Raw genomic sequence first — 144,179 nt, 5'->3', positions numbered from 1 at the left:
AAAAGGGGGGTTGCAGTTTGTTTGAGGCCCAAAATTCAGTTTAAAAAGTTGGCCTAGATTTTGGTTTTCAGAGTTACAATTACAGGCCCACAGTAAATTCAAACAAGCCCAAAACAGTTTTAAACAAACTCAAAAACAAATTAATCAAGCCCCAAAACAATTAGAACAAGCCCACAAACTGGGTTCAGAAGCCCAGTTGGGTATTTGGCTGTTGGGCTCTCAGAGAGTAAAAGTACGAGGCCCACTTGGGCTTGGAATGTTTTTCAAATTTTAAATTTGGGACAAACCCAGAGTTCAGAAACAAGATAAGCCCACAGTTCAGCTTAAATACAGACCCACAGTAAATTCAAACAAGCTCAAAATAGTTTTAAATAAACTCAAAAACAAATTAATCAAGCCCACAAACTGGGTTCAGAAGCCCAGTTGGGCTTAAAACTGTTTTTCAAACTTTGTTTGGGTTAAGCCCACGATGCAGGAAGTTCAAATTTGTGTGGGTCTAAGCCCAAAATTCAGAAACAAGTCTTAACTTGGGTTTACACAATTTCAGAAATAAGCTTGGGCACAAGCCCAGAATAGTGGGAGAGAAAATACCAAACCCAGTAACTGGGTTATATGCTTCGGCTTGGTAAGTTGCAGTCCAAAGCTACAAGCCTTGGCAGCAACAGCTTCACATCAGTTCAGCTCACACCAGCTTTGGCAGCAGCAGCAGCAGTTAGCAGCAACAGGCAGCAACAGCAGCTCAGCAGCAGTCTTGTCCTGGCACAAGCAGGAGCACCACAGCAGCACAAGCACAGCAGCTCAGCAGGAGAGCAGGAGTACAGCAAGCACAGGAGCAGCAGCTCCACTGCAACAGCATCACCACAAGTTCAGCAGCACCACAAGTCACCTGCTGGCTCAAAGAAGAGATGATCAGTCTCTTTGAAGAAAATGGGTGGAGCAAAGAAACAATGAGGGATAACAGCAATGATATACAAACCAAGATGCAATATGCAAGATGCTGATGCAAGTTATACTAAGATGCAATACAAAACAGTTAAGTTACACTAAGATGCTGAAAAACTAAGTTACAGGGCAGTAACAACTTCAACCACACAGCAGCCAAGTCCCCGGCAACGGCGCCAAAAACTTGGTGGATCTCTAAAAGAGTCACAAACTAATACCGCAAGTGCACGGTGTCGAGGTGTAGAACAATGCAAATACGGGTCGATCCACAGGGACAAGGTGTGTGTAGTCGAAGCTTAAGGTTTCACTAAAACTGAGTTGTAACAAAGAGTCTTGGTTGTGTTAAAACACACTTGAGATGATGGCAGTGACTGTACTGAAAAACAGTAGAATGTAAAGCAAGTAAACAGGAACATGCTAAGGCTTCAAATCCACCATTTTACCTATGCTAAGGCAATCTAAGTTCAATACTGCTCTTGTCCCTTTTATAGTTATCAGTGAGCTTCTTGGCTCAAATGACTAACTAGATGGCAGTGGAGGTTCTATGCCTGCTGCTCATCAAAGGGTTGGGTTAGAAAGGAGGCTAAAGACACTAAGATAATTCTAAACCTTGTGGTAGTTGGGGCTCTCACACTGCAACTACCCGCAGAGAAGCCACTTAGGTGTTTTAACAACCTAAAGGATGTTCTAATCACAACTAAAGTGCTTTGATTAAGACTATCCTAAACATTTCAGCACAACAAGCACAATATCTAGCTTGGATTAAATTAGCAGAAGCATCATGATTTCATCTCCCCCTTAGCAATTAAACTAGAACATGATGAATTTGATGAAACAACTGAAGATTAAAATGAACTGATATTGAAAACAAAATTAACAGTTGAGTTCCTGGCTATTCCATGCCTCTTGGTGGTGCTCTGGCTAGTCCAGGCATAGCCCATTACAACACCCAAAGACCCCTATTTATACATACAATGGAAATCCCAAAAAATCCCCAATTAACAGCAAAATTAGGGTTTGTAAAAAAATACAATTAAACCCAAAATTGGTTCACCTAACCTACTGATAACAACCCAATCAACCAACCCATGCTTCAATTAGACGTACAATCATGTTCCCCCAATTATCCCCAAATTATGAAATTAGGGTTTATAAGAAATAGAAATTAGGTTTACCTAATCACTGCAAACTCTTGATATCTCTCACCCATGCTTCCTTACGGTCTTCTGATGCTTCCCACGCCTCCAATTGATCTATATCATCAACTAATTTCACCAACTCACTCCTAGGGTTCAGAGGTGATAGAATAGGCGAAATTAGTTGTTTGAGAGAGATTAGAACGTGATATAGGTGATGGGTCGAGTGTGTATGATGATTTGAGAAGAGATGGTGGTGGTTGTGGTGGTTGAGAAGGAGTTGGTGGCGGAGCAGGTGGTGGTCGTGGAGTTGCAGAGGAGAAGAAAGGGGGAGAAGAAGGAGAAGCCGATAGTTTTAGGGTTAGGGTGTGTTTGGGTTAGGGTATAGGTATTGGGTACTCGGGTGTTGAGCGGGTGTAGCAAATGTTGATGCGCAGCAAGGATGAGACGTTGGATGCGAAGATGATGGATCGATCTAACGGCGAGACGGAGGCAGATCTTGAGCGACCGTTGGATTCTAGATGCAACAATTCTGACGTTCCAGATGAGAGTTAGGTGCTATGATGTTTGACAGGAGCTTCAGAATTTGATGCACTGTGATGAAGCGACCGTTGGATGCATCTGTGGATCCAATCTGACGGCTACGAGCTTAGGCAGGCTTTGGGCTTGGGCTTGGACTTAGGTTAGAGTTTGGGATTAGACAATTCTGAGCCCGCTTCTTCTTTAAGAACAAATTCTTCCTTCCAAGCCCACTTCTAGTTGGTCCGGCTCTTGCAAACATCGTTCTTCGCTGCCTTTCTGCGGGAGTCTTTGTCGTTTCTTTGCTCTTTTCACTCCGTGAGTTAACCAGGCTTTATTTAGTACCTAAAAATGCAAAATTAATTAAGAAAAGTATTTATTCTTGAAAACAAAGAAAATACAGAATATGGGATAAAATGTAGAATTAATGCACAAAAGATGAGTTAAATGCCAAGAAAAATATATAGAAATATGCACTTTTTAGCACTCATCAAATACCCCCAAACCTGAATTTTACTTGTCCTCAAGTAAAACAAAACTAAGGAAATCCTACCTATACCACTGTCGCTGGTCTCTCGAATGCATTTAGCGTATGCACTAAGCCTTTTAAACCACTAAGTGTTCCTAGTGGACGAGTGAAGTCTCGTGAAGGTTTGCTTAGAACGTACCTACAAAGTTCTAGGTCAAAATATAAGCTCAGATTCCATCAAATGTGACATGTGCAAGTCAGTTTAAGCTCACAACAAAATGGAGATGTCAATCTAGCTATCAAAGGCACAATCCTAGCACTGATAACAAATAAAGACATGTGATAAGAGTGTAAAGTGTATCTACACATGTTTCTAGAATGACCTGAAGTTATGACTACTAACCACCAAGAGATAGTTTTTAGGCTAAGAACCGAATTCTAAGCCAAGCTAGCTGTCCGGCTTTACGAGAATTGTGAATGTTCACCCAATGAGTTGGTGATATTTCAGTTTACCCGCGTTATACATCGATGGCTGCACCCTCCTTGCTTATTACAAGACTATTTACAACAAAAAGATAACTCTTTACATGACTCTTATTTACATTGATTACTCACTTTTATTTTTGGAACAAGAGAGAACTATTGTCTTTAACATGACAAAACATGGAATAAATAAATACTTGATTTTTTTTTTTTTTTTGTAAGAAATAACTTTGATCTTTACAACATAGTGACACTTTTGATACATGAACAAAAAGAAAAACATAATTACATGACTCTTAGCAAGAGGTGGCCCTTATCGAATGCATCCGGTCAAATTCTATGGTTGCTTTTCTTAACGTATCCTCCAACTTCTATCCCAGCCAACCAAAGAACAAGCTAGTCAAGTCTCATTCAGTATTCTAAAGTGATTGGAAATCAAACTTCCTATCAAACACCTTGAAGATCGAGGCTATACATGTATTGGTAGATCGTGCGCGTGCAAATTTCTTATCACTATGTGAATTGTGCTAGAATCAGGGTGCCTAAATATCTAGACTAAGACTCCTAATAATTACATATTTGCACAAGAGTCAACATTTCAAGGTAAATGAGCTCCATTTTTATGTTTTTTTCAATTTTTAATTTTTTTTTTTCATTTTTTTCAAAAAGGAAGAGTTCAAAAAGAAGGAGTTCTTGTTTTCAATTATGGCATGTGATCGTGGTATCTACTCTATACCCCCAAACCTAAACTAAACATTGTCCTCAATGTTTCAAAAGATGTAAAGAATTATAATACAACATATGGAGAGGATTATGCTGAGTAGAGAAAAAGGAAAGAGAATACCCGATTTCGGCGAAAGCAAGATTAGAACTCCGTTATTCAAGGCAAAAATCCAACATTTTTTTTAGCCGAGATCATATTGGATTAGCACTATATATACAAAAGAAACAAAAGATTTAACTAAGAAACTATCTACTAGATTTTATACAAGAAAATTTGGTTTTTAATGGGATTGGACTTTTTGGGAAAAATTTGGTTTTGTCGGGAGACATTTGGTTTTGATGGGAAAAAGAAAAATTTTGGTTTTAAAATCGGGAGCAAGGCCTTTTGGTTTTAATGGGTTGCTGGAATAAAATTTGGTTTTTTAGGGAAAAAGAAAAATTTTGGTTTTTAATGGGATAAGGAGACCAAGCCCACTGTTGGGTTTTGCGAAGCCCAGCTACGTTTTTGAAAAAAAACAGGCCCACTGCTGGTGAGTAAAGCTCACTGTTGGTTTTTGGAATTTTGGCCCACTCGAAGTTTGGTTCAGGCCCACAGTTCAGAAACAAGCCCAGGTAACAATATGAAATTTGGGCTCTTAAATAGCCAAAGGTCGAGGCCCAACTGGGCTTTGAAAACGTTTTCTGTTTTTGGGTCAAGCCCACAGTGTAAATGTTTAGTTTTCAAATGGATGTTAAGCCCACAGTCCCAGAAATTTAGTTGGGCTTTGGCTAGCTACTAACTAAAATATGAGGCCCAACTGGGCTTTCAAAAGTTCAGTTTTCTTTAATTAAAACAACAGGCCCAAATCAATCTAAAACCACAAGCCCACAAGAAATTAAACAAACAATCCCACAAGAAATTAATTACAAACCCAACAGAAAAATGGAAAAAATTATTACAAGCCCACAAATTAAAAATGGAAGCCCACATGTTGGGTTCTCTTAATGGGTTTAGGCTTACTTGCTTAAGCACAGCCCAGCTGCTCAGTTTGGTTGCAAAAGCCCAGTTGGGCTTTCGATCATCCTAAGCTTTTGTCTTTGTTCAGGCCCAGTTGGGCTTGGCTCAACTTGTTAAGCTTGGCAGCAACTTCAGCAGGCCCAGTTGGGCTTGTGATTTTCCCCTCAGCAGCACAGTAGCACCAGCAACAGCAGGGCTACACAGCACTCAGCAGCAGCAACATGCAGCAGCACAGCAGCAGCAGTCTTGGCAGCAGCAGAGGCTGGCAGCAGCAACAGGAACAGGGAACAGCAACAGGTGTACAGCAGCAACAGCAACAGCACCAGGCAGCCAGCAACAGCAGGAGCCACAGCAGCTCAGGTTGGCAGCAACACCAAGGGTTGAGCACAGGTAAAGCAGCAACAGGTCCTTGGCAAGCAACATGTCAGTTGGAGAAGGCACCTGTTACTCAACAGAGTTATCAGTTAAGAGCAAGCTACAAAGAACAGGAAAATTACACTAGATGCTACACTAAATGCTCATGCAGGAATGCAATGCAAAGATGAATATGCAAGTTATGATGCAGAAATGTAAGCAAGAAAACAACTTCAACACAGCACCAGTCCCCGGCAACGGCGCAAAAAACTTGGTAGGTTTCTAAAAGACCTACAAACTAATACCGCAAGTGCACGGCGTCGGTTGTAGCTTGTGCAAATACGGGTCGAATCCACAGGGACTAGGTGTGTGTAGTTGAAGCTTAAGATTTCACTAAAACTAAATTGTAACAAAGAGTCTTGGTTGTGTTAAAACACACTTGAGATGATGGCAGTGACTGAACTGAAAAACAGTAGAATGTAAAGCAAGTAAACAGGAACATGCTAGGGCTTTTGAATCCACCTCTAACTCACACTGATTATTCATCACTGACAGTAACATTGTTTTTCTATAACCACCAGCAAGAGGGATGTCAATCGTCTATATATCAAGGGTCATTTTGATATGAAATCTCCTATCACAACTAAGGTATCTTCCCTAAGTATTAACTGTCTGTTTAAAGCACAATTAATCAAAAGAACAATATATAAAATTAAGCATGAGTTGCAGTTCAGCAACACTAGATGATTCTAACTACAATGGATGCCTGACATCCAATGTGAAAGACTAGTGTTGAATCCCTAAGATGGAGTTTCACTATGAGCATTTACACACATCATGGCTACTGACAAGAGCATGAATAACAAGCAATAAGCTAGGGCTTCATCTCAACCCTAGCAGAACAGGTTAGAACATAATTGACAGTGCAAAACAATTGAAAATAACACAAAACAGTTGAACTAAAAACAGGACAGTTGAGGAACTGGCTAGTCCAGTCCTCTTGGGTGAAGCTCTGGCTAGCCCAGGCATGCCCCATTACAACACCCAGAGACCCCTATTTATACATACAATGGAAATCCCAAAAAATCCCCAATTAACAGCAAAATTAGGGTTTGTAAAAAAATACAATTAAACCCAAGATTGGTTCACCTAACCTACTGATAACAACCCAATCAACCAACCCATGCTTCAATTAGACGTACAATCATGTTCCCCCAATTATCCCCAAATTATGAAATTAGGGTTTATAAGAAATAGAAATTAGGTTTACCTAATCACTGCAAACTCTTGATAGCTCTCACCCATGCTTCCTTACGGTCTTCTGATGCTTCCCACGCCTCCAATTGATCTATATCATCAACTAATTTCACCAACTCACTCCTAGGATTCAGAGGTGAGAGAATAGGCGAAATTAGTTGTTTGAGAGAGATTAGAACGTGATATAGGTGATGGGTCGAGTGTGTATGATGATTTGAGAAGAGATGGTGGTGGTTGTGGTGGTTGAGAAGGAGTTGGTGGCGGAGCAGGTGGTGGTCGTGGAGTTGCAGAGGAGAAGAAAGGGGGAGAAGAAGGAGAAGCCGATAGTTTTAGGGTTAGGGTGTGTTTGGGTTAGGGTATAGGTATTGGGTACTCGGGTGTTGAGCGGGTGTAGCAAATGTTGATGCGCAGCAAGGATGAGACGTTGGATGCGAAGATGATGGATCGATCTAACGGCGAGACGGAGGCAGATCTTGAGCGACCGTTGGATTCTAGATGCAACAATTCTGACGTTCCAGATGAGAGTTAGGTGCTATGATGTTTGACAGGAGCTTCAGAATTTGATGCACTGTGATGAAGCGACCGTTGGATGCATCTGTGGATCCAATCTGACGGCTACGAGCTTAGGCAGGCTTTGGGCTTGGGCTTGGACTTAGGTTAGAGTTTGGGCTTAGACAATTCTGAGCCCGCTTCTTCTTTAAGAACAAATTCTTCCTTCCAAGCCCACTTCTAGTTGGTCCGGCTCTTGCAAACATCATTCTTCGCTGCCTTTCTGCGGGAGTCTTTGTCGTTTCTTTGCTCTTTTCACTCCGTGAGTTAACCAGGCTTTATTTAGTACCTAAAAATGCAAAATTAATTAAGAAAAGTATTTATTCTTGAAAACAATGAAAATACAGAATATTGGTTAAAATGGAGAATTAGAACACAAAAGATGAGTTAATTGGCAAGAAAAATATATAGAAATATGCACTTTTTAGCACTCATCAATTAGTGCGCGATTAGCCTTGTATTTACTGTGTTGTTCCCGCAGAACTCTCATTATTTGTACGGCATGACGACTGGGTGTTGCTCTCAGCAGAGTAACACGAATCTCCAAGTGTCAATAATGAAGCATGCACGAGATACCCGTACAGGCTACATCTCTCGGTGTGTTATACTAGCTCGATTGAGAATACATCTCTCAGTGTGTTATACTATCCATATTGAGCATATTCGAATCTGGACTGTCCATATCAGTCTCAGAAACAATCACGACCATGCAAATTGGCCGCATGATATAACCATCCTAGACGATCCTCAGCAGGAGCAGGCTATCACCACAATGACCACCAGTGGGCCCGTTTATGCCTTGGTCGTTCGAACACATTCCATACTCCCAAAAGCCACCAAATACCAGCCTGGAAAAGGGTGGTCGAATTGGTTTGGAGCAGCTTGGAAGAAGCTCATACGAGCAAGACCGCCAACGGCAGTCTCAAAACCATCCACGGTCTTCCAACTTCGCCGGCATGATTGGACGGCGTGGATTATCCCATGACCGGTCAGACAAGCTTGTCCTGCACACCGGAGGGGCTCCTCTCTACCTTACTGGTCGACCATCTCCTGATCTAGCCATAGAGAAACGTGCGTTTGCCCAAAGTACGGCCATCGTGATGCTCAAAAGTCGCGGGAAATTCCACTAAGGTCTTAAATCGATCACGACCATCCAACTTCACCGACATGTTTGGATGACTTAGATCAGGCCTATAGTCGTCGAAAAGGTATCACCATGTTCACCATTGGCCTAACGTGGGCCCCACACGATCGGCCTCCCCAAAGGAGGAGCATTGCATGCAAAACCGATTGGTTGAAGTTGCATGGGTGTGAACTGTGTAGAACCCTAATTAGGGTTTGCGCCATGTTACATATGTCGCAAATTGCATGCAAAACCGATTGGTTGAAGCCGTGGCCGGTCTTGGCCTTCGCAAGCTTGGACGGAGGGTGTAGATGTAGATTTAAAAGGGCCCGAGCATGTCAACATGATCACCGTGGGCCCGTCTACATGCATGACCGATTGGCCAAGACCGTCCACGGCTGGACGCCTCAATTCGTGCATCCAAAGTGAGCATGACGCGCGGATTCCCATTCCTTTGTGGCATGGGATTTCTGTTACAAATCGATCTCGACCACTCAACTTTATCGGACAAATTGAGTGGCTTAGATCACATCTTCATGGGACAGTGAGGTACAGACGTGTACACCGGCAAGCCGTCTACAGGCATGCCCGGTCGGTCCTGCCAAAAACTTCTCCCATGCTTGGATTCGACCAAGCTGAAGAGTGATGCTTGCGCACCTCTTCAAAACCCTAAAATTTCATCAACGGTCGCAGATGAGCGTCATATATCATCTCGTCCGTCCAACTCTACCAGCTTGGTTAGGTAGCCCAGGCTAGGAGTTAAATGTTCAATAAAAAGTGTCGTGGTGATCACCATCCGTCATTCTACCACATCATGTGATCGGTCAAGGGAGATCTTGCCTACGCAGCCTCCAAACGATCACTTGAAGGTAGTTATGCATGCAGTTGTTTTAAGACGCTTAATCCGCGGCTTACTCCGATAAGCTTTAAAACAGCGATGCTTCATGCATATTGAATATATTCGATGTATTACATGCATAGAATACACACGATATTTCGTAAATATCGATTTCCCAAATAACTTAGTTATTTAACCTAGCAATGTATGATACTTTCTGTGGGTTCCATGATCCACACAATCGAGACATCAAGCATGTCACAAACTGGGGGATACATACTGGGGTATTGGTCTGGCGGTTTACAGCGTGGAGCGTGCAACGCGCCATCACAAGAACGTGTCAGGAAGACATGGACGGTTAGTGATGACGGGAGAAGTGTGCAAAGATTGATCGTGTGACACTAACATGACTCCACTACTCCATCACTCCACTTCCTCCACTTCCCAAGATAGACGAGGGTTGTGCTTTATGACTTGTATAAATAGGTTCTCCTCCCTATTTCCACAACAGATAAGACAGAAACCAAGTATTCATACAACGTATTCAAACACACAAAGATTTGCTTACATTATTGCAAGCTAGTCGGTATTCTGATACAAGTCATAAACATCCAACACCTTTACGATCTCAACGCCTTCTTCGCTTCCCTCCCTAAGATCAACCCCATCTCCTTCACTTTGTGACCGAAGCAAGTCCGGAACAACCATTTCTTGGTTTAGGCCAGAATTGTACAGATTGATCTCTCGAATCAGAAAGCACTCCCGTGTAGTGCATTGTTTTAGGGTTTAGATTCATTTCTCATCCACACACCCCAAATTACCAAAACCAGAAGAAATAGTTTTCACCCATAAACACGCGGGTTCAGATTTATAACAGTTTTCCCAATTTCTAAGACTGATAACACTGTCTTGTATCCGAATCTATAGTAGTTCTATATTTTTCACTAAATTGATTCAAAACATTCCTGAATAACATCAATGACACATATCATTGTTCCAGGCTATTTTCGAACGATAAATCTTGAATCATGATTTTGATTCCGAACAATAAATTTTTCTTAACCGAAATTCATCAAGTATGAATAAATGTTCATTAAGCTTAGTCATTATATTTCGAAAACTAATTATCAAGATAAACCTGACTTGAAATTCTTGTCTATGCATAATAGTCTAATTAGTTATGCGACATCATCTCAGTGATAAAAAAAAGTGAATATAACTTGAGAAATAGGTAGTTCAGTCTTCACTTACCTTTTTTTGATGAAATTCTCCAAACGCTTCGGTTGATCTTCGCCTTCAAACGGTTGAATGCAGTGATGACTGCCGTGATCCACAGTTTCTCAACTACATTTTTATCCTAATTTTAGACTAGAAATCAAGATATAGTTTTGACAACTAAATTTGACAACAAGCTTGAGATAGCAACACTTGTGAGTTCGATCGAGAAATGTTCTAACACATTTCCTGGACTCTTAATTAAGGATCCTCATTATCATTTTTCCAAACTTGTTTGGAAAAGATTTCTTGAAGAAGGTACCCGGCTTATGGAAATTAATCATTTGACCAGTAGCTGTGCTAAAAGTGTAGATGGTGTTAAGAAGATTTCTAATACCAAACAGAGAATCCTTAGTAAGGATTAGGCAGTCATTGACGTATATGAGATGAGTAATTGCTACATTATTTTTAGCTACCTTAATGCCACTGATTTTCCTAGATGCTTCTTCTTCTTTGAGAGTCTAGAGAGGCTTTATGATGCAAATTAAGAAAAGATAATGGGATGTGAGATCTCCATGTCTCAGTCCTCTAGAGGGAGAAAAGAAAGATACGACACTACATTACAGTAAACTAAAAAATTTGGAGAGTTGATGCTTGCATGATCATGTCACACCAGTGAGTCACAAACCTATTTTATGTATTACATGTATCAAATAAGACCAATTAAACCTGTCAAATGCTCTGCTTGTATCAAGCTTGAGGCCCATCGCACATACTTTACCTTTTTTTCTTCTTTTTCATCGTATGGATCATCTCTTGGGCGAGATTCACATTGTCAATGGTTTTTCTATTAGGAATAAAGGCTGACTGAATAAGTGAAAAAAAAGAAATTATATTTATTTTTAAAAAAATGAAATAAGAATAGATGGAGATCATCAAGGTAAATATGACACATTAGGAGAAGTTGAGAATATCTAGAGCAATGTATGCTACAACCTTTTTTTTCTGTCTAATTTTGAGGCCTATCCAGTTATTTGAGGCCTACCACTAAAAGATATATGCTTGTTTGAAGTAAAACCAAAATCCTCTTATCAACTATTTTTTTTCAATGGCTAATTTTTCCATGATTAATAAGTGATAAGTGTTAATTAATTCAGTATATTGGTAGATGTTTAATCTTGTCGGACGAGAATTTAACTAGTGTTAATTGACCATTAAAACATGAAAAAAAAACAGAATATTTTGTAAGAACGTCAACCAAGAACAGATATATATTCATCCCATGTAGGCCGACTCTGGGTATTTCTTCTTCATTCATGAAGAACACCATAAATGGATGGATATTACTTAATATATAGAACGAGTATGATAATCGGTCGATGAGGATGAAATAATCCTATTGTGTTATACTTTAAAAAAGAAAAATTCATTCACAGTTTTAGGAAATCTGCACATTATATAGTTTAGGAAATTAGCGCATTACATAATGCATTACATAGGATAATTTAGTATGCGTATTTTTGAAAATCTCACACATCAATACATCGTAAGTAACCTACGAGCACGTTTTTACAACACCCTATATTCCTTCGCGTGCATGAACTTTCTTTTCCTACTTCCTATATGTCATATGATATTGAATCGTTCGAACTGAAATTAAATGAACATCAGGGGGCAAACATTAAATGATAATATAGGTATAAACATGTCGTATTACTCGCTTTTTTACTAACATGATTTTGGGAATGATGTTGTTCACCATTTTACTCTCGAATATTCCTTTTGATGTATTCAAATCGAAACACTAAGCCTCCACATCTACGATCTTTGGGATTCATGGTGCGCCTATAATAAATCTCTTTGGCTCTCTTCCAAAACACAGAAAAGTTTCATTTGTACGTTCGCGAAAGACGGGAATGATTGATTTCACGAGCTGCATATCTTCTTGCAGTTCTCATACCATTTACCGAGATCTATTTGAGAAGTAGATCAAGTAGGAGTGGCTAAAAGATGCAAGTTTTGAGGAAAATATGCTTGGGTAAAGAGGTTGTCCTTTAGTCTATTTTTATCTAGACCCGCAATAGGTAAGCAATTTGTGTAGGATTTAGATAATTCTATGGGGAAGGGTCCTCGTGGCTGAATGTTAATTAGGTGTCGAGAAACTAGTTGAGTCTGCCAAGTAACATTAGATATATATATATCAAGAAAGATAGATTAAATATTTCATATGTCAATCTTGTTTCATCATTGGGACATTAATTTTGCAATCCGAATTGTTTGAGACTTCCGAGTAGGATTTAAAAATCCACACGACAGAAGAGAATTATAAGTAAAGAAAATCAAGTAGGATGCATATTTACGTTTCAAAGAAACAAAAGAAACTTATTTGAGAATCATAGGTTCTTCGAAGTTAGGACCGAAAAAAACTCCATTCCTTAGGTGTAAGTTCAGTATTGCATGACGCTAGAGTTTAGTCCCTGGTACAAACTATTGGGTCTGACTCTCCAGCACAGCCAAATTTATACAAGTGTTCAGGTTTTTTTCTTGGCGCCAAAAAGTTGTGAGATATTTGCGCATGTAGAAATATAGAAGAATTTGAAATTATAACTCAGTAGTAAATTGTGGTTAAAACCCATAGTTAGTTGATAGCAAAAAACATGATTTATATGGGCTGATAGTAGCTATACTAGGAGATGATACCAGCTCATATAGGACAAAAAGATCATGGTGATCCTGACCGTTGGATCGATGGACTTGTATCAGCCCTTAGTAGAGATGGTATCATTCCATATAAATCATGGAAAAAAGTGCCAAATAATTAGCCATGGTGTTGGGTAGAGCAAATTGTTTCCCATTTTTAGTTACTAGAATCATTCGATATTTTTGTCCACGTCAACCAATGGTAAGATAAAATCACAATTGCCGGCTAGCTGAATCGGTCGATAGAATATACATATCTACCAACTCTAGCTTAAAAACATCCAGAAAAATGACATTTTTATATACAAGATTTGGCCAATATGATTTGTCTCATTGACCAATTATGTTAGTCTAACAAATTTTTGAAATGAAATTCTCAGAATCGGCCGACAGGAATGTCTATATCATCCGATTATATAATCTTGACAAATTATGAAATGAAATCTACATAATCGATCTATAAGTATGAATACATATTCCAATTGTATACTTGTAATTTTGATCTACAATCGGTCGTTATTAAGGTATACATCGACGGATTGTAGCTTAAAAAATTGTAAAATAATTATATTATTGACCCAACTTGTAGTGCTTTTGTTGCGTCTTAATCAAACACAAAAACTTCAAAACCAACCAAACTCATTTATTCTTAGATTAACATGTTTTAATTCGAACAACAAATATAAGTTAAAGACATAAATTTTGACTCCATGGTATCTATAGTTAAAGACATGAGTTTAAAAACATGAAATTCGTTCATTCATCATCATCAATACCATGACCACCTCAGCCTCGTGTAGCAGGCTTTTCTGGACCGCGATCATTATCGCTACTATCATGCAAGTCATCTTTGTTTTAGTCATGCTTGATTCACCCCAACCACTCTTTCTTGGTCTGGTTCTCCAATTTGGACCCGTCTTCACCGCTTCCTCAAAAGATCACCAGCATTTTCTATTTTCCAGAACACAACCCAGAAACTAATCTTCCATGTAACTTACCGAGTTTTCGCTTCAACGATTCTTTCACATTTTGTATGGCTGAACAAACATTATTGGAGGGGATCTCACCTGACATCCCCACGTCTGTCCTAAAGAAAGTTTTTGGATCGAAAAGTCTGATGGTGGACCATTTTTGGTGTGCCAAAGAGGACCACGACGTGGAGGGTGGCGTGTTTCCTTTAACTGGAGAGATGGATATTTTGTCGGTGGAGAGAGATTCAAAAAGATAATAAAATAAAAGCGCGGTCCGCGATTTCCTCGTCCGATCAATGGGGATTTTTGTTTATTTTCTGTAATATTTGGAAAGAGAATTAAATGGAATAATGGATATTTGGGAAAGGTAGGGGTTCAGATCGTCTGTGCCCGGACTTCTCTGTACCCTCTGTACCAACCAATGTGTGCGCGACATCTGTCTTGCCTGGTTGACGTTAACTAACCGCTTATATTCTACCGTATTTAAACCTCACTAATTACGGAAAGTAATTATATGTTAGATCCTGTATATATTCTTTGCTATTCATCTTCTAGCTCTTCCATATTTTGATTGTTAAGGAACTAGCTTGATATTCTAAGTACATTATTGGATCAATATCAATCGATTAGTAGCCATTATTAGCGGTTAGTATTAGGGAAAGTTGAAGAACAGATTTTCAAGATCTGCTCCAATTCCGCAGCCATGGAAGAACCTTGTGACGAAATTAACGAAGGTTAGTTAAAAAAAAGTTCATTTAGTTTATTAGTTAGGAGAATGTTATTTTGATATCGGTAGCATTTATCTCTTTATATACTTTTTGAAATTAAATTGATGTAATGTTAAGATATATGTTGATGATGTAGATCAAATTTATTCTTGATCTGGATTGCTTTTAATAATGACTAAATTAAAATTTTCTTTTACTTTAATATTTTGTGTCTGATAAACTATAGTAAATGTGAAGCAATACTCCATTTTTTTTTCCAGTTTGGTACATGTTGCAATTTGAGCAGGAAAAAATGAAAATTATTCCTAAACATTTGTACCATATATTTACAAGAATATTATTTTGTTTTTCTTTTCAGACACATTAGGGGACCACAATATCAATATAAACAATGAAATAATTGATATTTCCATACCACAGAAAGGAATGGTTTTTGATGAGGATGCTGAGATACTTGAGTTTTACAGGGAATATGTTAAAAAAACTGGGTTTTCCGTGCATAATAGATCAAGGAAAAGAGATGATGATGGAGAACTAAGAAGTGTGTCTTTTAGTTGTGCAAGAAGAAGTAGCCATAAAAGCAGGCAGTCTCATGAACTAGTTAGACCAAGGGGGACTATGGAAACTGGATGTGGTGCTTACATTACAGCCGGAGTGCGAAGACGTGATAGAAAATGGATTACTTCAGTAGTTAAGCTTGAACACAACTACAAATGTCTCCTAGAAGATGTTCGTTTCTATAAGTGTTTTCGAGAAGTTGGTGCATCTTTAAGAAGAAATTTAGATCTCAATGATCGATCGATGGAATTTTAATTGCCAAAAATTATAGCACAACAATTCTTGATCAGGGTTCATATGAGGAAGCTGGATGAACTCGTATGGATGTTCAAAGTGCAATCAACGAAATGAGACGTCTAAGATTTGGTGAGGGAGATGCATCTGCAGTTTTAAAATATTTTGCGAAGATGACCGAAGAAAATTCAAGATTTTATTTTCAAGTTGATTTGGACGATGAAAAACACTTGAGAAATATTTTCTGGGCAGAAGGTATGAGTATAGGAGCTTATAAAGAGTTTGGTGATGTAGTTAGCTTTGATACAACATACTTGGTAAACAAATATCATATGTCCTTTGCTCTGTTTGTCGGTTTTAATCACCATGGACAAACAATTTTACTTCGTTGTGGATTGGTTTCGAGTGAAGATAAAGAAAAATCCTTTGTATGGTTGTTTATTACAGTAAAACCTCTCTGGAAGAATACTCCATATAAAAATAAAAATTTACGGTCCCGATTTGGGCGAGTTATATTTAAGAATAAACTCCATATTGGAATAAGTAATAATTTATTCGTGTCCCGTCTTAAGGAACCTACTTCCATATAAGAATAATTGACATCATAATTGTTAGAGCACTGCTCGGTCGAAATCGCATGCGTTGCTATCTCAAGCATGTTTGTCAATGTTAGTGATCAAAACTATAAGTCTTGATTTCTAGCCTATTTATAGATGTCTCGGACTAGGACATAAATTGTGTAGTTGAGCTTAGTTTTTACGGCGTTCATCATTTGAAGACGAAGAAGTACTAAGGGGAGCTTGTGGAACTTCATCGACAAAAGGTATGTGGAGACTTGAACTCATCTATCACTTGGAAAGTCTATTTCTACTATCTCATATATTGAGACATAAGTCGTATTACGATATAGTTTTCTCTATACACATTCGAGATTTCGAGCTGAGTATATCTCGCTTACATATTTCTCGAAATATATGTTGGTAAGCTTTCGCTTCGACCAAGTTCATCTTATATCATGAGAAAATTTCCGAGTAACATCTTACATGGTTTGTGTGATACAATCATATGATGTAGGCTTGAAATGTTTCGATACTGATTATTTCAATATCTTGAAAATTGCTTTGATGTTGATAGTGTGTGAAAACAGCTATTGTCATCCTCTAAGAATGTTTCAATGATTGAAATAAAGAGTTTAGAATCTTGTAACCATCTTTGGATATAAGCATAGTGTGTTCGCACATTAGTGTATAAGTCCAAAACCGGGAACCTAAAGTATGCATACTTGTGTGTATACAAAATGGTTGAAGGAGACTGGGTAAGTATGCAAAACCGTACGCGTACTGGCGGAAGTTAACGTCCATGAATTTCTGCCGAGTTTGAAAACCAAATCAAACTCATCCGGCTACCTAAAGTACGCGTACCCGTACGCATACTGGCGGAAAGTTCACGTCCGTGAATTTCTGCTGAGTTTGAAAACTAAAACAAACTCAAATCCGGTTACTTAAATACGCATACCCGTATGCATACTTAAGTGGGTTACTTTCTAAAATCGGTTGTACATGAACTTAAACATTTATCAATAAGGAATGCAATCTTTGCAAACCGTGGCTATAATATTCATGTATTGATTCGAGTGAATCAAACCGATTTTGCTTCAATTGTGTTCTTGTATAATTCTATGAGAATATAGCAATTGAACAACTCTTTAACTAGTTTCATTTGAGTCATTTGAACTAGTTATGGTTGAGATGAATAAGGTTGATATGAGAGTAATCATATGGCTAACCTCGGTTAACTATTTGTGAACCAACATGGTGTACACGTTTAGGTACGGCTACATAAACCTAAATGAGGGTACATTTCATTTATGTGTAACAAGCTAAGTTCGATCTAACGGTTGAAAGATATTAGCTTGGTTGAATCAGGTTTGTCATCTAACGGTGAATATTGAATGCTTTGTTACCAAGGTAACTTGGATTGCAAGCCCTGATTTCAAAACTATATAAAGGAGAACTCTAGCAACCGGGAAACCTAATCCCCACACCTCATGTGTGTTACTAGTTGCATAACTAGAGTCGATTCTCCTTTAACCTTAGGTTTCTTCTCGAGACCTGTAGGTTAACGACTTGAAGACTTCATTGGGATTGTGAAGCCAGACCCAACTATTATTTTGTAGTTTCGTGATCCGATCATGTTGTTTCTATCGTGATTGAGTGCAATCGTAAAATTGGATTGAGATTTATATTTCTGATAGGCAAGATAGAAAAGTAATCACAAACACCTTCGTCTCATCGTTTGTGATTCCACAATATTTTGTTTCGCTAGTCGATTAAGATTATTTTGAGGTGGTTGATAATACTAGGCTGTTCTTAAGGAATATAAGTCTGGTTTATTAATTGGTTCTTGTTCACCTTGATTTATCAAAAGACGAAACAAAAACTCTTGGGTATTTCTGTGGGAGACAGATTTATTCAATCATATAGACTTTTCTGTGTGAGACAGATTTGTCTATCAAGTCTTCGACTTTGGATCGTAGCAACTCTTAGTTGTGGGTGAGACCAGCTAAGGGAATCAAGTGCGTAGTATCCTGCTGGGATCAGAGACGTAAGGAGCGCAACTGTACCTTGAATCATTGTGAGATTGATTTGGGTTCAACTACAGTCCAGTCCGAAGTTAATTGGTAGTAGGCTAGAGTCTGTAGCGGCTTAATACAGTGTGGTGTTCAATCTGGACTAGGTCCCGGGGTTTTTCTGCATTTGCGGTTTCCTCGTTAACAAAATTCAGGTGTCTGTGTTATTTCTTTTCCGCAATATATTTTGTTATATAATTGAAATATCACAGGTTTTGCGTTAATTAGATCAATCAATTAGAATATTCAACCTTGGGTTGTTGATTTACATTGATTGACACTTGAACATTGGTCTTTGGTACCGTTCAAGTTACTTCTCTTATATTCAACCCGGCTCGCAGATTTCTATTTGCTGATTGCGGATTGAATTAAGAGTTAGAGATATTTATACTCTTTGATATACTTTATTCTAGATTGAGTCTGACCGTCTAGTTGGTTCTCTAGAAAGTGTATTGGAGTAAGTCCTCTCAGATTTCCAAACGAACTGTTGGGTGTGGTTGTTAGACCCCCGCATTTTCAATAATATAAATATATAGCACTTGTCATACATCAAAGTTTAAGATGATGAGATTCTTGTAACCATATTACAGTTCGTTTTGGTTCAAAATGGATTTTTTGATTTTTTGTTCACAACTTAATGCAAATATCTTCATACTCACTTGATCTCATTTATCAATTTTTAATGTGATAATTATGATGTATGTGAAAAAATTATTACAAATTTTGTATATATATAATATACAAAAAAAAAATATTCCTCATTTAAATAGCTTTTGTTTATACTTAGATACATTTTTGTGTTTCCTATGCATATGCATGAATATGCCCAAATACACATATGAATTTTTTTTTCCTTTGGTCTTTTCAAGAGACATTCATATAAGAATTTTTTTTTGTGATCCCTAAAATATTGTTATACAAAGGTTTTACTGTAATTGATTGAAGTGTAATCGGGAAAATCTCTAAAAGAAATAATAACGGACCAAGCAAAAGCGATGCAAAATATGCCATAAAGATTGTATTCCTCAAACGAGACACAAGTGGTGTCTATGGCATATCATGAAGAAGCTTCTTACGAAATTTGGTAGTTATATCGATTATTTAGATATAACTTATGACATGAAAGTCGTGGTATATGATCGCAATCTCCGGATGAGTTTGAACAAATGTGGCATTGGATGTTGGATGAATATAACTTGGAAAACAACAGATGGTTGAATGATTTGTTCAAGGAAAGTAGTCGTTGGGTGCCATGTTACCTCAAAGACACATTCTGGGCAGGGATGTCAACTACTCAAAGAAGTGAAAGTGTAAATGCATTTTTGACGGGTTTATAAATGCGAGGACATCACTTAAACAGTTTGTAGAGCAATATGAGCATGCATTGATAAACAAAGTAGAAAATGAAAAGGAAGCAGACGCGATCTCCTCTCTGAAAAAATCTTGGCTTAGAAACTACTTACCCGATGGAGAAACAAATGCGAAAAAGGTATACTAACTCCAAATTTCATGAATTTCAAGTTGAGCTAAAAGCAATGTTATATTGTTTCTTCGTTACGATTGAAAGAACACCTTCTCATACGATCTACTACATTAAAGAAGACGTAAATATTGAGGATTACCTTAAAACCATGACTTTTCATGTAACATTTAATGCAGAAAAATATGATGTTCATTGTTCCTGTTAGAAGTACACATTTAGAGGAATTCTATGCAGGCATGCCCTAAGTGTTTAGTGTTATAACAAAGTAAGAAAACTCCCAGATAAGTATATTCTCAGATGGTGGCGGAAAGACATGATAAGAGCTCATACAAAGGTCAAAGTGGGTTTTAGTTGTTGGACTAATGATGCAAGTACTAAGCGTTACCATGATTTGTGCACTTAGTTTGTTGAGCTTGCCGATTGGGTAACAGATGACGAGACTCAATATCATGATACAGAGAATTGGTTGGATTGTAAGAAAAAAGAAGTGCAACAGACAATTATCAAAGCTAAGGAAACCCAAAAGCTTAAGGGTAAACAACTAATAGTAAATGAGGTCGACATAGTTGATACAGATGACGACCTCACTACAACATGCCTAGATCCGATACGTAGGCCACGAAAAAAATGCCTTCCACGTATGATTGCAAACCAACCACCAAAAAGACGTACGAAGAAAAGTGTATTACATAAACAAGTCTTTTAATATTTTGAATTGTGTTACTCATAGTGCATGATTTTGATTATACTTAATATTGGATATCCATTTTATAGGATAGGTGAGATTGCGTTACTCAAACGCAACAAGACGAACCAATAGAACAACCACAACACCAATATGGAGTAATGCAACCAGAGAACCTATATGGATATGCAAATAATGTGAGTACACGTGATTAACTGACATTCATATAAATATGTATAGGTTGGCTAACTGTTAATATCCCGACATAATTTTATTTCCAGGGTATCCAGTATTAGAATTTTGTAGGAGGATATGTTAATGGTTCATTTACTGAATGGATGCTAGATGGGCGTCCATATGGATGACTTAACACATCATTTTTTTTGTTGTTTCCAATTTTCTTAGTGATCTAAGATTAACAATGAAACAAAAACATTTAATCGCAGTGAAGTTATATGTAGTGAATGCAAAACAAGCATACGCTGCCAATTTAGAACAGATAAGTCAATGTTAACTATACAAACTTGCGGTAATGAATTTAGTTTCGTTCAGTGGGTTTTGTTTACAGTGATACTTACCCTCTTTGCTAGAAAATGGAAATGGTGGATTATGGAGGCAAAACATCTCCTGATTGGTTTCTGGCTATCCATTTGATTTTATGGAATACCTTCATGAAATGTTGGTTCAGTTCAGACATTTTCAAATAGAGATGGTGTATCTTCACAAACATCTCAGAACAAAAGCTGGTTAAAATCTTGACAAAAGTCTCAGGAACAAAATAGCTAGAGTTAAGCAAAGATTATTTTATTATCTTTTCCAATCTCTCTCCAAGATATATTATTATTTTTTTTCCAATCTTCTGCCCACAAAATCGGCAACTAAAAAACGGAAAATGATAAACAACCTGAGCAGAAATCCCGAGCCAATCACAGACTGAAACAAAAAATGCGGACCCCTGCTTTTACACACACCAATCCCAATGCTAAGCACGCGGGAGCGACCGTCGAATTACTCCTTGAGAGATTTTCCGGTGGGAGAACTCGGTGAGTGTAGCTGCTCTCCTAAAAAACCACTTTCACCGATTAGAGCAACCATGTCACCTGCCACCTCATGGTCCTCTTTTGGTACACCAAAAACTGGTCCGTCCTAGACGCTCCGGTTTTTGGACCATGGTTCAATTTTTAATTACAAAAATTGTCATATGGCAGAAATTTGGGGCAAAAAGGCACATGAGTTTGGGTCTCACACCCTCACAGTCAGTCAGGGATATATTTTGGTACCAATTATATTCTGGTTCTTGAGAAAACGATTCATTTTTGGGATAATTGGTGTTTAGTACTCAGGTTTTGGCCAACACTAGGCCTTGGTCTAACATTTGTCCAACGTTAGGGGTTGGTACCTGGACTGGATGTTGACCGGAGTTGACTGTCTATGACCTAACTTTAAATGATTTTGTAAATTAAAAATCTGTAAAATATTGATATTACAAGTCTAGCCTTGAGGTGGGTCTAACATCCAACGGTTACAAAGCAAATCATTTAATCTATGGTTGGGATGCAAAATCGAATAACCATACACTTGACTATTTTTCTTCCGCCCCATCTCAATCTTCGTCTTCTACCTCCGCATATATCAAGAACACAGCCACAAACCTCATTAACTTGTTTCCTGATTTCTTTAGTCAAAAGTTCAATTTCAATAAATCGAAACCCCAACTTACCCTATCGAAGAAAACCCTTGTTTACTGATTAAATCATAATCTCAAATTCATTGAATCAAAACCAAAATTCCAATTTCTACCCCTAATTTGCTAAATCAAAAACCTAACTTCTGTAAATAGAAACCCAAATGAGAGTGATAGCTGCAACTGAAGCTTTAGGCCGATGGGGTTTATGGGTTGCAGACAGGAAAATGGAGATCGAGCAGGATAAATTGCAACTGATGATTGAAGCATCGATGGAGAAGACATGGTTTTATACTTGAATTGAAGCTTCTTTGAGAACTGGGAAGAATACGGATGAGGTTGGATTTGAATTCAGATGAGTTAGAGTTGTATCTGTGATGTTCTAGGTTTACAGGTTAGGCGATTGATTACTTGTGATGTTGTTTGTAACTATAACTCGTTGTTGTTCTGCTGGTGGTGATTTGATTACTTCCTCCTCCCTTTTCCTGTTAGGTTTCAATCTTTTCCTGATTTTCTTCTCCTTAAAAATGGTAAGTTGAATTAGGGTTTTCAATTGGTTGATGTTTATTCGATTATCATGGGTTCGTACTTATGGTGGAAATGGTAATTCGTAGACAAGAATCAGATGAAGCTTGGGTTAAACTCGAGCCTGAAATGAGCAGTAACATGGTTCGATTTGAGTTGAATTACGGAGGATTTGAAGTTGCTGCCTGAGATGGTGATGAACACAGAAAGAAGAAGAATAATTGGTGATGTATTGCTTCCATTATTGCGTACAAAGGATGAGTTTTTTGGGGGGAAAATTTGGGTTATTTGAAATGAGTGATTCCAGTGGAGGAATCCTATTGCTCAAAATGAAGGAACCAATCCTCAAAATGAAGAACCCGAAGCTCAAAACAATCAGGTAAACTTCTATACTCTTCAAATTGTATGAATGATGCTCCAAGTGGTCGATTCATGTACACTATGCAACTACTCAGAGTGAGGGTCGTTAAGTCGAGAGGATAATAAACGAACGACTCTAAGGAGTCGTCAATTACTTGACACAACCTTTGACGACTCAAACCTGCAACTTTTGCAGATTATGAAAAATCGTCAACCAAGTGTGATATAATTGACGACTCCAGCTAGTTAGGTCACACAGAGTCGTTAACTTAATATGTTTAGTACCCAACGACTCTAAAACTTTTTACTCTCTGAAGATGTTACTCTTAGGTCGTTAATTTGGCATTCCTATATACTGACGACCCTAGCGAGCCATTTCATAGATTAATGAGAGTCGTCATTCCCCACATGTATAGATAGTAACGACTCTATCACTTGCCGCTCGAGCCACTTATGGCAGGGAATTATCGTGATGGTAATCAAACTCGTGGTTGTGGAGTCTGTGGCTCGAGCTGATTGCTGCCATCGATGGTCATTGTACTGAGAAGAGATATTGAGGATTACTCGAGTATGCGTTGGGCCTTGGGTTGCTGCCAGCGATAAAAGGTAATGGATGAATGATGATCGGAATATGATTGTTGCTGCCATTGGCAATTATTCAAGCATGGCAGCGATGGAGCTCAGGTGATGGAAGAGAACGATAATGGAGTTCAAGTAGAGTTTGGAGCCGCGACTTCGATGCCAGTGATGATGGATGATCGGTGGTGATCGTGATGATGAAGGATGGTGCTGTTGTTCATAGATTCTTGGAGCTCGAGTTTGAGTTGTTGCTGTCACTAGCTACTGAAGGAAGTGAAGATGAGCATTGAGATGCTGTCATCATCGACAGTAGATGATGGATCGTATGAGAACAAATTGCTGCCATCGTGATCAGAGATCGAGAGCTCGGGTTGGACAGAATGATAGAAAGAAGAGCAGCAGGGATTTTTGGTGGTTAATTGACTCGAGAAGAGTAGTTTTCTTTCTCTGATGGTTCGAAACTGTGGTGGTTATCGGTGATCGATGGCATGGAGAACAGAGAAGAAGAACTCGAGCATGGCAGTGATTAAAATGGGTCGATGGAAGAATGATTGATGATGCTGCCATTAATGGAAAGCCATGGAAGAGTTTCTAGTGAATATATCATTCGAACTCAGTTGAGTTCACGAAGAGATAATGGGTTTGTCGAGATTGGTGGCGCTGTGGCTAATGAGCAAAGGAAGAACGGTGAATAGATTATTTGGAGAGACGGCAATAGATGATGAACCGGTGAGTGATCGGTAGTTGGCTGCTGTTGTGGAAAAGGATGGAAAATAGAGTTTAGCTGAGAAGAGATGGAAGTCAGGGACGCGACAAAGTTGAGCTGATGTGAGAATGGAGTCATTTTCGTTGCATAAGAAGCGTTTTCTTGCCGGTAAAAATGATTTTACAATCAACAACAAGCTGAAAATAATTTAATCTTAAGTTTTTAAACGAGCTTATTATACTTACATGATGGTGGGATGAAGTGGTTAGATGCATATGGACGCATCCGTAATCTTCAAGCTATATCTTATAAAGCAACTAGTGCGTCTTTTTTATCGAAGTGACTGAATGTCGATATGCATACGGTATGGCTGCATCATTTCTTATTTCTTTGCTGCATGTGTTTGTTTGGCGTATGTTATGTACTGGTGTGTACGATAACAAGATTGGATTGAGATTTACGCTGAGAACATAGTAATCTCCTTGATTCCACTGAACCAAAGCCTAATCGATTAAAATGGACTCTTTTGATTTTATTTTTCATAAACTGTTCTTACGGACACTTTTCAGCTTATAAAGCCATCCCTTCCTAACCTAGCATCAACGGTCCCCAACAGCCCAGGTCGTCACATCCGACACACCCATTATAATTAAACGTTAACCACTAATTTAACAAATTAAATTAATTAACTGTAATTAACTACTACTAAATACATTTTAACACAAAAGACTAATGACAAGCCGATATTGGACACGGGGCATCCTCCCCTTGGGATAGGGATATGACAATACCTTCCCCTCCAAAACATCCTTGTCCTCAAGGATGGAGAACTGAGATGCAAGGCTTTGCCGAGAACTCTGGTAAGAGCTGATATCGGCCACTCTGCCATAAATCTCAGCTTCGCAATAGATACTCCAGAGACGCTAGTGGTAACCCCTCGTCCTCCTTGATTCCACTGAACCAAAGCCTAATCGATTAAAATCGACTCTTTTGATTATATTTTTCATAAACTGTTCTTAAAGACTATTTTCAGCTTATAAAGCCATCCCTTTCTAACCTAGCATCAACGGTCCCCAACATCCCAGGTGGTCACATCCGACACACCCATTATAATTAACGTTAACCACTAATTTAACGAATTAAACTAATTAATCGTAATTAACTACTACTAAATACATTTTAACACAAAAAACTAATGACAAGCCGATATTGGATACGGGGCATCCTCCCCTTGGGCTAAGGATATGACAGCATACTCCAAATGCATCCTAATCAAGCATTTGGGGAAAATAGGTGTAGAACGGCTTCATATGATTCGACATGCATGTTAATGCTAACCTGGATTGTCTTGGACCGCTGCAGGTCAGGTAGGAGTTGGGCATATTTAGACATATTTAGGGTCGGCAGACAAAATTTATAAAACGAAACGACCCTTCAACATCGTTAACGACTTCAAAAATTTGAAATGACGATCCTTCAACATAGTTAACGATTACAACCATTTGATATGACGACCCTTCCTATTTTTTGAACACAGAACAAATTTTGTATCATATAGAGTCGTTAGTTTCATAAATGGTCAAACAAAGAATCGTTAATGCTTTAGAAATATATTGACGACCCTATTTGGGACAGAGAGGTGGTTCTGCATAAGACAGAGTCGTTCGTATTTAAAAAGGGTCATCGAGAAGAATCGTTAACGATTTAGAAATTCCTGGACGACACTATTCTATGGTAGAAAACCAGCTTTGGGGTCGTTATCTACTACACCCTAATGGTAAACGATTTTTCATCAATCCAACATGCATATCAAAAATCGTTAAGCAATAAAAAACCGTAGTTAACGATCCTGGAACTGTAACTGCAATTTTGCAGTTGAAAACCTAATTTTTCAATCAACAAATCAAATTAAACGCAAACCCAACTTAGATTAGGGGATTTTAGTTCACTTACGACGATAAATCGGTGAGAATTTTTTTCCCTCAGAAGTCGTTAATGGAATGGGAGACAATGGGAGGGAGGGAGCGGAGGAGAAGAATGGGAGGAGAAGAAGTTTTGATTGAAATGAAGATTGGGGGCTTAGGTTAGTAGTTAATGAGATTTTTAGGGTAGTTATTAGAGAAGACTAAATTGGTATTTTCACCAACATTTTGGAAGCCCTCTATCTTTTATGGGGTGGGTATAAATTGGGTGAGGCCCGTGATTATTTTCCATGGCCCCAAATTCAGCCTTGAAAAAGAACTGTGTTTCTCAAACCCTAGAATTTCTTGTATCTCTCTAAATTCCATCGTCTGTAAATCTTTCTCCGTTCAACTAGAGGGGTTTCAATGGAGTATTTCAATTCATTACCGGAAGAGATTACATTAGATATTTTGAGCCGATTACCCATTGAAGCGGTGCTTGAATGCAAGTTAGTTTGAACGAATTGGAGAAGTGTTGTTCCTCATTCATCATTCTCGAAGATGCATTTAGACCATCTTAATCATCCTGCGTCTGATACGGGTAAGTTGGGTTTCATTGCTTTGACTACTCGTGGGATAATTAGAAAATTTCAGTATTTTGAATATAATGAAAATCATGAATCAACAAAACCCATGGAGAGAATTAGAAGGCTATATTTCAGCCCTCTTTTTGGATGGAATACTAGCTTTATTGGTTCGTCCAATGGTTTGATCTGTGTTTCTCGACTATATTCACAAGAAAAAACATATATTTTTAACCCCATCACTAGAGAGTATGTTAACAGAGTTGGAATGGGTTACGAGGCTAGCAGATTTGGGTATGTTGCTTCTACCAATGAGTACAAAGTAGTACGAATAATGTACGTTAACAAGAACAAGACTGATAGAGAAGTTTATATATACACTCTAGGGAGTGGCCATGGATGGAGAAACCTTGGGAAGTTCACATTTGGAAACGAAGAGCAGTTGGTAAAAGGTGTCTTTGTCGATGGAGCTCTTCATTGGCTGGACTATCAATTAAAGAAGATGGTTACCTTCGATTTGGCCGAGGAAAAGTTTTGTAAACATATTTCACCTCCTTTGCCACCAGATGATGATTTTGATGGCACTTATCAACTAGGGGTTTTTGATGGGGGTTTGTCTTTTGCTATTTATAGACGTGTCGATGGTGGTTTTTTTGGGACGTGCTGCTATTGAGAAAGAAGGATGATAATCATGGCATGAAAGAGCGAGAGGGACATCAGTCGTTGTGTTGGGGTGAAGAGTTTAGGGTGTATGAAAACGGATTGTTCGCTGTTACGAAGAGTGGTGATGTCTTAACTTACCGGAATCACCATATCAACATTCACAACTTGGAAGCTTTGACCTCAAAAGTGATTGTGGATGTTAAAGAATATTTTCGTGAAGTATTCCCTCACAAGAACACCTTAATTTCGTTGAAAGAATTAGGGGAAGAAGATGCAAAGATAATGGAGTCAGTTGAAACTGAGGAGACTGACAGAAAGCAATGATCAGCCTTTCAACCAGCTGTAGGAAGATGAGACCCTGGATACCTGCTTATAAACTGGTAATCTTCGTTGAGATTCATTTTGAAATTAGATATCAAGTAACCTTTGTGTGAACCTAAGTGCTAATCAGTCACATTGTCATTGACTAATATTTTGTAGATTACTCTCATTATGTCTTTATATCACCGGCTCAACTTTGTGGGAGTGTTATCTTACGTTCTTATTCTAGGTTAAGCTATATTGCTTTGTTAACTCTGCACTTTGTTAGTAGTGACTTGACCTTATCTCAAAGAAAGACTCTGATGTATGGTAGTCGAATAAGTAAATGCTGACCCGGAAAGTCATGCTCTGATGTATCGAGGAAAATCTTTCTTCTTCCCTTAAATGTTATTTGCTAGATAACGTTGGGTATCCGAATTGATAGTTTGTACATATTTTTGACTGATACTGCAACAAATCCTGCTATGTTAGTGTTGTAATCACTATTAAGATTCTTTTATATTTCCATGGAATGATCAACAAGCAAGATACCTTGTAGCCTACTATTTGGATTCAGAACAATTTTGTTGATAGCAAGGACTCTGACATCTTCATCTGAATGGATGAGGTTTGCACATAAATTGTGGTTACTTACACACTGCATACCTACTTCCACAGTTGTATTCATTTTCCATTTGTTTAACTCTAATTTAGTTAGATCTCAAGCTGCATATTATTTCTTGACACAAGGCTTTTTTGGGGATGTCTGATATTGTTAACAATGGCATTATCTAACCTTGGATCCGTAGCTAACACGAGTCTGTCACATTAGCTCTGTAAACAGACACTACTGGTAAAACTATTATGGATGTCTCGTTCCTTATCCTTTTGGTGTTATTTATATTTTTCCTATTATTAGCGTCTCGATAGGTCCGGGTGAAGAGTCCTTAGTTCACGGTGTTATCAGTTGGCTATGCTTTACTCATTTTTTTATCCACAAGTACTTTGTGTATGTGTTATAAATCTAGTGCAAGTTTCGTCATTCAATAATATTTGTGTGAGGCTGTGAGCTAGGGATGTTATGTTGGCACTTATAAACTGTTTAATGCTATTTCCTTTGTCAACTCAATTTTACACGAAAAAATATTATCACGTCTCACTCCTAGAGGCTTCTCTTACAGTCATGCATTGAGCAAGCTGTCACAAAATGTTAGTAATACTCTTCAATTATTCCTGGTTATGAAGAAACAGAATAGGGGAGCAGGAATTTTCTTTTGATTTTGTCCAGTCATGGAACTCAGGTTGCAGTATGGGTAGGTAACCAATCTAGAAGAATTAAATTTTGAATTATCGATAGTTGATAATAATCACTATAACTCAATGTAATATATGCAGTTCGTTTTTTTAGATGATTTTGTATTACCAATGTCTCCAAAATGTAATATCACCAATGTAATTCTTTCAGAATGAAGGAATCCAACAAACTCTCCCTTCATAATATATGCAGTTCTTTGGTCAGTTTGTTTATCCTCCAGGAGCTTCATTCGGTGATGATAATTTATGCTACTCGTTTGAAAAGGATATATGGTTTCCTTTTCTTCTTTTTTTGTATGTAGTTGGAACTTTTTTCTTATATCTCTAGGTTGGTTTTAGTAGGCACTATTTATTTATTTTGATGCAAATTTGGGTATTCCAAACAAGAGTTCTTTGGTGTGTTGCACCTGCTGCTAACCCACTAGTTGCAGCAAATTTGGGATACTGCTGGTCAAGAAAGATTCAAAGTTGTTACTTCTGCTTATTGTAGTGGTGCTGGTCGAGCTCTTATTGTTCATGATATCACAAGGACTACTTTTGATAGTGTTAGCCGTTGGCTTGGTGAACTCAACAGTAAGTACTACTACTTCTCGGTTTTTTTATTTTGTAGTTCCAATCCTTAATAAAGAGTCAACATTTAGAAACCCCATTTGTTTGATTTTATGTTTGAGACTATTTGTGTTGTGTTTCTAATGGAGATTTGAGTGAGATTTATAGGGTTGATAGATCTGAGCGTATTTCATACAGTGTGTCTGTTCTTTCTGTTGTTGTTTTTTGTTAGTGGGAGTTTTAGTTTCTTATAAAGATCTGTTTTTTTATTCATGGGGAGGGTGATTTGATAAGACCCTTTATGCGTATTGATTCTGTTTGAGATAGCATTTGTTAAGTATTGGATTAGATCATGAAAACATAATAAATTTGTACCATATTCAGTGAAACATTACGGGGGCTTTATTTGATTTTTGAAGAGTATCCAAATTTTGGATTCCAAACTTTATGGGGCATGTTTTTTGTTGCTGAAAAGTTTGGTTTGGCTTTATGAGAAACTTTGATCTACAAATCGGGTTTTTCTACAAATGCCGCTTCAATTGCTTATGGGGTTTCCTTGCCTGTGTATTTCCCCTGTGGTGCTGGACATTACAATTTTGAAAATGTAGTTGTGTTTTCTTTCTGTGTCTGTCAACGCGGGCATGTATTATCTCTATCTGATTGTTCCCTTTGCTTGATAAATGTAATGTGGTATCCAATTGTTACGCAGTACGCACATATTCAACATATAGTGCTGCTTTTGGTAGCTTGGCTAAATACCATACTTGATTCATCTCATCACATTGTGATGGGGAGATTTAAAATGTGTTCCAAATTTTAGTAGATTTCCTGTCACGGTGTTAATTATTTTGGTTGCTTTGATGTATCCTCTGTTCATATGATCTGGAGCAAGTAATTCAGTCAGTGCTCTTCCATGTTTATGAATTATTAAGTTTGATTGTTATGGTACACATTGTGCAGTACATTCTGATACAACTATAGCGAGGATCGATTTAGGGAATATCAGAGATGTCAGTGTGGAAGAAGGGAAAAGCTTAGCAGAGGCAGAAGGATTGTTCTTTATGGAGACATCTGCCTTAGATTCAACCAAATGCCCTAACTGCATTCGAAATGGTTATCAAAGTAATTTACAACAAAGTAAGTCGGAAAGTTTTGAATTCTGATGCTTACAAAGCTGAATTGTCTACCAAAAGTGTGAGTCTCATTGACGAAAAATCCAAACAAACTCAAGGTTATTCTTGTTGCTCAAGATGACTTCCAATTCCCCCACAGGTGTTTGAGATTGCTCTATTAGTTGCCACTCAGAAGAAGAGGTTGGTCGATTAAACTCAGTCGGGTTTGTTTGTTCGTTTTATATATTGGATTTATCTTCAGTTTTGATTTGTATACCCATTGAAGTGTTTTGCCATTGGAGATGATTTTTTTTTTTGGTCTTGAAACAGAACATTTGAAAGAAAGCAAAGAAAAATATGATTTTTGCATGAAATAAAGCTGAAAGTATCTGATCATTGTTCATTTTTACCATCTATGAACATAAACTTAATAGACAAAAATATGATTTGTAATCTTGTTTCTCTTTGAAACTCTCTCTTTCTTTTGATTGCCACTGTTCAAGATTGTATGCTGCATCTTAAATTGCCAAACCGAAATGCTTTGAATGTAGTAGACATGCATATGAATCTGAACAACTCTTTCCTTGATTTCACTGCTGAACTAGAATAATCTCATGTAACAATGGGAGATGCCACAAATTCGAGACTTGTAGTTGCAAACTTGCACTATGTTGGTAGATGAGATCAAAGGTTGAGTTTAAAGAGTTTCTTCAAATTTTATTCTCCTCTAGACACCATAATTGACAGAAAAACACACTTTATGACAAAGTTAATGTGCACCATCAGAGTCCCAGAGAAGTGATTCCTATTAATGTGCACCACCAGTCTTTATACGTGAATATAAGTTTAAAACTGAATGGATGGTCAGATGTAAGAAGAGAGTTGTCTCGGGGCTTGGATGATATTTTAGCTTGCCAACTAAATCTAGGGTCGATTTTCAACGATTGGAAAATATAAACAGCAACCAGTAACCAGCAGTAAAATTAAGTTTCAGACAGAGATGTGAAACCGTAGTTAGCAGTAGCACAACAGGACAATGCGTGTATATATATACATATGATACCACCAGACTTGGAGGTCAAAAGATTTCTTGAGAATCCTAGATTTTTTCTTCAAGGCATATAAGCCTAGATGTAAGTATCCAACATGTCACTCCTTGTTGGTAGGTGGCATCCTACTCAAGAACCTAGGAACATACAAAGTGATTTTTCAAAATTCAAAAGACAAACACTTCATCAGAACCGTCTCCCAGCTGTGATATTTGAGGCTAGTTTGATAGAACATTCACCATCCGACATAAACTACCCTATTCAAAAAGACCAACCTATTAATGTAATTAGCAGTATGTACTTCGTTCACATGTGAATATCTACTCTTCAATCTAACGCTTTCATCACATTACTCGGCATTGTCTTCTTACACCTTGATAGAGACACAGAGTTCAACCTAGCTTCCATAGCTTTCCTGTAAAGGGACAGAACAATATTAGAATAAACAAAATAGATCCCTAACGCTGAAAATATCATATCAGGGTACTTCATGTTGGGAGTGAAGGTATTCAAAAATAAAAAACTTTACATGTAGGAATCTTTAAGCTCTTTGTTTCTTGGATCGAGAGTCAAACCCTTGTCAAAGGCATCCGCTGCATCCTCACATCTCTGTGACAAAAAATGCAGATTTTTTGTTAAAAGGGATATTGTTTAATGGAGAGAGTAAGGAGATAAAGGGGAGATACATACCTTTTGCATATTGAGCGCGACACCTAACCTATAGTACGCCTCAGGCCATTCAGGCTTTTCATACACACATTTACTGGCAAAGTCGAGCGCCTTGTTTCCGTCACCCAGATGCGCAAAACAGACACTCATGTTGGACAGTACTGCTGGATCTTCTGGGGAAATGGTGAAGGCCTATTCCATTACAAAAAAGACAAGTCATTCGGGTAATCAACATAAGAGGAAATATGTTGATGATGTCAACCCAGTCTATCAAAAAAATCCACATGCATCGATATAAAGAGGAAGGCTAAAGCAATTTGGAATGCAGCTGATTATTTTCTAATACAATTATAATGGTATCTTGGCATATATTACTCCTTAGTCATGATCCAAGACTATTATAAGGAAAAAAATATCCAAATTACTCATTGTTTGATACCAGATAACCTCCAGGAACAAAACTTATAAGCTATATAAAGTGTTCTTCAGTGACCAATATGGATATCCAAGAATTGGGACATGTGAAAGCGTAAAGAACTTCATCAACTGAAAACTACGTACCTCTCTAAACCATTGCGCTGCCACAAGATACTGCTCTCCCTGAAATGCATCACTTCCTTTTGATATCGCTTGATGAAATCTCTCCTTCTCATGGACTTCCCTCTGCCAATTGTAGATGAATTCACATTAAATTTGGGAATACCATCACATTCAAAGTTCCGAATCAGTGGTGAATGTAGTAACAGCCAAAGCCAAAGCCGTCATGCTAAAATCTCAAGCTAGCCTAGCCTGAGCCTGAGCCTAGCCTGCAATGGACTGGGACACATCCGCTGGACTGTCTATGTGCATGTTGTTTAAATTTTGAGTACACAAGTTCTCTTGTGAGAGACAGCAAATAGTCTAGGAACTACAATGTTTCATACTCAACTCAACTTCAAAGTAAATGTAGCCAACACAGAGAGCGAGAATGAGGTTCCAAAAACTCGGCGGCATGCTCCACAGGTAATTGACTAGTTGAGAAAATAACATCATACCATGACTAATATGTGGTATGAGTCATGTTATGGTGCCATACCTGCCTCGGAGAATATTGGTAAGAGACTCTCAATAACCTAGCAGTACTGCTGTAGGTTAATAGAAAGTAGGATTAGAAACTTGATGACTCATAGTGAGGCAAAATAAGGCATAGACTATAAGGGATGTCCACTAGAGGCTGGTGGATCGGTGGAGGGGAAAGATGAAACTCTGAACGATTTTTATTAATGTAAAAGGAGCAAGAAAAATCCATTTGCTAAGTTACCGTGAATATATGGAAATTAAGCCAAGTTAGACAAGATATCGGGCACGTATGATATAACTCCATACCCGCATTTCGTTTGCGTCCAATTCTACATCCCTCAGTAGTCCGGCAATGCTCCAATCCGGATAAGTTGGAATGCGAGATGTCACAGGAAAAAGAACCCCAACATTTTGAATTTTGCACTTAACAGCGGCAACTTCTAATGCTGTCATCCCTAACTGCGATGGAAAACGAAAACAAAATTAGATAAGAATCCGAATGTCACACAGCAGGACATTATAGTACTGAAAAAACAAGCTACTTACAGTTCTAATGCAGTAAGGTCTAAAGCAGTTGGGCAGTTTTATGAAGTTTTTTCTTTCTTCGATAGGTGTGACAAATATGAAATAGACGACATACATCAACTATCAAAAATATCAAATATATGCCAAAACTAATGCTCAGGCTAGTCATTAGCGTACAAAATTTACAATTACGGACCTGCATAATCATCTACGCGGTGCAGATAACACAAACTCTCACATGATATCAAAATTTGAGCAACAAGCAAAGCTAATACAGCCGTACATTCATCTTATAATTTGGATCCGCACCAGCTTCCAGTAAGCGCTTAATAACATCTACGCTTCCATGCCTTGCTGCAACTACCAGAGGTGTATTTCCGAATGCCACGGCATTTGGGTCCGCGCCTGCCTATATATATATGCGAACTGGAAGACGTTATTACGTGGTCCAGAACTGAAAAGCTACCGAAGGTGTATATATGTATATATATATATATATATATAACAGATACATTCTGGAGATATGTTTATCAATACGTTACACTTTCAGAAGATAGTAGGATGCAGAATTACAGAAACATGTGGTTTCGATTCACAAATGCCAAGTGATAAGATTGTGCGTTTTCCAAAATTACAGAATCATTACTACTGTCGCATCCATAAAAAATAGGAGGCTCCATATCAACCTTTTGGCTTTTGCTCAAAATTTCAAAATTAATTTTGAATGCTTGAACACCAAGAAAACATTACATAAGAGAAACAAAGGATCAAGCATAAAATTATACTAGAAATATAACAGGAATGGGAAAATCTAGTTGCAACGAACAATGTAAACCAGTTTACTAATTAACTGAAGAACTTGACAGAACATATCAAGTAATAATAAGAAGAAAAATGACAGGCCGACCACAGTTTTTGGTAACTGATCTTGTTAGCTGCTCATAACAAGATATATAACTCACACTTAGAGTGGAACTCACAGCTTATTCACAAAAGGCAGACAGGATTTTGGTTTGGCACAAGGTCAACCAGAGAAACACTGTAATTGATTCACACATTCAGTTGGAACAACATTTGGATGACTATAACTGAATCCAAATGAACAAATATTCACAATTAAGGACGGGCCTCATAATAATATATATATGAGACCTACTGATAGGGAAACAAGAGTTATCTGAAACAAAAGTTAAAAAAAAAAATGCCATTTACTAGACTAAATGCAAAAATATAGTCAAAGAAGAAAATGGTAAAAATTCTCAACAATGTACATACTAATGGTAATTGCTTTTTCTGGTTGATGAGGGAACATATAGTTACAATTTCAGAAACACGACTTGGTCTGAGTAAACAAAAAAACATTGTGGCACCAGAGGGTTTAGGAATTTTGTTACCTGCAATAAAAGTTTCACACATTCCCATGACTTGGCATAAATTGCGGAAATTAGTGGTGTAAACATACCCTGAAAACCAACAACATCAGGCTGCAAGGTAAAAGAAAAATTATTAAGTTTGGCAACAATTATATAAGCAGACATTCTAAGGACATGTTAGATCATCTTCCTGATCAATTGTATACCAGCAGAAGATTCCAACTTACATTTGCACCATGATCCAACAACACTCTAACAGCATCTGGATGACCAGTACCAGCAGCAAAGTGAAGGGCAGTGCCAGACGTACTTGCAACATCTACGTGAACACCCCTTGACAGTAACAAGGTTATTATCTTTGTGTCACCTGCACATAATACCTCATAAAGATTGCATGCCGGATTTCATATCATACAAATAAAGAATTTTGGTATGAAATTAAGAAACATCTTATTGTTACACAGATTTCATAACCTGCTTTGAGGAAGTGTAGGCACTAGACAGGTCTAGTGAGAACTACACCAAAATGGAGTATTTTGACATGATTCAATTATTTCTCATTGATCTGACCATCCATATCGGGGTGTAAAGTTATGACTAGGATATTTTTGGACAGCAAATCAGGACGCCTCACTAGTCACTATTTGGCCGATCATCAAGGCAGGCAAGGAGGTCTTTTTTAACTACGATCCTTTTGTTTCGCTATCAACAAATTGGCCAGGGCTGGGATTCATTAACAGGAAATCTAATCCTAGCATGTAGCTAGGTCCACTTGTAAATAAGATTATGTGTAATGTCTGAATGTGCAATTAACATCTATATAAAGGTATATCTAAATTTGCAATTAACAACTATATAAAGGTATATTCAAATTTTAAGGTTGGAAGGCATGTTTAGGCTTAAAAATTCATCTAGCCAGAGAGTACCTGATAATGCGGCAAAATGTAAAGAAGTGGCATTTGTATCATCTGACGCTTCAGGGTTCGCACCCTTTTCAAGAAGATATCTGGCAGTTTCCAAATGTCTTTTCATAGCTGCATGATGCAAGGGTGTGGTACCTGTAAAATAGATATAAGAAAGAGATATCTCATAGACAATCACAATAGCAGATTATGAACAGTCTAAAAGAAAATAAATCTCGGACACCATGACTTGAAAGATCTCAACCCTTGATTATATTTTTGATCAATGACGAGTACCCTTCTCTATAGTATAAACATAACAGCTTAAAACTGGACATTCAGTTTTTAGGCCTTCTTTATTAATAGACTAAGTGTTCAATTTGTTTTTTCTTCTGACAATCATATTCACATTTCGTTGGCAACTCTAAGATTCTCACTAACTAACAAAAAGGTATACCCAAATTAATTTTACAATTTCAATCGTAAAAGGGGTAGTTGACATAAGCTTATCAGAAGCATATAAAACAATTGAAAAAATCAATCTCACCGCCTTACTCAAACGAGACAAAATGTCTTAGTATTTTAATTGCTAAAAAAGAGAGATAAATTACCAGTTCCATCTTTGGAATCCACGTCAAGTTTCAAATTCTCAATCAAGTATTTGCAAACCTCTAAACTTCCTCCTGCAGCAGCAACATGAAGAAATCCTTTTCCATTTTCAAGTACAAGCTTTCTAATCGCTTCTGCTACTCCAATCCCTTCACCTTTAGCAAGATCTGAAGCCAACGCTAAAAAATAACCAAACAAGATTTTAACACAGATTTTTACAGAGACTTAAGAAATACAGTATAAAAATCAAATAGATCTATATAATAAATTTTTCTACATTTGAAGTTATGGAGTTTTCCAGTGTAAGCAGCATTAAACAACTCAAAATGTGGTGAGCCTGATTCTGCAAAAACAAAACAATGAAAAAAAAATCAAGACGAGGAAAATATTTAAATAAAAATTCTAAGTGAGGATGGAACAGACTTGGTAAACATCCCGGATCGTTCGTAGCTTGTGGAACTAAAGAAGAGAAAGAGAAAAGGAAAAAGTTTGCCATAGAGGAAGAAGAAGACGGAGAAACCAGAGCTCTCGATTTTAGGGTTATTCTGATCAGAAATGATGGTTCTAGAGGGTTTTTTTTAATCTTTATGTTTTGTTTTTTCTTGGGAAAAATGAAAAACGGTACGCGCGGGAAGTGACACTACGACTCAGTGGTGAGTGACTATCACTCACCTCACCACGTCGTTAGTTGAGTTAACGGGAGAGTGTTATCTGACAGTCCATGCTGAAAGGGGGTCCAAACCGGCGCAACTGATCAAAAGCATTCTCAGGTTGATGCGAAAACGATTCACTCAGGCGACAAGGCACGACCAGAAGGCCATCTTTAAGATTTTTAATTCTCGAGGATCTCAGTATCTGGCATTGTTGATTTGAAATTCTTAAGACCGGTGACAGACATAATGCGACTAGCTCAGACATACTTTTAGGATGACAAAAGTTAGTGTGCACCACCCAGACAAGTTCCTAGTTTTGGTTAGGAGTATTACTCTCCAGGCCTGGGATGATAACATAGCTTGCCAACCTTGAACTATAGGGGTAGGTTTCATCTAGCAGGTTTGCCAACATACAGCAATAAAGAAATGAGCCCGAACTATTTTGTTTTGGTAACGCTATCCAACTTGGCAAATAATTTAACACCTAGACTCAACCATTTGACTAGAAGAAGAAGTACCAAGCAAATCCGAATCGTCCTTGAGATTTCTTACTTGGAAAAAAAAAAAAGGGAGATGAAGATCATCTGTAAAAGGTAAATCTGACACATAGTTGAGAATACCTAGATTCTAGAGCAACATAATTTGTTCCCAGGTGAATATTTACTCAGTCACTTCAATGCTTTCATCACCACATTACCCAGCATTATCTTCTTACACTTTCATAGAGTTCAATCTAGCTTCCATAACTTTCCTGTAAAGGGATGAAACAGTATTAGTATGAAGAAATAGCAAGATCTCTAAAGCTGAAAATATCATATCAGGGTTCTTAATGTTGGGAGTGAAGGTATCAACTATACATGTAGGCATCTTTAAGCTCTTTGTTTCTCGGATCAAGAGTCAAACCCTTGTTGAAGGCATCAGCTGCATCATCATATCTCTGTGACAAAAGATGCAGAAAAAAAGTTGAAACCAGATATTGTTTACCACTGGAGAGAGAGTAAGGAATTAAAGGGGAGATACATACGTTTTGTATAGTGAGCGCCACACCTAACCTATGATATGCATTCGGCCATTCAGGCATTGCATCCACGCATTTAGTGGCATAAACAAGCGAATTGTTTCCGTCACCCAGACGTGCAAAACAGACACTCATGTTGGCCAGTACTGGTGGATCTTCTGGGGAAATTGCCAAAGCCCATTTCCATTACAAAAAGACAAAATCACTCAGGTAATCAACATAAGAGGAAATATATGTTGATGATGTACTGATTATTTGGTAACACAATTACAATGGTATCTTGGCATATATTGCTTCCAATATAGGTCCATGGGGTACCAGAAAATTGAATATGTTTAGATGTGGAAAGAAAGACTAAACCAATCAAAAGAACTAGCAGATGACACTACATATGTACACCAGAAACTAGTTAAAAATTTCATGGTAAAATTTGAGACTATAATAAGAATGATAAATTTGAGACTATAATAAGTTTTGTTTCATGGTAAAAGAACTAGCAGATGACACTACATATGTTATGTTTAAGTGGATGAGAACAGTTCAGTTACGAAGAAATGGTTACCTATCTGCTAATAGAAGAAATAATCATTCGTGCAAAAGACGAGTCAATTAACCCAGTTGAACTCTGTATATACACGTGCCACAAAGCCCAAAAAGAATGGGGTGCTAACTGCTAACTCACTCCTTAGTCATGATCCGAGACTATTATAAGTAAAAAGAAGGAAAAAAAGATATCCAAATTTCACATAGTTTGGACTGATCAGTGCTTTCAAGAACTTCTTCGAATACCAAGTAACCTCCAGAAACAAAACTTATATAAGTTATATAAAGTGTTGTTCACTGACCAATATGGATATCCAAGAATTGGGACATGCAAAAGCATAGGGAATTTCATCAATCGAAAAATACATACCTCTCTAAACCAATGCGCTGCCATAAGATACTGCTTTTCTTGGAATGCATCTTTTGCTTTTGTAATTCAGTAATTGCCTGATGAAATATCTCCTTCTCATGGACTTCCCTCTGCCAATGATTTTCCAAATTATTGATAAATTCACATTAAATTTGGGAATACCATCACATTTCAAAGTTCCGAATTAGCGGTGAATGTAAGAGATGTGAAATGGTAGAAATTAGTATTCTTGCACCATAACTGGACGAGTTCAACAGGTTTGCCTGTCTAGTAACAGCCAAGGCCAACCAGGGATGCTAACAACTCAAGCTATCCCAACCTAAGCCTATCCTGCAATAGAGTGGGCCACACCCGCAAGCTGGTCTATGTATGTTGTTTTAAATTTTGAGTACACAAATTCTCTTGTGAGAGAGAGTAAACAGTCCTGGAACTACAATGTTTCATACTCGACTGCAGAGTAAATGTAGCCAACACAAAGAGCATGAATGAGGTTCCATGGTGGGGCGAAAGAGACAAAAACTCGATAGTCATGCTCTACGGGTAATTGACTAGTTGAGAAAATAACACCATATCAGGACTAATATGTGGTCATGAGTCATGTTATGGTGCCACACCTGCCTCGGAGAATATTGGTAAGACGGTTATTTAGATTTTCAATAACCTAGCAGTACTGTTGTAGGTTATAGAAAGTAGGATCACAAACCTGATGATTCATAGTGGAGGCAAAAAAAGAAGGCATAGACTATAAGGGATGTCTACTGGAGGCTGGTGAATTGGTGGAGGGGAAAGATGACACTCAGAACGATTTTATAAATGTAAAAAGGAGCCAGAAAAAACCCATTTGCCAAGATACCGTAGATATATAGGAATTAAGCCAAGTTAGACAACACATCCAGAACGTAGGATATAAACTCTATACCTGCATTTCATTTGCATCAGATTCTACATCCCTCAGTAGTCCGGCAATGCTCCAATCGGGATAAGTTGGAGTGTGAGATGTCACAGGAAAAAGAACCCCAACATTTTGATAATTGCACTTAACAGCGGCAACTTCTAATGCTGTCAGCCCTGCCTGCGGTGGAAAACAGAAACAAAATTAGATAAGAAACCGAATGTCACACAGCAGGACGTTTTACTACTGAAGAAACTAGCTACTTACAGTTCTTATGCAATAAGTTTAAAGCAGTTGGGAAATCTACAATGAAGTTCTATGCACCTGTATAATCATCTGTATGTGCAGTTAACACAAACTCTCACATGATACCAAAATTTGGGATGGAGCAACAAGCAAAGCTAATACAACCGTACATTCATCTTATAATTTGGACCCGCACCAGCTTCCAGTAAGCGCTTAATGACATCTGCGCTTCCATCTCTTGCTGCAAATACCAGAGGTGTATTTCCATATGTCACAGCATTTGGGTCAGCACCTGCCTATATATATGCGAACGGGAAGAAGTTATTACATGCTCCAGGACAGAGAAGTTGCTAAAGGTGTATACATATATTCTGGAGAAATTTTTAACAATACATCAGATCTTCCAGAAGATTATAGGATGCAAAATAACATAAGCATGTGGTTTTGGTTTTGCAAATGCCAAGGGATAAGATTGAGTACTGTCACCTCCATAAAAATTAGGAGGCTCATTATCAACCTTTTGTTTTTTCTCAAAATTCAAATATTAATTCTGAAAGCTTGAACAACGAGAATATATAACATATGAGAATGGCAAGCATAGAAAAAAAAACTAGACAATACGAAAGGAATTGGAAAATCTAGTTGCGACGAACAATATCAACCAGTTTATTGATGCCTGAAGAACTTGACAGAACATATCAAGTAATAAAAAAAAAAATACTGGCTGACCACAGTTTTTGGTAACTGGTCTTGTTAGCAGTTCATAACAAGAATTACGAGTAACACTTAGGGTGGACTCACAAGTTTATTCACAAAAAAAGCAGACAGGTTTCTGGCTCAGCACAAGGCCAACCAGAGAAACACTGCAATTGAGGATGGCTATAAATGAATCCAAATGAACCAGGTAGAAAAGGCTTTCTACAAGGTTAAATAAAAAAGAAACACAACTAACAACAGGTCTCGTATGGCTTAGACGCCAACTTAGTCTGACTGTCTGAGCAAACAAAAAACATTGTGGCAGCAGAGGGTTTAGAAATTTTGTTACCTGCAGTAAAAGTTCCACACATTCCCATGACTTGGCAATAATTGCCGAAATTAGTGGTTTAAACACATCCTCACTACTAACAACATTAGGCTGCATGGTAAAAGAAACTCAATTAAGCTTGACAACAATTAAATACGCTGACATTCTAAGTTTAGATTTTCTTCTTCGACTACCTTACAAACAAGCAACTATTCAATACCAGCAGAAGAACCCAACTTACGTTTGCACCGTGATCCAACAACATTTTAACAGCATCTCGATGACCAAGACTAGCAGCACACTGAAGGGCAGTGCCATACCTAGTTGCAATATCTAGACGAACACCCTTTGAAAGTAACAAGGTTATTATCTTTGCATCACCTGCACATGATACATCATAAAAATTGCATGCTTAATTTCATTTCATACAAGCATTTTTGGTAAGAAGTTAAGAAACATCTTATTGCTACTCAGACTTCATGACCTACTTTGAGGAAGTCTAGGCTCTAGACATGTCGAGTGATAACCACACCAAAATGGGGAATTTTTCCATGGATCGATTATTTTGACATTGATCTGAGCATCTATATCGCGGTGTAAAATCATGACTAGAATACTTTTGGAAAGCATCAGGATGGATCGCTAGTCACTAGTAGGCCGACTATCAAGCCAGACAAGGAAGTCATTTTAATGAACGATTTTTTAGGACCATGGTTTTTTTGAGGGGAACCATGGTTTTATTAGGTCACCTTCCCTATAGTTATAAGGGGTGTCCTAAAGCATTGAAATGACTAACCTATTCTTAACCTAATTTAATTTAAAATCAACCCAATAACCACCTATATATATATAACCACCACCTCCTTCCACCACCACCTCCCACCATCGCCGATTACCACCAGCACCACTTCCGAGTATCACCACCACCAACCACCGATTACAACCACCGCCCACCACCGCCGATTACCAGCACCACCACCTCCGATTATCACCACCACCAACCACCGATTACCACCACCACCTCCGATTACCACCACCACCAACCACCACCACCACTATATATATATAGCTTAATTTAAAACATTAACAAAGATATTCTCACAAACCCATTACTTGTCATTCGTTTTTGGTTGAATAAATGAGAAATAATCATTAAAATGAGTTGAAAATGGAAGTTGCAGAGAGATTTAATGGAGGGTTTTTTTTAAGAGAAAAGTTCGGTTATCACGATTTAATTTTTTCTTAACCGAACTCAAAGTTCGGTTGATTCGCAAAAAAAAATACTTTTAACCGAACTCCTTGTATTAGAACAACACAAGTCCATAAGTTCGGTTCCTTCGCAAAATAAGGATATCACCGAACTTTGGTTTACGAAAATAATGAGAAGTACACAAGTTCGGTTCGTTCGCAAAAATGTTAAGTTTTCTTTGTAACCGAAATCTACCTTTGAAACTTCGTAACCGAACTCTACCTAATTCGCCAAGAAATAAATTTCGTAGTAACCGAACGTTTGCCTAATTGCATATATGCATATGTAAGCCCAGTTCGGTTGATTCGCAAAATATGTTGAAGTTTGCGAACCAACCGAACTTCTAACACTAGGTTACTTTTAACCTGCAGTTCGGTTGGGAACTTGGTTGCGTTGAAGTTTGCGAACTAACCGAACACACAAGATGTACCCAAATAAATTGTTAAGTTCAAAGTTCGGTTACCTACCATTTTATCCTAGGTAACCGAACATTACACTGTACGACCAAAACCTCCATTAACGAGTGAGTTCGGTAACCTGCGTGTTTGGAAAACGTAACCGAACTACACTTTTCAGGTGTGTTCAGTTACATGTTCTTGACATATGGTAACCGAACTGGCCCAAATCTACATAAGAAATTTCATTTTTTTTTGAAAGTTTGGAACAATTCAACCAACATTATCTAAGTTTGAATCCTACCTGGGTACCCAAATACCCTTCATCTGGTTGTGGTTGGTAAAATCCATCGTTTTTCATGTTTTCCTTCTTCATCTTCTCTAACTTTACTCATCTTTAACTTAATCATCTCACTAATTATTAACACTAACTAATCATCACCCAAAATTAATCAGGAGGGTAATTTAGGTATTAATATAAATATCTAGATAAGGAGTGACCTAGATTTACTTCTAATGTCTTTACCCAAAATAAAACCATGGTCCCCCAAAAAAACCTTGGTCCCCAAAAAATCGTTCATTTTAATCTATCAATTAACTGATCTAACAAACTGGCCAAAGCTGGGCCTCATTGAGAGCAAGTCTTATGGTGGAATCCATTCATCTTCCATCTTCCACGCCACCTCAGCACTTGGAACTGTGGATAGAAGCGCAAGTTTAATGGTGGAATAGTACAAACGCTATTCTTAATGGAGCTAAAAAAATGCAATTAAGAATGTAGCCTTTTTTCCAGCCGTTAGATTTCAACAAATCATTTTAAATCTACGGATAAAAAAAAACGCAATTCTTAATGGCGTTTTTTTAGCGCCAATCTTATTTGCGTTTAGCGCTATTCTTATTGGCGTTTAGATGGATTCCACGAACCCTTCTACCAAACCATGGAACGCTCCTTGGATTTTTTGTGGAAAACCCCAACTTGGAAGCCACTAGACTTGACATTCCATGATTTTTCCACACTTGGAATAGGTTGGATTTCACCATAAAACTTGTTCTAACAGGAAATTTAATCCTCCCATGGAACTGGGTCTGCATGTAAATAAGAGATCACAAATGGGAACTAGTAACCTAAATTACTTAATGAGGTACATCCTTCAATGTTTCCAGATAGATGAAGTTTTTAACGCAGTCACAACTTTTTCCAGTTAGTAAATATTAGGTGTAATGTATAAATGTGTGATTAACATCTATAAAAGGTGGATCCAAATTTTAAGGTGGGACGACATGTCAATTTAGACTCAAGGCAAAGGCACCATCTAACAGAAGAAAATTCATCTAGAGAGGGATTACCTGACTTTGCAGCAAAATGTAAAGCAGCGATATTCCTATTATTTGACGCATCAGCATTGGCACCCTTTTCAAGAAGATATCTAACCGTGTCGAAATGCCCTTTTATAACTGCATGATGCAAGGGTGTGCCACCTGTAAAACACATAAAACAGTAGCGAATTATGAACATTTTAAACGAATATAAATCTCGGAAACAATGACTTGATAGATATCAGCTTGAACCATGTTTCCAACCACTACCCTTCTCTACGCTAACACTAGACAATATTTCTTGACATGTTTTAGTTTCGGGGCCTTCTTTACTAGAATACGAAGTAAGATTTTGTTGGAAACAGTGAACAAATAATGAAATGGAATCTTAAACAGCTGAGTCGCGGACTAGGTCGTTATCTTTAAGGTATTTCGCGACTCTGCCTCTTTGATTGTGCTAGCAGTCAAAAATTGTCGAAAATCTATGGGATAAAACAGTTGATACTCTCTTTGTTCGATTTATCTACATTTTGAGAGATCGAACCAACTCTTACTCTTTCTAACACTTGCTCAGAATACAAAATAAGTGAAAAACTAATATTTTTCATCTTCTCCAGAAACTGTTCTTTTATAACTCATAGGAAATCAATACGCTTTTAATGAAAATAAATTTTGCAATAACTGCCCACTAAAATTCCTCCAAAACAGTCATAAAACGGTAACAATATAATTACCAAAAATAATAGAATTAATTAGGGAATGTTAATTTAAAAAAAAACGTTTTAGAAATCAAGAGTCAAACCTGCAAAAAATCAGTTTCTGAATCACCAGACCTCCCAAGACCCCCAAGGTCCCGCTCTCCCAGATTTTTTAAAATAATAATATAGATATATATATATAATATACCTAGTCAAATGCATGGAGTGAGACTTGAACCCAAGTCTATAGTGTGGGATCCCAAAATAATACCACCACACTATCTCTCTAAGTTTGGTATAATATTACAAAAATATGTTTTTAAATATACATAACTCAACAATCCCCCACCTATATTTCAAAACATTGAGCAAGTGGTGTATAGTTGTGCATCTGCAAAGGTGCCTTTCGACTTGAACCTCTGCATAGTGTTAAACTTTCTAAGTACCAGGTGACTAGAGTGACTTGTGTCTTGAACTCTAACTAATACTCCCTCCGTCCTAGTTTACTTGCCAAAATTGGGGATTTTTTTCGTCCTAAATTACTTGCCAAGTTTCATATTTTTCCACTTTTTATCCTAATTTACCCCTGTGTTGGAATCAGGTTTTAGTATTGAGAATTGTGTAATTCTATTTCCTATACACAATCTTAAATTCTCCTCTCTCTATATATCCTTTGTTTTGAATTCTTCAAGTAAAGACCAAAAAACTAGATATGTAAAAATTATGTATCTTAAATACTAGCTTGGGTAAATTTGGAAAAAAATCTACTCTCTCTACATTTCCTAATATGTGTGCAAAAACCAATTTTGACAAGTAAACTAGGAATGAGAGAGTATTAGATTATTTAACACACACAACTATATCTAGAGTAACGTCCTTAAGTTCGCACATTAAGGCCATGTGCTTATCCCTTTTTAACAAATGATCTAGAGAAATGCCCAATTTCTCATAGAAGGCGGACACACATTCACATTCGTATAGGTGAGTCTATCAAGAATACTCCTGTGTATCCCACTCTAACTTAAGAGCTATAGACATCATTAAGAGTTAAATAACTCAACCTGTTTCCCACTTCAGGATATCATGCTATGGGAATGCATGACTCAATCATATCATTTATAACTTCGTCTAGTCCCTTTAAACCTATTTCTAGGTTGGGTATCCATTACAAATGACTCAACTTCTAACGGGCAAAAGTACCATGCTTTTAGAGGTATTCCATACCTTTTCTCTTGCTAGTCCTTTCGTCAAAGGATCAGCTAAGTTTCCTTCAGATCTTACATGATCTACTATAATAACACCAGTTGTGAGAAATTCCCTAACTGTGTCGTGTTCCAAACTAGGATTAATGGTAAACCCGCACAAAACTCCCACTGCATAGGCAATGTCTGGTCTAGTACAATCAGTTGCATAACGCAGACTGCCAATTATACTAGCATATTCATATTGTCTAATACTTTCTCCAGTATTCTTAAACAATTTCACATTAGGATCAAACGGAGTACAAACAAGTTTACAATCAAAATATTCATACTTCCTCAGAATTTTTTCAATGTAGTGAGATTGATCTAAAGAAATACCACTATCAGTTCTAGTTATTTTGATTCCCAAGATTACACTAGCTTCACCAAAATCTTTCATGTCAAAATTCGAACTAAGCATGTTTTTAGTTTCATTGACAACAGATAAATTGGAACCAAATATCAGCAAATCATCCACATACAAGCAAACAATCACACACACATCATTCTCAGATTTATAATAGATGCATTTGTCACCCTCATTTATTCTGAAATTATTTGAAATTATTTAGTTATCAAATTTCTCATGTCATTGTTTAGGAGCTTGTTTCAAACCATAAAGAGATTTCTCTAGCATACATACTTTCTGTTCTTGTCCAGGAATTACAAAACCTTCAGGTTGTTCCATGTAAATTTCCTCTTCTAGTTCACCATTCAAAAAGGCAGTTTTAACATCCATTTGGTGAATAACAAGATTATGAGCAACAGCAACAACAATCAAAAAACGTATAGATATTAATCTAGTAACAGGAGAATAAGTATCAAAAAAGTCTCCGTTTTCTCGTTGCCTAAATCCTATAGAAACCAGTCTAGCCTTGTGCTTATCTACTGTTCCATCAGGTTTGAGTTTCCTTTTCAAAACCCATTTAAAACCTATAGGCTTACAACCAGGAGGTAAATCTACTATACGCCAAGTTCCATTAGACATGTGAGAATCCCATTCATTATCTACAGCTTCTTGCCAGAAACTAGATTCTGCAGAACTAAATGCCTCTTGTAAATTAAAAGGTTCTTCCTCTATAGCGCAAAATTCAAAATCGGGATTTTTATCTTTTGTCTCAGTCCTAGTTCTTTTACTACATCTAGGTTCAAATTCAGTGATCCTAGTTTCTTCACTTCTAGGTTCTTCTAATCTAGATTCAGAATCAGAACTAGGTAAAGTACTTGGTATTGAACCCCCACTATTACCCCCACTATTTCTAAATTTAAAAGGAAATCTTTCTTCAAAGAAATCAACATCAACAGATTCAATAATAACTTTATTATTAATATCAAAGAACCTATAAGCTTTATTGTTTTTAGCATAACCAATAAAAACACATTCATAAGCTCTACTTTCTAACTTATGTCTTTTAGGATCAGGTTTTCTAACAAAAGCTAAACAACCCCACACTCTAAAATAAGAGACATTAGGTTTTCTACCTTTCCAGATTTCATAAGGAGATATTTTGGTTTTATTATTGGTAATGCGATTCAAAACATGCCAAACAGTCAACAAACATTCACCCCACCAATGAGAAGCAGCACCAGAACTAAGCAAACAAGCAACAGTCAATTCAGTAAGAGTACGATTTTTTCTTTCAGCTTTCCCATTCATTTGAGGATTATATGGAGCAGTTCTTTCATGTATTATGCCATTAGTTTGATAAATTTCAGTAAAGGGAGCAGAATCATATTCAGTGCCTCTATCACTACGAAACCTCTTAATTTTTCTACCAAATTGATTTTCAATTTCAGCAATAAAGATCTTAAACTTTTCAGTAGCTTCATTCTTATGGATCAACAAATAAACATAAGTATAATTAGAACAGTCATCAATGAACGTCATGATATACCTTTTTCCATTTCTAGTTAGGACACCTTCATATTCACACAAATCAGAATGTGTTAACTCTACTGGTTTGGATTCTCTTACAACAGATTTATGTGAAGTTTTGGTTATTTTTGCTTGACTGCAGTATTCACATTTTTCAAATTCATTTTCAGAAAATTCAGGGAGGACACCTAACTTGCTCATGTTATTTACTAAATTTTTACCCAAATGACAAAGCCTACCATGCCAAACATTAAAATTGCAAACCATATAAGCAGAAGATTCAATTTTATTCATAGCATCAACATTAAGCTTAAACATTCCATCAGTAGCATAACCTTTTCCTACAAAACTCTTATTCTTAGTTATAGTGTAAATATCAGACCCAATAGTTTGATACAACCCAGCCTTGTTGAGAAGATAGCCGGAAACAAGGTTCTTTCTCATTTCTGGAGTGTGAAGGACATCTTTCAGCATGAGTGTCTTCCCAGAAGTAAACTTCAACTCTACCGTACCAGAACCTTTCACCATAGTGCTGTGAGAGTCTCTCAACAACACTTTCTTATCCTTGGTTTCAGGATAAGTCTTAAACATGGACCTATCAAAACAACAATGACGCGAAGCACCACTGTTTATCCACCACCCTTCAGATCCACCAACCATGTAGAACTCTAGATCAGAGACCATGGAAATTATAACGTCACCCACAGCATTAGCTTGTGCGTTATTCTTTTCCTTGTTAAACCTGCAATTCCTAGCCATGTGGTTTGGTTTATTACAGGTATAACAAAGAAACTCAGAATTGGAATTCTGTCCATTTCTTGATGGGTGTTGGTTCTTTTTTGATTAGGCCTTCCTCCTTTCTTTAGGTTCGGGTTAGGTTTCAGGTCCTTCTTCTTAGGTTTCAAACTAGGATGAGTCTTATTGTTAGAATCAATGAGAATCTCTTCCTTTTTATCTTGTTTCCGAGCTTCTTCCTCAACCCTGAGCTTAACAATCAAACTTTCAAGAGAAAATTATTTAGTGTTGTGACGCAAAGTATTACGAAAATCTTTCCATCTAGGTGGTAACTTGTCAATCATTACAAAAACTTGAAATTGTTCATCAGTTTTCATACCTTCGGTCATAATTTCGTGGTAAATTTTTTGAAGTTCATGAGCCTGTGCAACAACTGACCTATCATCCACCATTTGGCATCTCAAATACCGGCTCACATCATACTTCTTTGAGCCAGCTTCCTCGGTGTCATTTTTTTTTTTGTAATGCATCCCACACATCTTTAGCAGTTTCAAAAGTTGAATAATACTCATATAAATCATCAGATAATGCGTTAAGAATGTAGTTTTTGCAATCAAAGTCATCATCGACCCATTTTTCAATGGCCTTCTGTTTCTCCTCAGGAGTTTGAGAAACAATGTCTTTGGCACCACCGGTAGGAGGTGGATCAGTAGAAGCAGCACCATCATCAGCATCAGCAGCAACAGTCTTATCAGCAGCAGGTTCCAGGGTTCCAGGATGAACACTCGACACAATCATATGCAGCTTCATGAGTTTGAGATAAAAGAACATCTTCAGCTTCCATCTTCTGAAATGCAGCCCTTCAAATTTGAATGGCTTGTTGGTATCATCAACGCGCTTCTTTTCAACCTCCATAGAAAAATCAAGTACCTTAAAATTGTTAGAAACTGTGAACAAATAATGAAATGGAATCTCAAACAGCTGAGTCGCGGACTAGGTCGCTATCTTTAAGGTATTTCGTGACTCTGCCTCTTTGATTGTGCTAGCAGTCAAATCGAAAACCTATGGGATAAAACAGCTGATACTCTCTTTGTTCGATTTCTATGCACCTTGAGAGATCGAACCAACTCTTACTCTTTCTAACACATGCTCAGAATACAAAATAGATGAAAAACTAATATTTTTCATCTTCTCCAGAAACTGTTCTTTTATAACTCATAGGAAATCAAATACGCTTTTAATGAAAATAAATTTTGCAATAACTGCCCACTTAAATTCCTCCAAAACAGTCATAAAATGGTAAAAATATAATTACCAAAAATAATAGAATTAATTATGGAATATTAATTTCAAAAAATGTTTTAGAAATCAAGAGTCAAACCTGCAAAACATCAATTTCTGAATCACCAGACCTCCCAAGACCCCCAAGGCCCCGCTCTCCCAGATTTTTTTAATTAATAATATAGATATATATATATGATATACCTAGTCAAATGCATGGGGTGAGACTTGAACCCAGGTCTATAGTGTGGGATCCCAAAATAATACCACCACACAATCTTTCTAAGTTTGGTATAATATCACAAAAATATGTTTTTAAATATACATACCTCAACAATCCCCCACTTATATTTCAAAACATTGAGCAAGTGTTGTATAGTTCTGCATCTGCAAAGGTGCCTTTCGACTTGAACCTCTGCATAGTGTTAAACTTTCTAAGTACCATGTGACTAGAGTGACTTGCGTCTTGAACTCTAACTAATATTAGATTATTTAACATACACAACTATATCTAGAGTAATGTCCTTAAGTTCGCACATTAAGGTCATGTGTTTATCCCTTTTTAACAAATGATCTAGAGAAATGCCCAATTTATCATAGAAGGCGGCCACACCTTCACATTCGTATAGGTGAGTCTATCAAGAATACTCATGTGTATCCCACTCTAACTTAAGAGCTATAGACATCATTAAGAGTTAAATAACTCAACCTGTTTCCCACTTCAGGATATCATGCTATGGGAATGCATGACTCTATCATATCATTTATAACTTCGTCTAGTCCCTTTGAACCTATTTCTAGGTTGGGTATCCATTACAAATGACTCAACTTCTAACGGGCAAAAGTCTCATGCTTTTAGAGGTATCTCATACCTTTTCTCTTGCTAGTTCTTTCGTCAAAGGATCAGCTAAGTTTCCTTCAGATCTTACATGATCTACTCTAACAACACCAGTTGTGAGAAATTCTCTAACTGTGTCGTTCTTTCGACGTATCTATCGATTCTTATTGTTATTATAACAATTCTCTACTACTCCGATAGCCGCGGATCAAAGTGGATCAAAGTGGCTGGTATCGGTTTTTCCCATACTGGAATGTCTGACAACAGACTCTTCAGCCATCCTGCCTCTTCACTAGCTGCTGCTAGTGCCATCAGTTCAGCCTCCATCGTAGATTGGGCTATAATTGTCTGTTTCTTTGATCTCCAAGATACAGCGCCCCCAGCAATAGTAAAAACATATCCACTGGTGGCCTTAGAATCATCTGATAGAGTGTTCCAATTAGCATCGCTAAATCCTTAAAGGACTGCGGGATACCTCTTATAGTGTAATCCTAGGTTTGTGGTTCTTTTCAGATACCGCATAACCCTGTCAATAGCATCCCAGTGTTCCAAACTAGGATTACTGGTAAACCTGCACAAAACTCCCACTGCATAGGCAATGTCTGGTCAAGTACAATCAGTTGCATAACGCAAACTGCCAATTATACTAGCATATTCAGATTGTCTAACACTTTCTCCGGTATTCTTAAACAATTTCACATTCTGATCAAATGGAGTACAAACAGGTTTACAATCAAAATATTCATACTTCCTCAGAATTTTTTCAATGTAGTGAGATTGATCTAAAGAAATACCACTATCAGTTCTAGTTATTTTGATTCCCAAGATTACACTAGCTTCACCCAAATATTTAATGTCAAAATTCGAACTAAGCATGTTTTTAGTTTCGTTGACAACAGATAAATTGGAACCAAATATCAGCAAATCATCCACATACAAGCAAACAATCACACACACATCATTCTCAGATTTATAATAGATGCATTTGTCACCCTCATTTATTCTGAAATTATTTGAAATCATTAAGTTATCAAATTTCTCATGCCATTGTTTAGGAGCTTGTTTCAAACCATAAAGAGATTTCTCTAGCTTACATACTTTCTGTTCTTATCCAGGAATTACAAAACCTTCAGGTTGTTCCATGTAAATTTCCTCTTATAGTTCACCATTGAAAAAGGCAGTTTTAACATCCATTTGGTGAATAAAAAAATTATGAGCAGCAGCAACAACAATCAAAACACCTATAGATGTTAATCTAGTAACAGGAGAATAAGTATCAAAAAAGTCTACGTTTTCTCGTTCCCTAAATCCTTTAGCAACCAGTCTAGCCTTGTGCTTATCTACTGTTCCATCAGGTTTGAGTTTCCTTTTCAAAACCCATTTACAACCTATTGGCTTACAAGCAGAAGGTAAATCTACTATGCGCCAAGTTCCATTAGACATGTGAGAATCCCATTCATTATCTACAGCTTCTTGCCAGAAACTAGATTCTGCAGAACTAAACGCCGCTTGTAAATTAAAAGGTTCTTCCTCTATAGCGTAAAATTCAAAATCGAGATTTTTATCTTTTGTCTCAGTCCTAGCTCTTTTACTGCATATAGGTTCAAATTCAGTGATCCTAGTTTCTTCACTTCTAGGTTCTTCTAATCTAGATTCAGAATCAGAACTAGGTAAAGTACTTGGTATTGAACCCCCACTATTACCCCCACTATTTCTAGATTTAAAAGGAAATATTTCTTCAAAGAAATCAACATAACTAGATTCAATAATAACCTTATTATTAATATCAAAGAACCTATAAGCTTTACTGTTTTGAGCATAACCAATAAAAACACATTCATAATCTCTACTTTCTAACTTATGTCTTTTAGGATCAGGTTTTCTAACAAAAGCTAAACAACCCCAAACTCTAAAATAAGAGACATTAGGTTTTCTACCTCTCCAGATTTCATAAGGAGATATTTTGGTTTTATTATTGGGAATGTGATTCAAAACATGCCAAACAGTCAACAAACATTCACCCCACCAATGAGAAGCAGCACCAGAACTAAGCAAACAAGCAACAGTCAATTCAGTAAGAGTACGATTCTTTCTTTCAGCTTTCCCATTCATTTGAGGATTATATGGAGCAATTCTTCCATGTATTATGCCATTAGTTTTATAAATTTCAGTAAAGGGAACAGAATCATATTCAGTGCCTCTATCACTACGAAACCTCTTAATTTTTCTACCAAATTGATTTTCAATTTTAGCAATAAAGATCTTAAAATTTTCAATAGATTCATTCTTATGGCTCAACATGTAGGATCAGAATCTCGCAACTGTAATATCTCAACGAAATTATCAACAACACAACAGCATCGCAGAAATGTTTCAGAAACGATATAATAAACGACGTCAGCTAAAATCATGAGAAAGATGTGATGACCCTGCGAAAATTAGAGAGTTTGCGAGATTAATATTTGTAAAGTTGCGAGAATGTCGCAAACCATATCTGAAAATAAATGACAGATTAGCTGTCATTCACTATGTATTTCCCTATAAATATTCGTTCAACTGTGAAGAAAAAGGGAGAGATCTTTTTCTGGGTGAGAAACAAGTAAATAGGAGAGAGAAAATCTAGAGCAAGGGTTATTCTTGATTCCTTTATCTTTCCTTGTAAGATTGTTCAAAGATTCATCAATAAAATTAAGATTGTTAATCTAAAATGAGCTGAATGTTAGTGAAATCATATGAGGGGTGTAGTGTAGGATTTCCTGCAACTACATAATGGTGCTAGAAACAGGGTGTAGATGGGGAAAACGATCTGCTGGTTTTTAAGGAATTGAGGAGACGACCGTACGGAGGAGACTCCTCGAACCGAGCGAAATGTTAAACCTCACACAGATGCACCGCTGCAAAGGGGGTGCTTTAGATTCGAGAGATCAATCTGTAGTACTCTGGCCTAAATCAAGACAATGACCGTTCCAGAGTAAATTCGGTCACAAGAGAGGATGGGTTGATCTGTATGAGGGAAGCTGAGAAATGTGTGGAATCAATGGTAATCAAATATTGTGGGTGTGTGAATTCCGAATATGATAAGCTCTGAGAGATTGAAATTTCTCAATTGAGAGTAGCTGCTCAATTGAGGAGTTGATGATCTCGTGTCGTCGATGAGACGTGAGATTGATGATGATGATTCAATCATGATTCAGAAACTTATTTATATTGTTAGAATTGTAGACACCATGATTCCAAGAAGTGTGACAGTTTATGGAATCAAGGAGTGGGGAGGTGGAGATCGTGTTTGAAACCAGTTGCTCAACGTGTGGAGACTTGGTCGGTTTTCCACCCACTACCTCGTGAATTCCTTCAACTGATTGTACGACTTGCTCACATTCCATCGTGTTTTTGAACACACGTGTCGTAGACCGCCAGACCAAAACCCTAAGTGATATCCCCCCAAGTGACACGATTGACGTCTCGTGGTTTGTTAGTCAATTGATGACTTCATGGTTTGATGGGACGATGAGTCCATGTAGTCGTTGATTTGAATATGATGTTCTGAAACTCGTGAATTGAACATGTCATGAGACAGAGGCATAGTTCTTACGATGAAGTGAGCAAGTATTGCTCATTCGGTGGATCGTTGAATATTGATTGTTGAACCAATATTCCTTGGTTTGAACAAATATTCATCATCTGAGCAAGTGTTGCTCATGTGATGAATTGTTGAATATTTGATCGTATGAGCATGTGTTGCTCGTCTGATGGATTATTGGCAGCGTACCAAAAATATTAATTAGAATACTGGTCGTTGAACCGAGCATAATTAATAAAATTAATGACCATGAGGTCTTCATAAAATTATTAAGGTTGGAATCTGGAATGATGATCCTTGGATTCAAAAACCCTAATTTGATCAATTGATTAGCAATTCATGGTTCGTCAGAATTTCAACCATGGGACGAAGGAGAGAGCGACTGCATGGGACCTGGATCAACCATGTAGTGTCCAAATGATCACGTGAGAAAAATACGAAGAACTCCTGAAGAGTTGACGATTTGTTGGTGGAAGAATGATTAAATGTTGGTTTAATCATTTATTCAAAAATGCTCGTCTAAGCCTTAGGTGAGAAAACCTAATTAATTATGACGACGCGAGGGACCGACCATGGAGTCATGAAACCGGCCCTGGGTTGTCCCATGACCTCCTGACGATCACTTCATGAAAATCCAAAGTGTTTGGGAGAGTTTTGGACCTAATACGAGCAATTGTGCAAATTAGGTCAAAACTGTGAAAATTGATGGGACCGGCTTCCGTGAGACAAAGAGCCAATCTTGGTCGGTCAAGATAGTGTGCTCGTGTCCCCAAGGCGTCCGTGTCTCAGTCCTGAGAAATTTGATATTTTTTGGCGTGCAATTGAGCATCCATTCAAGAAAATATGCCAAAATTAGGGTTTCGACGAAACTGAGGAAAACACCATGAGATGATGAAAAATAATTATAAAATAAGGAATGAGGATGCGTAGGACCGCGTGGTCAAGGCATGGTCGGCCGGTCGTGACCACGGTCCCATGGTGCCTTTTCCTTAATTTTATAATATTTTGATGATTCTATGAAAAATTCATGAATTTTGAGAAATTTGATGAATTTTGGGAGTTTCCATGAATTGGAGGAGTTTTCATGAGTTCAAGGAAGCAAAAGATATTAAAATAATAAAAACAAGGGTGTGTGGGACCGTGGAGGCATGACCTGCCGGCTTGGGCCCGGTCCCACGAGTTTTCCTATTTTTGTAATATTTTTAGGTATTTTGATGATTTGAGGGAATTTTTCCTAATTTTAGAGAAATACCATGAAATCAAGGAATTTGATGAATTCAAAGAAAACTAATAATAAAATAAAGGGGCGTGTGGGACCGGCTAGGGCATGGCCTGCCGGCCAAGGCCCGATCCCACAAGTTTTCATAATTTATTTTATTTTATTATTATTTGATGATTTGTGCAAAAATACCATGAAATCAAGGAGTTTTTTCATGAAATTAGAGAAATAATAATAATAAAATAATAAGGAACCGTGAGTGTGGGGCCGGTTGGGACCAAGGCATGGCCGGTTGGCCAATGGTCATGCCCCACACTCTTTTCCTTAATTTTATATTATTTTTATGGATTTATGGAAGTACCATGACACCGAGGAGTTTCCTCAAGACGAAGGAGATTTGATAAAATGAGAATTTTCATCAAATCATGGAAAATAATAAAATGCATTAAAAATATAAAACTGGCGTGGGATTGATCACGACACGGTCGGCCTTTCGGTCGTGTGTCCGTGCTCCCAACACCCTGGTCAATATTTTTAATTATTTATTATTTTCTTCTCTATTTTGTATAGGTTCATCGTTTCGTTGTATTTTTGAAATACTCGTTCGTGCGGTGACTGTTAGTGTATCATCGTTGAATACACCTTCACCATTTGAATCTGGGCTTACTTAGAGGTAGCTCAGACGCCCGGTTGTTGATTATTTATTACTAATTGTGGAATTTGGTGGAGAATAATTCACAAAACTGAGAAATAAGATGTTTATTATTAATTCATTGGATCAGCTGAGGATTCGACTACGAATACAGAATAATAAAGTGAGCATTACCATTCCATGGGATCCTAGATTCGACCATAGAATCAGAGTAATTAAGATTTACCTATTACCATTTATGAGACCAGTTGTGGATTCGATCATGAAATCGGAGTAATGAGATAATATAGTTATTGCTATTCTATGAGATCAAGTCGTGGATTCGATCTTAGAATCAGAACAATTGTTATTGCCGTTCCATGGGACCAGTCGTGGATTCGACCATGGAATATGAGCAATTAGGAATAATTAACTTTGTGGCTCTATACTAGCAGAGCAAGCTGTCTAGGAGCATTAATTATCCCGATATGAGCTTGTCGGTAAGTCATATCCTTTATATAGTTAGGGTAAACTCGTTCTTTGTTCCTGAAGACGTTATCGCTCTATACTAGCAGAGCAAGCTGTCTAGGAGCCGTCCATCACGTGATGCTATATAGAAATAATCACTGAATGTATTAAATATTCATGAGATATGCCGTTGTCCAGTCGTGAGACTACATATCCACATGTACTCTGAGAGAAAGTACTCTCCGTTGAGAATTCGATGAGAGAGCCGTGTCTCGATACTCACGTCTGATTGTTGAATCAGAGCTTCGTATAATTATGAGTTTACAATTTTAGCCTTTGTCGAAATCCACCATCTATATTAAGTCCCTTGCTTACTGAGGAAAGCTGTGTTCCTCAGTCAGCATTAAATGGTGATTTTCGGGCCATAAATAATAATACCAGTAATTAAACTTAGTCGTAAGTTGAGACGTTACTGGATTTAGAGAGCATGAGCAAACCACGACTTGATGAAGGCTTCAATGTCATGATTGGAGCTTCGTTTGATGAGCATAAATTGGTGTTGAACCGCTGGTTTGGACGACGAGTCCATGGTCGGTTAGGATTCGCGGGTCGGGCCCAATAAGGAAATCCTTAGAAAATTAGGTTTTGGAAATAAAATTGATATAAAAGGGATTAATCCTTTTTTTTTATTTTCCCACGACCATCTCTCCACCATCTCAGCACCTTCACGCCAGCAGCAGGAGAACTGCCGGGATCCAGCGGCGCCGACGCCAGTCGCCGTCTGTTGCCGCCGTCCAAATTCCGGCCGACCAGGTACGTGTATTTTTTTATTATTATTTTTGTTTGATGTTGATGTTTATGATCCTCATGAGTTGTTCATGTTTTGATCATGATGAAGTTATATACATGTGTGTATATTAGTGTGAGTTTTATGAAAAACCCTCGTTTTTGAAAATGTACGTTTGTTCGATCGTTAGTTTTGAAAACTAACTATAATCCCTGATTTAGGAGAGATTTTTTTTATATATGAACCTAAGTCCAGCGATAAAACTTAGTTTATGAGTTTTCATGTGTACCAAGATTTTATCATAAAAGAAGTGAATTTTCATGAAATCAGAATAATCCTTCGTTTTAAAGACAAATAACGATGATACGAAGGAAAATATGTATGATGAACTTGTGTCCAGTGATAAAATTTTGCTTATGAGCTTTCATGTAAATACAAAACTTTATCATATGAATGAGATGTGATCTTTCACAATATTTTTTTGAAATAAACCTTCGTTTTAAAGACAAATAACGACGATACGAAGGAAAATTTTTTTTATATGTATGCAGCCGTGACATATATTGTATAAAATATGATGGTATATTTTATTTGCATGAATTTGTTTTCATTAGATAAAATTCTTGAGAATTCATGTAAGAAATGTTGCATTAATTGTTGTTTTTTTCGAAAAATCAAAGCGTGGGTTTTGAGGAACCTTCGAAGATAGACAATATATTTATGATGAAATATTTTATTGTTGTAAACTTCATAGGTCAGTTGTGTGAATGTTCATATTATGAAAATTGTGTCCGTGATTTTATGAAAAATCAGTTTCGAAATTAATAAAGTTTCGTTCGTTTTTTGCAGTTTTCGAAGAGACGAACGATTTTGAGGTGTTAACTCTAGCATTACTATCACTATTGTTAGTGGAAGTATAAAAGGTAAGAGTTAAGAGTTACCATTTTTTGCTGATGTTGGTTTGTTTACATAGTAGTAATCTTTGATCTTACGGTTCCAGAAAATGTCGACCAACAATAATAGCAATTATGATTACTGGTATTCCTCTTCTTCCTCTGGCTCTTCTGATGAGGATTCCGACGGTCCTGTAGCGAAATCAAAGGCTAGGGTTACCCAGGAAGGGGCGAAGCCTAATGTTCCTTTGGGTGAGCGAAGAGTCTCTTTTGCTGAACTCGAAAAGAAAAGAGCTGAAGACAAAAGGGAGGATGCCTGTCAACGTGAAACAGATCGCACCCGGCGCAAGAGACAGAGGGTTGAGGAGAAGCGTCGATTCTTGGATGGGGTGCCTTCTGATTCTGATGTTGTTGCTTCCGAAGGAGAGATCACATGGGAACCAACCGAGTGTTACATTAATCCTGATCGATACGAAAGAGAACATCGGAGGACGATGAAGAAAATTGAAGCTGAAGCTGCAGCAGAAGATAATTCGGATTTAGATGATGATGTTATCTTCCGTCCACCGGACTTCACCAATGATCCTGACAGTGACTCTGAAGAAGATGATTCCGAGAAGGAAAGTGACGATGAAGCTGACAATTCGGATGAGTCCGACGAGTAGTTTTACTTCCATCTTATCGTAGATGGTAGAGCATTCCCTTTTTAGTCTTCATAGTGGATATATTTATTTTGACTGTTTAAACGACTTTACTTCAATTAGACTTTTCTTCTGAATGATGAACATTTTGTTAACGTCGATTTCTTCTAATCCATGACATGGACCGATGTCCATATATCCAAATTCATCATGACTTGTCGATTTTCATGAGAAGTAACATAACACACGGCCGAGAATTCATGACGTGTACAAGGCGCGTGGCCTATCCTTTGACCCGTAATGTTCAGTCCCCAGTGTGTTATTTTCCTCCGTGTCTTCGGTATCGATCTTTGAAGTCTAGGGTTTCAGTGAAACTCGTAACTGAGTTGACTACATAACTATCGCCTTATATATATATATATATATATATATATCTTCAAGACTCCAAATATATGATCCACGCAAATATTTCTTCCATTCCTGAGTCAGTTTCATCGTGCAGAGAAGTTTTGATCCCACCTCCTTGCCGTCATGTCTAGCAATAGCATTTCTTCTCAAGATGATCTTCAGTCGAAGCGTGAAATGGAAACGTCTATCTCAGTAAGTTGTACACTTCTTCTTCTTCTCCTTTCTTGTCTCTGTCCGATTGTTGATCACATGAAAATTATTTGTCGTAGGACTGTAAGAAGAATGTTACTCCTCATAATGCAAGGCCTAAGCGGACTATTAGAGCTCCTGCCCGGTATGGATCGGCTCGTGCTGAAGTTGGATCGTCTGTAAGTAAACTTATGACTCTTGAGATTGTACTGAGTCCCGGGATTAACACTCCTTCAGTTCATCGTAGGCGGATGTCCGTGTCGTCGTCGATGCTAGACGACGAAAGAGTGGAAAGTCCGTGACCGTGGTTGAGGTTGAGGGAAGCAGTAACCAGGCATGTGAAGATTCTGTTGGATCCATGGAGACCGGAGACGGTGTCCATGCTCGTGAATACCCAACCGCTGGACTTTTATTCGAATCCCCATTGACTAATACCTTCCCAGACAATGAAATGGTCGGCGGATTCGTGATTCCCAAATGTCATGCGTCTCTATACACCAAAATCTGGAAGTAGTATGGTCACATTGCTACCACAGAAGTGTGGAAAGGTTTTCTTCCAACCCTTTTAACCACGGTAGCGGGGATATTACCGATCATCGAGGAAATGAATCAGATGCACTTGCGAGACGTCAAAAACTATGAACTGCACCAATGGGATGAAATGATCTTGAATTGTGAGGTATTGTGATTCAATGTAAGCTGGCTCCGTCTTTGTCTTGAGATAATCAAGGTTCATAAGGCGACAAAGGCTGCTGATGCGATTTCCATGTGTAGATGGTGGATTTTCGACAAAGGCTAAAATTGTAAACTCATAATTATACGAAGCTCTGATTCAAAAATCAGACTGAGTATCGAGACACGGCTCTCTCATCGAATTCTCAACGGAGAGTACTTTCTCTCATTGTACATGTGGATATGTAGTCTCATGACTAGACAACGACATATCTCATGCATAATGAATACTTTCAGTGATTATTTCTATATAGCATCAAGTGATGGACGGCTCCTAGACAGCTTGCTCTGCTAGTATAGAGCGATAACGTCTTCAGGAACAAACAACGAGTTTACCCTGACTATATAAAGGATATGACTTACCGACAAGCTCATATCGGGATAATTAATGCTCCTATACATCTTGCTCTGCTAGTATAGAGCCACAAAGTTAATTATTCCTAATTGCTCTTATTCCATGGTCGAATCCACGACTGGTCCCATGGAATGACAATAACAATTGTTCTGATTCTATGATCGAATCCAAGACTTGATCTCATAGAATAGCAATAACTATATTATCTCATTACTCCGATTTCATGATCGAATCCACAACTGGTCTCATAAATGGTAATAAATAAATCTTAATTACTCCTATTCTATGGTCGAATCTACTATCCCATGGAATGGTAATGCTTACTTTATTATTCTGTATTCGTAGTCGAATCCTCAGCTGATCCTATGAATTAATAATAAACATTTATTACTCAGTTTTGTGAATTATTCCCCACTGGATTCCACAATTAGTAATAAATAATCAACAACCGGGCGTCTGAGCTACCTCTAAGTAAGCCCTGATTCAAATGGTGAAGGTATATCCAACGACGATACACTAACAGTCACCGCACGAACGAGTATTTCAAAAATACAACGAAACGATGAACCTATGCAAAATAGAGAAGGAAATAATAAATAATTAAAAATATTGACCAGGGTGCTGGGAGCACGGACACACGACCAACCGACCGTGTCGTGGTCAATCCCACGCCAGTCTTATATTTTTAATGCATTTTATTATTTTTCATGATTTGATGAAAATTCTCTCATTTTATCAAATTTCCTTCGTCTCGAGGAAACTCCTCGGTTTCATGGCACTTCCATAAATCCATAAAAAATAAAACAAAATTAAGGAAAGGAGTGTAGGGCGTGACCATTGGCCAACCGGCCATGCCTTGGTCCCGACCGTCCCCACACCCCACGGTTCCTTATTATTTTATTATTATTATTATTTCTCTAATTTCATGAAAAATTCCTTGATTTCATGGTATTTTGCACAAATCATCATATAATAATAAATAAAATAAAATTATGAAAAAACTTGTGGGACCGGGCCACTAGCCGGACGGCCATGCCCTAGCCGGTCCCACACGCCCTTTGCTTTATTATTTTATTATTATTTATCCTATTTTTCCTTGAATTCATCAAATTCCTTGATTTTATGGTATTTCTCTAAAATTAGGAAAAATTCCCTCAAATCATCAAAAATACCTAAAAAATATTAAAAATTATGAAAACTCGTGGGACCGGGCCCAAGCCGGCCGGCCATGCCTCCACGGTCCCACACGCCCTTGTTTTTATTATTTTAATATTTTTGGCTTCCCTGAACTCATGAAAACTCCTTCAATTCATGGAAACTCCCTAAATTCATCAATTTTCTCAAAATTCATGAATTTTTCATAAAATCATTATAAAATTAGGGAAACTCGTGGGACCGGGCCCTAGCCGGCCGGCCATGCCTTCCACGGTCCCACGCGCCCTTGTTTTATTATTTTAATATCTTTTGCTTCCTTGAACTCATGAAAACTCCTTCAATTCATGGAAACTCCCAAAATTCATCAAATTTCTCAAAATTCATGAATTTTTCATAAAATCATCAAAATATTATAAAATTAAGGAAAAGGCACCACGGGACCGTGGTCATGACCGGACGACCATGCCTTGACCACGGCGGTCCCACGCCTCTTCATTCTTTATTTTATAATTATTTTTCATCATCTCATGGTGTTTTCCTCAGTTTCGTCGAAACCCTAATTTGGCATATTTTCTTGAATGGATGCTCAATTGCACGCCAGAAAATATCAAAATTATTAGGACTGAGACGCGGACGCCTTGGGGACACGAGCACGCTATCTTGACCGACCAAGATTGGCTCTTTGGCTCACGGAAGCCGGTCCCATCAATTTTCACAGTTTTGACCTAATTTGCACAATTGCTCGTATTAGGTCCAAAACTCTCCCAAACACTTTGGATTTTCATGAAGTGATCATAAGGCGGTCACAGGACAACCCAGGGCCGGTTTCATGACTCCATGGTCGGTCCCTCGCCTCATCATAATTAATTAGGTTTTCTCACCTAAGGCTCAGACGAACATTTTTGAATAAATGATTAAACCAGCATTTAATCATTCTTCCACCAATAAATCGTCAACTCTTCAGGAGTTCTTCGTATTTTGCTCACGTGAACATATGGACACTACATGGTTGATCCAGGTCCCATGTAGTCGCTCCCTCCTTCGTCCCATGGTTGAAATTCTGACGAACCATGAATTGATCATCAATTGATCAAATTGGGGTTTTTGAATCCAAGGATCATCATACCAGATTCCAACCTTAATAATTTTATGAAGAACTCATGGTCATTAATTTTATTAATTATGTTCGGTTCAATGACCAGTATTCCAATTAATATTTTTGGTACGCTGCAAATAATCCATTAGACGAGCAACACATCCTCAGACGATCAAATATTCAACAATTCATCACATGAGCAACACTTGATCAAATGATAAATATTTGTTCAAACCAAGGAATATTGGTTCAACAATCAATATTCAACGATCCACCGAATGAGCAATACTTGCTCACTTCATCGCAAGAACTATACCTATGTCTCATGACATGTTCAATTCACGGGTTTCAGAACATCATGCTCAACTCAACGACTACATGGACTCATCGTCCCATCAAACCACGAAGTCATCAATTGACTAACAAACCACGAGACGTCAATCATGTCACTTTGGGGGGATATCACTTAGGGTTTTGGTCTGGCGGTCTACGGCACGTGTGTTCAAACACACGATGGAATGTGAGCAAGTTGTGCAATCAGTTGAAGGAATTCACGAGGTAGTGGGTGGAAAACCGACCAAGTCTCCACACATTGAGCAACTGGTCAAACACGATCTCCACCTCCCCACTCCTTGATTCCATCAACTTTCACACTTCATGGAATCATGGTGTCTACAATTCCAGCAATATAAATAAGTCTCTGAATCATGATTGAATCATCATCAGTATCATCAATCTCACGTATCATCGACGACACGAGATCATCAACTCATCAATTGAGCAACTACTCTCAATTGAGCAATTCCAATCACTCAGAGCTTATCGTATTCGGAATTCACACACCCGCAATCTTTTGATTACCATTGATTCCACACATTTCTCAGCTTCCCTCCTGCAGATCAACCCATCCTCTCTTGTGACCGAATTTACTCTAGAACGGTCATTGTCTTGCTTTAGGACAGAGTACTACAGATTGATCTCTCGAATCTAAAGCACCCCTTTGTCAGCGGTGCATCTGTGTGAGGTTTAACATTTCGATCGGTTCGAGGAGTATCCTCCGTACGGTCGTCTCCTCAATTCCTTAAAAACCACCAAATCGTTTTTCCCCATCTACAGATTGGCGACCACAGTGGGAGATCATTCTCTCGGTTGCAATCTCACAATTTCACAAGATGGTTGATCTCAGGTCAGGTTCAGTTACGAATCCTAACACAAACCGTGCTAGCACTAGCAACAACAACAATCAGAATATCCCAGAGACAATTCCGACCTCCAACACTGATGGTGGTGACACTACTCCTCTTCACGCCGAAGGTCATACAATGTCCGGACGACACCCTGAAGAAGTCAGAAAAGATCCACCACCTACCATTGCTTATCTTATCAAAGCGCAGGAGACTCTTGCAAAAAACCAGACTGACATGGCTGCTACACAGAAGGAGCTGTGTAATTATCTCAAAACTCTTACTAACAAGATGTCAGAGAAGACTCAAGATAAGGGAAAGGAGAAGGAGAAATACTCAGACGACGGTCCTGAAGTTCCAATTCATATACAGTAGAAGACGACGAAGTCCACAAAACTACTGCAGACAACTCATCAGCGAAGGGATCATCGAATTTCATCACTCGTGAGGATCCGGAGCACCTTTTGGAGAACCGTGGAAAAGACAAAACATCGCATGTCCATCGCCATCAATCTCCTTATCCTGCCGCTACGCAAAGGACTCCAGTCCCCAAAGGTTACGTTTCTCCAACCTTCACCTTATATGATGGAACTGGCAATGCTAGGGAACATGTCTCTCGTTTTCTCGAATCCCTGGGAGAACATGAACACAATCATGTTGTCCGTCTCAAAGAATTATCAAAATCTCTGAAAGGCAGAGCATACACCTGGTATAACAACATCGCACCAGGGACTATCAACCATTGGGGAGAAATGGTTAACGCATTCTACAGGAAATACTTCTTCGTGTCAGAACAAGTCACCCTCTCTGACCTTGGAAGGATGTTTCAGAGGCTCAGTGAAAATCCTAATGATTATGTGAAAATATTCAGAGTCCAAGCCCTGGACTGTCATGACCCAAACGTCACGGAGCAACAACTGGTAGACTTGTGCATCAATGGCATGCTCCCGGTCTATAGGGCCTTGCTAGAAAACCTTCGATCCATACTTTCTCAGAACTTCACGAAGCTGCAAAGAGGTCGGCAACCACTGCACCCGCTCTTTTGGAAAGAGCAAAGTCTACAAAGGCTGAAGATTCAAAAGACACTCGAGGAAGCAGGCGTCTGATCAACAAGCAGTATAACCTGCAACCTTCAACAAATACTGTCACGGAAAGGTGTAAGAGAAAATCAGAACCACAATACAAGCAGACTTCCTCCACCCCTTCAAAGACACACAAGAAGGAGAATTTGAAATTCCCTCCTCAGCATACGAAAGATCCAGAAGCACCTGATTTTCCCTGTTCAATGGAAGAAGTTAATGAACTACTCGATGCCTGGATTCAAGACGGCGCAATCAAATTTCCTTAAGTCAAGAAAGAACCAACTTAAGAGGCCATGGAAAATCCTCGATATTGTCGCTTCCATAGATACGTCAGCCATCCCACGAGTGATTGCAAAATTTTGAAGCGCATATTCAAAGAAAATGTCGAATCAGGAGAGCTCAACCTGGGGACCGAGGGGGTGCACAAAAAAACCCTCCCAGTCAGAACTTTTACCATCTCCGAACCTCCTGTCAAGGAAACGGTCCAATCTCTGATCGAACATGTCTTCGAGATGTTGTATCTTTCGAAAGCTCAAAGGAAAGACATGTTTGTTGCACTGAACCATATCGTGTCCGGAAGACGTCCGCTGATCTAAGAGACTACCACCGGACCTTCAGCCACCGACAAAGAAATGTATGACTGGGGACTGCTCACCACAGTGCACATTAAAGGAAATGAGTTCAAAAGGGCATTCATCGATGTTGGTACCGCCGTCAACATCATCCCTTTGAGAACTCTCAGAGCTGCTGGTATTACTCGACGGGAAGCCACCCACGCTCCCATGGCAATCAGGGACCACGAAGGAATCTCCAGAAACGCATACGACTTCATCACTCTCAAAGTTACGGAAAGATTGATCTGCACTGAAGCCAAGTTTTTCATAATCCGGGAAGACCCTGGATACGACATGGTCCTTGGGAGAACTTGGATTCATGTTGAAAGGACAATGATGCCTTTAACACACCCTGTCATCAACAAGGATTCCGAGTCGGAAGACGAAGCAGAGGACGCACCACCGTTTGAGCATCTGGAAGAAGTAACAGCTCTGATGGGGTTTACGCAAGAACTCGGAGAAAATCCGCACTATTTTTTCAGAAGGTTTCGATCTCAGGAAAGTCTTATTCCTTCTCTTGCTCCAATATTACCAATGTCCAAATATGCTACTATGGTCCAGGGACTTCTCCCCATGAATAATTTAGCAGTCATCAAAAGCTACGAGTGGGTAACTTCACTTCAGCAATATTACACTCAATAGTTGGGTTCAGAACTTCTTCAAATCAGTCACTCCATCGAGAGGTTTATTGCTGAAGACTTGGCTAAGCATGATCAACATTATGCTGGATACTCTCTTCCGCGCGAGTGTCCATACGGGCCACAATCGTGGAATTCCATCAAACAGGGAATTCCGAATCAGCGGAAGATATTCAAGGCACGATCGACCAAGCCCAACAAGTTTCATGAAGGGGACCTGGTTCCCAAAGCAGTTCAGCGCGGTCTTCATTCTACAAGGAACTCCAATTGGGAAGGACCATTCATGGTCGCTGAGTCCGTGACCGGAGGATACTACAAATTGACCAACACAGATGGCAGAACCCTACCAGTAATTCACGAAAATTGGCTCAAGGCGTTTATCTGAAATTATTGGATATTTAAGGTATTGGGCGTTTGAAGCACTCATGGCGTTGGGATTTAACACTTAGGATTTTATTTAGTTTGTATTTCAATTCCTCCAAAACATTTGCAGTACTTGCAATCAGTATTTGAATTCAGCAATTTATCAAAATTCAGTTCATATTTCATAAAAGAAAATCTCTATCAAATCTACAAGAAAATCCTTAACCATCAGTCAATCCAAAACCATCTAAATATCAAAACCCAAGTATAAACCTCACATCTCTCAAAAGTTCAGAAGTTCAAGAGATCAGCAAGAAAAGGCTTTCGCTCATCAGCATCCTTTAAGATTTGCAAAGCTGCCCTCTCCTTGTTCAACTCCTCGGTCAGCTTGGCAGCATCGTTTGGAAAGGGTATGTTCTTCTCACATGAATCCTTGATAACGTTTATTTGCTTACGAAGCCATTTCACGTTGAGGCCAAGTCTTTCTGAATTCTCCAAGTTAAACTCCCAATCAAAGAGTATATCTGGAGTCACGGTATTTCTGGGTCTCGTATGCATATCACTCACGACACGCAAGATAACGCCTACTTTCATGATTAAAGCATAAGCACGCCCAGGGTTCCTGTCAACGATCATGTGGCCGAACTTCTTCCATATCGTCTCGTACAAGCGTGCATATCCAATGGGAACGCTGAATCCACCGACCAGTTCATGATACAGGAGTGAAGTGTTAAAGGGAGGATCGAAAGCGACCCCTGCAGTTGGATATTCATACACAATTATACGGTTCTCGATCACTGGAGTGGCTCCCATGATCAAAGCAACAGTTCCTTCGGTATTCTCCGCTGCTGTCTCGGTTTCTTCTATCACTAAGGCAACAACCATTTGGGTTTCTATAACAGCAGTAGCAACCTTCTCATGGCCTTGAAATGCAGGGATGGTTGTCTCTTCATCAATAACTACGGAATGGTTAGAGTTATCATCGTTGACTCTAGTATCCTCAACTTCGGTATTTAGAACCTAATACGAAGATTACATGAGGTTAGAGTCACGAATCCAAAGGAGATTATGAAACACAGTATACCAGCAAGGCGACATCATCAAGGTTCATCATACTACATTCATTCACAAGTCAACACTTTTATACTTCTATGAAGAATATACAAGATATATACTTACTTGAGGAGTCTCCAAAGTGTCCAAGAGGTTGAAGTTGTTCACATCAACGACAAGAGTAACATCACTTCCATCCGTCTCAGAATCTTGGGAATTACCTCCATTCTCATTCCCAGAGGATGATTGAATTCCAGAATTCTCCATCTCCATGACGACATCCTCTTGTACACGTCCTCTACAATCAATATTTTCATCTATGAAGCACCACATTTGAACATGTGAAGAAATACTTACAGTTTATTCGTCACTCAAATCAGCGATTGCTTGTTCAGTAGCAGAAAATTGAAGACCTTCAAGACTCGATGGAGTAAAATTCTGCAAAAAAATTAACAACATTGGCTTCATGATTCTAATGTTAATAGCAATGAAAGTCACGGTGAGAAATATTGGGAACTCACCAAAGCACCAACTGGGGACTTTTCCGGTATTGGTTAACAGCTCATAACCTTTATGCCTGCCTTCTCCGCCATGAATAACCGCCTCAGTCTCTGAGAAATCTACACTGATTCGAGGTCGTATATTACGACCGTCCTGTGGTGAAATCCAGTAATATAATCAGAATACAGTTCTTATAATTTCGAGAAGATTATATAAAAAAAAACATATCTGAGAGCATCCTGGAGACGACTTTCGTTTATCACCATAAAGATACTTCAATCTTGGTCGACTGGAAATCATCTCAGCCCAAGGAAGATCCTTGAATGGAGGTCTGGGAAATCTTACAAAGCTACGCAAACGCCCAAGTTGTTGATCCCAGAATTCTACATAACCTGGGGTTACATAGGCGAATCTATCAGAATTAGGAAACCAGTAGCTACTCCCATCCACGTGAGGATGATCCAAATGAGTCATGAGTTGCTCAACTGATGGCTTCCTTCTCCGTATGGTTGGAACACACTGATCCATACACATTTGTCGAGATGCTCTATCAATGTTATACTCCTCCACTGAAAGCTCTCCAAACGTGGCTGATAGCAAATGACCAGGGGTGCAACTCAACAAGAAATACCTTTCGCCATCACTCAGATGCACACCAGACGTCAAACTCATGCTTTCTCCAGTATTGAAAGTCATTGGCTGAGAAACATAATAAGGGACTGACACCCACGGGCGAAAATTGAACTCAGATTCTTCATCTAACACATCAATAAAGCGTATTTTAGAACGAGGCTGCTTTGTGGACCAACGCATAATCCTAGCGTTATCTTTCTCAGGGAAAGTATGGCACGCATCAGTATTCGGTCCTTGCAGAACATTACGTGGAGTAGGTGCATAATTCTTAAAATGCTCCCACATAAAATCTTGAAGAAACATCGTGTTGGCATAACACTAAATCTTCATAGAGCCGTTCGACACACTGGAGTCTATAATCAAGGAGTCCAGGTTATAATACAAGGAGCCTAAGAATAACTACCTATCGTAAGTTGCTCACCTTGAGCCATATTAATAGCAAAGGGAATCACAAAAGGCTTCAACAAGTTTCCACTGTCTTCAAAAACGTCTCTGGACAACCATAAACATAAGAAAGCAGCAATGGGTAACATACCGTCGATGGGTTTATCAGAAACCTCGTCTTTGGGCCACCAGTGTGTCAAACAGGAAGCATAGGATCCTTTACTACCAGCCTTATTCGCTTTCTCCATTGCAGCTGTCAAGACATGAGAAACATCGGTCTCCTCATCTGAAAGATCCCCAGGAAGATTGCCCGTGATTGGGAGATGCATCAGAGCCGCCACGTCTTCCAAGGTAATGGTAAACTCTCCCCATCTACATATGAAAGTGTGAGTGGGAATGCACCAGCGAGCAAACAGAGCCATAATACCACTAGCGTCATGATGAATGAACAACTCTCCAGAAGCTTGAATAGCTCTCATCACCTGCGCCTGGTCGAGCATAGTCCTCACATGAGCAAAACCCAACCTATGCCTCGCCCAGCCGGCAAATTTCTCCAAAGGTCGTCGAGAAAGCTTAAACTCTATGATTGATAAGGAGAAGACCCCTCGTTGAAGACAAAATCGAATCACTGTCTTAGGAGTCACCAATTTCTTCTGAGTAACAGTTCTGGGATTTATCAAAAGACGATACACTGGGATTTCAAATGTTGCTCAGCTCCTGGAATATCTTTTTCAAAGAATGCATCATCTATGTTCGGGACATTCTTAATCCCAGGGATTTCGTCTTCGTATCCCCCAACAGAAGTTTCATCCATGCATGTCTCATCTCTGGAGATACCATCATCGACGCACATCTCTTCCCTCGAGGCGTCGTCAGCTTGGGAATTGGTCATCTTTGCTGAGTAGCTGAAAAGGTTCACACTACATTCTACTTCAGTATGCCGTCTAGATATAAATCAAGGAAATACAAGCAAAAATGGTAACTCTTAACTCTTACCTTTTATACTTCCACTAATAATAGTGATAGTAATGCTAGAGTTAACACCTCAAAATCGTTCGTCTCTTCAAAAACTGCAAAAACGAACGAAACTTTATTTAATTTCCGAAACTGATTTTTCATAAAATCACGGACACAATTTTCATAATGTGAACATTCACACAACTGACCTATGAAGTTTACAACAATAAAATATTTCATCATAAATATATTGTCTATCTTCAAAGTTTCCTCAAAACACACGCTTTGATTTTTTGAAAAAAGCAGCAATTAATGCAACTTGCATACATAAACTCTCAAGGATTATATTTAATGAAAACAAACTCATGAAAATAAAATATATCATCATATTTTGCATAATATATGTCACGGCTGCACATATATATATATAAAATATTTTTCCTTCGTATCGTCGTTATTTGTCTTTAAAACGAAGGTTTATTTCAAAAATATTCTGAAAGCTCACATCTCATACATATGATAAAGTTTTGTATTTACATGAAAGCTCATAAGAAAAATTTTATCAGTGGACACAAGTTTATCATACATATTTTTCTTCGTGTCATCATTATTTGTCTTTAAAACAAAGGATTTTTCCAATTTCATGAAAAATCACTTCTTTTATGATGAAACCTTGGTACACATGAAAACTCATAAACTAAGTTTTATCACTGGACCTAGGTTCATATATAAAAAAAATCTCTCCTAAATCAGGGATTATAGTTAGTTTTCAAAACTAACGATCGAACGAACGTACGTTTTCAAAAACGAGGGTTTTTCATAAAACTCACACTAATATACACACATGTATATAAGTTCATCATGATCAAAACATTAACAACTCATGAGGATCATAAACATCAACATCAAACAGAAAAAAAATACACGTACCTGGTCGGCCGGAATTTGGCCGGCGACAACAGACGGTGACTGGCGGCGGCGGCGCTGGATCCCGGCGGTTCTCCTGCTGCTGGCGTGAAGGTGCTGAGATGGTGGAGATCTGGTCGTGGGAAAATAAAAAAAAAGGATTAATCCCTTTTATATCAATTTTATTTCCAAAACCTAATTTTCTAAGGATTTCCTTATTGGGCCCGACCCGCGAATCCTAACCGACCACGGACCCGTCGTCCAAACCAGCGGTTCAACACCAATTTATGCTCATCAAACGACGCTCCAATCATGACATTGAAGCCTTCATCAAGTCGTGGTTTGCTCATCCTCTCTAATTCCGGTAACGTCTCAACCTACGACTAAGTTCAATTACTGTATTATTATTTATGGCCGAAAAATCACCATTTAATGCTGACTGAGGAGCACAGCTTTCATCAGTAAGAAGGGGACTTAATGTAGATGGTGGATTTTCGACAAAGGATAAAATTATAAACTCATAATTATACGAAGCTCTGATTCAACAATCAGACGTGAGTATCGAGACACGGCTCTCTCATCGAATTCTCAACGGAGAGTGCTTTCTCTCAGAGTACATGTGGATATGTAGTCTCATGACTGGAAAACGACATATCTCATGCATAATGAATACTTTCAGTGATTATTTCTATATAGCATCAAGTGATGGACGGCTCCTAGACAGCTTGCTCTGCTAGTATAGAGCGATAACATCTTCATGAACAAACAACGAGTTTACCCTGACTATATAAAGGATATGACTTACCGACAAGCTCATATCAAGATAATTAATGCTCCTAGACAGCTTTTTCTGCTAGTATAGAGCCACAAAAGTCAATTAGTCCTAATTGCTCCTATTCCATGGTCGAATCCACGACTGGTCCCATGGAATGGCAATAACAATTGTTCTGATTCTATGATCGAATCCACGACTTGATCTCATAGAATAGCAATAACTATATTATCTCATTACTCCGATTTCATGATCGAATCCACAACTGGTCTCATAAATGGTAATAGATAAATCTTAATTACTCTGATTCTATGGTCGTATCTACGATCCCATGGAATGGTAATGCTCACTTTATTATTCTGTATTCGTAGTCGAATCCTCACATTATCCTATGAATTAATAATAAACATTTTATTACTCAGTTTTGTAAATTATTCTCCACTGGATTCCACAATTAGTAATAAATAATCAACAACCGGGCGTCTGAGCTACCTCTAAGTAAGCCCCGATTCAGATGGTGAAGGTGTATTCAACGACGATACACTAACAGTCACCGCACGAACGAGTATTTCAAAAATACAACGAAACGATGAACCTATGCAAAATAGAGAAGGAAATAATAAATAATTAAAAATATTGACCAGGGTGCTGGGAGCATGGACACACGACCAATCGACCGTGTCGTGGTCAATCCCACGTCAGTCTTATATTTTTAATTCACTTTATTATTTTTCATGATTTGATGAAAATTCTCTCATTTTATCAAATTTCTTTCGTCTCGAGGAAACTCCTCGGTTTCATGGTACTTCCATAAATCCATAAAAAATAATACAAAATTAAGGAAAGGAGTGTGGGGCGTGACCATTGGCCAACCGACCATGCCTTGGTCCCGACCGGCCCCACACCCCACGGTTCCTTATTATTTTATTATTATTATTATTTCTCTAATTTCATGAAAAAACTCCTTGATTTCATGGTATTTTGCAAAAATCATCATATAATAATAAATAAAATAAAATTATGAAAAAACTTGTGGGACTGGGCCACTAGCCGGACGGCCTTGCCCTAGCCGGTCTCACACGCCCTTTGCTTTATTATTTTATTATTATTTATCCTATTTTTCCTTGAATTCATCAAATTCCTTGATTTTATGGTATTTCTCTCAAATTAGGAAAAATTCCCTCAAATCATCAAAAACACCTAAAAAATAATAAAAATTACGAAAACTCGTGGGACCGAGCCCAAGCCGGCCGGTCATGCCTCCACGGTCCCACACGCCCTTGTTTTTATTATTTTAATATTTTTTGCTTCACTGAACTCATGAAAACTCCTTCAATTCATGGAAACTCCCTAAATTCATCAAATTTCTCAAAATTCATGAATTTTTCATAAAATCATTATAAAATTACGGAAACTCGTGGGACCGGGTCCTAGCCGGCCGGCCATGCCTTCCATGGTCCTACTCGCCCTTGTTTTATTATTTTAATATCTTTTGCTTCCTTGAACTCATGAAAACTCCTTCAATTAATGGAAACTCCCAAAATTCATCAAATTTCTCAAAATTCATGAATTTTTTATAAAATCATCAAAATATTATAAAATTAAGGAAAAGGCACCACAGGACCGTGGTCACGACCGTCCGACCATGCCTTGACAACGGCGGTCCCACGCCTCCTCATTCCTTATTTTATAATTATTTTTCACCATCTCATGGTGTTTTCCTCAGTTTCGTCGAAACCCTAATTTTGGCATATTTTCTTGAATGGATGCTCAATTGCACGCCAGAAAATATAAAAATTCTCAGGACTGAGACGCGGACGCCTTGAGGACCATGCATGCTATCTTGACCAGCCAAGATTGGCTCTTTGGCTCATGGAAGCCGGTCCCATCAATTTTCACAGTTTTGACCTAATTTGCACAATTGCTCGTATTAGGTCCAAAACTCTCCCAAACACTTTGGATTTTCATGAAGTGATCGTCAGGCGGTCATGGGACAACCCAGGGACGGTTTCATGTCTACATGGTCGGTCCATCGCCTCGTCATAATTAATTAGGTTTTCTCACCTAAGGCTCAGACGAGCATTTTTGAATAAATGATTAAACCAGCATTTAATCATTCTTCCACCAACAAATCGTCAACTCTTCAGGAGTTCTTCGTATTTTGCTCACGTGAGCATATGGACACTACATAGTTGATCCAGGTCCCATGTAGTCGCTCCCTCCTTCGTCCCATGGTTGAAATTCTGACGAACCATGAATTGATCATCAATTGATAAAATTAGGGTTTTTGAATCCAAGGATCATCATTCCAGATTCCAACCTTAATAATTTTATGACGACCTCATGGTCATTAATTTTATTAATTATGCTCGGTTCAACAACCAGTATTCTAATTAATATTTTTGGTATGCTGCCAATAATCCATCAGACGAGCAACACATGCTCAGACGATCAAATATTCAACAATTCATCACATGATCAACACTTGCTCAGATGATGAATATTTGTTCAAACCAAGGAATATTGGTTCAAAAATCAATATTCAACAATCCACCGATTGAGCAATACTTGCTCACTTCATCGTAAGAACTATACCTATGTCTCATGACATGTTCAATTCACGAGTTTCAGAACATCATGTTCAACTCAACGACTACATGGACTCATCGTCCCATCAAACCACGAAGTCATCAATTGACTAACAAACCACGAGACGTCAATCGTGTCACTTGGGGGGATATCACTTAGGGTTTTGGTCATGCGGTCTACGGCACGTGTGTTCAAACACACGATGGAATGTGAGCAAGTCGTGCAATCAATTAAAGGAATTCACGAGGTAGTGGGTGGAAAACCGACCAAGTCTCCACACGTTGAGCAACTGGTTTCAAACACGATCTCCACCTCCCCACTCCTTGATTCCATCAACTGTCACACTTCATGGAATCATGGTGTCTACAATTCCAACAATATAAATAAGTCTCTGAATCATGATTGAATCATCATCATCAGTATCATCAATCTCACATCTCATCGACGACACGAGATCATCAACTCATCAATTGAGCAACTACTCTCAATTGATCAATTTCAATCTCCCATAACTTATCATATTCGGAATTCACACACCCACAATCTTTGATTACCATTGATTCCACACATTTCTCAGCTTCCCTCCTACAGATCAACCCATCCTCTCTTGTGACCGAATTTACTCTGGAACGGTCATTGTCTTGATTTAGTCCAGAGTACTACAGATTGATCTCTCAAATCTAAAGCACCCCCTTTGCAGCGGTGCATCTGTGTGAGGTTTAACATTTCGCTCGGTTCGAGGAGTCTCCTCCGTACGGTCGTCTCCTCAATTCCTTAAAAACCAGCAAATCATTTTTCCCCCATCTACACCATGAATGCAGCTTTACTGGATGAGGAGAGGATACTAGCTCTGGAGTCGGCAAGGGTTGAAAAGCGGTCGAAGACTTGAAGGCAAAGACCAAGATTTTTCAGAAGAAGCTTGACGAGGCTTCTTACAGGAATTATCCGTTGCTGGATGGTTTGCTTTGAGTGAGCATTTGTGGTTGTTGTTTTTTGAGTAAATCTGAGTTCCTAGTTATGTGAAACAGTTGATCATGGTGTGAACAAATCATGCTCACTTTTGAAATGTTTAATGAACAAAGGAGCATTTGCATACTCTTTGGAGGAATGAAATTACATTTTCTAAAAATGCTTGAAATGATAAAGAGTTAATTTGTTTCATGGATCAGGCATAATAAGCTTTGAGCCATTTTCCATTGATGATGTTATATAGTAAGTAATGTATGAACTTCTGGATTGCATGTACCAATTCCAGGAATGCCCTTTCGGCCTTTGGGTATCGGAGTTGAGCATCTCTCATTGTGCGGCTGAAGTAATAAATCGATCGTTCGACGCCTTCGTCGTCTTCCTGAGCGAGGAGTGCGCCGATAGCGACGTCACTGGAGGCTGTGTAAAGAATCAGAGGTTGTCCCTACACTGAAGACCTCATGACGGCCGGTGACAATAATATCTGTTGTATTTTATGGAGAGCTTCTTGTTGAACAGCTGTCCAGGTGAAGCTTGCTCCTTTCTTCAGCAGAGGTGTGAACGAAGCAATGAGTTGAGCTAATCCAGGAATGAAGCGTCGAATGTAATTTACCTTGCCCATAAAGCTATGTAGTTCCTTCACGGTACGTGGAGGAGGCATGGTGGTAATAGCTTTTGCCTTGTCTGGGTCGACTTTGATCCCTTCAACCGTGACCAGGAATCCTAAGAATTTTTCGGAAGAAACTCCGAATGCGCACTTTAGAGGATTCATTTTTAACTTGTATTCTCTGCACCTTTCAAACACCTGTCTTAGAACTTCGAGATGAGATGCTCGAGTCTTCGATTTTACCACCACATCATCAACATAGTCTTCTACTTGCTTGTGCATCATGTCGTGGAATATGGCAGTCATGGCTCGTTGATAGGTGGCACCAGCATTCATTAATCCAAAGGGCATCACAGTGTAGTGAAAATTCCCAATGGGAGTACGGAACGCAGTCTTGTTGGCGTCATGTTCATACATCTTGATCTGGTTGTACCCACTATAGCCGTCCATGAATGAGAACATACCGTGACCACTGGTTGCATCGACGAACATGTCAATGTTGGGTAGAGGGAAATCATCCTTTGGAAAACATTTATTCAAGTTCCTGAAGTCGACATAACATCTGATTTGACCATTTTTCTTCTTAACAGGTACCACATTTGCTAGCCACGTTGGATGAAGAATAGGCTTGACGAACCCTGCTGCCAACAGTTTCTGGATTTCGACCTTGATTTGCTCCTCGACTTCGTGTCTAAAATGTCTGGGCGGTTGTTTGACAACTTTGGAACCAGGGACGATGTGCAGATGATGGGTGACGAGTTTATCATCTAGACCCGGCATTTCTTCGTACGTCCAGGCGAAGACATCTTGATATTCTTTCAACAATTTTACCAGCTCGGTCCGCTCCTCTGGGATAGCGCTGAACTGATTAGGATTGGCCTTGGATCGTCTTCAGTCCCAATGTTGATTGTTTCGAGATCGTCAGTGGTAGAGTCAGTGCCGTCCTATAGTTGTCTTGGGGCATCTTGGACTTCTTCTTCAAGTGATAGCTTACATTGACACGATTCTTCATGGTGGGGAGACTTTTCTTCGTTCTCCCCGATTAATTGCTAATCTTTCCTTCGGAGATAAATGACTCTCCCTTCTACGTCTCGATCGGTCGTGAAGTTTGTCCCAGGAGTTGAGACTTGATCATTATGGCATTTAGTCGGTGTAGTAGGTGACTTGATCATTTTAGCAACCGAGGATGACGGATCGTTATCAGCCTTCTCGATAGTATTCCAGCTTGGAAGTGGAGTACTATGAATCCTGCTTGGAGGTTCCGGGGCGCTTTTTTGAGATTCAAGGAACTCAGTATCATAGACGGGAGCATAAGGAGAAGATGAAGCCGGAATGCGAACGATCTTGTTGTCGAGCAGGGCCTTCATGCATTGATGGTATGTTGAAGGAACCACCTTGTTAGCATGGAGCCATGGGAGTCCCAGTATTATGTGGTAGTCAGGTTCTTGCTCGATCACATGGAACTTTGCTTTAGATCGAATCGGCCCCACCCTCAAATCTATGTATGGATTTGACTTCCTTAAAATCCTGTCATTAGGATGGGATAGCGAACGATTTTACCTTGTGGGAATCTGGCCATCCTGAGAGTCTTCGTAGTGACAATGTTGGTAGAAGCACCGGTGTCAACAAGAGCTCTTCTGAATTAGGTGTCTTTGATGAAACCAGTGACGTACAATGCTCGGTTGTGTCCTTCATCCGTCATGCGATCTTCTTCTCCAAAAGAGATGTTGTCGATCGAATGTCCAGGCACTAGGGAGACTTCTTCAACTGATGGTGTTGGTGGCGTTATTTGTACGCTGGATGATATCTGGTTAAGTGCTGAAAATGTGTCTGTGCACTGATCCCTGGAGAAGTGCAGGAGTTCGCATAGATTTTCAATCAAATGTGTGACCTCTTGTTCCACCGGCTTCTCGTATGTGGTGAAGCTGTTAATTTGAGGGTCAGATGACGTCTCAGTCCCCGGTGTTGAGGCTTCTGGAGCGGAGATACTGCCTAACTCGGATGTCAATCTGATGAGAAAGTCGAGGATGTGGTTTATCGTCTCCTTCATCGGGTCCATATTCCTGGTATGGACCTCTAAGATTTGAGACTCTGCCAAAGTCGGGATCCCTCTTCCCTCCATGATGCCAGGTGTAACATGAGGAATGTTGCCGTTTGAAATATTCTGATCTGAATTAGTTGAATTAGTCCTAAGACCAACCATCTTGTGAGATTGTTAGATTGCAACCGAGAGAATGATCTCCCACTGCGGTCGCCAATCTGTAGATGGGGAAAAACGATTTGCTGGTTTTTTAGGGAATTGAGGAGACGACCGTACGGAGGAGACTCCTCGAACCGAGCAAAATTTTAAACCTCACACAGATGCACCGCTGCAAAGGGGGTGCTTTAGATTCGAGAGATCATTCTGTAGTATTCTGGCCTAAATCAAGACAATCACCGTTCCAGAGTAAATTCGGTCACAAGAGACGATGGGTTGATCTGTAGGAGGGAAGCTGAGAAATGTGTGGAATCAATGGTAATCAAAGATTGTGGGTGTGTGAGTTCCGAATATGATAAGTTATGAGAGATTGAAATTTCTCAATTGAGAGTAGTTGCTCAATTGATAAGTTGATGATCTCGTGTCGTCGATGAGACGTGAGATTGATGATACTGATGATGATGATTCAATCATGATTCAGAGACTTATTTATATTGTTGGAATTGTAGACACCATGATTCCATGAAGTGTGACAGTTGATGGAATCAAGGAGTGGTGAGGTGGAGATCGTGTTTGAAACCAGTTGCTCAACGTGTGGAGACTTGGTCAGTTTTCCACCCACTACCTCGTGAATTCCTTCAACTGATTGGACGACTTGCTCACATTCCATCGTGTGTTTGAACACACGTGCCGTAGACCGCATGACCAAAACCCTAAGTGATATCCCCCCAAGTAACACGATTGACGTCTCGTGGTTTGTTAGTCAATTGATGACTTCGTGGTTTGATGGGACGATGAGTCCATGTAGTCGTTGAGTTGAACATGATGTTCTGAAACTCGTGAATTGAACATGTCATGAGACATAGGTATAGTTCTTACGATGAAGTGAGCAAGTATTGCTCAATCGGTGGATTGTTGAATATTTATTTTTGAACCAATATTCCTTGGTTTGAACAAATATTCATCATCTGAGCAAGTGTTGCTCATGTGATGAATTGTTGAATATTTGATCGTCTGAGCATGTGTTGCTCGTCTGATGGATTATTGGCAGCGTACCAAAAATATTAATTAGAATACTGGTTGTTGAACCGAGCATAATTAGTAAAATTAATGACCATGAGGTCGTCATAAAATTATTAAGGTTGGAATCTGGAATGATGATCCTTGGATTCAAAAACCCTAATTTGATCAATTGATGATCAATTCATGGTTCGTCAGAATTTCAACCATGGGACGAAGGAGGGAGCGACTACATGGGACCTGGATCAACTATGTAGTGTCCATATGCTCACGTGAGCAAAATACAAAGAACTCCTGAAGAGTTGACGATTTATTGGTGGAAGAATGATTAAATGCTGGTTTAATCATTTATTCAAAAATGCTCGTCTGAGCCTTAGGTGAGAAAACCTAATTAATTATGACGAGGCGATGGACCGACCATGTAGTCATGAAACCGGACCTGGGTTGTCCCGTGACCGCCTGACGATCACTTCATGAAAATCCAAAGTGTTTGGGAGAGTTTTGGACCTAATACGAGCAATTGTGCAAATTAGGTCAAAACTGTGAAAATTGATGGGACCGGCTTCCATAAGAAAAAGAGCCAATCTTGGTCGGTCAAGATAGCGTGCTCGTGTCCCGTAGGTGTCCGCGTCTCAGTCCTGAGAATTTTGATATTTTCTGGCGTGCAATTGAGCATCCATTCAAGAAAATATGCCAAAATTAGGGTTTCGACGAAACTGAGGAAAACACCATGAGATGATGAAAGGTAATTATAAAATAAGGAATGAGGAGGCGTGGGACCGCCTTGGTCAAGGCATGGTCGGCCGGTCGTGACCATGGTCCCGTGGTGCCTTTTCCTTAATTTTATAATATTTTGATGATTTTATGAAAAATTCATGAATTTTGAGAAATTTGATGAATTTTGGGAGTTTCCATGAATTGAAGGAGTTTTCATGAGTTCAAGGAAGCAAAAGATATTAAAATAATAAAACAACGGCGTGTGGGACCTTGGAAGGCATGGCCGGCCGGCTAGGGCTCGGTCCCACGAGTTTCCCTAATTTTATAATGATTTAATGAAAAATTCATGAATTTTGAGAAATTTGATGAATTTAGGGAGTTTCCATGAATTGAAGGAGTTTTCATGAGTTCAGGGAAGCAAAAAATATTAAAATAATAAAAACAAGGGCGTGTGGGACCGTGGAAGCATGACCGCCGGCTTGGGCCCGGTCCCACGAGTTTTCATAATTGTTTAATATTTTTTATGTATTTTTGATGATTTGAGGGAAATTTTTCCTAATTTGAGAGAAATACCATAAAATCAAGGAATTTGATGAATTCAAGGAAAAATAGGATAAATAATAATAAAATAAAGCAAAGGGCGTGTGGGGCCGGCTAGGGCATGGCCGGCCGGCTAGTGTCCCTGTCCCACAAGTTTTTTCATAATTTTATTTTATTTATTATTATATGATGATTTGTGCAAAATACCATGAAATCAATGAGTTTTTTCATGAAATTAGAGAAATAATAATAATAATAAAATAATAAGGAACCGTGGGGTGTGGGGTGTGGGGCCGGTCGGGACCAAGGCATGGCCGGTTGGCCAATGGTCACGCCCCACACTCCTTTCCTTAATTTTATATTATTTTTATGGATTTATGGAAGTACCATGAAACCGAGGAGTTTCCTCGAGACGAAGGAAATTTGATAAAATGAGAGAATTTTCATCAAATCATGGAAAATAATAAAGTGCATTAAAAATATAAGACTGACGTGGGATTGACCACGACACGGTCGGTTGGTCGTGTGTCCGTGCTCCCAGCACCCTGGTCAATATTTTTAATTATTTATTATTTCCTTCTCTATTTTGCATAGGTTCATCGTTTCGTTGTATTTTTGAAATACTCGTTCGTGCGGTGACTGTTAGTGTATCATCGTTGAATACACCTTCACCATCTGAATCGGGGCTTACTTAGAGGTAGCTCAGACGCCCGGTTGTTGATTATTTATTACTAATTGTGGAATCCAGTGGAGAATAAATTCACAAAACTGAGTAATAAATGTTTATTATTAATTCATAGGATCAACTGAGGATTCGACTACGAATACAGAATAATAAAGTGAGCATTACCATTCCATGGGATCGTAGATTCGACCATAGAATTGGAGTAATTAAGATTTATCTATTACCATTTATGAGACCAGTTGTGGATTCGATCATGAAATCGGAGTAATGAGATAATATAGTTATTGCTATTCTATGAGATCAAGACGTGGATTCGATCATAGAATCAGAACAATTGTTATTGCCATTCCATGGGACCAGTCGTGGATTCGACCATGGAATAGGAGCAATTAGGAATAATTGACTTTGTAGCTCTATACTAGCAGAGCAAGGTGTCTAGGAGCATTAATTATCCTGATATGAGCTTGTCGGTAAGTCATATCCTTTATATAGTCTGGGTAAACTCGTTGTTTGTTCCTGAAGACGTTATCGCTCTATACTAGCAGAGCACGATGTCTAGGAGCCATCCATCACGTGATGCTATATAGAAATAATCACTGAAAGTATTCAATATTCATGAGATATGCCGTTGTACAGTCATGAGACTACATATCCACATGTACTCTGAGAGAAAGTACTCTCCGTTGAGAATTCGATGAGAGATCCGTGTCTCGATACTCACGTATGATTGTTGAATCAGAGCTTCGTATAATTATGAGTTTACAATTTTATCCTTTGTCGAAAATCCACCATCTACATTAAGTCCCCTGCTTACTGAGGAAAGCTGTGTTCCTCAGTCAGCATTAAATGGTGATTTTCCGGCCATAAATAATAATACCAGTAATTGAACTTAGTCGTAGGTTGAGACGTTACCGGATTTTGAGAAATTTGATGAATTTTGGGAGTTTCCATGAATTGAAGGAGTTTTCATGAGTTCAAGGAAGCAAAAGATATTAAAATAATAAAAACAAGGGCGTGTGGGACCGTGGAGGCATGACCGGCCGGCTTGGGCCCGATCCCAAGAGTTTTCCTAATTTTTTAATATTTTTAGGTATTTTGATGATTTGAGGGAATTTTTCTAATTTGAGAGAAATACCATGAAATCAAGGAATTTGATGAATTCAAGGAAAACTAATAATAAAATAATAAAACAAAGGGGCGTGTGGGACCGGCTAGGGCATGACCGGCTGGCCAAGGCCCGGTCCCACAAGTTTTCATAATTTATTTTATTTTATTACTATTTGATGATTTGTGCAAAAATACCACGAAATCAAGGAGTTTTTCATGAAATTAGAGAAATAATAATAATAATAATAAAATAATAATAAGGAACTGTGGGCTTGGGGCCGGTTGGCCAATGGTCACGCCCCACACTCCTTTCCTTAATTTTATATTATTTTTATGGATTTATGGAAGTACCATGAAACCGAGGAGTTTCCTCAAGACGAAGGAGATTTGATAAAATGAGAGAATTTTCATCAAATCATGGAAAATAATAAAATGCATTAAAAATATAAAACTGGCATGGGATTGACCACGACACAGTCGGTCGGTCGTGTGTCCATGCTCCCAGCACCCTGGTCAATATTTTTAATTATTTATTATTTTCTTCTCTATTTTGTATAGGTTCATCGTTTCGTTGTATTTTTGAAATACTCGTTCGTGCGGTGATTGTTAGTGTATCATCGTTGAATACACTTTCACCATGGGAGAATCTACTAGATGAGAAATAATGGAGAGAAAATCAAATTCAACCACCAGTTCAACAAACACTAGTAAGGAAGAAATATAGATTATGATAGGGTGAGTATACACACTTGGCAATCAAATTCCGCAGAAGAAGTAGAAGAAGAGCAGCAAACTAGAAACCATAGACAGGTAGAGAGAAATCAAGAAGAAGATGAAGGAATAATTTATGGAGATGAGGAAATTGGAGCGTTAGAAACGTTGAGACGAAGAATACATGAAGAAAAAAGAGCTGAGGCAGAAGAACGTGCAAATCTAACAAGGCAAAATCACGAATTGAGGATGGAAAATATAAGACTACAGAGTAGAAGATCGAGAAGTATTACAAAATCATATTCAAGATCGACTAGAAGAGAAATGAGGCGAAACTCACCCACAATTAATGCTGGAAACAATATTCAAGAAGAAATATCAAATCCTAATGAAGAATATCGCGAAAATAGAGAAAGAACTGATGATCGTTACGTTCCAAAAAATGAAACTTTTGATGATGGGAAAAATGGTAGAAATCAAGAGAACGGAGAACGTCAGGGACGAAATGACCAAGATGGCGAAGGAAATCAAGATGAATGAAGAAGAATTTTACATGAAATAGAAACTCAAAGAAATCAGCAGACGATTGAAGAAGAAATTGAAAGACATTATGCTGAACAAGCACGTTTAATTTGTGAACGTGAAAGATTGAGAGCGGAAATGGAAGAACAAGAGCTTCAGGAGACAATTCGCCAGAACAATCACGACAATCGAGAAAGAAGGCATACACAAAACCGGAATAACGGTAATATCAATGAAGAGTACGATAGAATAAAAAGGATGACTGAAAGACAGCGAATGGAATTAATAAGAAATTAACAAAATCATGAAGGGGAAAATGAGAGACATAATCATTTGTGAATTCAAGATAGAGATGAAGAAGAAACTCGCAGAAGAAGACGAGATGAGGATAATGAAGAAGAAATGCAAAATTTCGCGAGAGAAGAAAGACATGAACGCAGAAGAAGAGGGGAGAAATTAAAAAGACCAATGGATCAAAATTCAGGTGTAAATAAACAAATCTTGAAAGAGTTAGAAGAAATGAGAGGAATGTTAAATAATAGAGGAGAAGTAGGCAGAAGACAATTGGATGAAGCTATAGAGGAAGCTGCGAAAACTTCATTTACAAGGGAAGTACAATTAGGAGGAATACCACCGAAATGAAATTTTCCCGTATTAACCAACATTTTTGATGGAACAACTTGTGCAATTCAACACATTAAAGCCTATGTGAGGTGCATGTTGCAATGGGAAAATCATGATGTTGTATTATGCAAGTATTTCGCATCCAGCTTAACAGGGGAGGCATTAAAATGGTTCGAACGTCTACCAAAGAATACAATAACATCCTTCAATCATTTGCAGACTACATTCCTGTGGGCATATATAAGTAATAATTCTTCGCGACCTGGTATTGAAGACGTGTTTGGATTAAAACAAAGGATTGGTGAAAGTTGGAAGCACCTAACTAAAAGATGGAGGACAATGTGTAGAGAAATGGATGGCTGTGTATATGAGAGATATCTTATATTATCATTTATCAATGCTATGTTTGCAACCAACCTATTGTATTTCCAAATTTTCAGAGTCAAGAATACGATCACAATGACTGAATTGCGAGAACTTCAAGAAAAATATATTTCTTTGAAGGAAAGGCAAAATGAAATGGAATCATACCCAGTTGAGAACACCAGTTCACAAACAGCGAATGCAAGCTTATTACCCAAGCTAATAAACACAGTAGCGAATACTTCGCAAGTACAACAAGAGAAGGTGACAGGTAACAATCAACAGAAACTGGTGGCTATGGGAAGCCGAGATCAAGAGGAGTATGAAGGAGAAATAAATTTCTACAATCGTGGTGGAAATAACAAGATTCAAAGACTCGATCAACCACAAGAAACTTATGGAGGTCAAAGACAAAACTATAATAGGGGACAAGGAGGTCACAAGGTAGTATGGGAAGAAATCAAGATGCCGCCTCTAAATGCAAGTGTGGAGAAAATATGGGAAGCTATAATTTTAATGGAGAATATACCAACACCATGGAACATGGGAACGGAACCACCTCCAAACCAAGCCTAAACTAGATCTATGGTCAATTTCTAAGAGGCGAAATTTGGATCTAAGTTCATCTAGAGAAAGAGATGAAATTCTATCATTTGAGAAACTATTTAAAGAATTATTAAGACGCTCAAGAAGGTTATCATTATCCAAGGCATTAGGAAATGAACGAAGAAGGGTAGCTTCATCAGAAAGACCGTAAATGTCTGCAAAAAGGATCATTTAAATAAGATAAAACAACATGATGAATGAATGAATGGAAAGGAGAAAAGTAACATACCATAAAGCTGATTATTAGCTTGCTGAAGACTAGAGATTTTGTTCTTATATGAAGAATAATAAATTTCTAGTTGTCTTTTTTTCTCGCGAAGACATTTGACTTCAGCTTCCAATTCTTCATTCTTTGTGCGAAATTGAAGAATCTTCTTTTCAAGATTTTCGCGTCTCCTCTCTAGATCTGAGGAAACAGCGAAAGAAGCTTTTCCAGCCTGCGAGAAAATATAAAAAGTATTAATATAGAAAGAGATTTTGAGTTAAGACAATGAAGAGGTAAAAGGATGAAAGTATACCAGACTATTAAGAGAATGCAAGAAGTCGGGAGTCACTGATTTAGAAACTCCACGAAGAGAACTATCACCATCCATTAAAGGGACATCGCAAATTATAGCGAGAGCTTTGCAGGTATTAGCTAATTGACTATCTCCCATTCCTTGCAGAGAATCAGAAAAGAGGCCAGAGAGCTTAGCAATAGAAGATTCAGGTGGAAAATCTTCACTTGCGGCAAGGTCATCATTATCCTCATCATCCTTGTCACTTTCAGAATTTTCATGAGAAGAAATATTTGAAGGAGAAGAAGAACGGACTTTCCTTTTCTTTGAAGGAGGAGCAGTTGATTTTTCCCTGCGAAGAGCACCTTTGCCTTTATCACCAGTCTTCGCAACATCGGCATGTTCTTCTATTTCAGCAATAATCTTCACACACAGATAGAAATAAGAAATGGAAGCAACAGTATACTGTTTAAAATCATAAGATAAAAATTTCTTACCTCATCTGTGTATGAGCGAAGAGCTAACAAGGTACTAGTCCTCTCAGTCCTGTTATAACTATCTTTCAGTTTTTGGATCTGTAGAATATCGCAAGGGTCAGCGAACAAAAGAATAAAGACAAATAAAGAAATATAAAGTGAGCAAAACTGGAAGAAACATACCTCTTTCTCCTTCTCGGGCCAAGAAAATACCCAAGGTTGATAGGTAGCGAGATTCTCAGGAAGAATATTTGATCCAGCAATATAAGGCCCTCTTAGCATCAAGGGAAAAACACACCATTTATCATCTTTGGATTGGCGAGGAGTTGTGTTCTTACCAGAATGCCAATCAATATATTGCATAAGTATTTTCGCTTCATCAATGTTATCTTTCCTTTTCAAACGAATACTTCAGCGAGTATTCTCTTTCTTCATGGAGATCAGTTCATAATTTTCAAAGAAGCTCGCTACTGTATATTTCTCAGCAATTATTTCTAAGTCTGCGAATTTAGGATCCCTAAGTTCTTTTGAGTATAGAAATCCTTTATCAGCACCACGATTAGCGAACTCTAGCATCAGATGGATGCAATCCCCACTCAACAGGAAGATAGCTCGCGAAAATCCCGAATGAGCGAGAATTTCATAGAACAGAGGAATATCTAGGTCGTAAAGAGGAATGGGGAGACCTGAGAGAATTTGACCTAGCGAAATTATGATTGATTGATCATCACAATATTGATCATAAAAAAGTTTGATAGAAAGAATTGACTTGGAACTTTCACCAGGAATGGTAGAAAGTGTGAAACCTTTCTCTGCAAGATCTTTTTGGACGTCTTTTAAGTTTTTCTCATGTTTATGGCCACTTGGAGGCATATTTGAATATAGAGTATGAGAATGAATGAAAAGTAAGAAGATTGAATAATGAAGGATTACGGTAACGGAATTTACGGAAGAACAATAGAGTTGTAGAGACGAGAGAATAAAAAGAGAAGAGAAAGTGAAAAGAAAGTGAAAAGAAGAGTAAGAATAATATATAAAGGAGATTTTTTACTCGAAGAAATAAACACCATTAAGACGAAAAGACATGAGCGGTTGAAAAGCAGCGGTTACAGAAGACGTGTCAAGAAACAGATGGAAGAAAGAATACGTGTGATAAATGCAGAATATGAAGAGATGCACAGCTGCGGCATTTCTCACGTCATTCCCTACTTTGCAGAGAAGATATGAGAAGAGGAAAGATGTAGGATCAGAATCTCGCAACTGTAATATCTCAGCGAAATTATCAACAACACAACACAACAACGTCGCAGAACTATTTCAGAAACGATATAATATACGACGTCAGCTAAAATCATGAGAAAGATGTGATAACCCTGCGAAAATTAGCGAGTTTGCGAGATTAATATTTGTAAGGTTGCGAGAATGTCGCAAACCATATCCGAAAATAAAGGACAAATTAGCTGTCATCCACTATGTATTTCCCTATAAATAGTCGTTCAACTGTGAAGAAAAAGGGAGAGATCTTTTTCTGGGTGAGAAACAAGTAAATAGGAGATAGAAAATCTAGAGTAAGGGTTATTCTTGATTCCTTTATCTTTACTTGTAAGATTGTTCAAAGATTCATCAATAAAATTAAGATTGTTAATCTAAAATGAGCTGAATGTTAGTGAAATCATATGAGGGGTGTAGTGTAGGATTTCCTGCAATTACACAACAAATAAACATAAGTATAATTAGAACAGACATCAATGAACGTCATGATATACCTTTTTCCATTTCTAGTTAGGATACCGTCATATCACACAAATCATAATGTATTAAGTCTAGGGGTTTGGATTCTCTTACAAAAGATTTATGTGAAGTTTTGGTTATTTTTGCTTGACTGCAGTATTCACATTTTTCAAATTCATTTTCAGAAAATTCAGGGAGGACACCTAACTTGCTCATGTTATTTACTAACTTTTTACCCACATGGCAAATCCTACCATGCCAAACATTAAAATTGCAAACCATATAAGCAGAATATTCAATTTTATTCATATCATCACCATTAAGCTTAAATATTCCATCAGTAGCATAACCTTTTCCTACAAAACTCTTATTCTTAGTTATAGTGTAAATATCAGACCCAATAGTTTGATACAACCCAGCCTTGTTGAGAAGATAGCCGGAAACAACGTTCTTTCTCATTTCTGGAGTGTGAAGGACATCTTTCAGCATGAGTGTCTTCCCAGAAGTAAACTTCAACTCTACTGTACCAGAACCTTTCACCATAGTGCTGTGAGAGTCTCCCAACAACACTTTCTTATCATTGGTTTCAACATAAGTCTTCAACATGGACCTATCAAAACAACAATGACGCGAAGCACCACTGTCTATCCACCACCCATCAGATCCACCAACCATGTAGAACTATGGATCAGAGACCATGGCAATTATAACGTCACCCACAATATTAGCTTGTGCGTTATTCTTTTCCTTGTTAAACCTGCAATTCCTAGCCATGTGGTTTGGTTTATTACAGGTATAACAAAGAAACTCAGAATTGGAATTCTGTCCATTTCTTGATGGGTGTTGGTTCTTGTTTTGATTAGGCCTTTGTAGATGATGGATTTTCGACAAAGGTTAAATTCGTAAACTCATAATTATACGAAGCTCTGATTCAGCAATCAGACGTGAGTATCGAGACACGGGTCTCTCATCGAATTCTCAACAGAGAATACTTTCTCTCAGAGTACAATGTAGATATGTAGTCTCACGACTGGACAACGACATATCTCATGAATACTGAATACTTTCAGTGATTATTTCTATATAGCATCACGAGATGGACGGCTCCTAGACAGCTTGCTCTGCTAGTATAGAGCGATAACTTCTTCAGGAACAAACAACAAGTTTACCCTGACTATATAAAGGATATGACTTACCGAAAAGTTCATATCGGGATAATTAATGCTCCTAGACAGCTTTCTCTGCTAGTATAGATCCACAAAGTTAATTATTCCTAATTGCTCCTATTCCATGGTCGAATCCACGACTGGTCCCCTGGAATGGCAATAACAATTGTTCTGATTCTATGATCGAATCCACGACTTGATCTCATAGAATAGCAATAACTATATTATTTCATTACTCCGATTTCATGATCGAATCCACAACTGGTCTCATAAATGGTAATAGATAAATCTCAATTGCTCTGATTCTATGGTCGAATCTACGATCCCATGGAATGGTAATACTCACTTTATTATTCTGAATCCGCAGTCGAATCCTCAGCTGATCCTATGAATTAATAATAAACATCTTATTACTCAGTTTTGTGAATTATTCTCCATTGAATTCCACAATTAGTAATAAATAATCAACAACCGGGCGTCTAAGCTACCTCTAAGTAAGCCCCGATTCAAATGGTGAAGGTGTATTCAACGATGATACACTAACAGTCACCGCACGAACGAGTATTTCAAAAATACAACGAAACGATGAACCTTTGCAAAATAGAGAAGAAAATAATAAATAATTAAAAATATTGACCAGGGTACTGGGAGCACAGAAACACGACCGACCAACGGTGTCGTGGTCACTCCCACGCCAGTTTTATATTTTTAATGCATTTTTATTATTTTCCATAATTTGATGAAAATCTTCTCATTTTATCAAATCTCCTTCGTCTCGAGGAAACTCCTCGGTTTCATTGTACTTTCATAAATCCATAAATATAATATAAAATTAAGGAAAGGAGTGTGGGGCGTGACCATTGGTCAACCGGCCATGCCTTGGTCCCAACCGGCCCACATCCACGGTTCCTTATTATTTTATTATTATTATTATTATTTCTCTAATTTCATGAAAAAACTCCTTGATTTCATGGTATTTTTGCACAAATCATCAAATAATAATAAAATAAAATAAATTATGAAAACTTGTGGGACCGGGCCTTGGCCGGCCGGCCATGCCCTAGTCGGTCCCACACGCCCCTTTGTTTTATTATTTTTCCTTGAATTCATCAAATTCCTTGATTTCATGGTATTTCTCTTAAATTAGGAAAAATTCCCTCAAATCATCAAAAATACCTAAAAAAATTTAAAAATTTATGAAAACTCGTGGGACTGGGCCCAAGCCGGCCCGGCCATGCCTCCATGGTCCCACACGCCCTTGTTTTTATTATTTTAATATTTTTTGCTTCCCTGAACTCATGAAAACTCCTTCAGTTCATGGAAACTCCCTAAATTCATAAAATTTCTCAAAATTTATGAATTTTCATAAAATCATTAAAAAATTTGGGAAACTTGTGGGACCGGGCCCTGGCCGTCCGGCCATGCCTTCCACGGTCCCACACGCCCTTGTTTTATTATTTTAATATCTTTTGCTTCCTTGAACTCATGAAAACTCCTTCAATTCATGGAAACTCCCAAAATTAATCGAATTTCTCAAAATTCATGAATTTTTCATAAAATCATCAAAATATTATAAAATTAAGGAAAAGGCACCATGGGACAGTGGTCACGACCGGCCGACCATGCCTTGACCACGGCGGTCCCACGCCTCCTCATTCCTTATTTTATAATTATTTTTCATCATCTCATGGTGTTTTCCTCAGTTTCGTCGAAACCCTAATTTTGGCATATTTTCTCGAATGGATGCTCAATTGCACGCTAGAAAATATCAAAATTCTCAGGACTGAGACGCGGACGCCTTGGGGACACGAGCACGCTATCTTGACCGACCAAGATTGGCTCTTTGGCTCGCGGAATCCGGTCCCATCAATTTTTACAGTTTTGACCTAATTTGCACAATTGCTCGTATTAGGTCCAAAACTCTCCCAAACACTTTGAATTTTCATGATGTGATCGTCAGGCGGCCACGATACAACCCAGGGCCGGTTTCATGACTCCATGGTCGGTCCCTCGCCTTGTTATAATTAATTAGGTTTTCTCACCTAAGGCTCAGACGAGCATTTTCGAATAAATGATTAAACCAGCATTTAATCATTCTTTCACCAACAAATCGTCAAATCTTCAGGAGTTCTTCGTATTTGCTCACGTGAGCGTATGGACACAACATGGTTGATCCACGGTTCATGTAATCGCTCCCTCCTTCGTCCCATGGTTGAAATTCTGACGAACCATGAATTGATCATCAATTGATCAAATTAGGGTTTCTGAATCCAAGGATCATCATTCCAGATTCTAACCTTAGTAATTTTATGACAACCTCATGGTCCTTAATTTTATTAATTATGCTCAGTTGAACGACCAGTATTCTAATTAATATTTTTGATACGCTGCCAATAATCCATCAGATGAGCAACACATGCTCAGACGATCAAATATTCAACAATTCATCACATGAGCAGCACTTGCTCAGATGAGGAATATTTGCTCAATATTGGTTCAACAATCAATATTCAACGATCCATCGAATGAGCAATACTTGCTCACTTCATCGTAAGAACTATACCTCTGTCTCATGACATGTTCAATTCATGAGTTTCAGAAAATCATGTTCAACTCAACGACTACATGGACTCATCGTCCCATCAAACCACGAAGTCATCAATTGACTAACAAACCACGATACGTCAATCCTGTCACTTGGGGGGATATCACTTAGGGTTTTTGGTCTGGCGGTCTACAGCACGTGTGTTCAAACACACGATGGAATGTGAGCAATTCGTGCAATCGGTTGAAGGAATTCACGAGGTAGTGGGTGGAAAATCGACCAAGTCTCCACACGTTGAGCAACTGGTTTCAAACACGATCTCCACTTCCCCACTCCTTGATTTCATCAACTGTCACACTTCATGGAATCATGGTGTCTACAATTCCAGCAATATAAATAAGTCTCTGAATCATGATTGAATCATCATCAGTATCATTTATCTCACGTATCATCGACAACACGAGATCATCAACTCATCAATTGAGCAACTACTCTCAATTGAGCAATTTCAATCACTTAGAGCTTATCGTATTCATAATTCACACACCCACAATCTTTGATTACCAATTATTCAACACATTTCTCAGCTTCCCTCATACAGATCAACCCATCCTCTCTTGTGACCGAATTTAGTCTGGAACGGTCATTGTCTTGATTTAGGGCGGAGTACTACAGATTGATCTCTCGAATCTAAAGCACCCCCTTTGCAGCGGTGCATCTGTGTGAGGTTTAACATTTTGCTCGGTTCGAGGAGCCTCCTCCGTACGGTCGTCTCCTCAATTCCTTAAAAACCAGCAAATCGTTTTTCTCCATCTACAGATTGGAGACCATAGAGGGAGATCATTCTCTCGGTTGAAATCTCACAATCTCACAATATGGTTGATCTCAGGTCAGGTTCAGTTACGAATTCTAACACAAACCGTGCTAGCACTAGCAACAACAACAATCAGAATATCCCGAAGAAAATTCCGACCTCCAACACTGATGGTGGTGACATTACTCCTCCTCACGTCGAAGGTCATCCACTGTCCGGACGACACCCTGAAGAAGTCATATGACATCCACCACCTACCATTGTTGATCTTATCAAAGCGCAGGAGACCCTTGCAAAGAATGAGACTGACATGGCTGCTGCACAGAAGGAGCTGTGTAATTATCTTAAAACTCTTACTGACAAGATGTCAGAGAAGACTCAAGAGAAGGTAAAGGAGAAGGAGAAATCCTCAGACGACGGTCTTGAAGTAATTCCAATCCATACAGTAGAAGACGACGAAGTCCACAAAACTGTTGTAGATAACTCATCAGCGAAGGGATCATCAAATTTCATCAGTCGCGAGGATCTGGAGCACCTTTTGGAGAACCATGTAAAAGGCAAGACATCGCATGAGTCATCAACCTCCTTATCCTGCCGCTACGCAGAAGATTCCACTCCCCAAAGGTTACGTTTCTCCAACTTTCACCTTGTATGATGGAACTGGTAATGCTCGGGAACATGTCTCTCGTTTTCTCGAAGCCTTGGGAGAACATGAACATAATCATGTCGTCCGTCTCAAGGAATTTTCAAAATCTCTGAAAGGCAGGGCATACACCTGGTATAACAGCATCACACCAGGGACCATCAACAATTGGGGAGAAATGGTTAACGCATTTTACATGAAATATTTCTTCGTGTCAGAACAAGTCACCATCTCCGACCTTGGAAGAATGTTTCAGAGGGTTAGTGAAAATCCCAATGATTATGTGAAAAGGTTCAGAGTCCAAGCCCTGGATTGTCATGACCCAAATGTCACGGAGCAACAACTGGTAGACTTGTGCATCAATGGCATGCTCCCGGTCTACAGGGCCTTGCTAGAAAACCTTCGAAGCTTCGAAGAGGTCGGCAACCACTGCACCCGCTCTTTTGGAAAGAGCAAAGTCTACAAAGACTGAAGATTTAAAAGACACTCGAGGAAGCATGTGTCTGATCAACAAGCAGTATAACCTGCAACCTTCAATAAATGATGTCGTAGAAAGGAGTAAGCGAAAAGCATAACCACAACACAAGCAGACTTCCTCCACCCCTTCAAAGACACACAAGAAGGAGAATTCGAAAATCCCTCCTCAGCATACGGAAGATCCAGATGCACCTGATTTTCCCTGTTCAATGGAAGAAGTTAATGAACTACTCGATGCCTGGATTCAAGACGGCGCAATCAAATTGCCTTATGTCAAGAAGGAACCAACTGAAGAGGCCATGGAAAATCCTCGGTATTGTCGCTTCCATAGATACGTCATCCATCCCACGAGTGATTGCAAAATTTTGAAGCGCATATTTAAAGAAAAGGTCGAATCAGGAGAGCTCAACCTGGGGACTGAGGGGGTGTACAAAAAACCCCTCCCAGTCAGAACTTTTACCATCTCCGAACCTCCTGTCAAGGAAACGGTCCAATCTCTGATCGAACATGTCTGCGAGCTGTTGTATCTTTCGAAAGCTTAAAGGAAAGACATGTTTGATGCACTGAACCACATCGTGTCCGGAAGACGTCCGCTGATCCAAGAGACTATCACCAAACCTTCAGCCACTGACACAGAAATGTATGACTGGGGACTGCTCACCACAGTGCACATTAAAGGAAATGAGTTCAAGAGGGCGTTCATAGATGTTGGTGCCGCCGTCAACATCATCCGTTTGAAAACTCTCAGAGTTGCTGGTATTACTCGACGGGAAGCTACCCACGCTCCCATAGCAATCAGGGATCACAAAGGAATCTCCAGACATGCATACAGATTCATCACTCTCAAAGTTACGGAAAGATTGGTCTGCACTTAGGCTAAGTTTTTCATAATCCGGGAAGACCCTGGGTACGACATGGTCCTTGGGAGAACTTGGATTCATGCTGAAAGGACAACGATGCCTTCAACACATCATGTCATCGACAAGGACTCCGAATCGGAAGACGAAGCAGAGGACGCACCACCGTTTGAGCATCTGGAAGAAGTGAAAACTCTGATGGGACTTACACAGAAACTTGGAGATAATCCTCACGCCTTTGTCAGAAGGGTTCGAGCTCAGGCAAGTCTTATTCCTCCTCTTTCTCCAATATTACCAATGTTCAAATACGCTAGTATGGTCCAAGGACTTCTCCCCATGAATAATTTAGAAGTCATCAAAAGCTACGAGTGGGTAACTTCACCTCAGCAATATTACACTCAATGGTTGGGTTCAGAACTTCAAATTTTTCACTCCATCGAGAGGTTTATTGCTGAAGACTTGGCTAAGCATGATCAACGCTATGTTGGATACTCTCTTCCGCGCAAGTGCCCATACAGGGCACAATCGAGGAACTCCATCAAATAGGGAATTTCGAATCAACGGAAGATATTCAAGGCGCGATCGACCAAGCCCAACAAGTTTCATGAAGGGGACCTGGTTCTCAAAGCAGTTCAGCGCGGTCTTCATTCTACAAGGAACTCCAATTGGGAAGGACCATTCATGGTCGCTGAGTCCGTGGCCGGAGGATACTACAAATTGACCAACATAGATGGCAGAACCCTACCAGTAATTCACGAAAATTGGCTCAAGGCGTTTATCTGAAATTATTGGATATTTAAGGTATTGGGTGTTTGAAGCACCCATGGCGTTGGGATTTAACATTTAGGATTTTCTTTCATTTGTATTTCAATTCCTCCAAAACATTTGCAATACTTGCAATCAGTATTTGAATTCAGCAATTTATCAAAATTCAGTTCATATTTCGTAAAAGAAAATCTCTATCAAATCTACAAGAAAATCCTTAACCATCAGTCAATCCAAAATCATTTAAATATCAAAACCCAAGTATAAACCTCGCATCTCTCAGAAGTTCAGAAGTTCAAGAGATCAGCAAGAAAAGGCTTTCGCTCATTAGCATCCTTCAAGATTTGCAAAGCCGCCCTCTCCTTGTTCAACTCCTCGGTCAGCTTGGCAATCCTGTCCTCCTTCTCCTTCACAGCATCGTTTGGAAAGGGTACGTTCTTCTCACATGAATCCTTGATAGCGTTTATTTTCTTACGAAGCCATTTCACGTTGAGGCCAAGTCTTTCTGATTTCTCCAAGTTAAACTCCCAATCAAAGAGTATATCTGGAGTCACGGTGTTCCTGGGTCTCGTATGCATATCACTCACGACAAGCAAGATAATGCCTACTTGCATGGTTAAAGCATAAGCACGCCCAGGGTTCCTTTCAACGATCATGTGGTCGAAATTCTTCCATATCGTCTCATACAAGCGTGCATATCCAATGGGAACGCTGAATCCACCGACCAGTTCATGATACGGGAGTGAAGTGTTAAAGGGAGGATCGAAAGAAACCCCTGCAGTTGGATATTCATACACTATTATACGGTTCTCAGTCACTGGAGCGGCTTACACGACCAAAGCAACAGTACTTTCGATATTCTTCGCTGCTATCTCGATTTCTTCTATCACTGAGGCAACAACCATCTGGTCTTCCATAACATCAGCAGCGACCATATCATGGTCTCGAAGTGCAGGTATGGTTGTATCTTCATCAATAACTTTGGAAGGGTTAGAGTTATCATCATTTGCTCCAGTATCCTCAACTTCGGTATTTAGCACCTAATACAAAGATTACATGAGGTTAGAGTCACGAAGCCAAAGGAGATTATGAAACACAGTATACCCGCAAGGAAAAATCATCAAAATTCATCATACTACATTCAATATACGAGCAAATAGTATGAAAGTCATGAAAACACGATTTACGATGAGTCCGTCTGAAGAAACTGAACTCTGCCCTGTACTAAGAGACGTACTGGAAGAAATATACAAGTAATCTGAGGATGGGTAATATTCCATTCTCTTCTTATGGATGTCCTCTACGACGTGTCCAAATTTCATGATAATCCGATGAATGAGCAGGTAGATGTAGCAAAAATATCAAGTGATGCGCAATCTGAAAAAGTTCTGGAAGTCTCCTGGAAGTTTACTATTTCGCCTTTTTCAACCTCTGAACATGCTCAAAACTTAAAACACTTCTGTGTTAAAGCTTGGAAATTTTTCGGGCTTGAATTTACACATGCAGATCATCAAAATCCGACTCCGGACGAAGGTTCTACAGCGTTTCTACTAAAAAGCTGGGTTCTGAATTTTCTGACGACAAAATTCGACTAAGTTTTCACATATTCACATGGGTTCTCATTCATTGATTTACAAGTCAGCACTTTTATACTTCTATAAAGAATGTACAGGATATATACTTACTTGAGGAGTCTCCAAAGTTTCCAAGGGGTTGGAATTGTCCACATCAACGACAAGAGGAACATCACTTCCATCCGGCTCTGAATCTTGGGAATTACCTCCATCCATATTCCCAGAGGATGATTGAGTTCCAGAATTCTCCATCTCCATGACGACATCCTCCTGCACATGTCCTTTACAATCAATATTTTCGTCTATGAAGCACCCCATTTGAACATGTGAAGAAATACTTACAGTTTCTTCGTCACTCAAATCAGAAATTGCTTGTTCAGTAGCAGAAAATTGAAGACCTTCAAGACTTGATGGGGTAAAATTCTGCAACAAAATTAACAACGTTGGCTTCATGATTCTAATGTTAATAGCAATGAAAGTCACAGTGAGAAATATTGGGAACTCACCAAAGCACCAACTGGGGACTTTACGGTATTAGGTAACAACTTATAACCTTTATCCCTGCCTTCTCCGCCATGAATAACCGCCTCAGTCTCTGAGAAATCTACACCGATTCGAGGTCGTATATTACGACCTTCCTGTGGTGAAATCCAGTAATATAATCAGAATACAGTTCTTATAATTTCGTGAAGATTATATGAAGAAAAATACCTGAGAGCATCCTGGAGACGACTTTCGTTTATCACCAGAAAGATACTTCAATCTTGGTCGGCTGGAAATCATCTCAGCCGAAGGAAGATCCTTGAATGGAGGTTTGGGAAATCTTACAAAGACACGCAAACGCCCAAGTTGCTGGTCCCAGAATTCTACATAACCTAGGGTTACATAGGAGAATCTATCAGAACCAGGAAACCAGTAGCTACTCCCTTCCACGTGAGTATGATCTAAATGAATCCTGAGTTGCTCAACTGATGGCTTCCTTCTCCGTATGGTTGGAACACACTGATCCATACCCATTTGTCGAGCTGTTCTATCAATATTATACTCCTCCACTGAAAGCTCTCCAAACGTGACTGATAGCAAATGACCAGGAGTGCAACTCAACATGAAAGATCTTTCGCCATCACTCAGATGCGCACCAGACGTCAAACTCGTTCCTTCTCCAGTATTGAAAGTCATCGTCTGAGAAACATAATCAAGGACTGACACCCATGGGCGAAAATTGAACTCAGATTTTTCATCTAACACATCAATAAAACGTATTTTAGAACGAGTCTGCTTGGTGGACCAACGCATGATCTTAGCATTATCTTTCTCAGAGAAAGTATGGCGCGCATCAGTATTCGGTCCTTGCAAAACATTACGTGGAGTAGGTGCATAATTCTTAAAATGCTCCCACATCAAAGCTTGAAGAAACATCGTGTTGGCATAACACTCAATCTTCATAGAGACGTTCGACACACTGGAGTCTATAATCAAGGAGTCCAGGTTGTAATACAAGGAGCCTAAGAATAAACTACCTATCGGGAGTTGCTCACCTTGAGCCATCTTGATAGCAAAGGGAATCACAAAAGGCTTCAACAAGTTTCCACTGTCTTCAAAAACGTCTCTGGACAACCATAAACATAAGAAAGAAGCAATGGGTAACATACCGTCGATGGGTTTATCAGAAACCTCGTCTTTGGGCCACCAGTGTGTCAACGAGGAAGTATAACACCCTTTACTGCCAGCCTTATTCGCTTTCTCCATTGCAGCTGTCAAGACATGAGAAACGACGGTCTCCTCATCTGAAAGATCCCCAGGAAAATTTCCCGTGATCGGGAGATGCATCAGAGCCGCCACGTCTTCCAAGGTAATGGTAAACTCTCCCCATCTACATATGAAAGTGTGAGTGGGAATGCACCAGCGAGCAAACAGAGCCACAATACCACTTGCGTCATGATAAATGAACAACTCTACAGAAGCTTGAATAGCTCTCGTCACCTGCGCCTGGTCGAGTATAGTCCTCACATGAGCAAAACCCAACATATGCCTCGCCCAGCCGGCAAATTTCTCCAAAGGTCGTCGAGAAAGCTTAAACTCTATGATTGATGAGGCGAAGACCCCTCGTTCAAGACAAAATCGAATCACTGTCTTAGGAGTCACCAATTTCTTCTGAGTAATAGTTCTGGGATTTATCAAAAGACGATACACTAGGGATTTCAAATGTTGCTCATCTCCTGGAATATCTTTCTCAAAGAATGCATCATCTATGTTCGGAACATTCTTAATCCCAGGGATTTCGTCTTCGTCTCCCCCAACGGAAGTTTCATCCATGCATGTCTCATCTCTGTAGATACCATCATCAACGGACATCTCTTCCCTCGAGGCGTCGTCATCTTGGGAATTGGTCATCTTTGCTGAGTAGCTGAAAAGGTTCACACTACATTCTACTTCAGTATGCCGCCCATATATAAATCAAGGAAATAAAAGCAAAAATGGAAAATCTTAACTCTTACCTTTTATACTTCCACTAACAATAGTTATAGTGATGCTAGAGTTAACACCTCAAAATCGTTCGTCTCTTCGAAAACTGCAAAAACAAACGAAACTTTATTTAATTTTCGAAACTGATTTTTCATAAAATCACGGACACAATTTTCATAATGTGAACATTCACACAACTGACCTATGAAGTTTACAACAATAAAATATTTCATCATAAATATACTGTCTATCTTCGAAGGTTCCTCAAAACCCACGTTTCTGGTTTTTCGAAAAAAAAAACAGCAATTAATGCAACTTGCATACATAAACTCTCAAGGATTTTTTTTAATGAAAAAAAACTCATGAAAATAAAATATATCATCATATTTTGCACAATATATGTCACGGCTGCATATATAAAAAAAATAAATTATTTTTCCATCGTAACGTCGTTATTTGTCTTTAAAACGAAGGTTTATTCCAAAAAATATTGTGAAAGATCACATCTCATACATATGATAAAGTTTTGTATTTACATGAAATCTCATAAGAAAAATTTTATCACTGGACACAAGTTCATCATACATATTTTCCTTCGTGTCATCATTATTTTTCTTTAAAACGAAGGATTTTTTCCAATTTCATGAAAATTCACTTCTTTTATGATGAAACCTTGGTATACATGAAAGCTAATACACTTAGTTTTATCACTGGACCTAGGTTCATATTAAAAAAAAGATCTCTCCTAAATCAGGGATTATAGTTAGTTTTCAAAACTAACGATCGAACGAACATACGTTTTTCAAAAAACGAGGGTTTTTTTTTTCGTAAAACTCACACTAATATACACACATGTATATAAATTCATCATGATCAAATCATGAACAACTCATGAGGATAATAAACATCAAGGGAAAAAAAAAAACGCACCTGGGCGAATCGGCCAGAAGTTGGCCGGCGGCGGCGGTCGGACGGCGACGGTGGCGGCGGTCGGACGGCGACGGTGGCGGCGGTCGGACGGCGGCGGCGAAGCATTTTCCTCCACTTGCTGACGTGAAGGTGATGGAGAGGTGATGAAGGTGCTGGCCGTGTGTGAAGGAAAAAAAAAAGAAGGATTAATCCCTTTTATATCAAGTTTATTTCCAAAACCTAATTTTCTAAGGATTTCCTTATTGGGCCCGACCCGCGAATCCTAACCGACCACGGACTCGTCGTCCAAACCAGCGGTTCAACACCAATTTATGCTATTCAAACGACGCTCCAATCATGACATTGAAGCATTCATCAAGTCGTGGTTTGATCATCCTCTTTAAATCCGGTAACGTCTCAACTTACGACTAAGTTCAATTACTGGTATTATTATTTATGGCCGGAAAATCACCACTTAATGCTGACTGAGGAACACATCTTTCCTCAGTAAGCAGGGGACTTAATGTAGATGGTGGATTTTAGACAAAGGCTAAATTCGTAAACTCATAATTATACGAAGCTCTGATTCAGCAATCAGACGTAAGTATCGAGACACGGGTCTCTCATCAAATCTCAACAGAGAATACTTTCTCTCAGAGTACAATTTAGATATGTAGTCTCACGACTGGACAATGACATATCTCATGAATACTGAATACTTTCAGTGATTATTTCTATATAGCATCACGAGATGGACGGCTCCTAGACAGCTTTCTCTGCTAGTATAGAGCGATAACGTCTTCAAGAACAAACAACAAGTTTACCCTGACTATATAAAGGATATGGCTTACCGACAAGTTCATATCGGAATAATTAATGCTCCCAGACAGCTTGCTCTGCTAGTATAGAGCCACAAAGTTAATTATTCCTAATTGCTCCTATTCCATGGTTGAATCCACGACTGGTCCCCTGGAATGGAAATAACAATTGTTCTGATTCTATGATCGAATCCACGACTTGATCTCATAGAATAGAAATAACTATATTATTTCATTACTCCGATTTCATGATCGAATCCACAACTGGTCTTATAAATGGTAATAGATAAATCTCAATTACTCTGATTCTATGGTCGAATCTACGATCCCATGGAATGGTAATACTCACTTTATTATTCTGAATCCGCAGTCGAATCCTCAGCTGATCCTATGAATGAATAATAAACATCTTATTACTCAGTTTTGTGAATTATTCTCCATTGAATTCCACAATTAGTAATAAACAATCAACATCCGGGAGTCTTAGCTACCTCTAAGTAAGCCCCGATTCAAATGGTGAAGGTGTATTCAACGATGATACACTAACAGTCACCGCACGAACGAGTATTTCAAAAATACAACGAAACGATGAACCTTTGCAAAATAGAGAAGAAAATAATAAATAATTAAAAATATTGACCAGGGTACTGGGAGCACAGAAACACGACCGACCAACGGTGTCGTGGTCACTCCCACGCCAGTTTTATATTTTTAATGCATTTTTATTATTTTCCATAATTTGATGAAAATCTTCTCATTTTATCAAATCTCCTTCGTCTCGAGGAAACTCCTCGGTTTCATTGTACTTTCATAAATCCATAAATATAATATAAAATTAAGGAAAGGAGTGTGGGGCGTGACCATTGGCCAACCGGCCATGCCTTGGTCCCAACTGGCCCACACCCACGGTTTCTTATTATTTTATTATTATTATTATTATTTCTCTAATTTCATGAAAAAACTCCTTGATTTCATGGTATTTTTGCACAAATCATCAAATAATAATAAAATAAAATAAATTATGAAAACTTGTGGGATCGGGCCTTGGCCGACCGGCTATGCCCTAGCCGGTCCCACACGCCCCTTTGTTTTACTATTTTATTATTAGTTTTCCTTGAATTCATCAAATTCCTTGATTTCATGGTATTTCTCTCAAATTATGAAAAATTCCCTCAAATCATCAAAAATACCTAAAAATATTAAAAAATTATGAAAACTCGTGGGACCGGGCCCAAGCCGGCCGACCATGCCTCCACGGTCCCACACACCCTTGTTTTTATTACTTTAATATTTTTTGCTTCCCTCAACTCATGAAAACTCATTCAGTTCATGGAAACTCCCAAAATTCATCAAATTTCTAAAAGTTCATGAATTTTTCATAAAATCATCAAAATATTATAAAATTAAGGAAAAGGCACCACGGGCCCGTGGTCACGACCGGCCGACCATGCCTTGACCACGGCGGTCCCACGCCTCCTCATTCCTCATTTTATAATTATTTTTCATCATCTAATGGTGTTTTCCTAAGTTTCGTCGAAACCCTAATTTTGGCATATTTTCTCGAATGGATGCTCAATTGCACGCTAGAAAATATCAAAATTCTCAGGACTGAGACACGGACGCCTTGGGGACACGAGCACGCTATCTTGACCGAGCAAGATTGGCTCTTTGGCTCATGGAATCCGGTCCCATCAATTTTCACAGTTTTGACCTAATTTGCACAATTGCTCGTATTAGGTCCAAAACTCTCCCAAACACTTTGAATTTCCATGAAGTGATCGTCAGGCGGTCACGGGACAACCCAGGTCCGGTTTCATGACTCCATGGTCAGTCCCTCGCCTCTTCATAATTAATTAGGTTTTCTCACCTAAGGCTCAGACGAGCATTTTCGAATAAATGATTAAACCAGCATTTAATCATTCTTTCACCAACAAATCGTCGAACTCTTCATGAGTTCTTCGTATTTGCTCACGTGAGCATATGGACACTACATGGTTGATCCACGGTCCATGTAGTCGCTCCCTCCTTCATCCCATGGTTGAAATTCTGACGAGCCATGAATTGATCATCAATTGATCAAATTAGGGTTTCTGAATCCAAGGATCATCATTCCAGATTCTAACCTTAATAATTTTATGACGACCTCATGGTCATTAATTTTATTAATTATGCTCGGTTAAACAACCAGTATTCTAATTAATATTTTTGGTACGCTGCCAATAATCCATCAGATGAGCAACACATGCTCAGACGATCAAATATTCAACAATTCATCACATGAGCAGCACTTGCTCAGATGAGGAATATTTGCTCAATATTGGTTCAACAATCAATATTGAACGATCGAATGATCAATACTTGCTCACTTCATCGTAAGAACTATACCTCTGTCTGAGTTTCAGAACATCATGTTCAACTCAACGACTACATGGACTCATCGTCCCATCAAACCACGAAGTCATCAATTGACTAACAAACCACGAGACGTCAATCGTGTCACTTGGGGGGATATCACTTAGGGTTTTTGGTATGGCGGTCTACGGCACGTGTGTTCAAACACACGATGGAATGTGATCAAGTCGTGCAATCAGTTGAAGGAATTCACGAGGTAGTGGGTGGAAAATCGACCAAGTCTCCACACGTTGAGCAACTGGTTTCAAACACGATCTCCACTTCCCCACTCCTTGATTCCATCAACTGTCACACTTCATGGAATCATGGTATCTACAATTCCAGCAATATAAATAAGTCTCTGAATCGTGATTGAATCATCATCAGTATCATCAATCTCACGTCTCATCGACAACACGAGATCATCAACTCATCAATTGAGAAACTACTCTCAATTGAGCAATTTCAATCACTTAGAGCTTATCGTATTCAGAATTCACACACCCACAATCTTTGATTACCATTGATTCCACACATTTCTCAGCTTCCCTCCTACAGATCAACCCATCCTCTCTTGTGACCGAATTTACTCTGGAACGGTCATTATCTTGATTTAGGACGGAGTACTACAGATTGATCTCTCGAATATAAAGCATCCCCTTTGCAGCGGTGCATCTGTGTGAGGTTTAACATTTCGCTCGGTTCGAGGAGCCTCCTCCGTACGGTCTTCTCCTCAATTCCTTAAAAACCAGCAAATCGTTATTCCCCATCTACAGCCTTCCTCCTTTCTTTTGGTTCGGATTAGGTTTCAGGTCCTTCTTCTTAGGTTTCAAACTAGGATGAGTCTTATTGTTAGAAACAATGAGAATCTCTTCCTTCTTATCTTGTTTCCGAGCTTCTTCCTCAACCCTGAGCTTAACAATCAAACTTCCAAGAGAAAATTCTTTAGTCTTGTGACGCAAAGTATTACGAAAATCTTTCCATCTAGATGGTAACTTGTCAATCATTACAGAAACTTGAAATTGTTCATCAGTTTTCATACCTACGGTCATAATTTCGTGGTAAATTTTTTGAAATTCATGAGCCTGTGCAACAACTGACCTATCATCCACCATTTGGTATCTCAAATACCGGCTCACGGCATACTTCTTTGAGCCATCTTCCTCGGTGTCATATTTTTTTTTGTAATGCATCCCACACATCTTTAGCAGTTTCAAAATTGAATAATACTCATATAAATCATCAGATAATGCGTTAAGAATGTAGTTTTTGCAATCAAAGTCATCATCGACCCATTTGTCAATGAACTTCTGTTTCTCCTCAAGAGTTTAAGAAATAATGTCTTTGGCACCACCGGTAGGAGGTGGATCAGTAGCAGCAACACCATCATCAGCAACCAGTCTAGCCTTGTGCTTATCTACTGTTCCATCAGGTTTGAGTTTCCTTTTCAAAACCCATTTACAACCTATAGGCTTACAACCAGGAGGTAAATCTACTATACGCCAAGTTCCATTAGACATGTGAGAATCCCATTCATTATTTACAGCTTCTTGCCAGAAACTAGACTCTGCAGAACTAAACGCCTCTTGTAAATTAGAAGGTTCTTCCTCTATAGCGTAAAATTCAAAATCGGGATTTTTATCTTTTGTCTCAGTCCTAGCTCTTTTACTGCATCTAGGTTCAAATTCAGTGATCCTAGTTTCTTCACTTCTAGGTTCTTCTAATCTAGATTCAGAATCAGAACTAGGTAAAGTACTTGGTATTGAACCCCCACTATTTCTATATTTAAAAGGAAATCTTTCTTCAAAGAAATCAACATCAACAGATTCAATAATAACCTTATTATTAATATCAAAGAACCTATAAGCTTTACTGTTTTGAGCATAACCAATAAAAATACATTCATAAGCTCTACTTTCTAACTTATGTCTTTTAGGATCAGGTTTTCTAACAAAAGCTAAACAACCCCAAACTCTAAAATAAGAGACATTAGGTTTTCTACCTCTCCAGATTTCATCAGGAGATATTTTGGTTTTATTATTGGGAATGCGATTCAAAACATGGCAAACAGTCAACAAACATTCACCCCACCAATGAGAGGCAGCACCAGAACTAAGCAAACAAGCAACATTCAATTCAGTAAGAGTACGATTTTTTCTTTCAGCTTTCCCATTCATTTGAGGATTATATGGAGTAGTTCTTTCATGTATTATGCCATTAGTTTGATAAATTTCAGTAAAGGGAGCAGGATCATATTCAGGGCCTCTATCACTACGAAACCTCTTAATTTTTCTATCAAATTGATTTTCAATTTCAGCAATAAAGATCTTAAACTTTTCAATAGCTTCATTCTTATGGCTCAACAAATAAACATAAGTATAATTAGAACAGTCATCAATGAACGTCATGATATACCTTTTTCCATTTCTAGTTAGGATACCTTCATATTCACACAAATCAGAATGTATTAAGTCTAGTGGTTTGGATTCTCTTACAATCGATTTATGTGAAGTCTTGGTTATTTTTGCTTGACTGCAGTATTCACATTTTTCAAATTCATTTTCATAAAATTCAGGGAGGACACCTAACTTTCTCATGTTATTTACTAACTTTTTACCCACATGACAAAGCCTACCATGCCAAACATTAAATTGTAAACCATATAAGCATAAGATTCAATTTTATTCATAACATCAACATTAAGCTTAAACATTCCATCAGTAGCATAACCTTTTCCTACAAAACTCTTATTCTTAGTTATAGTGTAAATATCAGACCTAATAGTTTGATACAACCCAGCCTTGTTGAGAAGATAGCCGGAAACAAGGTTCATTCTAATTTATGGAGTGTGAAGGACATCTTTCAGCATGAGTGTCTTCCCAGAAGTAAACTTCAACTCTACCGTACCAGAACCTTTCACCATAGCGCTGTGAGAGTCTCCCAACAACACTTTCTTATCCTTGGTTTCAGCATAAGTCTTAAACATGGACCTATCAAAACAACAATGACGTGAAGCACCACTGTCTATCCACCACCCATCAGATCCACCAACCATGTAGAACTCTGGATCAGAGACCATGGCAATTATAACGTCACCCAAAACATTAGCTTGTGTGTTATTCTTTTCCTTGTTAAACCTGCAATTCTTATCCATGTGGTTTGGTTTATTACAGATATAACAAAGAAACTCAGAATTGGAATTTTGTCCATTTCTTGATGGGTTTTGGTTCTTGTTTTGATTAGGCCTTCCTCCTTTCTTTTGGTTCGGGTTAGGTTTCAGGTCCTTCTTCTTAGGTTTCAAACTAGGATGAGTCTTATTGTTAGAAACAATGAGAATCTCTTCCTTCTTATCTTGTTTCTGAGCTTCTTCCTCAACCCTGAGCTTAACAATCAAACTTTCAAGAGAAAATTCTTTAGTCTTGTGACGCAAATTATTACGAAAATCTTTCCATCTAGGTGGTAACTTGTCAATCATTACAGAAACTTGAAATTGTTCATCAGTTTTCATACCTTCGTTCATAATTTCGTGGTAAATTTTTTGAAGTTCATGAGCATGTGCAACAACTGACCTATCATCCACCATTTGGTATCTCAAATACCGGCTCACAGCATACTTCTTTGAGCCAGCTTCCTCGGTGTCATATTTTTTTTGTAATGCATCCCACACATCTTTAGCAGTTTCAAAAGTTGAAGAATACTCATATAAATCATCAGATAATGCGTTAAGAATGTAATTTTTGCAATCAAAGTCATCATCGGCCTATTTTTTAATGGCCTTCTGTTTCTCCTCAGGAGTTTGAGAAACAATGTCTTTGGCACCAGCAGTAGGAGGTGGATCAGTAGCAGCAGCACCATCAGCAGCAGCAACATTCTTATCAGCAGCAGGTTCCAGGGTTCCAGGACGAACACTCGACACAATCATATGTAGCTTCATGAGTTTGAGATAAAAGAACATCTTCAGCTTCCATCTTCTGAAATGAAGCCCTTAAAATTTGAATGGCTTGTTGGTATCATGAACGCGGTTCTTTTCAACCTCCATAGCAAAATCAAATACCTTAAAATTATTGGAAACAGTGAACAAATAATGAAATGGAATCTCAAACAGTTGAGTCGCGGACTAGGTCGCTATCTTTAAGGTATTTCGCGACTCTGCCTCTTTGATTGTGCTAGCAGTCAAAAATTGTTGAAAACCTATGGGATAAAACAGCTGATACTCTCTTTGTTCGATTTCTCTGCACCTTGAGAGATCGAACCAACTCTTACTCTTTCTAACACTTGATCAGAATACAAAATAGATGAAAAACTAATGTTTTTCATCTTCTCCAGAAACTGTTGTTTTATAACTCATAGAAAATCAATGCGCTTTTAATGAAAATAAATTTTGCAATAACTGCCCACTGAAATTCCTCCAAAACAGTCATAAAACGGTAACAATATAATTACCAAAAATAATAGAATTAATTAGGGAATATTAATTTCAAAAAACGTTTTAAAAATCAAGAGTCAAACCTGCAAAAAATCAATTTCTGAATCACCAGACCTCCCAAGACCCCCAAGGCCCCGCTCTCCCGGATATTTTTAAATAATATATATATATATATATATATATATATATATATATATATATATATATATATATATATATATATATATATATATATATATATATATATACCTAGTCAAATGCATGGGGTGAGACTTGAACCCAGGTTTATAGTGTGGGATCCCAAAATAATACCACCACACTATCTCTCTAAGTTTGATATACTATTACAAGAATATATTTTTAAATATACATACCTCAACAATCCCCCACTTATATTTCAAAAAATTGAGCAAGTGTTGTATAGTTGTGCATCTGCAAAGGTGCCTTTCGACTTGAACCTTTGCATAGTGTTAAACTTTCTAAGTACCAGGTGACTAGAGTGACTTGCGTCTTGAAGTCTAACTAATATTAGATTATTTAACACAAACAACTATATCTAGAGTAACGTCCTTAATTTCGCACATTAAGGCCATGTGCTTATCCCTTTTTAACAAATGATCTAGATAAATGCCTAATTTCTCATAGAAGGCGGCCACACCTTCACATTCATATAGGTGAGTCTATCAAGAATACTCCTGTGTATCTCACTCTAACTTAAGAGCTATAGACATCATTAAGAGTTAAATAACTCAACCTGTTTCCCACTTCAGGATATCATGCTATGGGAATGCATGACCCTATCATATCATTTATAACTTCGTCTAGTCCCTTTAAACCTATTTATAGGTTGGGTATCCGTTACAAATGACTCAACTTCTAACGGGCAAAAGTCCCGTGATTTTAGAGGTATTCCATACCTTTTCTCTTGCTAGTCCTTTCGTCAAAGGATCAACTAAGTTTCCTTCAGATCTTACATGATCTACTCTAACAACACCAGTTGTGAGAAATTCTCTAACTGTGTTGTGCTTTCGCCGTATCTGTCGATTCTTATTGTTATTATAACAATTCTCTACTACTCCGATAGTCGCGGTACAATCGCAGTGGATCAAAGTGGCTGGTATCGGTTTTTCCCATATTGGAATGTCTGACAACAGACTCTTCAGCCATCCTGCCTCTTCACTAGCTGCTGCTAGTGCCATCAATTCAGCCTCCATCGTAGATTGCGATATAATTGTTTGTTTCTTTGATCTCCAAGATACAGCGCCCCCAGCAATAGTAAAAACATATCCACTGGTGGTCTTGGAATCATCTGATAGAGTGTTCCAATTAGCATCGCTAAATCCTTCAAGGACTGCGGGATACCTCTTATAGTGTAATCCTAGGTTTGTGGTTCTTTTCAGATACCGCATAACCCTCTCAATAGCATCCCATTATTCCAAACTAGGATTACTGGTAAACCTGCACAAAACTCGCACTGCATAGGCAATGTCTGGTCTAGTACAATCAGTTGCATAACGCAGACTGCCAATTATACTAGCATATTCAGATTGTCTAACAGTTTATCCAGTATTCTTAAACAATTTCACATTAGGAACAAACAGAGTACAAACAGGTTTACAATCAAAATATTCATACTTCCTCAGAATTTTTTCAATGTAGTGATATTGATCTAAAGAAATACCACTATCAGTTCTAGTTATTTTGATTCCCAAGATTACACTAGCTTCACCCAAATCTTTCATGTCAAAATTCGAACTAAGCATGTTTTTAGTTTCATTAACAACAGATAAATTGGAACCAAATATCAGCAAATCATCCACATACAAGCAAACAATCACACACACATCATTCTCAGATTTATAATAGATGCATTTGTCACCCTCATTTATTCTGAAATTATTTTAAATCATTAAATTATCAAATTTCTCATGCCATTGTTTAGGAGCTTGTTTCAAACCATAAAGAGATTTCTCTAGCTTACATACTTTTTGTTCTTGTCCAGGAATTACAAAACTTTCAGGTTGTTCCATGTAAATTTCCTCTTTTAGTTCACCATTCAAAAAGGTAGTTTTAACATCCATTTGGTGAATAACAAGATTATGAGCAGCAGCAACAACAATAAAATCACATATAGATGTTAATCTAGTAACAGGAGAATAAGTATCAAAAAAGTCTACCTTTTCTCGTTGCCTAAATCCTTTAGCAACCAGTCTAGCCTTGTGCTTATCTACTGTTCCATCAGGTTTGAGTTTCCTTTTCAAAACCCATTTACAACCTATAGGCTTACAACCATGAGGTAAATCTACTATACGCCAAGTTCCATTAGACATGTGAGAATCCCATTCATTATCTACAGCTTCTTGCCAGAAACTAGACTCTGAAGAACTAAACGCCTCTTGTACATTAGAAGGTTCTTCCTCTATAGCGTAAAATTCAAAATAGGGATTTTTATCTTTTGTCTCAGTCCTAGCTTTTTTAATGCATCTAGGTTCAAATTCAGTGATCCTAGTTTCTTCACTTCTAAGTTCTTCTAAACTAGGTTCAGAATCAGAACTAGGTAAAGTACTTGGTATTGAACCCCCACTATTACCCCCACTATTTCTAGATTTAAAAGGAAATCTTTCTTCAAAGAAATCAACATCAACAGATTCAATAATAACCTTATTATTAATATCAAAGAACCTATAAGCTTTACTGTTTTGAGCATAACCAATAAAAACACATTCATAAGCTCTACTTTCTAACTTATGTCTTTTAGGATCAGGTTTTCTAACAAAAGCTAAACAACCCCAAACTCTAAAATAAGAGACATTAGGTTTTCTACCTCTCCAGATTTCATAAGGAGATATTTTGGTTTTATTATTGGGAATGCGATTTAAAACATGGCAAACAGTCAACAAACATTCACCCCACCAATGAGAAGCAGCACCAGAACTAAGCAAACAAGCAACAGCCAATTCAGTGAGAGTACGATTCTTTCTTTCAGCTTTCCCATTCATTTGAGGATTATATGGAGCAGTTCTTTCATGTATTATGCCATTAGTTTGATAAATTTCAGTAAATGGAGCGGAATCATATTCAGTGCCTCTATCACTACGAAACCTCTTAATTTTTCTACCAAATTGATTTTCAATTTCAGCAATAAAGATCTTAAACTTTTCAATAGATTCATTCTTATGGCTCAACAAATAAACATAAGTATAATTAGAACAGTCATCAATGAACGTCATGATATACCTTTTTCCGTTTCTAGTTAGGATACCTTCATATTCACACAAATCAGAATGTAGTTTTTGCAGTCAAAGTCATCATCGATCCATTTGACAATGGCCTTCTGTTTCTCCTCAGGAGTTTGAGAAACAATGTCCTTGGAACCACCAGTAGGAGGTGGATCAGTAGCAGCAACACCATCATCAGCAACAACAACAGTCTAATCAGCAACAACAGTCTTATCAGCAGCAGGTTCCAGGGTTCCAGGACAAACATTCGACACAATCATATGCAGCTTCATGAGTTTGAGATAAAAGAACATCTTCAGCTTCCATCTTCTGAAATGAAGCCCTTAAAATTTGAATGGCTTGTTGGTATCATGAACGCGGTTCTTTTCAACCTCCATAGCAAAATCAAATACCTTAAAATTATTGGAAACAGTGAACAAATAATGAAATGGAATCTCAAACAGCTGAGTCGCGGACTAGGTCGCTATCTTTAAGGTATTTCGCGACTCTGCCTCTTTGATTGTGCTAGCAGTCAAAAATTGTCGAAAACCTATGGGATAAAATAACTGATACTCTCTTTGTTCGATTTCTCTGCACCTTGAGCGATCGAACCAACTCTTACTCTTTCTAACACTTGCTCAGAATACAAAATAGATGAAAAACTAATATTTTTCATCTTCTCCAGAAACTGTTCTTTTATAACTCATAGGAAATCAATACGCTTTTAATGAAAATAAATTTTGCAATAACTGCCCACTGAAATTCCTCCAAAACAGTCATAAAACGATAACAATATAATTACCAAAAATAATAGAATTAATTAGGGAATATTAATTTCAAAAAACGTTTTAGAAATCAAGAGTCAAACCTGCAAAAATCAGTTTCTGAATCACCAGACCTCCAAGGCCCCAAGACCCCGCTCTCCCGGATTTTTTTAAATAATAATATAGATATATATAATATATCTAGTCAAATGCATGGGATGAGACTTAAACCCAGGTTTATAATGCGGGATCCCAAAATAATACCACCACACTATCTCTCTAAGTTTGGTGTAATATTACAAAAATATGTTTTTAAATATACATACCTCAACAGATTTTGTATTCATACTGGCCACATTTTGTTGGCAAGTCTATCATCCCCACAACAGTAGAGCTTAATTTTACCAAAGAGATACAATTAACAAAAAAAAATTACCCAAATCAATTCTAGATTTCAAATTTTAAAAGGGTAGGCTTATCATCACAAAAAACAATTGAAAAATCAATCTAAAACAGAATACTATCATTTTTCAAACGAGACAAAATCTCTTGGTATTTTAATTGCCAAAAAGAAATGGGGTGATATAATACCCTTTCCATCTTTGGTATCCATATCAAGTTTCAAATTCTCAATCAAGTATTTGCAAACTTCTAAACTTCCTCCTGAAGCAGCAACATGAAGAGATCCTCTTACACCTTCTTTTACAAGCTTTTTTATCGCTTCTGGTACTCCAATCCCTTCACCTTTAACATGATCCAAAGTCAACCCTAAAAAATTACAAAAAAAAAAATTAAAATTACAAAAAAAAATTAAAATTAGAAATGATAGAAATAGAAATCTACTGTCTTTCTTACATTTGAAGTTATGAAGTTTTCCAGGGGAAAATAATCGTTTGGTCTTTTTTAGGTGGGCCCATGTCAGTTTAGTCCTTTGGTCAAACGCCTTTACTGTTTGGTCCATAATTATTTAAAAATATTAAATGGACAAAAGTACCCTTCCGGATTAATTTCTACTTATTTTTTGTAGCAGTTCATTCGTCAAAATGAACTCCTGTTAATTTCTACTTATTTTTTCAGAAATCACCTAAACACCAGAGTTCATTCCAGAAATGAACTCCATATAAAAACCTATGAAAACCAGAGTTCATTCCAGAAATGAACTCTGTATAAAAACCTAAGAAAACAGAGTTCATTCCAGAAATGAGCTCCATATAAAACATAAAAAAACCAGAGTTCATTCCAGAAATGAACTCCACATAAAAACCTTAGAAACCAGAGTTCATTCCAGAAATGAAATCCATATAAAAAACCTAAAAAACCAGAGTTCATTCCCAGAAATGAACTCCATATAATCACCTAAAAAAACAGAGTTCATTCCAGAAATGAACTCCGTATAATCACCTAAAAAACAGAGTTCATTCCAGAAATGAACTCCATATAAAAACCTAAAAAATAGAGTTCATTCTTTACATGAACACACACAAAAAAATCCATAAAAATCAGAGTTCACTCGTAGAAATGAACTGCAGTAGCATCATCTTCATCATCTTCGTTGTCTTCAAACAGCAGCAACAACAGATCCATAAAATCGTCGTCATCGTTTTCTTCTTCTTCTTCATCATCAACAACAACATCAAATTCAAGATCTTCAACACGAGCAGCAAACATCAAAAAATCAAGATCTATCGTCTTCATCGTCATCTTCAACATAAATCTATCGTCATCTTCATCGTTTTCATCATCATCTTCAAAAGAAAACAGAGTTCATTTGAAGAATGAACTTCATCAAATTTATCATCTTCAACAATAGCAGCAGCAGCGATGAAGAAAAACATAAATCTATCTTCATCAAGAAAAAACATCAAAATCTTCATCACAAACCAGAGTTCATTCCTGAAATGAACTCCGTCATCTTCATCTTCTTCATCAGCAACAACAACTCATCTTCATCATCTTCATCCTCTCCATCATCAGCAGCAACAACAGTTCGTCGTCGTCTTCAAAACAACAGATCTTCATCGTTTACAGTAGCAGATCAAAATCTTGAAAAATCGTTCACATCTTCAACATTAACACCAGCAGCAACGATGAAGAAAACCCTAGAAAAATCGTTTACATCTTCAACAGTAGCACCAGCAGCAAAAAACGATGAAGAAAACCCTAGAAAATCGTTTACATATTCAATCTTTCGTTTACATCTTCATCTCTGTTTCTTGTTTCACAAAAGAAAAGAAAAGGAGAAAAAAGTAGATCTGGAAAGGAAAACAAAAGAAAAGAAGATGAGAGAGAAAGTAAATCTGAAAATGATTCAATCTCTCTTACCTTTTGACTATATATGTGGTCCTTATCTAAAAGGGTATTTCTGCCACTACAAGGTGACATTTACATCATCCATGACATCAGCCTAGGACCAAACAATAATTTTTAGGACCAAACTATAATTTATATTACCAAATTAGACCAAATAGACAGTTGACTGGGTCAATTGGACTAGACCTTCTCTAAAATATTATTCCTAGGACCATATGGTATTTCCTACGTTTTCCAGTGTAAGCAGCATTAAACAACTCAAAATGTGGTGAGCTTGATTCCGCAAAACAAAACTAGGAAAATTATTTTAAGGATCAAGACAGGAAAATAGTTAAATATAGAGTTCTAAATGAGATTGAACAGACTTGATGAACATTGCAAATCGTCCATAGCTTGGGGAACTAAAGAACAGAAAAAAAAAATTCACATAGGAAGAAGAAGACGGAGAAACCAGAGCTCTCGATTTTAGTTTTTTATTTTTATTTTGCTAGGAATGGTTTTTTTGATGAATGGATTTTGTCTTTTTAGCTTTTTATTGGGAATTGAAGAATAGCACGGGCAGGAAGTGACATCACAACACAGTGGCATTTATTATTTCTCACTTAACCACACCGTCAGTTGAGTTAACGGGAGACTGTTATCTAACAGTCCATGCTGAAAAGGGGGTCTGCCGGCGCAACTGATCAAAAGCATTTTCAGGTTGATGCGAAAATGATTCACTCAGGCGGCAAGGCCAGAGCCAGACCATCTTCTCTTCCGAGATTTTTTACTTTCACTCGGACTCGTGATTCCTAGTTTCCATCTTGGCCTGTGTTTTCTCTCCAGGCTTTGGGATGTGATAACACGAGCCTGCCAACCTTGAATTATAGGGGTAGCTTTCATCTAGCAGGTTTCCCAACATACATAGACAAATTAGACTATTTACAGAAGGGTGTTCCTGTATATAACCCATAAAATACAACTATACACCCATTAGTTAGTTATGTTGGTTATAATTTGGTTTACATGAAAATCCTAAAATTATTGGAAATTTTTTATATCAATACCCCTTCGGAAATATCTCTCTGTGTACGAAGTCATCTTAACAAAAGCAATTGTTTTCGGATTTCATGCTTAAAAAGATCATAAATCTGCTCATGATTATGAATGGATTTGTCAAGAAATATCATTTAATTTCAATTAACCCTAAAAAAAAATCGGATAACCAAACCTTTGTCAAGATATATATCTTGATTTCAATTGCCCTAAAAAAAAAGAATCATATAAAGAACCCTTTAAAGAAGAAAACAAAGAGAAGAAGATGACAGGTTCCATTTTCATAGAAATAAACCCTAAGTAGCCGAGTGTCATTGTAGTAGTTTCGTTGTATGTCGCTGCTGGTGATCTTGTTGGTGACATTAACTAAACCCTATGGGAGCAAATTCTACATGTTTGATATCCATGATCCAAATGAGAAATCAATTGAATAAACAAACCAAGTTACAACATCAAAAGGTTGAACATACGCACTTGTGTGCTGAAATCTATAAAGACTTTTTCTCAAATAGGTTGCATGCAATATTACAGGAATATATATTTTTCCAAATATGCACAAATAGTTCACAATCAACAGTGTGATGACATTAACAATTACGATTAAATCTAACGAAATGGAGCAAGTAGAAAAGTTTAATACAACCGTACATTCCTTATATGATTTGGGTCTGCACCAGCTTCCAGTAAGCGCTTAATGTCATCTACATGTCCATCACTTGCTGCAAGTGTCAGAGGTGTATTTCCAAATGACACAGCATTCGGGTCCGCGCCTGCCTATATATATGTGAACTGGAGGAAGTTATTACATGCTCCATAACAGAATAACCATGAAAGGTGAGTACATATATAGAAGATACATTTCCGAAATATTTTGATTTTTGATTAATACTCCCATAATTATGGTCCATAATAATTATCTATTGTGACATCCATAAATATCATGTGGCTCCATAACATTTGGGTTTTTGTTCAGAATTTCAATATAAACTCTGAATGACGAGAAAATATAATATAAGAGAAATGAATGATCAAGCATTAAAAAAAATACTGGAAATATAAAAGGAATTGGACAAATCAAGTTGGGAGAATTAATGTTAATCAGTCCAGTTTATTTATTTATTTTTGATAAGGTTTAACCAGTTTATTGATATTTGAAGAACTTAACACAATATACATAAAAAAAGACTTGACTGACCACAATTCTTGGTAACTTATCTTGTTAGCAGCTCATAACAAGAAATAAAAATAACATTTAGGGTGCAATTCACAGCTTAGTTCACAAAAAGAAGACAAAGTTAAGGCTCGGCACAAGGTCAACCAGAGAAACAGTGAATTTGATTCACCACATTCCGTTGGAACGACATATGGATGACTATAACTGAATCCAAATGAACCAGAAAGACAAGGCATTCTACGAGGGCAAATAAAGGCACAACTAATGACAGGCCTCAAACAGTTCAAAAAAATAACTAAGCAATGCAGACCTACAGAGTTATCTGAAACAAAAGATAAAAAGTACCTAAGAAAGCCCTTTTGGAAATAGAATTTTGGGAAATAGGAATACTTTCAGATCAACTTATGCAGTCAGAAATCATTAATCACTCTAAAACTTAAGATCACAGGTAATACCCAAAACATCTATCAAAAAACAAATGCTATGAAGTAAACCCTGTTAGATATTAGTCACAGATGAAAATAGCAAACATTCTTAACATATATATAATGGTAATTGCCTCTTCTGGTTTACAACTTCCAAAACATGCAGTAAACAAAAAAAAAAAAACTTTTGCGGCCAGAAGGCTTAGGAATTTGCTACCTGTAGTAAAAGTTCCACACCTTCCCATGACCTGACAGAAATTGCTGCAATTAGCGGTCTAAGCATACTCTGGCTACCAACAACATTAGGCTGCATGGTAAGAGAAAATCAGTTAAGCCTGACAACATATGAATAAGCTGACATTCTAAGGACATGTAAAAATTTTTCTTCTTGCTCGACCACCTTACGGACGAATAACTCTTCAATACCAACTTACATTTGAACCGTGATCCAACAACACTTTAACAGCATCTCGATGACCATGACAAGCAGCAAATAGAAGGGCAGTGCCACACCTAGTTGCAAGGTCCACGCAAACAACCCTTGAAAGTAACAAGGTTATTATCTTTGTATCACCTACACATAATACCTCATAAGAATCGTATGCCTAATTACTGGTTCAAATAAATAAAGATTACTGGTAGGAAGCCAAGAAACATCTTATATTCAGAATTAAGAACCTAGTACTTTGAGGAAGTCTAGGCTCTAGACAGGTGTAGTATAAACTACACCAAGATGGAGTATCATGCCATATCTGATGAACCAATGGAAGACATTTAAACCATTTTCACGTTAACCTAAACATGGGATATTTCTAGACGGCCAAATCAAGATGGTTCGCTAGTAGGCCGACCATCCGCCCAGGAAAACAGGTTATTTTTTACTATGACATCCTTTTGGTGGACTATGAAATAACTGATCCAACAAAATGGCCAAGGATGTGCATCATTAACAGGTAATCTGATCCTAGCATGTAGCTAGGTTAACTATTAAATTGGAGCTCACATACGAGCACTAGTTACCTAATGTATGCAGAGAAAGAAGCACATGCTTAAATTATTATTAGGTATAATGTGTGAATCGTATCATTAAACCAAATTTTAAGGTGGGTCTACATGTTTAGACTTAAAGGCAGCAAAAGAGGGCCTAGTATCTAACATTATCATTTAGAGAAGAAGTACCTATCACTGCGGCACAATGTAAAGGAGTGTAACTTGTATCATTTAATGCATCAACATTGGCACCCCTTTCAAGTAAATATCTAACAGTTTCCAAATGTCCTTGTATAGTTGCATGACACAAGGGCGTGTGACCTGTAAAACAAATACAACAAGGAGACACATCTATTTAGTATTTATAGTAGCAGATTACGAACAGTTTAAATAAAGATGAATCCCCGTCAATGTGATTCATAACATGACGTGCTAGGTCATAACCATACTTCGAATCACTACCCTTCTCAACAGTTTAAGTGGTTTTTCTTATTTAGATAGACAATAATTGTATTCACTTTGACCACATTTTGTTGGCAACTCTAAGATCCCACAACAGTAGAGCTTGAGTTTCCCAAAGAGAAATAACTAACAAAAAGAACAACCAAACCAATTGACATATGCTTATTAGAAACAAAAGTATCCCTAAAACAGAATATTATTCCTCAAACGAAACAAAATCTCTTACTAGTATTTAAATTGTTAAAAAGAAATGATATAATACCTTTTCCATCTTTGGAATCAACGTCAAGTTTCAAATTCTCCAGCAAGTATTTGCAAACTTGTAAACTTCCTCCAGCAGCAGCAAAATGAAGACATCCTATTCCATCTTCATCTTTAACCTTTCCAATCGCTTCTGTTACTCCAATCCCTTCACCTTTAGCATGATTCAAAGCCAGCCCTAGAAAATAACCATATAAAAATTACAAAAAAATAAAATAAAAAATAGACATCTACTGTTTCTTTTTCTTACTCTTGAATCGATTGAGTTTCCCAGTGTAAGCAGCATCAAACAAATCAAAATGTGGTGAGGTTGATTCTGCATACCAAAAAAAAAAAATCAAGACGAAGAAGAACAAGTTAAATAAGGAGTTGTAAGGCGAAAATGAAGCGGACCTGGTAAAGAAAACGGAAAGCTATCCATTTTAGGGGTTTTGTTCTGAGGCGTCTTTCTTCTGAGAGCAGAGAAGAAGATGGGACTGAGAATGGTTTTAGAGAGGGTTTTATGATGAGGGGTCTTTTCTTTATTACACTTCGAGAACAGAAAAGTGCGCGCGCGGAAGATAATGACGACACGGTGGCAAGTAAGTTTATATTACTCGCCGGTTACGGGAGAGTGTTAACTAACCGTCCGTGCTGAAACGGGTCCAACGGGCGCAATGGATCAAAAGCATTCCCAAGTGGAATATATGCACGCGACAATGATTCATTCTGGCGGCACGGCCACGCCGTCCTCTCCCGAGATTCTACTTCTAGTAGCTGCTGCCATAGTCAAAGATTGACCTTGACAAGCCAAGAAGGAGATACCATAACCTTTGGGCATTCTATGTTGTTCAAAACTGTGTGGTGGTTCCACGAAGGAGTGCAACAACATGATAAAACAAGTAAAATATAGCCATTGGTAAAACAGAAAAAAAATGGATGGGCAACTTGTCAAATCATTTACATACGAAGTCATAAGTTGAGCAAAAGGTAAACGTGACACATTAGGAGAAGTTGAGCAAAAGGTAAACGTGCCGCATTAGGAGAAGTTGAGGATATCAAGATTGTAGTCTTGTAGAGCAACATAATTAGTTCGCAAGTGATTAATCCTTTCATCTCCGTTTTACTCAGCATTATCTTGTTACACTTCGACAGAGTTCAATCTAGCTTCAACAGCTTCCCTGTAAAGAGGCAACGATATTAGTATGAAGAAACAAATTAGTTCAGTAGAACTGGAAAATATCATATCAGGGTTCTTGATGTTGGTAGTAAAAGTATAAACTTTACATGTACGCATCTTTAAGCTCTTTGTTTCCTGGATCGAGCTCCAAACCCTCAAGAAAGGCATCTGCTGCATCATCATACCTCTGACAAAGAACGCAGCAAAGCGTTAGTAAGGGATATTGTTTATTGGAGAGAGTAAAGAAGTAGAAGGGAGATACATACCTTCTGTATATTGAGCGCCACACCTAACCTGTAGTATGCCTTAGGCCATTCCGGCCTTTCATACATGCATTTAGTGGCATAATCATGTGCATTGATTCCGTCACCCAGGCGTGCATAACAAGCACTCATGTTGGATAATATTGCGGCATCTTTTGAGAAAATGGCCTGGGCCTGTATTTCCATTACAACAAAGACGAAATCATTAAAGAAATCAACAGAAGAGGAAGAGGAAATATGTTGATGGATGTCAACTCAGTATATCAAATCCTAAGTAGCCATGGTGATTAACATAAGAAGTGAGGCTATAGCAATTTGTAATACAACTGATAAATTTGCTAACAGCCTAACACGTTTATAACGGTTTAATAGCATATAGTTCTTCCTATAGGTCCATGCATATGTCTAGATTCAAATTTAGTGTTATCTACACCCTAGATGCTCATATGTAAAAGTGAATGTGAAAACAGTTCATTGAGGAAGCAAAGATTGCCTATCTGCCAATAAAGAAATAATATTTAGCGTAAAAGACAAATGTGCCACAAAGACCAAGAAAGGTTGGGATACTAACTCACTCCTCAGTCATGATCCAAGAATATATAAGTAAACCAAAAGGAAGAAAATGTTCAAATTAGTCATACTTTGAATACCAAATAACCTCCAGTAATAGAACTTATAAGCTAATTAGAGTCTTGTTTAGTAACCATTATAGATATCTAAGGGATGCTACACGTTAAAGCATAACGAATATCATCGATTGAAAACTACCTCTTGAAACCAATGCGCTGCCAAAAGATACTCCTCTCTCTGGAATGCATCTCTTCCTTTTGATTTTGCCTGACGAAATTTCTCCTCTGCATAGGCTCTCCTCTGCCAAATATTTTACCAAAAAATTGATAAATTCACAGATATGTGAGATGGTAGAAATTAGTATTGGTGCGCCATAACTGGATGCATCAAACAAGTTTGCATGTCTAGTAAATAGTCCTATAACTACATTGTTTCACATTTAAAGCATATTAGTGAACGAGGTTCCATTATGGAGTGAACGAGCCTCAAACTCGACGACATGCTCTACAGGTAATTGACTAGCTGAGGCAACAGCCATAACAAGACTAGCGCGAGCCATCTCATGGTGCTCTACCTGCTTTAGACAGTAAGATGGCTTATTTAGATGTTTTACAGCCTGGCATTACGGCTGTAGGTTTATAAAAAGTAGGACTACAAATTTGATGACTCACAGTGGACCTATAAAGGAAGGCATGGACTAGAAGGGAAATCCGCTAGAGGTTAATGAACTAGTGGAGGGGAAAGATGAAGCTGTAAATGATTTTTATCAGTGTAAAGGGGAGCCAGAATAATGCATTTACTAAGTTACCATGACAGTGAGAAAATGAAGCCAAATTAGATAATATATCGAGCACATATAATGTATACTCTGTACCTGCATTTGGTATGCATCAGAATTTACATGCTTCATTACCCCGTCAATGCTCCAATCAGGATAAGCTGGGATGCGAGACGTCACAGGAAAAAGAACCCCGATAATTGGATAATTGCACTTAGCAGCGGCACATTCCAATGCTGTCACCCCCCCTGCGATGGAAAACAGAAACAAAAGTAGATTAGAAAATGAATGTCACGCAGCAGGACAATCTAGTACGCAGACTAGTCATTGGGTACAAAATTTATGATGAAGTTGGATGAATCTGCATAATCATCTAAATGGAGAGACAACATATACTCTCGAAAGATATCAAAACTTGGACAATAATGGAGCAGGAAGCAAAGTTTATTACAGCCGTACATTCATTTTATAATTTGGATCCGCACCAGCTTCCAGTAAGCGCTTGATATCACCTACGCGTCCATCCCTTACTGCAAATATCAGAGGTGTATTTCCACATGATACAGCATTTGGATCAGCACCTGCCTACATACAATATGCCAATTGGAAGAGTTATAACATGCTATAGGACACAAAATCTGTGATAGCTGTAAGGTACATTCTGCAAATATTTTGATCAATACATCATATTCTAAGATAATATGAAGTAAATTTATAAATGCATGTGGTATCGCAAATGTCACGTAGTAAAATTGAAAGTTTTTCTAAATCTCCAGAACTATCACTCCCATTATTATGATCCAATGAGAAATACTGCAAACCAATTCACCTCATTCAGTTAGAGCAACATTTGGGTGACTAAAACCAGATCCAAATGAATCACATAGACATGGGTTTATACAAGGTCAAATAAAACATTATGCCACCAGAAGGTTTAGGAATTTTGTTATACCTGTAGTAAAAGCTCCATAATTTCCCATGACTTGCCAAGAATCAACGACATTAGTGGCCTAGACATACCCTTAGAGGTAACGACATTAGGCTGCATGGTAAAAGAAATTCAGTTAGGTTTCACAACAATTAAATGAGCTGCTACCATAAGCTAATCTCAAATATAGATAATTGTAAAAATAAACTGCATAAAGTTACAGAAAAAGAAGACTGGTAAGTTGGCATCTTTTAAGAGTTGAAGCTGACAGTCTAAACATCGACTAACTTACAGAAAAACAACTATTGCAGAAGAACCCAACTTACATTTGCACCGTGATCCAACAAAACTTTAACAGCATCTCGATGACCACAACAAGCAGCCCTCTGAAGGGCAGTGCCAGATGTACATTCAACATCTACGCGAGCACCCCTTGAAAGTAACAAGCTTATTATCTCAGTATCACCTGCACAAAACAGCTCATAAGAATCGCATGCCTAAATATATGTTCAAATATATAAAGATTTCTGGTAGAAGTTAAGGAACATCTTATTGATATTCAAACTTCATAACCTACTTAGAGAAGTTTAGGATCTATACAGGTCTAGTGAGAACTGAGAACTACACCGAGATAGAGTATTTTGCCATGTGTCTGCTGAATATTTGGAAGTGATTTAAAAGAGTTTCACGTTGACATGTACATCTTAATCCTTGTATAAAGTTGAGACAAGGATATTCCTATGCCGCCAAATCAGGTTGGCTCACTAGTAGGCTGACCATTCAACCAAGCAAAGAGGTCAATTTTTACTATGATATCCTTTTGATTGACTATGAATTATCTGATCCAATAAATTGGCCAGCTTTGTGCCCCGTTAACAGGTAACATAATCTTAGCATGTAGTTAGGTATACTAGTATGTTGAACATCACATACGGGCTTTGAGACCCTAATTCATGCAATGAGGTGCATCCTCCAGCAATCAACTGTGTCCAGATAAGTGAAGTTCCTAGTGCAGTCACAATGATTTCCAATTGGTAATTTATTATTAGGTGTCGTGTATAATGTAATTAACATCCATATAAGGTATAATTAAATTTTACAATGGAATCGTCATGTTTACACTTAACGGCACCAATGAAGATCGATCTAGTATCTAACAAAAGCCTGAAAGTATCATTTAAAGAGGAAGTACCTGTCTTAGCAGCACAATGCAAAGGAGTGTAATTCGTATCAGTTGATGCATCAGCATTGGCACCCTTTTCAAGAAGATACCTAACCGTCTCCAGATGCCCTTTTACACTTGCATGATACAGTGGTGTGTGACCTGTAAAACAGATACAACGAGGAAAATATGTATTTAATATCTACGGCAGCAAATTATGAACAGTTTAAACGAAAATGAATTCCCGTCAATGCAATACGACTCAATACCATAATAGCTCATGACTAGACAGTAATTTGGCATCTTTTAGCTTTTAGGCCTTTTTAATTAGAAAACAAGTGTTTGAATTCTTTTAATTTTGATAGTGAGCCATCGTAATCACACTGCCCTATGATTCCCACAACAGTGGAGCTTAATTTTACCAAAGAGAAAGAATTAACAAACACTATACTGCTCATTTGCATAAAAAAAGAAAAAATCAAACAACAAAATAGGACTCAAGCGGGACAAAATCTCTTCAAATTGTATTAATTTTCTATACCATATTCATCTTCGGAGCCCACATCCAGTTTCAATGTCTCGATCAAGTATTTGCAAACATTTAAACTTCCTCCAGCAGCAGCAGCATAATGAAGAGACCCTCTTTTATCTTCACCTGTAACCTTTCCAATCGCATTTCCTAGTCCAATCTCTTCATCTTTAGCATGATTCAAAGCCAACCCTAAAAAAAACCAAACAAGACTTTAACACAGATTCTCAAAAACAAAAACAAAAATACAAATATACTGATTTTCTTACTCTTGAAGCGTTTGAGTTTCCCGGTGTAAGCAGCATTAAACAAATCATAATGCGGTGAGCTAGATTCTGCGTACAAAACAAGGAACAAAAAAATAAATAATTAAAAATCAAGACGAAGAAAAAGTTAAATAAGGAGTTGTAAGTGGAGAGAATAGAGTAGCTGACTTGGTGCATATTCCAGATCGTCCACAAATCTATCCATAGCTTGTAGTAACTTCGTTTTTTCAACTGCAAATGAAAAAAAAAAATTGAAACAAAGATCAAAACTCAAGACAGAGACAGCGAAACTAAAGAAGAGAAAGAGTTTTTACAGAGGAAGAAAACTAACATCCAGAGCTCTCCATTTTTAGGGTTTTGTTTTGAGGTTTTTCCAAGAACTGGGATGGGATTAGGAATGGTTTTAGAGGGTGTTATTTATGATTTTATTGTTTTCTTTTTATCTGGGGGAAAAAAAGTACGCGCGGGAAGTGACAACACGGTGGGGCAAGCAACTGTTTCTCTCTCACCAGTCAACACGTCCTGACTGGGGGGAGCTGAGAGTGGTCCAGCGCAACCGTTCAAAATTCTCGGGCTGAATATGCGAAAATGATTCCCCAGCCCAGGGCCAACGCCATCCTGCTCACTCCCGATATTTACCGGTTTGATTTTTTTTTTTATCAATCAGCTGGGGTACCGGTTAGATGTTATAGCTTGTTTGGAATCGACTTTGGATACATACTCGGAAATAATTTTTCTGATTTGAAGTCGACTTTGGATACGTACTCGGAAGTAATTTTTGTGTGAAGCGAAATATCTTTAATTTATGACTTTTACTTTGGTAATTGAGCTTAGTATTTGAATTCCTTAATATTTTTTTCGGAAAGTATAAATACACCGAAGAAGTGCAGCACAGTGTGAGAGGGTGGTGGGGCCCACTCATACCCCATCCCTATCCCACTGCAGAGAGGGTGGCATTGAGACCGTCTGATCCCTCTCGGTGCACATCACGGTGCTGTTCTTCGGTGGGTCTATCATCACTCTTCTTCTTTTTTTTTGCCAAAATAGAATTCCTTAATTACTTACTTCAAATTATAACTCCATGTTTACTTATTTCAATTTATCCATGTTTAACATTTCTAGCTCGGTCACAGGCTGGCGGTTTTAGCTTGTAATATTTAGACAAAAAACATTGCAATTTAATAAACATCGTAAATTAGGTAGCTTAATCGAGTATCTTAATATTAGTCCACCAAATCCAAATCCATTACTTACTTTATTTTCAAATTTTGATTCGTGGTTTGTTTGGAATGCGCAATTGGGGTTACATAAACTACTAATTGGTGGACATAAATTACCATCCCATCCAATGGTGTATGTTAAGAGTGTTTTCTTGTGGCGGAAATACGAAACTATCCGTTTTTTTGCATTGATTTTGTCGGCATTTTGTAAGTCTGGAGTACTCATCTTTTAACCAAATTTCTATTACCTCAAAAAAAGAATCTTTATATTCTCACCCAAGTGAAGTGATTATGATTTATACTAATCATTTATCAAAAAATCTAATTACTTAACTAATTTTAATTAAAATTAAACCTAATTAGTGAGGGGTAGATTAGGAATTAGTTAAAATACATGGATAAGGAGTGACTCTGATTTACTATTTAAATCATGTTTTTGTCTTTTTTCTATATCTCCAAATACGCGTTCTTTTTTTGCTCTAGGCTTTAGCTTATTTTTATCAGTCGACTCTATTTGATTGGTAGATATAAGTGTTGTTTTTGCGATAAAATGGCCCAAATAACAACAATGAGAAGTTGCGCATATGAAATGTAAAGTTGAATCTCGCCTAATAGCTGGACTCTGAGAAATTTGCATTTTCGTCTACTGGTTAGGCGTAAAAAGAAAATTTGTCAAAAAGATGCGGATACGCCCCTCCGACCATTTGGCGCAACTAAATCGTGCCTAATCATTAAGTGCAACATAAGAATATTTGTTTGACATTTTTTTCCTATATTCCTATAAATTATTTTTTGGGTATCTTTTCTCACATTCGTGTTCCATTGATTCTCTGTGGACACGAATTGATGTAAATGTAAAAATGTGTTTGTTAGAATATTCATTCAAAAAATTTAAGTAGTAACCAAATTCAAAAATAGAGATTTTCGTTAATTAATAACCTATAATACATGAAGTCATTCGAGTATCGTGTTACGAACACTTTTTAAGGGAGAATTTATGAAGAAGTATTCCTTCTAAAAGAATAATATCGACTTTTTACATTTGAAACTTATTTTACAGCAAGTGGTTGGAGAGGTTGAAACCGAAACTTGATTTTCTTTTTTCTGTATCTCGAGTATTTTTGGAAAATTTGCTCGTTTTTTTTTCCAATAGGGACGACCAAGAATTCTATCATTATCATTCTCACGGTAACTTTGGTGCATAGTTTTTGCAATTCCAATACAACCTATGACTCTATATTTCGACCCAGGCGATGGACAATCCCGGACCGGTAATCTTTTCTCCACATGTGAGACAAGACTCATTAGTTGCAAATAGAAAAGATGAACCTGCAACAAAGGTATTATTTTTGACGCACACAGGTATAAGATACGTGAGATGTGCATTCACAAGTATTAAGATATGTGAGATGGTAGAAATTAGTATTGATGCATCGTGCACCATAACAGGATGCGTTAAACAAACAGAAAATGGGTTATATAGCCAAAAAAGCACTTTTTCTGGGTCAAATTACCAAAAGAATCTTTTAATGTGGAGAGACGTTACTATCCTTTTGTAACCACTCGTCCACCACGTTCTCCTTCTCTCTTCATCAAAACCACCCCACGTTCTCCTCTCTCTTCGAAAAACCCAGAACCACCAACTTTCATCTTCATCTTCTCAAAAACTCTGTGAGTTTTCAAACCACCAAACTCCTCCACCGTCTCCCCACACCAGAAACTAGTTTCATCCACCGTCTCCTAAAAATCTTCACTACCAGAAAATCGTTTTCCTCCACCGTCTCCTAACAATCATCACTAACAAAAATCAGTTTCATCAACCGGTTCACCACCATCAACACTACCAGAAATTGGTTTCATCCACCGTCTGTAAAACACCATCAACACTACAAGAGGGGTTTCTGAGAATTAGGATTTCAGCTATTTCAGTGTATTGGAAGAGTTAGGGTTTCAATCGATCCACAGAATGTCTCCTATAACTCGTAAGTTTTCGAACCCTAACTCTGTTTTGTTCTTAATTTCATAATTGCATGATTAAATTGTTGAATTGGTTGTTCTTATTTTCATTTCAGTGAATTGGTTGTTTTATTTTCATTTCAGTTAGTATGTTTTATATGAAATTGGTTTGCATATGGTTATTTAAGTATTTCCAATGTTAAATTGGTTGAAGTGAAATTGGGTGAATTTGGTTTTCATTTGGGTATCTAAATTGTTTCAGCAGGTTTAAAGCAGGGATGGAACTGGTTTCATCCAGTGTTAATCTGCAGTGTATATTGTTTCAGCAGATTAAAACTGGATGAAAACAATTTTGTTCAGGTTTAAAGATACATCTGCAGTGAATATGAGACTAATAACATGATAGCATTGTATGTTGTGGATTTTGGTCATGATTTTAACATGATTTAATTTGGTTGTTGTATGAAAATGTATGTTACAGATTGCATCTGGTTATGTTTTGGATTGATTGCATGAAATTGGATTTGCATTTGGTTATGAAGTAATGCTCAGCAAGTGATTGAAACTGGTTTTCATCTGACTTTAAGTTAGGGTGTAATTGATTTGCAACTGTTGGTGGTATTAAATTTAATGGTTATGGGACTAATAACATCATACTGTAATGGTGTATTTAGGATGTAGACTAATTTCAGATGATGGATGAAATCTGTATAGTTAGGATGTAGACAATATGAGTTGATTCATTTTGGAAAAACTAAACTAAACATCTCAGTTTAAGTTAGGATGTAAGTGGGGTAAACACGATGAAACTGAACTAATCGGTGGTCTTAATTTGGTGTTAGGAAGTGTTTGATGGTTTGCATATTTCGGTGGTCTTTATTTGGTGTGATTATGGGACTAATAACAGCGTAGATATCAGCGTAAACTCCTTGTCTTTGTTTCTTCAGACCATGTTAACATGTATAATATATAGGATGTAAGTGGGTTATTTGCTGGAGTAATTGGTTTTCATCTAGCATTAAAGATATGATGTAATTGAGTTTCATCCACAGATTTAAAATATGATTTAACTGGTTTCATCCAAATTGTTGCAGGAAGCAGTAGCAAGAAGAGTAAGAAGAGTGCTGGTGCAGAAAGAAGATCCAAGAATAAGCTTGATATCATTGTGGGTGGTGAATCTAGCACAGGGAATGTGGATGATGTGGATGCTGAAATGGATGAAGACAAGTCAGAGAAAAAGGAAGGGAAGAAAACGTTCCGATCAAACATGAGACCGACAGTTGAAGTGCTGGATTCACTGGTATTTACTGAAAGACAAGAGGTTGTATTAAGGCGGACTAAATTCTGGAACTTTATTAAGGCGATCAAACAAGGAAAAGTGGGGAAGCCCGAATGTAGCAATGCTCCAAGGGCGTTAGAGTTCATCATAAGAAATTTTGACCCGGACGAGTTGGTATTCAAGATTGGTGATCAAGTTTTCAAGACCGATCCAAACCATCTTGCTGTTATTTTCAAAATGCAAAGAATACGTATGAGTGAAGAAGATAAGAAACTTTATGGACCAAAAGAAGACCCTAGTTTGAAAGCTTCTGAATTTTACAAAAAGTACTTTCTGGAGCCAAAGAGAAGGGATGATGAGGAGAAAAGGGAAGGTGAAAAGAAGAAGGCTAGAGCCAAAGAGAAGAAAAGGAAAGAGAAGAATACTGGGGACAAGTTGGATAAGAAATACATCGTCGAAGGAATAAAGGATGCTATGAATGAAGAAGGCAAAGAAGAAGACTTGGAGATACTTTTGTTGTTGTTCATGTTTTGTTCAGTCTTCTTCATAAACACCGGAGGTATGTATGTCCACTACAAGTATTTGAACTGCCTACAGTCAATCAATACCATTAACAGAGTCTCTTGGCCGGATCTCATCCATGAGCATCTAATGCAAAGCGTTAAAGCCGTGCACAAGACACCTTACTCTATCAATGGTTGCAAATTCTATTTACTGGTGAGTATCATCTTCTATCTTTTGAATATATTTTCTTATTTACATTAAATGAATCATGCAGTGAGTATCATCTTATATGTTTTGTTGTTGCAGTTATGGATTTTTGAGCAAATGAAAGGCATTGATAGGAAAGAAAACAGTGATGCGTGGCCAAGGTTTGCAAGATGGGACTTGTATAAAGTATCTTGTGAAATTGAGGGGAATCTTGAAACTCTTTCAAGCAATCAGGTAAAAATCTATCACTATTATAACTTGATGAAACCAGTTACATCTTATGTTATTATGGATAATGTCTCATTTTATTCAACCTGCACACTCTGAAAATATTTTCATCAAGTAAAAATATGATCTGAAACCTTGAATTGTGAATGCGATGAATGATTCTCATTTCAGTTCCTTGTACTTATAGTAGGGTGTTACAAAGTTCAGATTTCTGGTGTCTCTAATTATTCTATTTTGTGTTTGTGTGACTGAAAAATAGGACGTACATGCATGTCTGGCACCTGAGGCTTACTTGTGTTTATGATGTCAGATATTATAACATGTGGTGCAACCTTTGTGGTTCATTTTGGTTAGGCAGACGTTGTTGGTACATATGCTAATGGTGTAGATTCAATTTAGAGTTCATGGTTCACCTAATTGCCTTATGGTTAAAATGTGATTATTTTTACACATGTTCTTAAGTTTTATGGTTAAGTTGTGCAGTACTGCTATCTGGTATACTTGATTATCAAGCAAAAGATAGAAATAATTTTTTTGTGCATGGTATATAAATATGAAAAAATTAAGAATAATGATGAAGCCAGTTACATCTTATGTTATTAATGGATGAAACCATTTTCTACCAAGTTATATCCTGTGTTATCTGTGGATGAAACCCAGTTACATCATGTGTTATCATATGATGAAATCAGTTATGTAGTGCCCCGCTTTCAGTAATTATGATTAAAGTACAATTCCAGAACTCAAATCACTAGCCGTCTAAACCACAGTCACTAAGCTAATTAGTCTAAAAGAAACACATAACACCACTGAGGAAAAAAATAGGTTAAGTGAGAAGAGTTTTCTCATTACTAAGTGAATAACTGAACCTGTTTGAAATTAACACCTAACTCCTTATATTAGATAGTTTTTCAAAATGTACAAATATTACAAGAGGTACTAAAAGAGACTGCAGACCATACTATTTTTAAGTAATAACAAACAACATGTTCTTGATGATAGATACTTATACACACTATACATACTTGCAAGCAAAAGCAAATTATCCACGAGATCTACCCGCACAGGACTGCCTACCAAAAAGTTATCAGCAGTTACCTCCCTATACACACACTAGAACACCTTACTCGACCCAAACGTTAATCTCCCCTTCGCCCAACTCGACACCACTTACGTCATAGTTACCTGCCACTAAAAGGAGATGGAAAGGGTGAGCCAAACAAGCTCAGTGGATACTTACACTACTCAATTGAAATCATTAAAGTTGAATTTCAAACAATGCAATTTACTAAACGTTGAAATCCATTTAACCCACTGAAAAATAGACAGCATACACTTCAGCTTTAAAAGAAGGCAAACACACACAAAACAATCATGTATACGGACCTACTCCTTCTTCAAATAATGTATACTATGGTTGTGCAATTCCGAAGTCGCAAATCCACACCTAATCGTATGTATGGATGTCGACAATTCCGAACTTGCAAACTGCCGACCAATATATCATAAAAGCTCTATGTATAAATGTGAAGGAGCACAATCCTATATACCATAGATGGAAATTCTTATTTCCCATAACACTCACAAGGAAATAAAATACACTTCAGTTCTTTCCAAGTAACGGAAAGGTTAAAGAATCAACAGAATTTTAAGGAATGAAAAGGTCAGCAATGCATGAGTTTTGATTAATCACTTAACACAGTTTTGTAAAGAGCATGAATGATGACAAGAGAGTATTGTAAGTTCCCACCTCAAACCGCTACTCAAACCTCAATTTTCCTAACCCGCCAACTGAATCCAGAGACACCTAATCATACAGTAAAACCTACACAATGCAGTTTGATTAAAACTTACTTCACCTTCAATTTCTAACATCCTTGTAAACAACACGAGGGTCAAAGTTTCGGGGTGAAAAAACATTCTCCTTTGATTCAAATTAAACAACCAAAAGCTCTATAGAAAGATAACAATCTCCTCTAAAATTTTCATTAAGACATCATGAACTAAATCGATCTCTAGCATACCTATAAAAGTCCATAAAGACGCCTACTCACCGCAGTTACAAGCAAATTCAAGATTTCATATTAAACTCTAAACTCATCATACTTAACCAACCCAACTCTAAATCAAGCAAAATAAGTCTCTAAAGATTGGTAGTTCAATATACTATAACCCCTACGTAAGAACTATTGCTAATTCAAGTTGTAAGTGTCAAATTTTCACAAAAGTAAAACTGCCAGGATTGGGGAAAGTATGACACACAAGCTGGCATTTTCAAAACTAATAATTGTACCAGGAACAAAGAATATCATGCTGGAATTATTGTTTCAAACACCTAAAACTTATCTGTAGAAATAAGGATTTCTTTGTAACTAAGGAAAGCTAGGTTTTTCGATCTGCTGGATGAAAAGCTGTGTGTCATTTAAACATTTAGATCGAAAAACCTAGCTTGTCACACACACTTGGTAAATGTTTACTGAGTTCGTGATTTCTTTGTAACTAAGGAAAGCTAGATGAAAAGCTGACTACATTAACCAATAGAACATGATAGTGTAGCCTTTCATAAAAATATTGCAATATCACAAACCATTAAAATACTGCAATAAACATCATCCTCCAAATATTTTTAGAATTTAAAACAAATAAACCTAAAAATAACATAAGAAGATGACAACAAAAATAGATGTGTGTAGTCACAATCATCGCTATTCAAAGCACTAGTTATTCTTCCAACTAATCCAAAAAGAAGACATATTAGGCAACAAAAATAGATGACAAGCTTAAACGGATTCTGGTGTATCCTCAACAGCGAACAGGAACACGGGAGGTTCAGGATCCTCACAAGACATGAAATTAATGAGCTTGTGATCTACAACCTTCTCTGCTTCATCAGAGAGATGATTCTCTTTACGAATATCATTGATTTGAGATTTTATGAGACCAAGGTCAGACACAACCTTTTCCAACTCAGTTTTAACCTTATCAAGACCTTTTAAAGTATCAACAAGCTGTTGTTTTGCTTCCCCAAAGTACTTAAGAAAGTCATGAACGACTTCAGCAGAGATCATATCATCCTTCTCAACATCTTCATGAGAATAAGCAAAGAATCATGAAGAATTGGGATGATCTTCATCTACAAGTGTTCTCTTCCTCCTGGAATCAACCTCAACACCTTTGTCAAGAAATCCTTTTCCGAAACCACCATAGCAAGAAGAGGAGGAAGACATTCTTTGAAAATCCAAAAGCCACCAGAGGTACACGTACATGACTTGTAACCCTAAGAGGTTGGATATTTTATCTTTGGGGACAACAATTTAAGGTTTCAAATAAACTGCTGACTCGGGCCAGAATGGAATCCGCTCGAGTACAACAAATACCCAAGAAGAAAAAAAGTCCTTCAAATATTTGAAAACATGACCTAAACACAAATTTTAAGACTCTATGCAACAAAATCTTTTGACTTAACCAATACTTGTTCTTGGCGGATCTGTCAACAAAAGTTTTGCTATGGACAATAAGTAAATAGCCTAACTTATCAGATGCAAGCAACAAGTATACCTGTTTTTAACACAAACTTACTCAACATGGTTTTTTATGAGTAAGCTCTCGAACCTTGTGATTAATTAACACAAGTACGAACCATGGGCTCATTAAGAGTTTTGTGTTTTTGGTTAAGTTTGCTTCTCCTCTTAGTCTTAGAGAGGGATCCTGTCTGACATGAGAAATTATCATAAAATTTACTGTCATCAAAATAGGAGACATAGTTAGAATTCTTACCATAAGTGTCTTGACATGAGGAAGAAGATAATCTGTTGACAAGCTCTTTGTATCTTACAATTATCTCTTTAATGTCTTTTCTCTTCTTATCGATTTTCCTTTCTTGTGGGATGACTTTCTCAACAGGAACAAGGTTGCTTTTAGAGACAGGGCGTTGAACCTCCTTAGGACGATGTTTATTAAGACGCCTATTCTGCCCTTGGACATTGGAGGAACTCACTGTACTGACTTTCCTGGTATCATACAAAGGATATGTAAGAAAGAAAATTGGCTCAATCATACGGATGTCAGTCACACCTTTGAGAATCAAATCTAGGGTGTGTTGCAGTTGAACTAAGGAGCCTTTATTCAACTTAGAGTTTCTCTTTTGTCTAACAGACAGAACTCTTGGTCTCACAGAACAGACATACCTTTTGATCATAAGAATGATTTGAGGATGTTGTCTTAATATTATCATCAGAAGATTTGTCTCTTTTACAGAATGTCCCAAGTTTGGTGGTAACATTAGGAACACCTGTTTTTACTTCCGATAGTAAAGCATCAGAAGTTCTTGATATGTTAGATTGCTTTGAACACCATTGAAAGGAGAGTTTATTCAAACGGCGCTCAATATCCAAGGCATCTTTTTCGAGGCAAGCCTCAAGAGCTAAGCATGAAGATTGATCTTCAGCATCGCCAGAGACTTTTAAATTTCTTACAATACCAAGGAGAACATTGAAATGGTGTTTTAACTGATCCAATCTGACAGCTTGAATTCTAACAAGATTTATAATCAAATTACTCTCTTCAGCTGTATCTCATTCATTAGAAGAGAATGTCTCTTTCGAAGGGAGATCAAAAACACACATGCCATTGTTTATCTTTCTCGTCGAACCACAATGTTTTTCTATATTCGAGATTGAACATCTTTTCTCTTTAATAGAATTAGAAGAGAGAGAATCTTTATTACTGGTGACGTGTTTATCAGAGATAGTACTCTTGTCCATAGAGTCAGATCGCTACAAACACAGAATGATGAGGTCTTTGATGTGTTTGCCTACTCTTATACCAATTGAAAAAGCGGGGGTCCAGCACCACCTAATATTTCGCTTAGCAATCTGTATAGACTAACTCCGAAATACTTTTCTAGAGAATCAACTAGACAGTCAGACTCAATCTAGATTAAAGTATCTCAAGGAGTTAATATCTCTCTCTTGATTTGATTTTTACTCAAGCTAAAAACAATAACGAGTTTTTATCAAATACAAGGAATACTTGGACGGTACCAAAGACCAATATCCAAGGATCTATCAATATCAATAAACAACCAAAGTTTGGATTTCCAATTGATGATCTTAACGCACAACCTGTATTATTTCAATTATATAAAATATAATGCGGAAAAGAAATAACACAGACACCAGAAATTTTGTTAATGAGGAGACCGCAAATGGAGAAAAACCCCGGGACCTAGTCCAGATTGAATACACACTGTATTAATTAAGCCTCTACAGACACTATCCTACTGCAAACTAACTTCGGACTGGACTATAGTTGAACCCCAATCAGTCTCCCACCGATCCAAGGTACAGTTGTACTCCTACGCCTCTGATCCCAGCAGGATACTGCACACTTGATTCCCTTACCTGATCTCACCCACAACCAAGAGTTGCTGCAACCCAAAATCACAGACTTGATAATAAACAGATCTGTCTCACACAGAAGAGTCTATCAAAGGATAAATCTGTCTCCCACAGATAAACCCTAGGTTTTGTTCCGTCTTTTGATATAAAATCAAGGTGAACAGGAACCAATTGATAATCCGGTCTTATATTCCCGAAGAACATCCTAGATTAATCAATCACCTCTCTACAATCCTTCCTGACTACACAAGCGGATTGTCGAGGAATCACAAATAGTGAAACAAAGATGTTTGTGACTTCTTTATCTTGCCTATCGGAGAACTCTCACGATCTCAAGTCAATCAATCGATTGTACTCGTACGATAGAAGATGCAAGATCAGATCACACAACTACGATAAAGTAGTATCGGTCTGGCTTCACAATCCTAATGAAGTCTTTAAGTCGTTAACCTGATTTAAAGATGAAAATCAAAGGTTAATGGAGATCGACTCTAGCGGGCGCACTAGTAGCACACAGACGTGTGGGGATTAGTTTTGCACAATGCTAGATGTCTCCTTTATATAGCCTTCAAATCAGGGTTTTTCCTTAGTTACAAAGCAATCCTTATTCACCGTTAGATGAAAACCTGATTTAGATTCAAGCTAATATTTCTCAACCGTTAGATCGAAAAACCTAGCTTGTCACACACACTTGGTAAACGTTTACTGGGTTCGTGAAAACCATGCCCAAACGTGTACGTGTATGTTGGTTCAACATAGTAACCCAAAAGGTCAACCATATGAGCATTTCATATTAACCTTGTTTTTCTTCACCATAACTAGTTTAATTGACTTAAATGAACTAGTTAAAGAGTTGTTCAATTGCTATGAGATCTTATGTAACTACACAAGACACAATTGAAACAAAGATGATTTGATTCGATTGAATTGGCTCATGAACTTTATATCCACAGTTTGCATAAAGCATTCCTTAGTAATTTAAGTTTCATGTTCAGAGCACATCTTTAGATCATAACCTCTTAAGTTCACAAACAAGTTCGCGGACTTAAGTTAATCGGTTGAGTTTTCCAAACTCATCAGAAATTCTCGGAAAAAGAACTTCCGCCAGTTCGCGGACTTAGCACACAAACGAGTTTTGGAAAATCTAGCAGAAATTCTCGGTGGAGAACTTCCGACAGTTCGCGGACTGAGTCTGCGGACTGGGTTCGCGTACTTGGAAAGCCAATTCCACAATCCTCCCGATTTCTCTTGATCAACAAAGTTCGAAGACTTCGGTTCAAGGAATACAAGGTTATATAATCTAAACTCTCGTTTCAATCATTGTGACATTCTCAGAGGACGCTATGTAGCCGTTATTCACAGACCGATTCACGTCAGAGCAATTCTCAAAGTGATTGAAACTTTTCATGACTTTCGTCACTAGGTGAAGATAAACTTGATCAAAGCGAAACGCTTTACCAACACACGATTTCGAGATAAAAGATAAGCAATGAATGCTCAGCTCAAAATGTCAAATGTGTATGATCTAGTATGTATAGCATACGACTTTTGTCTCATAAGAAGTAGGAGATATAAGAGGTAGACTTTTGAGTGATAGATAAGTTCAAGTCTCCATATACCTTTTTGTTGATGAAGTTCCACGGTTCCTTGTATAGATCTTCGTCGTTGTATGATGAATCGCCATGAAGTCCTTGAGCTCAACTACACTTTTCTATCCCAGTCCAAGACTTAGCTATATAGGCTAGAAATCAAGACTTATAGTTTTGATCACTAACATTGACAAACATGCTTGAGATAGCAACGCATGCGAGGTTGACCGAGCTATGCTCTAACATGAACCATTATCTTCCAATGGCAGAGATTGCCAATCCAAAACATGAGAAGGATCCGATTCGTAGCCACGCAACATTGAAACATGAAAAACATCATGAACCTGACCCATACTTGCTTGTAATGCAAGCATGTAAGCTACCTCTCCAATCTTCTCAACAACTTCAGATTAACCAATATACCGTGGTGCGAGTTTACTTTTCAGGCCAAATCTAGTAATACCTTTTCTTGGAGACACTCGTAATAGTAAAAACTTCCCAACTTCAAACTGTAGTGGTCGTCGACTGTGGTCTGCATAACTTTTCTGTCTACTCTGAGCTTCCCGAAGACGTTCTTTGATGATTCTAATATTCTCTGTGGTCTATGCAATTATTGTTGGCCCAGTTAACAAATTTTCTCCAACCTCTATCCAACAAATTGGTGGTCTACATGGTCGCCCATATAATGCCTCAAATGGTGCCATACCAATGCTTGACTGATAGCTATTGTTGTATGCAAACTCAGCTAATGGCAAATGACTCTTCTAGCTACCTTGAAAATCCAGCACGCATGCCCTAAGCATATCTTCCAATATCCGAATGACCCGTTCGGACTGTCCATCTGACTGCTGATGAAAAGCCGAGCTAAGACTAACATTGGTGCCAAATGCTTTGTGAAGCCCCTTCCAAAAACCAGACGTAAATTGAGCTCCCCTATCTGATATGATGGATAATGGAACACCATGTAACCGAACAATCTCGAAAACATACACCTGAGATAAATTGTCAACTGAATAAGTAGTCTTGACTGGTACAAAATGAGCTGTCTTCGTTAATCTGTCCACCACAACCCAAACTGAATTCATACAGTCACTAGTTATAGGAAAACCGCTAACAAAATCCATTGTGATATGCTCCCACTTCCATTCTGGAATAGTTAAGGGTTGAAGAAGTCCCCTTGGTAACTTATTTTCAGCCTTTACCCGCTGGCATGTCAAACATTTCTGTACGAATTCGGAAATAGACTTCTTCATTCCGGGCCACCAAAAGTTTCTTCTCAAATTTTTGTACATTTTAGTGCCGCCTGGGTGAATTGTGTAATGAGATCGATGCGCTTCATTTAAAATTTCGTTCCTCAGTTCTAACCCTGTCTTCTTCGGCACCCATAAACGATCCCTAAAACGAAGAGTCTCGTCAGAATACAGTTTCCAATCCGTGTTGTCTTTGTCATTAGCCATGTCTAGGTATCTAACAAAGTCTTGACTCTCAACTTGAGCCGTGGTTATCCTATGAATCAAAGTAGGCTGTACTGACATTTGAGCTAAGAATCCTTCGCAAATACCACCATTTTCTGATTCTTGGAATATATAATCCGCAACTTCCTCCAACAACAACCATTCCTTAATCATCAGTTGTGCTAGAATCCCCTCATTCTTACGACCAAGAGCATAATCACCACATTGGCTTTACCCGGATGGTACAATAAAGTGAATTCATAGTCTTTCATGTACTCCGTTCAGCGCCGCTGCCTCATGTTCAAATCCTTCTGCGAGAACAAGTACCACAGACTTTTATGATCAGAATACAAGTTGAATTTCTCACCATATAAGTAATGTCTCCAAATCTTCAAAGCAAACAAAATCGCTGCCAGTTCCAAATCATGCGTAAGGTAATTCTTATCATGAACCTTTAATTTCCTAGAAGCGTAAGCGATAACCTGTCTGTTCTGCATTAACACACAACCCAGTCCAACAGTAGAAGCATCTGTATACACATCGTAAACTGTCCCTGGAGTTGGTACTGTTAACACCGGTGATGAAGTTAAACGATTCTTCAATTCTTGAAAAGCAGATTTACACTCAGTTGACCATTCGAATTTAACCCCTTTTTGTGTTAATCGACTCAATGGTGATGCAATCTTGGAGAATCCTTGCACAAACCGACGATAATAACCTGCCAACCCTAAGAAGCTTCGGACTTCTGAAACTTTCCTTGGTTGCCCCCAATTCAAAACACTATCAACCTTTGAAGGATCTACTGCAATACCCCCTCTTGAGACCACGTGACCAAGAAACTTAACTTCATTCAACCAAAATTCACATTTAATAAACTTCGCATAAAGTTGGTTCTCACGTAGAGTTTGAAGAACATTTCGCAAGTGTATTTCATGATCTTCACGAGTCTTTGAATAAATCAAAATATCATCAACAAACACAATCACACGTTCATTCAAATAAGGCCAGAGTACCCTATGCATCAAATCCATGAATGCTGCTGGAGCGTTAGACCAACCAAAGGGCATAACAAGATATTCATAGTTCCCTAACGCTTTCCTAAATGTTGTTTTTAGTATGTCGCCTTCTTTAATTCTCAACTGATGATACCCTGTCCTAAGGTCAATCTTAGCAAAAAAATTTGCATCTTTCAATTGATCGAACAAATCATCTATCCTTGGAAGTGGATACGTATTCTTAATAGTGACCTTATTCAGCTCCCTATAATCAACACCTAAATGTATTATCCTTCTTTTTCACAAACAAAACAGGAGCACCCCATGGAGAAAAACTGGGTTGAATAAATCCTAAACTTAATAACTCTTCTATCTGTGACTTTAACTCTTTATTTTCACAAAGAGCCATACGATAAGGATTTTTCGAAATAGGAGAAGTTCCCGGCAGTAAATCGATGTTAAAATTTATATCTCTCTTAGGTGGTAACCCTGGCAAAACATCTGGAAAAACATCTCTAAATTCACACACTACAGGAATTGACTCTACTGTCACCGTATCTTCAGTGACGCACGCAAGCAAACCAAACCCATTTTCACCACTAGCCTTTTTCAATTTTTGAAACAGACTTTGTGATTTTATGGCACCCACAAAAGTAAATGGAGATTTACCAGGTAAATGAAACGTAACTACTTTTGCATAACAATTTACGCTAGCATGATATTTAGCTAACCAATCGATACCTAAAATGACATCGAAACCACACATCTCTAATACTATCAATTCTGCAAATAATTCTTGGTTATTAACCATCATCACACACTTCTTGCAAACTTGAAAAGGAAAGGTTTTTCCCCCTAATGGTGTAGCCAAAGCTAACGTTTTATTGTTATATACCATGTCTAACTCCAATTCAGTTGTTATGCTTAGATTAATAAATGATTGAGTAGAACCAGTATCTATCAGCACATGAACTAGACGATTGAAAAACAACATCTTACCTTCAACCACTTGATCGGTCGCAGAACCATCCCTTTCTACCAATGTATACAATACTTAACTCTCTTATGATGTTTCTTGGTTAGAAGTTAATATCGGCTCCTATACCGATCCTTGTTGATCTAACCCTGTTGGTGGATTCTTTGGGCAATCCCTCTTAAAATGACCTCATTCACCGCAGCCATGACACCTGAAGGAATTCATACCAGAGCTTGTTGGTGCAGCCGGACATACTTGCCGGAAACGTACCCATCTTCCTTGAGGTCTAACTGAAGGTGGACGGGTTGTAGGTGGTATTGATGTTGATCCTGTTGACCATGGTCTTACTTGTGGTCTGAAAGTATGTCTGGTTAGACGCTGATAACATTGGCCGCTTTGCTGGGCCTGGTCTTGCTAAAAATTGTTGTGGTCTCTCTCTAACCCGTGTTGCAAGTTGATCTTCCATCTCTTTTTCATAGTCAAGAGACCGATTCAAAGCATCCTCATATGTATTGATTCGTAAACATGAAAGTTGTTTTCGCATCTCGGGATCCAATCCCCTGATAAATTTCTTCGCTTTAGCCTCATCAGTGGTTATCAACCCTGCTCCGTAACGCGACAACCTTGTAAATTTATCATTATAAGCACTGACGGACATACCACCCTTCGTTAAGGACATGAACTCATAAAATTTCCTATCTCTTGCCGCATCAGGTACATACTTGTCTATGAACAAAGCTTTAAACCTATTCCAAGTCATTGTTCCACCTTTCGCTTCCATTATCGTCTTCCACCAATCCCGTGATGGTCCTCGAAATTTGAAGGTAATCAACTTAACCCAAGTACATCTATCATTGGATACATGTTCTGCATTTTGCAACCATTCTTCCGCCTTCTCGGGATCTGGAGGACTGCCACTGAATACCTCTGGAGAGAGTTTCAAATATTGTTGGAGTAACTGTCCAAATTGATCCTGATTTCGTGCCGGCATAATCATATCCCCTTGATTTGAAATATGACCGGTACCCCCTGAGTTGTGTCTTGGAGGCGTGATCCCAAGCCTTTCTTCCAATAACTGTTGATGTTGCCTCATTTCTGCCATATACTTCATTAATACCTCCACATTACTACTCTCGATTTCTTGACCGGATCCCCCCTCCGGTCTCTGGTTCTCAGTATTATCTTCCATACTCTGCCCATGTAACAAACACATAACCTTAATATCTAGAATCTTACAAGATATAGTATAAACACGTTACTCACGTGCAATAACAAAGACTCACCTCTGTATTCAGTATAATTTTAATTATTAGTGTCTTTTAAATTATAGCTTTCTCTAAAGGCCCATATAAGATCTACTAACCTGGCTCTGATACCAACATTATAACGCCCGCTTTCAGTAATTATGATTAAAGTACAATTCCAGAACTCAAAGCACTAGCCGTTTAAACCACAGTCACTAAGCTAATTAGTCTAAAATAAACACATAACACCACTGAGGAAAAAAATAGGTTAAGTGAGAAGAGTTTTCTCATTACTAAGTGAATAACTGAACCTGTTTGAAATTAACACCTAACTCCTTATATTAGATAGTTTTTCAAAATGTACAAATATTATAAGAGGTACTCAAAAGAGACTACAGACCATACTGCACATCCATACTATTTTTAAGTAATAACAAACAACATGTTCTTGATGATAGATACTTATACACACTATACATAATTGCAAGAAAAAGAAAATTATCCACGAGATCTACCCGCACAGGACTGCCTACAAAAAAGTTATCGGCAGTTACCTCCCTATACACACACCAGAACACCTTACTCGACCCAAAGGTTAATCTCCCCTTCGCCCAACTCGACACCACTTAATCATAGTTATCTGCAACTAAAAGGAGATGGAAAGGGTGAGCCAAACAAGCTCAGTAGATACTTACACTACTCAATTGAAATCATAAAGTTGAATTTCAAACGATGCAAATTTACTAAACGTTGAAATCCATTTAACCCACTGAAAAATAGACAACATACACTTCAGCTTCAAAAGAAGGCAAACACATACAAAACAATCATGTATACGGACCTACTCCTTCTTCAAACAATGTATACTATGGTTGTGCAATTCCGAACTCGCAAATCCACACCTAATCGTATGTATGGATGTCGACAATTCCGAACTCGCAAATTGCCGACCAATATATCATAAAATATCTAGGTATAAATGTGAAGAAGCACAATCCTATATACCATATATGGAAATTCTGATTTCCCATAACACTCACAAGGCAAGCAAATACACTTCAGTTCTTTCCAAGTAACGGAAAGGTTAAAGAATCAACAGAATTTTAAGGAATGAAAAGTTCAGCAATGCATGAGTTTTGATTAATCACTTAACACAGTTTTGTAAAGAGCATCAATGATGACAAGAGAGTATTGTAAGTTCCCACCTCAAACCGCTACTCAAACCTTAATTTTCGTAACCCGCCAACTGAATCTAGAGAGACCTAATAATATAGTAAAACCTGCACAATGCAGTTTGGTTTAAACTTACTTCACCTTCAACTTCTAACATCCTTGTAAACAACACGAGGGTCAAAGTTCGGGGTGCCAAAACATTCTCCTTTGATTCAAATTAAACAACCAAAAGCTCTATAGAAAGATAACAATCTCATTTACAGTTTTCATTAAGACATCATGAACTAAATTGATCTCTAGCATACCTATAAAAGTCCATAAAGATGCCTACTCACCGCAGTTACAAGCAAATTCCAGATTTCATATTAAACTCTAAACTTATCATACTTAACCAAACCAACTCTAAATCAAGCAAAATAAGTCTCTAAAGATTGGTAGTTCAATATACTATAACCCCTACGTAATAACTATTGCTAATTCAAGTTGTAAGTGTCAAATTTTCACAAAAGTAAAACTGCCAGGATTGCGGAAAGTATGACACACAAGCTGGCATTTTCAAAACTAATAATTGTACCAGGAATAAAGAATATCATGCTGGAATTGTTGTTTCAAACACCTAAAACTTATGTCTAGAAGTTCTAGGCTAAAACAAGTCGTAAAAAATTTATCAAATTTACTGGAAACCGAACTGGATGAAGCGTTGAAAGCAATTACTGAGTCAAATAAAACCCACAACATGTAATTCATACAGTAACACTTAACATTACAATAGATATGACTTGCAGAGAACTAACTTTCATGAAAAGAAATCCCATTTCAGTTCACTATCTAAAGACCCTAAAATCTGGGACTAAATATCACCTAGAATTCTGAAGTGTTGTTATGTATATCAATTCAACCAATGTTCATATTAAATCTAAGATTGACAGTATCATGTAGCATCACAATATACAGAATTCCAAGCCCCAATATAGTCCTATCCGAGCATGAACCAGCAGAAAACTTTATAAAAAGAAAACTTCAAAGGAAACCTAAGATTCTTGGTGTTCAACCAATTCTAAGGATTCTCTATTCACAATAATACTTAGAGTTCCAATTCTATCATGATTCATAGCCAGGCAAAGACGAAATCAGATTCTAAAGGAACCCTAGATTCTTGATACTTGATTTGATGACAAT

General features: G+C 37.9%; 6 protein-coding genes, 1 long non-coding RNA gene and 1 pseudogene across 7 annotated transcripts; 2 read left to right on the top strand and 6 right to left on the bottom strand.

The window, feature by feature from the left end:
- Positions 1–27,200: 27,200 nt before the first annotated feature.
- Positions 27,201–27,919, top strand: LOC113359108. Its single transcript, XM_026602798.1, has 2 exons — positions 27,201–27,543; positions 27,672–27,919. The coding sequence occupies exons 1-2, from the start codon at positions 27,201–27,203 to the stop codon at positions 27,917–27,919; spliced, it is 591 nt and encodes a 196-aa protein (XP_026458583.1).
- Positions 27,916–31,209, top strand: LOC113359098 (annotated as a pseudogene).
- Positions 31,210–32,139: 930 nt separating this feature from the next.
- On the bottom strand, positions 32,140–37,570 carry LOC113335975 (ankyrin-2-like). The gene is made up of 12 exons (XM_026581976.1): positions 37,480–37,570; positions 37,334–37,399; positions 37,059–37,235; positions 36,472–36,603; positions 35,773–35,912; positions 35,567–35,656; positions 34,456–34,581; positions 33,954–34,106; positions 33,150–33,251; positions 32,610–32,780; positions 32,449–32,528; positions 32,140–32,334 (listed from the first exon to the last, which is right to left on the bottom strand). The coding sequence occupies exons 1-12, from the start codon at positions 37,550–37,552 to the stop codon at positions 32,247–32,249; spliced, it is 1,398 nt and encodes a 465-aa protein (XP_026437761.1). The 5' UTR covers positions 37,553–37,570; the 3' UTR covers positions 32,140–32,246.
- Positions 37,571–38,420: 850 nt separating this feature from the next.
- Positions 38,421–115,656, bottom strand: LOC113359091 (ankyrin-1-like). The gene is made up of 12 exons (XM_026602782.1): positions 115,632–115,656; positions 113,030–113,232; positions 111,759–111,912; positions 44,794–44,925; positions 42,044–42,183; positions 41,824–41,913; positions 40,949–41,074; positions 40,560–40,712; positions 39,672–39,750; positions 38,734–38,885; positions 38,567–38,646; positions 38,421–38,460 (listed from the first exon to the last, which is right to left on the bottom strand). Exons 1-12 carry the CDS (start codon positions 115,654–115,656, stop codon positions 38,421–38,423), a joined length of 1,374 nt encoding a protein of 457 aa, XP_026458567.1.
- A 573-nt stretch (positions 115,657–116,229) lies between these two features.
- On the bottom strand, positions 116,230–119,634 carry LOC113335965 (26S proteasome non-ATPase regulatory subunit 10-like). Its single transcript, XM_026581970.1, has 7 exons — positions 119,515–119,634; positions 119,372–119,437; positions 119,123–119,299; positions 118,588–118,719; positions 117,843–117,982; positions 117,626–117,715; positions 116,230–116,583 (listed from the first exon to the last, which is right to left on the bottom strand). The coding sequence occupies exons 1-7, from the start codon at positions 119,540–119,542 to the stop codon at positions 116,443–116,445; spliced, it is 774 nt and encodes a 257-aa protein (XP_026437755.1). The 5' UTR covers positions 119,543–119,634; the 3' UTR covers positions 116,230–116,442.
- Positions 119,635–120,046: 412 nt separating this feature from the next.
- On the bottom strand, positions 120,047–122,880 carry LOC113335955 (STI1-like protein). The gene is made up of 7 exons (XM_026581958.1): positions 122,844–122,880; positions 122,351–122,476; positions 121,988–122,139; positions 121,312–121,413; positions 120,547–120,717; positions 120,388–120,467; positions 120,047–120,281 (listed from the first exon to the last, which is right to left on the bottom strand). Exons 3-7 carry the CDS (start codon positions 122,021–122,023, stop codon positions 120,242–120,244), a joined length of 429 nt encoding a protein of 142 aa, XP_026437743.1. The 5' UTR covers positions 122,024–122,139; positions 122,351–122,476; positions 122,844–122,880; the 3' UTR covers positions 120,047–120,241.
- Positions 122,131–124,284, bottom strand: LOC113359086 (ankyrin repeat domain-containing protein 39-like). Its single transcript, XM_026602777.1, has 6 exons — positions 124,251–124,284; positions 124,012–124,143; positions 123,146–123,285; positions 122,844–122,933; positions 122,351–122,476; positions 122,131–122,139 (listed from the first exon to the last, which is right to left on the bottom strand). Exons 1-6 carry the CDS (start codon positions 124,282–124,284, stop codon positions 122,131–122,133), a joined length of 531 nt encoding a protein of 176 aa, XP_026458562.1.
- A 326-nt stretch (positions 124,285–124,610) lies between these two features.
- On the bottom strand, positions 124,611–124,980 carry LOC113335948. Its single transcript, XR_003353554.1, has 3 exons — positions 124,945–124,980; positions 124,780–124,845; positions 124,611–124,702 (listed from the first exon to the last, which is right to left on the bottom strand). It is a non-coding gene; the product is annotated as an uncharacterized LOC113335948 (long non-coding RNA).
- Between the last annotated feature and the right edge of the window lie 19,199 nt (positions 124,981–144,179).

The sequence above is a fragment of the Papaver somniferum genome, chromosome 1 (assembly GCF_003573695.1).
Source record: "Papaver somniferum cultivar HN1 chromosome 1, ASM357369v1, whole genome shotgun sequence".
NCBI lineage: Eukaryota > Viridiplantae > Streptophyta > Magnoliopsida > Ranunculales > Papaveraceae > Papaver > Papaver somniferum.
Note: the sequence above shows the minus strand (reverse complement) of the source record. Positions and strands in the feature narration are given on the sequence as shown.

What these genes read in the sequence shown, in the direction of transcription:
- LOC113359108 (XM_026602798.1), top strand. Translation starts at nt 27,201, where the DNA reads ATGGGTTACGAGGCTAGCAGATTTGGGTATGTTGCTTCTACCAATGAG. An exon ending in ACTAGGGGTTTTTGATGGGG is followed by an intron (nt 27,544 to 27,671) that starts GTTTGTCTTTTG and finishes GTTGGGGTGAAG; the next exon opens with AGTTTAGGGTGTATGAAAAC.
- LOC113335975 (XM_026581976.1), bottom strand. Translation starts at nt 37,552, where the DNA reads ATGGCAAACTTTTTCCTTTTCTCTTTCTCTTCTTTAGTTCCACAAGCT. An exon ending in TGGACGCAAACGAAATGCGG is followed by an intron (nt 33,252 to 33,953) that starts GTATGGAGTTAT and finishes TACAATTGGCAG; the next exon opens with AGGGAAGTCCATGAGAAGGA. An exon ending in TCGCGCTCAATATGCAAAAG is followed by an intron (nt 32,529 to 32,609) that starts GTATGTATCTCC and finishes TTTTTGTCACAG; the next exon opens with AGATGTGAGGATGCAGCGGA.
- LOC113359091 (XM_026602782.1), bottom strand. Translation starts at nt 115,656, where the DNA reads ATGAAAGCTACCCCTATAATTCAAG. An exon ending in AGCTACCCCTATAATTCAAG is followed by an intron (nt 113,233 to 115,631) that starts GTTGGCAGGCTC and finishes GTAATTTTTTAG; the next exon opens with GGTTGACTTTGGATCATGTT. An exon ending in GATGCATTCCAAGAAAAGCA is followed by an intron (nt 38,886 to 39,671) that starts GTATCTTATGGC and finishes CAATTTCCCCAG; the next exon opens with AAGATCCACCAGTACTGGCC.
- LOC113335965 (XM_026581970.1), bottom strand. Translation starts at nt 119,542, where the DNA reads ATGGATAGCTTTCCGTTTTCTTTACCAG. An exon ending in GAAACTCAATCGATTCAAGA is followed by an intron (nt 119,300 to 119,371) that starts GTAAGAAAAAGA and finishes GTTATTTTCTAG; the next exon opens with GGCTGGCTTTGAATCATGCT. An exon ending in ACATTGTGCCGCAGTGATAG is followed by an intron (nt 117,983 to 118,587) that starts GTACTTCTTCTC and finishes TATTATGTGTAG; the next exon opens with GTGATACAAAGATAATAACC.
- LOC113335955 (XM_026581958.1), bottom strand. Translation starts at nt 122,023, where the DNA reads ATGAAGCATGTAAATTCTGATGCATACCAAATGCAG. An exon ending in TGGCGCTCAATATACAGAAG is followed by an intron (nt 120,468 to 120,546) that starts GTATGTATCTCC and finishes GTTCTTTGTCAG; the next exon opens with AGGTATGATGATGCAGCAGA. An exon ending in GAGCTTAAAGATGCGTACAT is followed by an intron (nt 120,282 to 120,387) that starts GTAAAGTTTATA and finishes GCCTCTTTACAG; the next exon opens with GGAAGCTGTTGAAGCTAGAT.
- LOC113359086 (XM_026602777.1), bottom strand. Translation starts at nt 124,284, where the DNA reads ATGCCAAATTACTGTCTAGTCATGAGCTATTATG. An exon ending in TCTAGTCATGAGCTATTATG is followed by an intron (nt 124,144 to 124,250) that starts GTATTGAGTCGT and finishes TCTGTTTTACAG; the next exon opens with GTCACACACCACTGTATCAT. An exon ending in TTATGGAGCTTTTACTACAG is followed by an intron (nt 122,477 to 122,843) that starts GTATAACAAAAT and finishes TATTGTATGTAG; the next exon opens with GCAGGTGCTGATCCAAATGC.